This window comes from Heptranchias perlo, chromosome 24 (assembly GCF_035084215.1).
Source record: "Heptranchias perlo isolate sHepPer1 chromosome 24, sHepPer1.hap1, whole genome shotgun sequence".
Classification (NCBI taxonomy): domain Eukaryota; kingdom Metazoa; phylum Chordata; class Chondrichthyes; order Hexanchiformes; family Hexanchidae; genus Heptranchias; species Heptranchias perlo.
Genome location: NC_090348.1, coordinates 43,919,944 through 44,063,810, shown reverse-complemented (window position 1 = coordinate 44,063,810; position 143,867 = coordinate 43,919,944). Strand labels below are relative to the sequence as shown.

Here is a 143,867-nt window from a genome sequence, read left to right as displayed (position 1 = left end):
TGGCTTGTCTTGAATAAACAACCTCCCACCAGCCCCCTCCCCCATCCCACCAGCCCCCTCCCACCACCCACCAGCCCCCTCCCACCACCCATCACCCCCCTCCCCACTCCCATCACCCCCTCCCACCTCCCATCACCCCCCTCCCACCTCCCATCACCCCCCTCCCCCCTCCCATCACCCCCTCCCCCCTCCCATCACCCCCCTCCCCCCTCCCACCACCCATCACCCCCCTCCCATCACCCCCCTCCCACCACCCATCACCCCCCTCCCCACTCCCACCACCCATCACCCCCCTCCCCACTCCCATCACCCCCTCCCACCTCCCATCACCCCCCTCCCCCCTCCCATCACCCCCCTCCCACCACCCATCACCCCCCTCCCCACTCCCATCACCCCCTCCCACCTCCCATCACCCCCCTCCCCCCTCCCATCACCCCCCTCCCACCTCCCATCACCCCCTCCCACCACCCATCACCCCCCTCCCACCTCCCATCACCCCCCTCCCCCCTCCCATCACCCCCCTCCCTCCACCCATCACCCCCCTCCCACCAGCCCCCTCCCACCATCCATCACCCCCCTCCCCCCTCCCATCACCCCCCTCCCACCTCCCATCACCCCCCTCCCACCTCCCATCACCCCCCTCCCCCCTCCCATCACCCCCCTCCCACCTCCCCCCTCCCCAGCTCTGGTTGTAAAGTGAATTTTAACCCACTTTATGAACCCACTTTAACTTAAAAGTAACGTGCATAATTGTACACACACATAGCAGGTGAAATGGTTTAACCGCTGTGTTGGAATAGGGCATGCAGAGCTAGTGTGTTGGTGAGAGGACGGTATTTTTTTTTGTTGATTGTAAATTCAGATATTCCCTCACCAGCAGGGACCGTCCATACAGCGAGAGCTGGCGAATCATTCACTAAATGTGGGGAGATTTCTGCTCACCGGCGCAAAGCACTCACACAAAAGCAACAAGGTTGGAGCGTGACAATAAGAGCTCATTCCAGCTCAGTGCGGTTACAACAATGCTTGCTGCTTTCCCGAGTATCGGCATTGAGGTTACCCTGACCGCAGCTCACTCTGCCACCCGACGCATTCCAATATCCTCACTCACCTCGTGCCTTCAAGCATTTGCGCCTTTTCCCTACGGGTCCCTAACTGGGCAGCTGGAGGATCTCGAGCTCCTCGGGGCTGCCCGTCAGAAAACGTACCCTTCAATTCAGTGCCTCTTGGTGTTAATGGGACGAACCGCTAAAAGATACGACAGTCTCACTCTCAGCTCCCTCACTGCTTCCCACAGTCTCTGGATTGCCTGATTTGGAGTTAAACGACCTGATGTAGTATCTAGGGTTGGATACTGAATAGAATTCCCACTATGCTGTCCCACTAAGCAATCCTAGCAAAGGTAAGGTGCAGGGTAGACGCAGAGTAAAATCTCCTCTACTCTGGCCATTCCAGCACCTGCAGACTGGGGCTCTTTACTCCAGAAAACAGAAGACTTTTGTGGGGGGGGGATTGACCTGATAGGGGTCTTTAAGATTAAGAAAGGGTTTGACAGGGTAGATGTAGAGAAGATGTTTCCACTTGTGGGGGAGACCAGAACTAGGGGTCCATAAATATAAGATCGTCACTAATAAATCCAATAGGGAATTCAGGAGAAACTTCTTTACCTAGAGAGTGGTTAGAATGTGGAACTTGCTACCACAAGGAGTAGTTGAGGCGAATATCATAGATGCATTTAAGGAGAATCATAGAAGTTACAAGATGGAAACAGGCCCTTCGGCCCAACATGTCCATGTCGCCCAGTTTATACCACTAAGCTAGTCCCAATTGCCTGCACTTGGCCCATATCCCTCTATACCCATCTTACCCATGTAACTGTCCAAATGCTTTTTAAAAGACAAAATTGTACCCGCCTCTACTACTGCCTCTGGCAGCTCGTTCCAGACACTCACCACCCTTTGAGTGAAAAAATTGCCCCTCTGGACCCTTTTGTATCTCTCCCCTCTCACCTTAAATCTGTGCCCCCTCGTTATAGACTCCCCTACCTTTGGGAAAAGATTTTGACTATCGACCTTATCTATGCCCCTCATTATTTTATAGACTTCTATAAGATCACCCCTAAACCTCCTACTCTCCAGGGAAAAAAGTCCCAGTCTGTCTAACCTCTCCCTGTAAGTCAAACCATCAAGTCCCGGTAGCATCCTAGTAAATCTTAAGTTAGATAAACACATGAGGGAGAAAGGAATAGAAGGATATGCTGATAGGGTGAAATGAAGTAGGGTGGGCGGCGGCTCGTGTGGAGCATAAACACCAGCATGGACCAGTTGGGCCGAATGGCCTGTTTCTGTGCTGTACATTCAATGTAAAGGTTGTTTCCACTCAGCTAGGGCGGGGCTGCGCTCTCTCCTTGTGCTGGGGCCAGCCAATCAGGTTGTCCCGACAGCAGACGAGGTCTGGTTGGTCCGATGCGAATGATGGAGCACATGAGGGACCGCCCTCGATGATGGCCGTTACCTGCTCCCATTCCGCTCTTATTGCCACACCTGATAAATGCTTATGCAAGCTCCTAAAATACAATAAAAAAAACATTCCCTCAACATTTTTCCGTTTTTCCCTGAACGCTCGAGTGTTGCTGGGTTGACGAGATACTGGACTAAGGTCCCATCTGTCTCTTCCAGTGGTTCAGGTGGATGTTAAAGATCCCACAGCTTTATTTGAAGACGAGAAGAGAGTTCTCCCAGTGTCCTGGCCCAACATCCCTCCCTCAACCAGCCCACAGATTAGCTGTATCGTTCATCTTATTACCGTCTGCAGAATGAGGCTGTTGCATTTGCCCACAGGAAAACAGTCACTGCACTCTGAAAGTAACCATCGTGTGGAGATCTTTGAGGCATTTCGATGTGCAATAAAAACGCACGTGTTGATTTGTTTTAAATGTCGGGTAAGTTCCCTTCGGTTTGGACTTGCTGGGTCGAAGCCTGCTGAAGACGTTCATCGACCGTTCATGGAGAGGCCCACACTGATCTTAGTCAGACGTGTGACACCAAACCATTTTTTCAACCTAACTCAGGTAGTCATACAACTTGTACTCCCCCACCACCCCCCTGTTTTTCCCTCCCCACCTTTTAAAGTCATTTCCAAGACATTTGTTGTATAACGTGAGTTGTTGCTGAGTTTTCCCACTCCTATATAAATGCAAGTTATCATTGCTCTTCTTCCTCTAGTTCTAGAGATGCTGGGGTCGATCTTAACCATCAGCCACCCCTTCCCCCCCCCCCCCTCCCCCCGCCGATGGTGGGCCCCAGTCCATTTTGAGGGCCAGGCCCTCATTGGCATCAGGCCGGCAGGGAAGGGGAGAGGGGGCGGGGAAACTGAGTGTCCCGGGACTGGGCCACCAGTCCTGGGCCGCCTCAATATCGGGCGACCCGGTCCGACTCCAGGCTGGAAGAAGGTTGGGTCCGGGGGGGAGGCTGGAAAGACCCCTGGAATCGGGGATGCTACTGCTTGGATCAGCCGCCCTATCAAAGGGGAGAGGTCACCCAGAACCCAAAAAAAGCCACACTTAGTTTGGCAAAGTGACACCATGGATTTCCAGGCCAAGACTCCTTTCCCCAGAATCTCCAGCTTTGTGTAAAAACGAGGGTCGGGCTGATAAGGGAAGGGAAGACCATTCCTGCTTCTGCTCACTGTTTCAGCCATGTTCACTTTTTGTTAATAAGACCCAGAGCAAGAATAGAGCCGGTGAGATTGGATCTGTGTGACACCCCACACAAATTAGAGCAAGGCTGGATCCAGGACGTGTCGTGTGGGTCAGGTATTTTTTGCCAGTACTCAGTGAATTTCACAGCAAGAAGTCAGACTACAGCCAAGAAATGAGTTACGTTTAGACAATAATTTTGTTGTTACTGTTGGGATGCCAGGCAGGAAACCATTTACATCGTTAAACTTCCTCAAGTGTTTGCCACTGATAAAAGGCCAGAATTTTAATCTTCAACATCAGTCTTGGAACTTTTAATAGTCAGAATCCTTTGGCTGAGTCAACCCTCGGAGAGAAAAAAAATCTTAAAGAGAAAATGTAACTGAAGTGCTGGCTTTATGGAACACCTACACTGGCACTCCAACACTGGCACTCCTACACTGGAACACCTACACTGACACTCCAACACTGGCACTCCTACACTGGCACTCCTACACTGGCGCTCCAACACTGACACTCCAACACTGGCACTCCTACACTGGCACTCCTACACTGGCGCTCCAACACTGACACTCCAACACTGGCACTCCAACACTGGAACACCTACACTGGAGCTCCAACACTGACACTCCAACACTGGCACTCCAACACTGGCACTCCAACACTGGCACTCCAACACTGGAACACCTACACTGGAGCTCCAACACTGGCGCTCCAACAATAGAGCTCCAACAATAGAGCTCCAACACTGGAACACCGACACTGGCACTCCTACACTGGCACTCCAACACTGGCACTCCAACACTTGAACACCGACACTGGCACTCCAACACTGGCACTCCAACACTGGCACTCCAACACTGGAACACCTACACTGGAGCTCCAACACTGACACTCCAACACTGGCACTCCAACACTGGCACTCCAACACTGGCACTCCAACACTGGAACACCTACACTGGAGCTCCAACACTGGCGCTCCAACAATAGAGCTCCAACAATAGAGCTCCAACACTGGAACACCGACACTGGCACTCCTACACTGGCACTCCAACACTGGCACTCCAACACTGGCACTCCAACACTGGCACTCCAACACTGGAACACCTACACTGGAGCTCCAACACTGGCACTTCAACACTGGCACTCCTACACTGGAGCTCCAACACTGGAGTTCCAACACTGGCACTCCAACACCGGCACTGCAACACTGGAGTTCCAACACTGGTACCCCAACACCGGCACTGCAACACTGGAGTTCCAACACTGGTACCCCAACACCGGCACTGCAACACTGGGGTCTTTAATGATAGGTCATCAATCTGAAACGTTAACTCTGTTTCTCTCTCCACAGATGCTGCCTGACCAGCTGAGTGTTTCCAGCATTTTCGTTTTTTATGTTAGTTAGATTCACTGATTAAAGAGATTCACTGATTATGTTGGTGGTAGCAACACTACAGTCTGCCTCAATGTGACCCAACTATGGAGGAGTAAAATCAGCCAGGATTCTCCCCCCCCATTCACCAGCCAGTGACCCCTCTCAAAATCCCCATTATGGGAGGATTAGCTCGGGTCTCGGCTGGTCACGCAGCGCTAGAGGTGTACGACATCAATCTGCCGGGACCCCCAGTACCCCAGACCACAATGTACGAGCAGAGACACACACATACCCATATCTGTCAGAGGAGCAGTGCCTACGGAGGCTTCATTTCACATTCCACCTGCAGCGACCTGACCTATAGGGGACACCTCCAGCACTGGCACCTCAATGTCAGTCTCTGCCAAGGCCGTAACTGCCCTTAACTTATATTTGTGCATCTCAAGGGATGTTGGAACAGATAATCTGGTCATTATCACATTGCTGTTTGTGGGATCTTGCTGTGCGCAAATTGGCTGCCGCGTTTCCTACATTACAACAGTGACTACACTTCATAAAGTGCTTCATTGGCTGTAAAGCGCCTTGTCCTGTCGCGTGCCTTGTCATATATTGACCTCCTAAGTCCCGTCTCACTTCCTCACTGAGATGCTCTCCTTTCTTTCCCCCTCTTCACCGAGCAATTACTCATCCTCGGTGACTTCAACCTGCAAATAACCACAGGACTTTTTCTCATTTCTCTGCTCACTATCCTCACTCAATATGACCCATCACACAAGCTCCTCACAGTTAGCCCCTTGACCTTGCCATCACTTATGGCCTCTCCACTCCTGAGATCACCAAAATTATGAAGGGTTTTGATAGAGTAAATAGGGAGAAACTGTTTCCGCTAGCAAGTGGTCGATGACCAGATGACACGGGCTTAAGGAAAAGAATCGGGGGGGTGGGGGAGATGAGGAGAATTTTTTTTACGCAGCAAGTTATTATCATCTGGAATGCACTGCCTGAAAGGGCGGTGGAAGCAGATTCAATAGTAACTTTCAAAAGGGAATTGGATAAATACATGAGGGGGAAAAATTACAGGGGAATGGGACTAATTGGATAGCTTTTTCAAAGAGCCAACACAGGTACGATGGGCCGAATGGCCTCCTTCTATGCTAAGTGATTGTACGATTCTAAATCTAAGCTTTAGAGAGAATGTGGTCGCAGCAGGATATCATCAAAGCAGATAAACTATTAAATGACGTTGATTAGTTATTTCTTCAAAGCAAAGGCAGGAAATTAAGAGCAGAGGAACTAAATAGAAATGAGTGAAAATTAAATTTAAAATAGGGAAATCAGGAAGAACAAAATGACAAATGTTTGGAATAATTTGTCAGTCACGACAGCAGAGCCAAGAACACAGGAGCTATTCAGAATACATTTGGATGCTGCAATGGGGAGAGTTGGGTAGGAGAGATATGAGCTTCATTCAGCGTTCTTGTTTTTTTTTTAACTTGACATCGGATGTAGACCCGGAGATCGTCCGAACTTGCTTAAACGTTAAGGGTTCTTCTTCAGAAGAGGGGAGAGGTCAGCAGGGATCCCGATCCATTCCGGCAGGAAGGCAGCCTCGTACTTAAACACTTTTAGGAAAGGCGAGTCGGGCAAAGTGAAGTTGGTGAGGTAGACGGTCTCCCCGCCAGCTAGGTAGGCGGCCCAGAATCCAAAGGTGCCGATGGTCATTATGGTATGGTTGCAGTGAGCAAGAATGGCAAAGTCTCTGTGTGGCTTCGATTCATTGCCATCTCCCGAGAAGTAGACGTCCCCTTTGGAGGCATCAATATTCTTCCGACACCAATCTATTCCGTTGCTCGTCACGACGAAGACAACGTCCTTGTACTTATTCCTGAAGTAGGCCATGGCTTGTTCTAAGTACTTTTTATCTCCGGTGACACCCTTCCACATCCGTGGCATAACACTCACATAATCTCCTCTTCGAACATGAACACCAACATAAGTAACGCTTGGACGCTGTGCTGCTATGTTTCTGAAATACAAGGTGACCTCCTTTGTGATGAACTCGTGAAAAGAGAATTCATGAAGGATTTCTTCCCGGATGTGGTGATAGAACGTCCAAGAGCATGGATATCCCACGAGTTTAATGTAGTCTCCTGAGATATTTCTATACTTTTCTTCCATCCAGTCAGCAACGTGATAGTTTTTCCAAGGCGTCTTGTCCTCAAACTTTTGGTTAAGGGTTGGAAGAGTAAGCTTGAAATTAAGAGACAGGTAATCAGCCATTCCTGGGGAAATGTAAGCTTGTTTCCTATTTAACTTGGCCAAAGCAAATAATGTTGCATATTGTCCCATCTGATTGCCAAGCCTCCCAATTGGGGACATTGTCCACATGCCTTTGGATGACCTGATGGCTTTGAAAGACTCGTAGTCTTCATCCCTGAGGCATTTTGAGACATTAATGGTGGTCTCCATGATGGTCACATTTGCCAAATGTTTGGAGGTATCCTTTTGGAATAATGTTAAATTCTTATTTGGTCTATAGTGAAACATGGGACCAAATATGTACACGGTGGGCAATGAAAAGGCTGAACAGAGGAGCAATATTAGAAAGCACTGCTGCTTCCCACTGAATAGAGCAGTGTAACAACTCGCTAAGTTTGGCATCTTCGCAGCCTTATTCTAATTGATCTTCTGCTACTTCTCCAATCCAGATGAGACTTTCATCAAAGTCCTGAAAAGGTAGGAGCAGAACTTGTAAAATATAAGGCAAGGTAAAGTCAGTACTGAATCACTGTCACTGCTGAACAATCATGTCCAGCAGGTGAGCTGTATATTTATCAGTGCCAGCTGTAATCTACTTGGGGCTCGACTTTCTTACGCACAAGAAAGAATTTAGGAAGGAATTCCATTCAATTATTGAACTATCCACAGTGCTAAACATGAGGCTGGGTTCACAGTGCAGGTGTAAGATCTGTACAATGTGTTTTCACTTTTCACCAATGCTAAATTATAAGGGGGCGATCTTACGATTACAGCCCTGATCACCCAGTGGGTGTAAAACAGGCTTCCAACCTGAACCGGCACCGTTCCTGCTGGGCGGATTAGGGTCAAATCGAGGGCTTAGGTCTCCCGCTGGGGTCCATCGTCCACTGGGGGAGTGAGTCTCACTCGGCTTCCCACTGGAGCCAGCTCTGGATTTACATTACACAGGTTTAGCAGCACTGTTCCGCGACGACGCTAAGCTTCTAAGGGCCAATGGCAGGCGCCTGGTTCACTTCACGTGCTACCCGGTTACAGAGGCCTGAGGCCTTCAATGTGCCTGGGAGCCTCACGGCAGCTCAGTGCAAGCGGCCAGCACAAAGGGCACTGGGGGGGGGCTCTGTGCAAGAAAAAGAACTGTCTAAGGCTCATTAAGGGCCGATTTTCCTGGGGTCCACGGTGGGAAGCGCAGCACGCGGGAAAGGCACTATAAGTAAACAGCGTTCGAGGTCAAAGATCAGCGCCCTGATTTGTTGCCGGGGCTCATTTAAATATTGGGGGATGTTAAATGGGCAGGCGCTGCACACTGGGACAGATTGCACAGAGAAACTGGAGTGGCGATGCAGCTTAATGGGGATGCAATCGAAGATCGTGCCGATATTTACCACATCAAACAAGAGAGCTGGTCATTTAAACAGGCCCTGCTTTGATGATGAGGCGATTCAGGAATGCTGCAGGAAGCTGAGCTAAGGAGGGAGGTCCCTGTTTCCACATCAGGGAAGGAAAGTTCTCAAGGCCCTGGCTCGCAGAGCACAGCAATAAGTGGCTGGGGGGTCAACTCCAGCAACACGGCTCACGGGACATGGACACAGTACAGGAAGAAACTTAATCTCCTCACCAGGAAGGGGACAAATAGTGAGACACATTAGGCATATAAACATGCTTCACGTCGTGAAGGCCAGCAAAGTGGGCACACACACACACATACACACACACATACACACACACACACATATACACACACACATACATACACGCACACACACACACGCACACACACATACGTACATACTCACACACATACACACGCACATATACACACGCACACACGCACATACATGCACACACACACACATGCACACACACATACACACACACACACACACACACACATATACACACACACATACATACACGCACACACACACGCACACACACATACGTACATACTCACACACATACACACGCACATATACACACGCACACACGCACATACATGCACACGCACACATACACACGCGCACACGCACATACATGCACACACACACATACACACGCACACACATACATATACACACACACATACATACACGCACACACACACGCACACACACATACATGCATACACACGCACACACACACACATACACACGCAGACATGTTTTCCAACCCCAGGATCATAGCAACGTAGGAACAGGAGCCGCTCAGCCTGCTCTGCCAAACAATTAGACCATGGCTGATCTGTCCCACAACTCCATTTACCCGCCGTAGCTCCATATCCCTCGATACCCTCACCCAACAAAAATCTATCGATCTCAGTCTTGAAAGTTCCAATTGACCCCCAGCATCCACTGTCTTTTGGGGGACAGGATTCTAGATTTCTACTGCCCTTTGTGTGAAATTGTGTTTCCTGATTTCCCTAAATGGCCCAGCTCTAATTTTTAAGTTTACGTCCCCTCGTTCTTGATTCCTCCACCCAAGGAAATAATTTCTCTCCATCTACCCTGTCGAGTCCCTTTATCATTTTAAACACCTCGATCAGATCACCCCTTAATCTCCTAAACTCAAGGGAATACAGGCCAAGTTTATGCAACCTGTCCTCATAATTTAGTCCTCTAAACCCCGGTATTGTTCTGGAGAATCTGCGCTGCACTCCCTCCAAGGCCAATCTACCCTTCCAGAGGTGCAGTGACACTAAACTGTATAATGATCAAGCTCTCTGACCAATTTCTGCCCCTCTCATAAAATGGCGCCCCACCTGCTGGCTGCCATCAGCTACTTCTGTAAGGAATCTTACAACACCAGGTTATAGTCCAACAGTTTTATTTGAAAGTCACAAGCTTTCGGAGGCTTTCTCCTTCGTCAGGTGAAGTGACGAAGGAGAAAGCCTCCGAAAGCTTGTGATTTTCAAATAAAACAGTTGGACTATAACCTGGTGTTGTAAGATTCCATACATTTGTCCACCCCAGTCCATCACCGGCATCTCCACATCATCAGCTACTTCAACACAGACCAGGTCGGAACTGGTACCTCCCTGGTCCGTGGGACTCAGGGCCACACTGGGCAGCTTCCTTAACAACGAGCCCCGAGTACGACAATCTCTGAGTCTAGATCTTCATAACCTACTGGGGAACGTCTGCTTCGGATTTTTTTTTTTCCCCCCCCCAGGCCAAAGAAAAACCCAAAGTGGGACAAAACTAGAAAATCAGAAAAGAGTTCTTGCCTCAGAGGAAAAAACAGCTGCTGTCTCCAGGAAACACTGCGACTTAGGTAAGTGTGAATGACGGAAAGACAGGCTGAAGCATCTCATGTGCTCGGGAGGACTGTGAGAAAACTGAACAGAACTGTGCTTATAAACTTTCTGGTCTTTTTTTTTATTACCGTGAACGTATTCGAACATTGTGTGAGCAGTGGGGTGCAGTGACCGCAACAGCAGGTGGTCAGCTGCACTGATGCATCAATAATTTAGTCGAAGGTGACAGAATCTTTGTGATCATCAAGGTGAGGAATGTTGAGGGTGGAGAATGGTAAATGGAACTGGTCCCATTTCTTGCACTCGGGCCCTGAATTTCCCCAGTGGGCTGTTGTTACGTCGTTATCGGGAGGTTGTGGGGGGGGGGGAAGATCGAGGGAATTTGCGTCTTAGCGCATTCGGGTACGTTTACGTCTCTGATTGTGCTTAGTGCGAGTTTCCCTCGATCTTTTTAAATCTTGGCGCCTGTCGAAGCCCCTCGGTCGCACCGCCGCAGGGTTCAACCGCACGGAAGCTCCCTGGGCTTACGCCACACCTGCACTCGGCGTGAGTTTGCATCCCTCCCCCCCCCAAAAAACAAAACAGCTTCCCCTCTCGATTCAGACAAATGTAAGTGAGGTCAAAAAACCGGAAAGCGCTGGAGACGCTCAGCGAGTGAGGCAGCACATGTGGAGAAAGAAACGGAGTTAACGTTCCCGCTCGAAAGCCTCGCGTCGGAACTGGAAGTGAGGAGTTGGTGGGCTGAAAACAGTGCCAGCCTCACTGATCAGAGGCTTCCGAGGGGCCGTTTATCAACCCCTCCCTTCGCATTTTTTTTAAAATCGCTGACACCTGCACTTAATTTTACCAGAGTTCTTCCCTCCCTTTCCCAGAAAAGATCTTTGGGACCCCCAACTCACCCCAGCCCCAAATCCACACAGACTGCTCCATGGGAACAGTTCCCAGTTTCTCAAGGCTCTCCTCACAACTATAGTTCCCAAACCCTGGCCTCCTCCTGGTGAATCTACACTGTATGTTCTCTATGGCTTCAGTGTCCTTTCCCCATGATGGGGGGGGCCTGAAACCACATGCAGTGCCCTAACTGGGGGCCTTGTGTACAAATTCATCGTAACGTCTTTGTTCTTGTACTCTACGTCTCTATTTATAAAACCCGAAATGCGATTAGCCTTTTTAATCCGTCTGCATTATTTGACACAGAGACTTTATGATCAGAGGAAGCATTCATCCCATCAGTCTAAGGTAATTGGTAAATTTAAGGGAATTGGCAGAAGAACCACAGGCGACATGAGGTAACATTTTCTTAGGCGGTGAGTTGTGATGATCTGGAACGCGTTGCCTGAAAGGGCGGTGGAAGCAGATTCAATAATAACTTTCAAAAGGGAATTGGATAAATACTTGAAGGGGAAAAATGTGCGAGGCTATGGGGAAAGAGCGGGGGTGGGGGAAGTGGGGCTAATTGGATAGCTCTTTCAAAGAGCCAGCACAGGCATGATGGGCTGAATGGCCTTCTCCTGTGCTGCAACTACTATGATACTAAACAGTTGAAGAGAGGAAGGGAGAAAACCGGAGAATAGAAGGAATGAATATTCTTCCATTTCGTACAATGTGATCACTATATTAATGAGTTGGGTTACAGCCTACGTACCCCTCCCTCCACCCATCTGTAAGTCCAAAACTAGAACTGGAATATCAGAGTCAGGGTAATATAAGGTGATCCCTCTGTCTATTGGAGTCGTTCCATGAACCCCGTTAATTGCTGATTCACCTAATGGCTGCTGGTGAAACTATCGACCTCACTAACTTTATATTCTGTACTTCATTCCCTGCCTCAACTCAGTAGAGTAAACTTCACTGCCAATCTTCAACCCGCCCTTACCCAAAGTCCACACGTGTACAATTTCCATGGAAAATGATCAGGAATGGGGACCCTGACTAAGTTTGTAGCACCTATACTGCTGCCTTGGCTAACACAAAGAAAGAAAGAATTGCATTTATATAGCGCCTTTCATGACCTCAGGTCGTCCCAAAGCGCTTTACAGCCAGTGAAGTATTCTTGAAGTGTAGTCACTGTTGTAATGTTAGAAATGCGGCAGCCAATTTGCGCACAGCAAGATCCCACAAACAGCGATGTGATAATGACCAGATAATCTGTTTTGAGGTGTTGGTTGAGGGATAAATATTGGCCCAGGACACCGGGGCGAACTCTCCAGCTCTTCTAAATAGTGGCCGTGGGATCTTGTGCGCCCACCTGAGAGGGCAGACGGGGCCTGGGTTTAACGTCTTATCCGAGCACTGACTTGGTGTCGAACCTGGGCCCTTCCCGGTCTGTATGGCTGCTGGGAAGTCGCAGCAGAGATGTGGTTCATGTCTCCGATTCCGTGACTTTTTTTGGCACGTCACGGAAAAAAGGGAAAGCCATAATTAGAGACTCGCTTGGAAATAGAGAGCAGACAATTCCTGTGCAATTGAACGGCGTAGAGTGAGAAAGAGAGATGTAAAAGGAAAGTCAGACAGGCATAAAAAAAAGATGATAGTGATGTATAAACTTGACCAACTTGCTGGATATACTAACTGGAGTGAGGAGGAACACTTCTTTAAAAAAAGAGGGACGGGCTCTTTCACCTGCTTCTTGCTTGGATGAAGTTCCTTTTCTCTCTGTGCTGCAATAAAGCATTTATAGCTGAAAGCTGATTGTTTGCCTTTGACCGTAGCACATTCGGGCACATACCCTATATAAATAATTAACGGCTGCTGTTTAGTGAGTTTCTTATGACCAACTTTCAGTGCCAAGTTTATACCGGATCTTGCTTTACAAATGTGAATTGTGAACTAGTGTGTGAGTATAGCCCACCAACAGAAAGAATAAAGGTTTAGAACAATTAATATAATTTAGCCAATAATTAATATAGTCACCGGATTAAGATTATACCGGATAAGAAATCCTTTATAAGCAGGTCAGTGAGAGGCCACCCTTTCAGCTCCCGCCATTCCTGTTGATCCTCAGTGTCTTTCTCGTGGCTGTTTACAGCCAGAGGACATTCATCGGGTGAGTAAATGTCCTTTGCCTTTCGTGTGGAGGGCGAGAATCCAATCAAATGGCGCAGTTGTACCCCTAAATTGGCAGCGAGGAACCTATCGCAACGCCCGGCCAATGTTGGACGATTGTGGTTTTTACGCCAGTTGAGACCAGGGTGCCCGCACTTTCCCGCTACTGGTTGGCGATGTGCGAGGATCCCCTCACCCCGGGTTACCACCGGCTTCACAGATGGGTGGGTGGGGGGTGAAATTGGTCGATGCCAGTAGCACGTAAGGGGACTGGAGCGAATCGGCGGTGGGTTTTACACGAGAGAATTGGGCACGGCGTAAAACGGGCCGGGGATTTGTCATGAGCCTCTTGCGTGCTATTAGCATCGACTAATACTCCCCACCTCGACTGCAGAGTGCAGTGGTTAGGGGAGGTGGTTAGGGGCGGTGGTTAGGGGAGGTGGACACTCTTCGAAGACAATGACGTCAGTGCTCAGTAATGGAGCACACTCTCAACACTTGTCACCCTCTATCTCCCTGTCCGGCCACTGTCTCAGGTTGAACCAGACTGTTTGCAATCTTGGCGTCCTATTTGACCCATAATTGAGCTTCTGATCACAGATGCTCTCCATCACAACAACTGCCTACTTCCACCTCCATAATATCGCCTGCCTCCCCCCACCCCCACCAGTACACCCGCCACTGAAACCCTCATCCATGCCTTTGTCACCTCTAGGCCCGACTACTCCAATGCTCTCCAGGCCGGTCTTCCATTCCCCACCCTCCAGTTCATCTAAAACTCTGGATGAGTATACTCTCCCTAGCCAAGTCCCACTCTCCCATCACCGCCCTGCTCGCTGACCTACATTGGTTCCCAGTCCCCCCAATGCCTCAAGTTTAAAATTCTCATCCTTATGTTTAAATCTCTTCATGACCTCGCCCCTCCCTATCTCTGTAATCTCCTCCTGCTCTACAAACGCCCCCCTCCCCCCGCCCCGGAATTCTCTGTTCCTCTGACTCTGGCCTTTTGTGCATCCCAACCCTTCTCCCACCATTGGCAGCTATTTGGATCTCACACTCTGGAATTCCATCTGTAACCCCCTCCCTCTCCTTCTTTAAGACCCACCTCTTTGACCAAGCTTTGGTCACCCCTCCTAGTATCCTCTTCTTTGTCTTGGTGTCCATTTTTTGTCTGATTACACCAACGTCAATTACCTTAGGATGATTCTCTACGTTAACGGTGCTGTATAAATGTAAGTTGTTGTTATGTCAGTGCAAGGACCCCCAGGTCAGGTACAGGACGGCCAACTGTGGAGAAAGGTTTTCACTACTGTGCCCCAACAGTGTGTCTCAGCCCCAGTAACAGAATGGCACCAGTGTGAGTGGTTTTATTTCCCACACCAGCTATCCTGTCTCCTCTTTGAGCGAGGTTGCTTGTTTAGTGCCATTAGAGCCAGATTGGGGCCGATTTATGCTGTGGGGCCCATCCTCATTAGGAACTGCGTTGAGGTTGCTCCAAACTCTTTTTGTGGAAGGGCCCTCACAACCAGCAGATAGGCAGAACTAATTTCTTATGTTCTTACAAGATGTTGGTAGGGTCAGCAACTTGTTCCCAGCTTTCGACTATCTCCTCTTTTCATCCAACTACCAGTCGGCATTGCACAAGTGGGACTTTCCACCCGGTTTTCACAGAGGTGCAGAGTTACCTGGACTCTCCCTGTACTCCCCCAGTGTGCACACACCACAGTTTCAAAATGGATTGGGGAAAATTAAGCCTTGGTCACAAATTAAGCCTTGATCTGCAGAGTCCTTTGTTGTTACTCAGATAAAAGTAAAAAGAAAGGCTCAGCACTTTTCATGACCTCAGGACATCCCCGATCGCTTTGCAGCCAATGAAGTACTTTTCAAAGTGCAGTCACAGTTGTAATGTAGGGAAACATGGCAGCCAATGTGTGCACAGCAAGATCTCACAAACAGCAATGTGAAAAATCACCTGATCATCCGTTTTAGTGATGTTGGTTGAGGGATAAATGTTGGCCAGATCATCGGGGAGAACACCCCCTGCTCTTCTTTGAAATAGTGCCGTGGGATCTTTTACGTCCACCTGAGAAGGCAGACGGGTCCTCGGTTTAACGTCTCATCCGAAAGACGGTACCTCCGAAAGTGCAGCACCCCCTCAGTACTGCGCTGGGGTGTCAGCCAATACACTGCTGGTTAATGTTGAATTATAACGTACAACAAATAAGATCCTGAGCTGCATTAGGAGAAGGTGAGAGTACAAATCTCAAGAGGTTGCACTGTTGCGATATAAACTATTGCTGATACATCAACTGAAGCTTTGTGTGCAACTCTGGTCACCTATTCCTATAAAGGATGTTATTGCCCAGGGATGGGGAGAGGGTTCACAAAGGCAGGCAATGAAGATAGAAATGGTTCTGCCCCTCAAGAACATTAATTATTTGGATGGTTAAAAAAGATGGGCTTGTTTTCCTTGAAAGGGAGGAGGGTTCGAGATGACCTTAAGGACATTTTCAAGACTATGAGAACTGACACAAACAAACTGTTCACTAAGACATAGGGTTGAAAATGCCAGGGAAACAAGTTAAAAATGAGGAAACTAGGAGTAAGAAGGAAAACGAGACAGAACTGTTTGAACCCAAGGGTGCCCGAATTGTGAAATAAGTTATCAGGCAAAGCTACTGAAGCAAATGGTATAATTTTTTTTTGTTGATTGATTAACCAAGGTGAAGTGGCAAAGCCCGTAGTACAGGACACCAGCAAGGTGGAATGGAATGGGAGAAATGAATTAAAACAAGCAGCAGTGATTAGCCCATTTTGGGTTTCAAAAGCCTGAAGATTGAAGCAGGGAGAAAGTTTGAAGGAGGCAAATAGTTTCTACAGCTGATTAACTGATGGATACGGTGAGACGGTGAGACGGTTTCTGTATCGGGGACAGGTTTGATGGACTTAAAGGCCTTTCCCTATCCCTGAAAATGATTACGTTCTATTTTTTTTCTCTTTTCAGAGCCGCATGTGGCGTAAGACCAGGTGTGAGCATGCAATGTACGGGAGTTGACCCAAACAGGAATTTTGATGCCAATTTTGGAGGGAGGGTTACATCAAATGCTCTGAGGTGGAACATGGATTATCTACAAATCCAGTTAAATCCAAAGATAAATCAATTATGCTTCTTTGTACCTTTACTACTTTTGCAGGTGTTTAGTGTCTTTTAGTATTACAGAGATAGTTGCAAGAGTAACAGGGATACAGAATAATGGGTAACGACCAGTCTGCTGCACCTCATTCTAAGTTAAGTCATGTTGCACAGATCCAGCACCGTGTCTCTAAGCATCCAGCCCCAGTACAATACTCCTGAAGAGAAAGGGAGGCACATTCTCTAACAAAGGCAGTCCTAGCTATGGGTCATTGTTCTAAGCCATCTTCAGCAAAGTGATTTACAGGTTTAAATCATAATTTCCAGTATCTAATCAAGGGGTTTGGATGGTTTATATGTAAATTAATCAATACCTGGGGGTGAATTCCAGGCTGTAATCCAATCACGGGGTTCAATAAAGAATACCTGGGACTCAGAGACTTGAAGATGATTGAGGAGTTTAGATGAACAATGAAGTATGAGAATGAATTGAGAGCAGAGCTGATGGCTTGTTATCAATACATGAACCCAACACAACACTGAGCCACGAGTTATAAAGCACTATTTGCAGAGGTCCTCATTTAAATGACCCATGACAGTTTCTCACGAGAGTGGAGTCAGAGCTGGGAGGCAGGGGGCAAAGATCGGACGCTGGTGACCCAAGGGACCGGCCCCAGATATAAAGTTAGCGCTGGGTAGGGGCTTTGGCAGCCAATGCTGGCACTGGGAGGGAGATCCAAGGACCCCTTGCATGGCCTGGTGGAGCTGTCCTGCTTCTCATGGCCCATAAGAATTCCACAGAAAAGTTATTTAAAAAAAAAACTCACTCAGCATCCACAGCCCTAGGGGGAGAGAGTTCCAGATTCCCACTACCCTTTGTGTGGAAAAAGTGCTTCCTGATTTCGCCCCTGAATGGCCTGGCTCTAATTTTAAGGTTATGCTCTCTTGTTTTGGACTCCCCCACCAGAGGAAATAGATTCTCTATCTACCCTATCAAATCCCTTTGTCATTTTAAAGACCTCAATTTCTAAACTCAAGTGAATTCAAGCCAAGATTATCCAACCTGTCCTCATAATAAACCCTGTGAATCTGTGTTGTCCCTCCTTCAAAAGGCCAATATATCTTTCCTGAGGTTCAGTGCCCAAAACTGAATGCAGTACTCCAGACGGAGGTTTTCCTGGATCTGTGCCTAGGTTCACTGGACTACAGGCACTCGCGCCTGTAAAGGAACTTGCACAGGACGGGTTCCTTGTACGGGCGTGTTTCCGACCGGCCTGATTTCCCAATATTCACCACACCAGGCAATCCAGTGCGCCTGGGCACAGACTGAAGAAAGCCTTCCTCATTAATTCTCCTCTACTATTATTTTCAGTCTTGGTGGCGATGAACACTATTGGCAGTGGCCCTAATGGTTAAGTTTTTCATTTTTCTTAATAAAAACAAGAGTTGGAATTGAAGAGATTGTAGAATATGCATGACTGAAAGTGATGAGGCCAATCTTCATTTTCACATCGCACAACACACAGACATTCATCCCCTTTAAATGAAAGTGCATTAAGCAATCAGCTAGCAAATCTTAATTGTTACTTTTAATTAACAGGACCTGTTGCCAGCGGCAATCTTTGTGCATTGGCATACTATGGACCTTGTGTCAATTTTGAGAAAGAAGTCAAAGCCATTGTTGACTTTGTCAAAAACCATGGAAATTTCAAAGTCTTCATCAACATTCACAGCTATTCCCAGCTCTCACTGTTTCTTTATGGTTAAACCTCTGCTAAGGCAAGAGACGACGAGGAGCTGGTAAGTCATGGTTTGTTCTACAGCGCTGATACTTGTAATGGGAGTTGTTTGTGGTCCTCTATCGACCTGGTGCTCCATGTGCCTCTGGGCCTGGCTGTGGAAAGTTGACTGAACTGACATTCAGTCCTTTTCTTACATTCTAGCAAAGGCAAAGTGGTAGAGTTATCCCAGCTTCTGTACAGCAAGTGAAAGGGTCCCATTAAAGTACTTCTCAGAGCTATTGACCTCATTTGGACAAACACCTGGAAAAATCTAACTTGTAAAAGGACAAACGCATGGATTCAGGGTAGGGAGGTGATGTTTAACATACCTGAAGAAGCTCTTTTTTGAACACATTACTGATAGTGGAGAGGGGGATGTAGTTGATATTCTAGACGTGGGTATTCAGAAAGCTTTTGACAACGTTCCACATTAACAATTAATGGTGAAGATACAGAGTCACAGATTAGGAAGTGAAATATAGTGCTGGATAGTAAATTTGCCCACAAGGAGGAAGCAGGGGTAGTCTGCTGCTGTTTCTTGTATTGATGCTTAGCATAGGAATTATTGTTAGCAAATTCTCCAAGTTTGCAGATGATACCTAAATAAGAGGAAGGGCAAACAATGAAGAGCAAAGCAATAAAATTCAAACAAGATTTAGGCCTTTTAAGGCACTGGGCTAACAGGTGGCAGGTACAGCTCAATGTGGATAAGTATAAACCAATGAGAGCAAAGAAACAATAGAAGGCGTATTTGTTAAATGGAACTGTGTGCTGATCAGGAAAGTGATCTGGGGCTGCAGTGGTTAAATTTATAATTACAATTTTGTTAAAAATGGTGATCAAAGGATAGCTTCCTGTTCATTTTACGATGCCATTAATGCACAGCAACTTGAGGCGATCTTTCCCCGATCACCTAACCACAGGAATTATATTATTGCCTTTCAAAGGATGCGGAGGCAATCGACAAAAGTTTCAGGTATCAGAATTTAAGTTTGGGGAAAGGGTGTCAGACTTTGGGTTATGGGGAAATCTGGCTTGTTCTCTTCGCAAAAGAGATTTCAAAGTGATCAAATTGAAGTTTTCAACCATGTAAACTATGGTGAAGGTATTAAGGAGCAGGGGACACAAGTTAGGAGTAAGAAGGTAAGTTAGGTGGAGCCTTTTTCAAAGAGGGAATGGAATTAATGGACATGGTGAGAAGGTGGATAAGTGGGTTTAGTCTCTAAAAATGGAACATGTTTGTTGGGCCTAATGGGCTTTGCCTGTTCTTAAAAATTGTGTTCTTATGTCTTTATCTAGTTTAAATAACAAAAGTGCCCCTTTACCTGCAGTTTGATCTTAGCAAGAAATCCATCACTTCTTTGGCATCATTGTATGGAACCTAGTACAAATATGGACCCATCATCACCACGCTCTGTAAGTTTATACCCATAGTGAAGAATAATGCGATCAGATTCAGAAAGAGTTTGAACCCATTATAAACCTTGCACTGCATTTCTTATTTTGCTGGTTTCTGGTCCTTTATATTCCTGTGCTCCTGTAGAGTTGGGTAAGTACCTGATGAAAAGTTTGATAGCTGTGTGTAAGAGATATGATGGGATGTTATTTATTAGACACTGGAATCAGCAATTTGACCACAGTGGTCTGTACATTATACTGGAACCACTGTTAAAATAAAAAAATCCACTAGTGGTCCCAATTGTCTTATCATATAGCTCAGTGGGACAGCACTCCCGTTACAAATAACATATGTGGGACATAGTGTGTGAGTAATTTGAGACATGACATGTGGTGAGTGTAGAAGGCTTGGGGCGGAAAATGGTGAATTTGGACCTATGGTCCCCAAAGCTCTCCACCGGTGGGGTCTATTCACTGTCAGTGCTCCGAGATGTCCCTTTTGTATGTAAACAGAAATGCAATTTGTTCTTTCAGTGTTATGATGTGTGAGCTGATTTTTAAAAAAAATTGTTATCCCAAGGATCCTAAAATTTCCTATGACTGCCAGAAATTTAAGGATCAATTTTCCAATACATCTTTATTAAAGTTTAAAAATGAGCAGTAGATTTGATTCATGATGCAATGATACCGTTGTGTCACCTATCAGGTCACTGCACTTTGTTCATAGATGTGTTCAAATGTCACACATTCCATTTTATTATTTTGCTTTTAATACTTTAGAAAAAAAATCAAATTCAACATTTACCAATAAACATTTTGCTTGATGATGGTATAAACATTGTGATTCTCTTTAATTCAAGGCAGGTATAAGGGTCATCTCAAACTCGAATTAAAGACAGTGATCAAGTTGTATCCCAGTCCAGCAACACCTCGATTTTAAAATTCTCATCTTTGTTTTCAAATCCCTCCATGGTCTCGCCCTTCCCTATCTCTGTAACCTCCTCCAGCCCTACAACCCTCCGAGATCTCTGCACTCCTCCAATTCTGGCCTCTTGTGCATCCCTGATTTTAATCGCTCCACCATTGGCGGCCGTATCTTCAGCTGCCTAGGCCCTAAGCTCTGGAATTCCTTCCCTAAACCCCTCCGCCTCTCTCTCTCCTCCTTTAAGATGGTCCTTAAAACCTACCTCTTTGACCAAGCTTTTGGTCACCTGTCGTAATATCTCCATATGTGCCTCAGTTATCAAATTTTGTTTGCTAATGCTCCTGTGAAGCGCCTTGGGACATTTTACTATGTTAAAGGCGCTATATAAATGCAAGTTGTTGTATGTGTGACATTTTTTTTTGAGGTTGTCAAATTCCTCAATTTCTTTCCCCCTTATCAACTCATACAAGTCCTGTAGGATCGTGGGCTTTCCGCAAAAGGGTAAGCGGACAACCTTCTCCCAGACAAGGTGGTATTGTAATTGAAATGGGTTATCATCAGGCTAAGTGAAGAGGCGATGGTCATTCCCACTGAGCAATTGGAATGTTTTACACCAAAAGAAGCAATGGGATTGGCAGTGATCAACCCTACCTGGGGGAAAAAATAAACTCCTGACCGCCCAGAAGTCTGAATGAGCTGCGAGCAGTTTTGGACACAAACAGACATTGGGCAGGTGGACAGAAACAGAGTATCAGTAAAATTACCACTGATCAGTTTGCCTGGAAGAATCTTTTTGATTCACTTCATGACACTGAAAACATCATATAGGTCTCTTCTGGAAAAAAAAGTCAACTGCCTCACAATTAAAACTCCTGATACCCATAGTCATTTGTGTTGCTCACCTCAGGACCTTTTCTGGGGCAATAATATCCTTCTTAGAATTAGGTGGGCCAGACTGCAGACATTACTCCACAGAGGGGAAGGATTTGTGAGGGCAAGACTTCCTCTCTTCTTTCCAAAGCATTTTCTCCCTTCAGACTGAATCATCAACCAAGAGGATGGGGTTAGTTACCTGCATCCAGTGCTGTTCTAAAGCCACTTTTTTTTTAGGAAGTGTACAAGCCAGGCCTGGGCCTGAAACTCCCTCTGATTTCTCCTCCCCCCTCACATTTGGGGAAGTACTGGGCCTCCGCTTACCGCTTCTTCACACTAAGATGCTTGTGCAATTGGTAACCCAGCATCGAGTATTAAAGGTACTAACCCATATCCCAGCACACAAAGACATGGCACATCACAGTGCGAAGAATGAGTTGTGTTAGAACAGTAGACTATCACGCAATATTTAATTTTTTTTCATCATTAGATCAAACCAGCAGTTTAGCCATCGATTGGGCTTATGACCAGGGCATCAAGTATGCGTTCTGCTTTGAACTGCGTGACACTGGTGGCTATGGTTTCGTTCTACCAGCCAATCAGATTATCGCAACAGCTGAGGAAACCTATCTGGCTCTGATGGACGTTTTAGACCATGCTAGACAACATCCCTATTAAAATAAATTCACAGGTTCCTGCAGCAAAAGTGTCACTCATCAGAACTGAAATTTTTTGTTAAAGATGCAGTTTCTCTTGAATAAAAGGCTCAGAATGTAGTTTGATTTGCGTTTATACTATTGCCATGACTACCACACTGTATGCAATCATGAAATACATCGTGTGATATTTTATTCTGTACAATCAAATCAAAACCTCTCCTTTCCAAGTCATTTTATTTCTTCAAACTAAGTCATCAGCCAAAAGGATGTCTCGTGCCAATTTCTTTCATACAGGGAATCCACATTTGGTGGACTTGGTGGCGCACTGGGTTTCTTTGCTGTCTGTTGTCTCTGGGATTGTAGTTTGTAAATGGTATAGACTTGTAGGGATGGTGGTTCCCTCTCTCAGTTGGCAGTGAAATGGGTTTGCAGGGTCTCAATTCAACTCGTGATGAGCGTGGGTGTGCAGAGCAAAATACCCCCTAATTTGGGGCTGACAATCTAATGCAGAAAACAGCTGGTGTAGGAAATAGAAAAGTCACACAATCTTGACTTCTTTGAGGAAGTGATATCCTAACTGGACTGTGTAAGCCTTACAATGTGCTATACATAGACTTCCAGAAGTCATTTGAGACAGTTCCACTCAAGAGGCTAAATAGTTCATCCCAAGGTTGATGTAAATTAGAAACCCAAGGTAAGCTGGACAAAATTGCATGTACTAAACTGTGGAGACAGGGGAGGCACCTCAGAAATTATAGAATGAGCTGGACAAAATAGGTCGTGTCATTCTGGATGAACTGAATGGCCTTCCTCATGCGTTATAATCTTGTATCTTGTTTAGGAGGGAGACATATTGTTGAATTTATCTGTGCTATAACTCACAAATGCTTGATGTTAACATGGGATATTCAAAACTGGAAATTCCATTCTCCCTTGTCACCGTGAAAAATTGGAACGAGCCCTTGGCTTTGTGGTAGCATTCCGGCCTGAGTCAGAAGAGGCAGGGTTCGAATCCCGCTCCAGACAGTTCTGGTGAATGGAGACTGGAGCTCTGGCTCTGCATTTTGGGGATATTCGCCTCCTATGGGTGGGGTGTCCCCCCCCCCCTCTCCACTCGCTGGAGCTGAGGGAGCCCACAAAACCCTCCTGCTGGTATAGGGATGGTTACGGCCACGGAAGGAGCGTTCACGTTGCGGCCAGACTGCTAATCAGCTTGTGAGTCCTCCCGCTATTCTCCAAGTGAGGAGTGTGACGATATGAAAACAATAACCTTAAAAAATTCACCAAAAAAGCGCACACGCAAGGATTTGAATCCCCAAGGTCTCCGTGGCATAGTGCTGTACTCTGCCACCTGCTGTTTTATATGGACCAGCTAGTTAGGAGCAGGAATCCTGGCTGATTTTAATTGTTTCTAGTTTGGGAAATGGAGGCCAAGTGTAGCACCAACACCACACCCAGCTGAGATCATCTAACTCTGATTTGCAGGGCTCACTACCACATTGGGCTGTGCATTTACCTATATTGGAGCAAAGTCTCTCTGGCAGCTTTTTTAAAATTCATTCACGGGATGTGGGCGTCGCTGGCAAGGCCGGCATTTATTGCCCATCCCTAATTGCCCTCGAGAAGGTGGTGGTGAGCCGCCTTCTTGAACCGCTGCAGTCCGTGTGGTGACGGTTCTCCCACAGTGCTGTTAGGAAGGGAGTTCCAGGATTTTGACCCAGCGACGATGAAGGAACGGCGATATATTTCCAAGTCGGGATGGTGTGTGACTTGGAGGGGAACGTGCAGGTGGTGTTGTTCCCATGCGCCTGCTGCTCTTGTCCTTCTAGGTGGTAGAGGTCGCGGGTTTGGGAGGTGCTGTCGAAGAAGCCTTGGCGAGTTGCTGCAGTGCATCCTGTGGATGGTGCACACTGCAGCCACAGTGCGCCGGTGTTGAAGGGAGTGAATGTTTAGGGTGGTGGATGGGGTGCCAATCAAGCGGGCTGCTTTATCTTGGATGGTGTTGAGCTTCTTGAGTGTTGTTGGAGCTGCACTTATCCAGGCAAGTGGAGAGTATTCCATCACACTCCTGACTTGTGCCTTGTAGATGGTGGAAAGGCTTTGGGGAGTCAGGAGGTGAGTCACTCGCCGCAGAATACCCAGCCTCTGACCTGCTCTCGTAGCCACAGTATTTATATGGCTGGTCCAGTTAAGTTTCTGGTCAATGGTGACCCCCAGGATGTTGATGGTGGGGGATTCGGCGATGGTAATGTCGTTGAATGTCAAGGGGAGGTGGTTAGACTCTCTCTTGTTGGAGATGGTCATTGCCTGGCACTTATCTGGCGCGAATGTTACTTGCCACTTATGAGCCCAAGCCTGGATGTTGTCCAGGTCTTGCTGCATGCAGGCTCGGACTGCTTCATTATCTGAGGGGTTGTACAAGGAACAATCTGGCTCTTACGATGGATGCAATACCTCTGAAATTTAGTTGGCTGTGACTTTAAAAAAAATTTAAACTCGCATCATAAGGCTTCAGCTCAAGGATCTAATGATTTTATATCAAAAAAAAGCACAAGATTGTTAATTGTCATGTACTTTTCATTTTAAATTTAAATACATTTTATTTAAAAAATAGAAGATATACAGATTTTAAAATTTTAAACCAAAAACCAACAGCACTTGACCAACTGTGCCACACGTCACAATCATCTAGCTGGCGTTCACATAACATGCAAACCAACAAACAGGAGCAAAATATGAAGGAGCCCTGACCTTCTGAGTGTAGACAGCGTGCAGTTTTTATAGGAGTACGCCCACTATGTAATTATCTGTTCTGTTCCAGGTTCTGAACTGTGCGGTTGATACTAGAGCAGGGAACGCCCCTTGACAGATGCACATCATTATATCCATTGGCAATCTTTCATTTTAAAAGGAACACTTCACATTACCGTAATGAAGAAACTGAAGGAAGTTGTATAAAATGAAACTTTAGAAAAGTATATATCTATCAGGCTAGGATGGTTCCAAGTTTGACCTCTGATCTGCACTGAGTTAGCTACTCTCAGTTAGGGTGATATAGCCAACTTAACTTAGCACCCCTAGGCTAGGGAAGGGAAAGATCTCCAGGGGTTCCCCCTCTAGATTGCGTTCTCATAACTCCTAGTAGAAAAGTGCATGGATATCATCAGCACTTCCCAGGCTACGAGGGCTTTCAATACCCTAGTTCCTTCATCGTTGCTGGGTCAAAATCCTGGAATTCCCTTCCTAACAGCACTGTGGGAGAACCTTCACCACACGGACTGCAGTGGTTCAAGAAGGCGGCTCACCACCACCTTCTCAAGGGCAATTAGGGATGGGCCAGTGATGCCCATATCCCATGAACGAATAAAAAAAAATTCACGATCTCATGGATGCCATGTTTTAGGAAACATGACCAAATACTTTTCAATTCTGTGGTTTAGCAGTGATGCAGTAGGACTCTAGAGTTGTTACAGAATAGCTTCTTGTTTTGAAATTCTCTTCTCTGGTTTCAATACCATGATGCTGGTTTTACTAACCGCTCACATCTTCAACTTTGTTTCCTGGCTATTCATCTTCCTCTGAATGTTGCTGCAGGAAAGGTTAACAATTGTGCAATTGTATTTAGGAGACAGAAAACAGTAATAGCACCTTCTAAAAGGGTACGTATGGCAATGAGTCACATGCTGTGACTAAGGTTAGGAAAGACTACTTCCTGGTTGAAAAACACTGACTGACTAATAACGCTCTACCCAACAGTAATGGGACACTTCTGCAGTTGCAGTGCTCATCCGTCTTGTCAACACGTTCCGCCATATTCACTGGAAACGGGTAACTTGCTGAAAACAAGTATACAGGGGAAAAACTGCCCCCTCAATTTCTGCCAGCCGTTCCACCCCTGAGCTCAGGAACTAACTTCTTATGGTCTGCATTTTCTATCTCCTTTTCAGCTTTGTGCATCTATTCAAGTACAAACTTCGTTCTCAGGAGTGCCTTGGTTCTCTGGAGCAAAAAGAGGCTGGGGTACCAGGATGGAACACTATGCTGTGAGCGTCTATGCATCATACTGCCACATGTATGTGCTGTTTTGAAAAAAAAGGGCACACCCCAAACAACAAGACCCCCAGAAAAAAAAATATATTAACTCACAGATAGGTTGTGCCCCCCAGTTTGGATTTTTCCTTTTAAGAAGTGCAACCTATATGCGAATCAACAGGATATATGTTAATCCTTCAAGGCCATCTCACTTCATTTGCTCATAGAATCACAGACCATCAAAATAACCTTTTGAGGCCTGCACATTCTTCCAATTTGCACATTTTGATTAGATGGACTTTAACCAGCTCGAGAAGAGCAGCCTAGAATAACTTTCACTAGGTCTTGCAGTTAAAAGAAAACTTTATCCGGAGATACTGGTACAATACTATAATTTATCCATTTTCCTTTTATAAAACATTTTTTAAAGTTTGTGAAAGTAGTGTCTATTTGTTTATAACAACAAATCTTTTTAACAGCAGAAAACAGCCCCTGACGGGTATGTTACAATGAAAGAATCTCTTTCCTCTCTCTGTTACATGTGAATATGTTGCCAGACTGACAGGGATCTGTACTAGATGCTCACAAGTTAAAATCAGTTTTGGGTCATAGACCAGGCCACTGGTGTTGGATTTTCACAAGAAACAAGATTTTCAAAAGCGTTTCCAAAAATCATAGAATCCCTTTTAACAACAGAATTTGACCATAAAGCAGTGGCACTGGTCATGGGTAAGCAGAAAGGAGAGCCTAGTGGACTGAAAAAAAACACAGTAAAACCATTGACAGGTTAATTCTGTAGCAGAGCAGCTGCTGTGAAGTTGAAAGCGTCAGAGGCAGCAACTGAAAATAAATTTAACAAAAAACATTTGCAACAAATAGCTACAACACATTAATGCATGGTAATGGAAGGCATTTAGCACATCAGGGTCCAGTTCAGTATTTGCAATGGTCTCTTTTCTAACAGAGTGCTGAAGCTCATGATGTACACATTCATCATGTATTTACTGATTGGATTCTGTCCCAGTCTGTATTTTTCCAGCAATAATTTCACAAATAAAGGCCGTATCAAGAATTTACAAGCCATCACTCAGGCAGTACACTTGCTCTCGGCTCTCGGTTGCAAACTGAATCAAGTTGTAAATTATTGAACAAGGACAGGATTTCAACAACCAACCATTATCTGCTAGTAGAAAAATATCAGTGTAGAATTTCCAAATTTGATATCATAGGGTTTCAAAAATCTGAAAACCAGCTCCGTGCACCAGGTTTATAAATACAATACATTATGCGTTTTGAGTTGTATTCTGGCAAATGTTAGCATGCTAGCAGATCTGTATTTCCTAGTTCAGTAACGTGCTGTTGGAAAAATGAGAATCTGTTCACTTGCTGGTTAATTCCTGCTGCATCATCAAATTATGAAGCTTCCTTTAGGACATGTAACACAGTAGAGAGAGGATTATTACAGTGACATACTTGGAGTATTGTTTAACTATTTAGTGGCGGTGGTGGGGGAAAGGAGGAAAGGAAAAGTCTTATCAATGATTTGGAATATCCCAGGGATCTGTAACAATGCAGAGAACAGTAGATTATTTTTCTCTAATGCTGTCTTTTGGAGCCATAGAAAAAAATACAGCGCTTTTAAGGCAAGGGAGTGTGTACTTGTGTGCAACATGCATGGTTTCTGGCTTTCTACATCAAAACCCATGCTGGAATCAAACAACATTGAGGATCTATTGTGTATTCAAGGCCATGGTGCCTTGTAACAGGATTACTGTAATAAGTTTACATGGTGCTGAACAGTCTTCCCTTGTTCTTCTGTTTCAATCCTTTTCCTCTGCTTCTGGATGGAGTTCAAAGCTATAAATGAGATTAAAGTGGATATTTTAAACCTTAAGTAGATATTGAGTGTCACTGTTTTTTTCCCACAACTTATGTTTGCTATTGTATTCAACAGTATCTACTAACAGACATTGCTTCAAGTTATTCTTTACTGAATGTCAGTGATATACATTTTCTACAGATCTTTAGTACTATAGCAGCTGACGATAAAAAGCACAGAAAAAAAACAATGGACACCAGGTTTAAGAATGGTGGAGGAGTGATATTCCGCCTCTTATTTCCATGGTTTGTTTTGGATGCTGACTGTTTGCGATCGGGCACCAATGGAACCAGCTACAGAGGAAGCATGGCTGCTGGAGGTCTTCAACAGTGCTCTTGATGATGAAAGACGACTGAGGTTACCTAAAAGACATTAAATGAGCAAGAATTAGAACACAACCATTGCTAAGAAAATGGTATGAAGTTGGACAAATCCTCAGAATGGATAGCACTGAACCAAATTCTAGCCTACTATAACAAGCGTAGCCAAACAGTGTAGCAGCAATGGGAATGTGTTAAAATAACTGAGAGAATGTCTTCTCTAATTGTCTATCAGGGAAATGCACCTACCAGTGTAATATTACACTGTAGGAAAAGTCAGAGCGAATCTAAAGGGATAGAATAGGGTTGAAATTACATTGTTTTAAAGACAGGAATTCCTCTAAGTTGAAAACTGCAAACCAGAGAGCACAAAACAATAGGTAAGGCCAAATGATGAGTCTGTCCTGTGTTCATGACTATTTTATAACTCTCTCTCAAGCACTGAAGCTTGAAGATAGTTTCTCAGAAAACTTCAACAGCAAATGGTCAAAGCCTTCGATAGACATATCAGCACCCGAAAACTGGTACACCAACTCTGGCCTGACTGGCTGAGCTAGTTGGTCTCAGTCAGGACTTCAACAGAATCACCACAATTGCTACTGGTGTCGCAACGGTAGGAAAGTTTAAAAAATACTCAAGGTTCCATTTCCTATTGGGTATCCAGTGATTCCTGCTGGAAAATGCATGTACGTAGATGTTGTGTGAGGCAAGATTAGCCTTGGCTGTGACACCATCCACAGTTAAATATCCTACTGATACTCACAGGCAAGACTCAAGTATGAAGAATGGATACTTGAGTGAGGCATGAGGGGGCTGTGGGCACCTGTGGAACAGTACCCTAACATGAATCAGGAGGAGAGGAGAAAAGGAGGGGAAGGGGTGAATATTTGGTTAGGAATGGAACTGAATTATGTGGAAAATTATAGACAGAAAGCATTGGATATTTGGGATAGGATGACTTCTGAATTACTGAGTGTATGGAAATGAATAATTGGTTTGGTGGGGGGGGTGGAAATATTAGATATGACGGGCATTCTGGAGTTTTGCTCTATACTTTTTGGGGGTAGAAAGGGGGAAACAGGAAGAATCTTTCCAAACTCTACCCTCAGGAGATGAAATGGGTTGGTTAGAATAAGATAATTCAGATTGTTAAAAGAACAGGCTTTATAGGTTGAATGGACTATTCTCACCTCACATTTTATGTACAAATGCCCTCTTTAGGGTGGGCATTGCAAGATCCTCTTTACCTTTACCTTTAGGTGCTGTGCTACTGCTGGATATCCCACCACTAGAGTTTCACATTTTCAAATCAGCTATTTCACACAAGATTGGATGGAAAGATGACTTGGTCCATTCGATCTCACCCATCCCAGAAAACAGCTCTATTACAGCTTTAACATCCACCTGAACGGGACTTTCACCTCATACGAAGCATATGCAAAACCAATAAGGCAGGACTCCATCACTACTGCACTGGTGCGTCAGCCTAGATTGTGTGCACAAGCTTGGGGCTCAAACACACAACCTTCTGACCCAGAAGGAACAGTGCTATAAGCAGAGCCAAGCTGATACTTCCTTTAAATAATCTTTGAATTTCCTTTTACTGTTATACTACTGGATCATGTTGTAGAGTTTCCTTACTGGGTGAGTTAGATGGCACTAGAATCTCGTCTAGGCAGTGCCGGATCTTGTTCAAATCATCTTCAGTGAACCGGAGCTTATCCTCTGCAGGCTGTGGAGGTTCTTGAGGTGTTGATCTTCTCCGGCGAGATGTCGGGAGAACTGGAGGTTGGCACGACAGTGGAATTGAACCAGTGGTTACTCCTTCTGGGAACATCTGGGCAACTACTTTCAGTCCTAATAAACATTAATGTTATGAGTTCACGTTTACAGCAGTAGCATTATTCATAAACAGGATTTCAAGTGGTGTTTTAACCGTTTTCAAATAGAAAGCAAACAGATTAAAGAAAATCAATATTTTATTTTTAAAAATAGCTTTTCTTGTGATAGCTTTTCCATGATCCCTCTTTATCATATCCTCTACAATTTGTCTCCTCACCTGGAGTTAGTTGCTCAGATTTTCTGCTCAATTTTGGGATGATAATAAGGCAGCCAGGAGCTGAAAATGGGCTGCAAGCCATGTCTTGATGGAACTCTGCCCACTTTGTGCCCCGACACAATTTCTGGTGGGTGGGACCAGCAGTGGGGGAAGCGTGTGCCTCAGGTGGGTGCTCCATTTAAAGATTAGTTTGGGAGAGTTGACCTGCATGCGTTTTCTCACTGCTCTGACAGGCAGGACATCGAATGTGAATCACGCTAGTATGACTAGGTGGCAGCGGAAGTCTCCCCCACCCCCGCTAGTGTTTTTACCGAAAACAGCATTTAAAAATAAAATCTTCTCTCCTTAAGGTCTTGACTCCCTCACTGGGCCACAGTTGCCTCACCAATCCCAGTACTCCCTGGTCCTAGCACCTCCCAATTGCTCCCAGACCCCAGCTGTCACCCCCCCCCCGCTCCGCCAAGTGCTTTTATATCCTGACCCATCTCCCCTAAACCAAGTACTGAGTCATCATTATACAAGTCTGAGCCTTGACAGAGTGTTAGCAGGCTATTTGCGTGGCAGAGACAGGGAATCACAGCTGCTTCTGCCCTCACCCAGCACCTTCATATACATTCCAGCAGAAGTCACTTGATGGGAATTGGGATTGGGAATTTTTTCTGCTTTTTCCTTTACTACCCAGAAGTGTTGTAGCCAAGTGTAGTGCCGGTGGAGATCAGCTAACTCAGCACAGATTGAATCAAGCCTAGCATGTTCCAGATCTGTATGGCTTAGATCTCTATTGGGTCATCGGGGAGCTCAAAAATATGATTTAAAAAAAACCCTTCAAGATGATTTTATCACTAATGCTTTACTCTGGGGCATTCCTTTATACTAGCGCGATAAACAAAACAACTGAAATGTAAAACTTTGGAGCATTTACTTAAAACAGCAATTTCTAAATTGAATCCCGACTTGCAGGATTTTCAAGGTGTCAGCCTCCAGAATGAGATCAAAGATCACTGCACAGGTAGGAATGAAGATTTAACATTAGAGTTCTCTCAGCTTGGAACAGGCTCCATTATAAGTTATATACAAAAATTACAATTTAAAACCCTTTGTTTACTTTAAAAGTACATAAATGTGAGATCATATACTGGAGTACAAAGCATTTTCCATTTACATCTTGAATATGGAAATGCTCTCATAAAAAGAAGAACCTGAACATCTGTGAATTATTTGGTTTCTCCTGCCACATGTGGAAAAGATTCCAGTTTCATTGCTTTGATGTTAAATGAATTGTACATGTGTCTTGATTTAGTGTGTGTTTGACACAAGCTGAAATCCATCACCATGCTCAGAAGGCTCCAAAACAATCTACTGAGAAATCCATACAAGTAGGTTTTGTTTACCCGCTTTGGTATGCACACTCTCTCGGGACACACTCCACTAAACCTAGAGAACTTGGGGCAGGCTGGCAAGGACCAAAGCTTAGGGATCCTTAAGTGTTTACAGTGACATTGCTGGTTTTTAAGCAGCTAAAACCAAGTAGCTTAACAGCACTGACAAGCTTACCCACTGCTTATGCAGCCAAGGCCACCCTACATATTAGGGCACTGATTTATTGAATAACTTGGATTTGAGTGGGAACTAGAAATGGGCAAATCTTAATGAAAATGCAATGTTGGCACCTGCATAAGAAAAATATATTTTACACTGCCCTGGTTTCTGTTACTAGTCCTCAGGTGTTCTCTTCCCCCTTCAACCCTGTGTAGCTTGCCTGTTCCAATGCATCAGCCAGGAGAAAAAAAAGCTCCAGAAATCCAGTACTCACCTCCCGACAGCATGAAAAGATTCTCAAAGCCTCTCTCGCACAGTGTTGTGGCAGCCTGACTAGCTATCCGTTCATCTTCGTCATAAAGTAGAATGATTTTCCCAGGTGCATTTTTCTAAGTGCAGTTGTTAAGGCACTGAATATCATCTTAACCTGACAAACCAAGTTAACAATTGGCTGTCTCAACCAACTTTTGCTGCAAAACAAACTGGGCATGGAGGAGGGGGTGGGTAGCAAAGGAGCAGCTCGTACATAATAGGAGTGTTCTGAATAAAATTTTTCTCCCCAACAAATTTCAGAAATCGATTAAGGTGAACCCTGTTATAATACCAGATAGTGCACTGCCACATTCTGAGAATATTATAAGATTCCTCCTCCCTATCAAGATCAATCGGAACAATTAGCTCCATTACTGTCACTTGCATCCTTAGAGTGTTCAGTTACATGAACACCCCAACACAAAGAATGCTCAGGAGTGTTCTAATGGGAGATACATATATGCAGACAAAACCAATTTTTTTCCTGAACTATCACATGATAGAGCACGGTGGTACCATGGGGTAAACAACAGAAGAGGGAAAATGTTTATGCTAAATTTTGTGACATTTTGAAAGGGTAATAATCAACATCACAGCACCCTACCTTGTTGTGGGGGGTGGAAGTTATTAAACTTATCAAAGTGAGGAATGGAATGTTTTACACTAAGTGGAATGAATCTGAGACAGTCAGACTCAAAATAATTCCTAGCATCTGTTGGGCCAGAGTACAAAACTACCCACAAATTGGCAATGTTACTCAGACTGGCATTAGGATAGAGGCATGAGGTTAGGTAATAGAACACTGGGAGATTTCTTCTGTTTGATACAGGCTGGATTTAATGGCTCTAAAGGTTCCAATGGCTAAAGAACAGCGATAGCAACATTTTAGACACACCTATGAAAAATTCTTCTCAGATTGTTGGGGGGGTGGGGGAAGATTGAAAGGGAGCTTTATCCTGTATCTGGCCTATGCTACAACTCAACTATCAGTTTTTGGTGCAGATGGTGGGCCCAAAAAGTGAAAGGGCTTTCTGTTTTCCAGCATGAAAATCACTCATCTTGAACAGAATGGTGGCCAAAGGCCAGGTAGAAAGGAGGGAAAAAGGCACAAGTTAGACAAAGAGTAAAACTCTCTCTATTCCAGCTTCATAAGAGCAACGAGCAGTGTTACATTCCTGGAGGTGGGTGGTGCAGTGGGTTAGCACACTGCCCTTTAAGCTGTGGAACCATGGTTCAAATCTACCCGACACCAATGAAATGAAAGCCAGTTGGCTGCAGGAATTCCAAGTGAAATGAGTTTGGGCAGTCTCAATCGAATTCTAATTAATATAAATACAAGTTCTTTCTTCATGGGCTTGGGCCCACACATAAAACGACACACATCATTTGCACAAATTTGCAATCTCACTCAGAGGCCATGGGGGTGGCTAGTGTGGAAAAGTTCACATTGGTGCAGTAGATGGAGATGGTCCTCTTCTGAAGTCGGGGTTAGAGTAAAGGGAGCCTTGCTCGGCATAAAATCTGTGCTATTCTTGACCAAGAAGTGCTCATTCATTAACCTAAATCTTAATGATCACATAATTCAACCATTTTTTTTTAAATAAAAGTTTAAAATTTACAATTACCCACACAAGCAGTCCTTATGCCAAACCACGGGCAATTTTACTATGCAGACTTGCATCAAAAACAAGATGGGTTCAAACGGCACAAAAGTAATTTCACCATGACCTCTATTTAAAAAAAAAAGAATTTTCATGGGAAATTCTCATCCCATTAGCCTGGTTTAAGGCCAGGCCCTAAAGGCAAAAGAACAGTGATCAAACCTAATCCACCAATCAGTACCAGCCCCTCCAAAAAAGTTAGTATGAGTAGAATAGGAACCTAATTTCACAATCTGGCCACTTATTACACAGAACTGAAGACTCAAGTTAAAGGATACGTATTCCAGAACCTCCTTTGTATATGGGTTCATAGTCCTAGCTAACATTGCTATAGGATAATTGTAGGCTGCATGACAAAGAGAAACAATTTCAGTCATTATGGGCTGAGCAGTTTTAAGTAACAGTGCATGTTTTATAGTAGGAATTTATCTACATAATTAAAAGTCTTGTCTCTAGCATGCATTCAATTACATTTCAAAGCGTGATATACATAAAGTGTAACTTGCTCAATTGGCTCAAGTGTCCTTCATACAAAAACATATTGCATCGAATCACTGAACAATGTTGATTGCCTGAAATATTACTGAACTCACTGTGAACAAAGTCATGGAAGGCACACTAACATTCAATATAAATTCAGGCTCTGCAAAGAACTGAATCCCAGTGATGCACAGAACTAAAGAGAAATAAGCTCCTCAGGCCAGCTTCTCCAGCATTTCACACAAAGGCCTTCTATCCAGAGTACATCGCTGCCCTCCAGAGTATGGGGGAAAAAAAATCTATAAATTATTAGTAATTTAATTCTAAAATGTAATTGCTAAATAACTGCTGCTATTTAATATCTTCTTATTTGTTGATGGTAAGAATTACACACACACAAAACTAAAGATCTGCGATCACAAGAGCTTTTATAGGTGTTATGAATTTGCTCTCTGAGGCAGAGCTTCACATGCTGGGAGCATGTGTTGGGAATTCGGACACTAAGGTCAGTGCATCCCACATGATTTTTATCTATTAGTCCTGTGGGGGTGTACTGGCCTTCATGCCTTAATGTATACTGGTGGCACACAAAGCTCTGTGTCAGGAGCATAAATTCATTAGACATAACCGTTTATCCCAGGCTTTATTTCATATCACTGGGGGAGGAAGGGAACACAGTTTGTCTCAAGCAGTGAGAACACAGTACTCTGACCAAAACATTAACAAAACAATAGGAGAAAAAACTGCAAGAATCAAATAAAGAAAGCAGCAAATAATTTATTACAAGGAAAATAAAGAGAGTTAATCTTGTGGGCAGTCACTCAGAGTACTCCATGAAGACATAGGAGTAAATTTTGATCTTCACTGCATGGGCGGTAAGCTGGCAGAGCAGAATGCCTGCCTATTATAGAACCTGCACGATTTTTATTCAATTGAAATCATTGGAATGAAAAATCGTGCGGATTCTATAACGGTAGGGTGATTCACTGAGCCAGATTATCGCCTATACAATGAAGATAAACATTTACTTGTACTGTCCACTTACAACATGAAGCTGTATCAGTCACATTGCTTTTGTGGATGAGCTATAATAATCTCTAAAACCTGGAACAAATATATGAATATTTAAACTCCACCCCCATAACCACACTCGTGTCCATCATAAAAACATCTTTATCCATTACCTCCAATAAGGTGACACTGATCATAGGCATCACGGTCTCGCACATCCAACAGCAAGTAAGGGCAGTCTGGATAGGGTCCATCTGGTTTGTCAGGACAGGAACTGAGCTCAGGGTGGAACATTTTCTGAGTCTTCTTCTCTAGGTCTATTTCCCCAACACCACTTATAACACTACAGAGAAAAATGAAAACAGCTGGCAGATCACAAACGGTCATACTTTAATGCAATTATTAAACACTAAAAGTTTAACTTTAAAAACAAAATTTAAAAATTGTTTATTAGTTACATTTTGGACAAAGAAACGTGGGTGCTTAAAAATTCTACACATAATCCTACAGTAGCTTATTTGATAAGGGTACTGCCCAATATGGATCAGAGCCAGAGAGATCAGAAATGTCCCCAGTCTGATTTAGCTGCTTTCCACAGATGCAGCGATAGGGGCACTACAATTGGCTTCCTCGGCCTTGGGTTTGGGAAGGGAAAAAAAACTGAAAATCAGTGCGGGTTCACGCTGCTGATCCCTATCGAGTGACCCCTGTGTGAAAGTCTGCATGTGTGCATGTCAGACGAGGACAAGATCAGGTTCAGCACATGGTCAAATAGGTTCTGGTCATCCATTGCCTAGGCTCACAGATGAAGAGTGACCAGTTGGACGAGGTAACAGAGAGTACCCACTGCCAATAGAACCGTATCCCAGCAAAAGTCAACACCTTTAGGAGGGTAAACATGAGGGGGTTGGAAATTATGGACACAAACTTCGGTCTTTATTTTCCAAAACTTAAAAAACAAAAACTTTCCTTTCTTTAAAGTCAGCCTTTTAAGTTCCATCTTCACCTTGTAGAATGTACTTTTTGCAAAGTATTAATTTTCCAGTCCTCAAAAGCTGACCTCCAGTAGGAATACTGATACAGGACTGTTTGCACTGAGTCAAATCAAGAAAAATAAAGCTGATCACATTTAAAATGAGTACGGGCCTATGTCTGGATTTTCATGGCATTTACAAATCATTACTGAGAATAGATGTCAAACTGTGAGTGAAAAGTTTGACCAACTGCCAACTATCTGCTGGAAATGGACAGCATGTTCGTTATATCTGAAGGAGATTCATAATTTAATGCTTCAGGTGGGATCCTTCATCAGGACTGAACATAATGAAGTATCCTCGCTGAAATGTTAAGTATCCTTTCCCTTTGAGATACTGTTTGACCTGCTGTCAAAATCTACTGCTTTTTAAAAAAAAAATCACCCAGAGTTCATTCCTAAATATAAAGCTAAAACTACAAAGCCTTATTTTACGAAGTTCTTCCCTAATTTTCAGGCAGGTGGAACTAATACTTGGTGAAGAAAAAGAGAACCTTAATCATCATCTTTTTTCAGCATGGTAATCCTTACCTTTGGAGGGTGGAGCGGGGTGAAAGTGGCTTTTCGCCTGTCTCATCATTACTTATTAATTCTATCGGAGATTTCTGTGGCATCTCCACAGGACCTCGTTCGTCATTGGCCTTTATCGCATGCAGCTCGGGCTCAGGTGCAGATAGCACTGAATTTGAACCTGGCAGAAACAACGTGAAATTCAAACCCAAAAAGTCCATTCAGAGAGGATATTTCATAGCAGATTTCTTTACGGTAATTCAAAACTAGGAGGAGTGCAAACTCTTAACTAAATTTTGTTAACTTTACTTTTCTTATCATGCAATTTATTTAACAGATGCAACATGTCACCCATCATCATGCCCTCTTCTAGTTGTAAACAAGGCAAAGTGTCTTACAAGATCCTTTACCTTGAACACTTCGGTGAATTTATCTAATTATGGATATACATAATTATCTACAGAATAGGTAACCTACCGAGCAGGGATGCTCCATACCAACCTTCTTCTCGTTGCAGTTCTTCAAGCATCCCATCATCTTGTTCATTCACAGAAGCCACCTGTAGTACCTAAGGGTATCACAAAGTATATCAAAAGTAAAATACTGTACTAAATTTCCTGAAGGAATAAATATATTTTAAAATGTAATTTAATTCTCCCCACATTCTTGTAACTGCAACTGGTGCAAAGGATGTGCATTTTGCATACCCCACCCCCTGCACACTATACATACAAGAGAGTGATCACAAGCCACTGGTTTCATTCAGATCATAACCTGCAACAATGCAATTCAACTGGTTTATAGCCATCTTCAGAACTCAAAATTAGATAACAGCCTCGAGATCATTCCCAACTGTGTGGAGTTTACATGGGATTTAAAGGCAGTCTAGGGGCTGAGGGAAAAATCTGAGGGACATCTATCCTTAAACTGTATTAATCAGTTCAGAGCAACACAGGCAGAAACCAAGAGGAAGGAGAAAAAATACCTTGAAAACAGAGTCTTGCCTAAAAGAAACACAATTGGGGTTTTAGTCAGTGTCACATTCATTTCGTGAACTCCATGTCATTCACCCCTAAGAACTTTCAGACTGAAAGATTGACAGTAATAACATCAAATGTCATTACTGCAAGCTTAGATAAATTACTCTGTAGTTGCTTAAAAGGAAATAATATAATTATTATATCTAACAATTACAATGGCTGAAACTCAGAAATAGTAGGAGAATCTTTTATGACTCAATATTCCAATCATGGTCTATATCCCACGGGGCAGCAAACCATAAATGGAAGCACTTACCAACTGGGCAAATGTGGTGACTTTCAATCTTTTGAATAATTCATCTCTTTTATATCTATAATCTATCAAGAGGGGGGAAAAAAAGGAAATTTAATTATGATTATTGAAATATGAGAATTTAAATTAGTCATTACATTGCAAAATACACAAGAGCTTAAATTTGCAAAATGCACCTTCTTTGCACCAAACGCAGTCTTTGGAGGGTACAGGGTGGCATCTACAATGCTGGTGTCACATTTAGCAAGATATCAGAATGGGAATGCGGAGCGCCCGAGTCAATTGCTAAATACTCAACCGTGACAAAGCATGCTTTATCGATTACATTTTTAGTACAGTTAGATGATCTTGACCTTGGATCAATCAGTTGATGCTGAATTACCATTAAATATTGATGTGGATTTCTAACCCATCACTGTACTTTTGAGCTTCTATCACCTTCGGGACCCATCCATTGCCCAGAATCTCACTGACCCCTATTAACTCCTTTCAACAGTACACTACATTTACTGAAAAGTTCTTAACCTACTGAATAATGAGGCTGGATAAATGTTCCCGTTAACAGACGCTCACTGTATACGTAAAGGAAGGACTAACCCTGGGAGCCATTTTAAAAATCACTGTTGTACCCTTACAACATTCAGACAACTGCCAACTTTGCAATATGCAACACAGTTTGAGGGGATGAATGATTATGTTCTTAAGAAAGTAGAGCAGTATTTAACAGTATTAGCTCAACACTAGTTTGTTGGTTTTACTTCTGTTTCAATAAATGGCAAGATTTTTATTGAATGTACCTTGAGCTATCAGTGTCTTTTACTTACAGCGAAAGATCAAGCTATTCAAATAGTTCAATTGACACAGAGGTGAGTTTCCAACCACATATCTGCTCCATCACCAAGACCACCTACTTCCACCTTCGTAACATCGCCCGTCTCTGCCCCTGCTTCAGCTCATCTGCTGCTGAAACCCTCATCCATGCATTGGTTAGGTTTAGATTTGACTATTTCAATGATCTCCTGGCTGGCCTCCCATGTTCCATAAACTTGAGCACATCCAAAACTCTGCTGCCCATATCCTAACTTGCACCAAATCCTGTTCGCCCATCACCCCTGAGCTCGTGACCTACTGTGGCTCCCAGTCCCAAAACGCCTCGATTTTAAAATTCTTATCCTTGTTTTCAAATTGTTCCATGGCCTCGCCCCTCCCTATCTCTGTTACCTCCTCCAGCCCTACAACCCTCTGAGATCTCTGCACTCCTCCAATTCTTGCCTCTTGCGTACCCCCGATTTTACTCACACCACCATTGGTGGCCGTGCCGTCAGCTGCCTGGGCCCTAAGCTCTGGAATTCCCTCCCTGAACCTCTCTATCTCCTCCTTTAAGATGCTCCTTAAAACTTACCTGTCCTAATATCTCCTTGTGTGGCTTGGTGTCAAATTTTGTTTGATATCGGTCCTGTGAAGCGCCTTGGGACATTTTACTACATTAGAGGTGCTATATAAATGCAAGTTGTTGTTATTGTAGTCATGCGCCGATTTTGGGCTGCTTTATATGATGTCACGTCATGCCTGAGACCTGAAGCCCCTTAATTTGTCTACACTGGTAAATTGTCTAAAATTGTTAAAAAGGTAAAAGAAAATTTAAAACACTTTAAAATTTTTTATTTTAAATAACTCAAAATTGTAGTGGGGTGGTCAATGGTGTCTACAGTCTAGGTCGCTTGTATGACGGCTTTCATGAGAACCGCAAGTTGTGCAGAATGCACCCCTTGGTACTTTAGTTAGCATATGACACCAGTCTCCGACAGGCATTCATCTGCTGCCTTCCCTTCACTCGGATTCTAAGTTGGATTTGAAACTTTTCCTTTTTAGCGAGTGCCCTTTTCCTGCAATTCCAGCATTCCTTACTTCGTGAATCCTCTCTCCATGCAATTCTAACTGTCGCATCTTCACCGTCACACTCCACTTTCTATCATTTCACTATACCATCACTCCTTTTATATTAAGCATCATTGGACACACAAATTGATGACAAAAAAATAAAGAAGCAAAGAGCTCTCTTACCTTGATCTTGCTTACTACCATTTGGTGATCCCTCACAACTGCCGACTGACTTAATATTATGCATGTTTATTTTCAGGTCAACCTTATGTTCAAAAAGAATTTTCTACTTTAACTGCTGATAAACCCCAAACTTACTGGGGTTATTTATGATATCGGTTTTGAGTCTTCCTACAGCTTGCTGAAATTGTACTAATCCACTCAAAACTTTGTGCTAAGTTTACACATCTTTTTATGTGGAATGACCTTATCTTGTGCAACTAAAGGGCCATTTACTGAAATCTATTCATTAAACACTCTGGTTACCTGGGACACAGTGAAGTTACTGTGCTGACCAATGCAATTAGCTGCGCAAACAAAGGAGGCAGTGTCGCTTATCCATGAGAAAATCTGGCAACTTTTCAGAGTCCGTCTTCAATTCCTTTCACCGAGGGGAAAGTACCTGTACGGGTTTACAACTCTTAATAAATTGCCTTTTGTAAAGCCACTGGCCACTCGCAGAGGAGTTCAACAGAAAAGTTATTTAAAACTCCTTTCTGGAAAACAAAATTGAAGAAAAAAAAAGGAAAACTCCTTTTGCTCAGATACTTGGCTGCCATGGTGAATTTCTGACATTGAACCTACTCAGAATGGAATAGTATTCTTTCACAGTAGGACAGAATATATTTGGTTAGAGTTAAGAAACAACAGAGGTGCTATTGCACTACTGGGTGCATCCTATAGGCCAACAACTAGTGGGAAGGAGATAGAGGAGCAAATTTGCATGCAAATTACAGAGAGGTGCAAAGGCCATAGAGTTGTGATAAAGGGGGACTTCAACTAATATAGACTGGGATAGTAATAAGGGGCAAGGATGGGGAGGAATTTTTGAAGTGTGTTCAGGATAATTTTCTTGACCAGTACGTTTCCGGCCCAACGAGGAAGGAGGCATTGCAGGACTTGGTTCTGGGGAATGAGGCGGGCCAAGTGGAGCAAGTGTCAGTGGGGGAACATTTAGGGAACAGCGATCACAGTATCATGAGGTTTAGAATAGCTATGGAAAAGGACATGGACCACTCTAAAGTAAAAATACTCAATTGGAGGGGGACCAATTTCAGTGGGATGAGAACAGATCTGGCCTGGGTAAACTGGAATCAAAGATTGGCAGGCAAAACTGTAATTGAACAATGGGCGGCCTTTAAGGAGGAGATGGTTCGGGTACAGTCTAGGTACATTCCCACGCGGGAGAAAGGTAGGGCAACTAAAGCCAGAGCTCCCTGGATGACAGAGAGAGAAAGATGAAGCAGAAAAAAAGGGGCGTATGACAGATATCAGGTTGATAACACAAGTGAGAACCAGGCTGAATACAGAAAGTTCAGACGGGAAGTGAAAAAGGATATAAGAGGGGCAAAGAAAGAGTATGAGAATAGATTGGCAGTAAACATAAAAGGGAATCCAAAAGTCTTCTATAGGTATGTAAACAGTAAACGGGTAGTAAGAGGAGGGATGGGGCCGATCAGGGACCAAAAAGGAGATCTACTCATGGAGGCAGAGGGCATGGCTGAGATGCTAAATGAGTACTTTGCATCGGTCTTTACCAAGGAAGAAGATGCTGCTATAGTCTCAGTAAAGGAAGATGTAGTTGAGATACTGGATGGGCTAAAAATTGATAAAGGAGGTACTAGAAAGGCTGGCTGTACCTCAAGTAGATAATTCACCCAGTCCGGATGGGATGCACCCTAGGTTGCTGAGGGAAATAAGGGGGGAAATTGCTGAGGTACTGGCCATAATCTTTCAAACATCCTTAGATATGGGGGGTGGTGCCAGAGGACTGGAGAATTGCAAATGTTACACCCTTGTTCAAAAAAAGGGTGTAAGGATAAGCCCTGCAACTATAAGCTTGTCAGTTTAATCTTGGTGGTGGGAAAACTTTTAGAAACGATTATCTGGAACAGAATTAGCAGTCACTTGGACAAGTGTGGATTGTTTAGGGAAAGCCAGCATGGATTTGTTAAAGGCAAATCGTGTTTAACTAACTTGATAGAGTATTTTGATGAGGTAGCAGAGAGGGTAGATGAGGGCAATGCGGTTGATGTGGTGTATATGGACTTTCAAAAGGCGTTTGATAACGTGTCGTATAATAGGCTTGTCATCAAGATTGAAGCCCGTGGAATAAAGGGGGCAGTAGCAGCATGGATACAAAATTGGCTAAGTAACAGGAAGCAGAGAGTAGTGGTGAACGGTTGTTTTTCGGGTTGGAGGGAGGTGTACAGTGGTGTTCCCCAATGGTCAGTACTAGGACCACTGCTTTTCTTGATATATATTAATTAATGACTTGGACTTGGGTGTACAGGGCACAATTTCCAAATTTGCAGATGACACAAAACTTGGAAATGTAGTGAACAGCGAGGAGGATAGTGATAGACTTCAAGAGGATATAGACAGGCTGGTGACATGGGCGGACACATGGCAGATGAAATTTAATGCAGCAAAATGCGAAGTGATACATTTCGGTAGGAAGAACGAGGAGGGGCAATATAAATTATATGGCACAATTCTAAAAGGGGTATAGGAACAGAGAGATCTGCAGGTATATGTGCACGAATTGTTGAAGGTGGCAGGGCAGGTTGAGAAAGCAGTTAAGAAAGCATATGGAATCCTGGGCTTTATGAATAGCGGCATAGAGTACAAAAGCAAGGAAGTCATGATGAACCTTTATAAAACACTGGTTCAACCACAACTGGAGTATTGCGTCCAGTTCTGGGCACCGCACTTTAGGAAAGATATGAAGGCCTTAGGGAGGGTGCAGAAATGATTTATTAGAATGATTCCAGGGATGAGGGACTCTAGTTACATGGATAGACTGGAGAAGTTGGGGTTGTTCTCCTTGGAGCAGAGAAGATTGAAAGGAGATTTGATAGAGGTATTTAAAATCATGAAGGGTCTAGTCAGAATAGATAGAGAGAAACTGTTCCCATTGGCAGAAGGGTCAATAACCAGGGGGCATAGATATAAGATGATTGGCAAAAGAACCTAAGGTGACATGAGGAAAAACTTTTTTTTAAACAGACGAGTGGCTAGGATCTGGAGTGCACTGCCCGAGGGGGTGGTTGAGGCAGATTCAATTGTGGTTTTCAAAAGGGAACTGGGTAAGTACTTGAAAGGAAAAAATTTGCAGGGCTCTGGGTTAGACGGGGGAGTGGGACTAGTTGGATTGCTCTTGCATAGAATTTGCAGAGACTCGATGGGCCGAATGGTCGCCTTCCTTTCTTGTGGGAGTTTAAGGGTTAATCTCTTTAAAATCTAGTGCATATTGCTTCCAACTGTTTAAGTTCAATTGCTATTAACTGTTTAAGTTCAATTTTAAAGTTTAAATTTTTAAGTTTCTGTCAGGCTTCAGCAGAGAGAGCTGCTGTAGCAAGTTAATTGGGTAGCTAGATTCAACTGGTACTTGAAGGTGGGGCAGGCCTGACTCATCTGAGTCTCAACTGTAGAAATACAGGGGCCTGTCAGTACGAACAGCACGGTGTGCGGATACACAGTGTGAACTGAGTTTGGTGAGTGTGGGAGTTCAGTGAAGTGGGGGAAGGAGGCGCTGCTTTGCCTTGCTTTTCCTAACTTTTTCCCCAGAGCGGCAGTGGACCTGAGAGTAGAAGTCTGAGATTGGGGAATAAAAAGCAGCAGCAGACCTGCAACAAGAGACAACTACTGTGCGACGTCACAGGTGAGGCAGGAGAGTCCGAGAGGTGAGCACAGTATAAAAGGAGAGACCTAGAGCGGGAGGAGAGTCGGAGAGTCTAAGAGCAAGTCATGGCAGCAGACCTCGCACCCGTGATATGCTCCTCCTGCACTATGTGGGAAGTCATGGACACTACCAGTGTCCCTGGCGACCATGTGTGCAGGAAGTGTGTCCAGCTGCAGCTACTGGCTAACTGTCTTTCGGAGCTGGAGCTGCGGGTGGACCCACTGTGGAGCATCCGCGATGCTGAGACTATCGTGGATAGCACGTTCAGTGAGGTGGTCACGCCGCAGGTAAAGAGTACGCAGGCAGAAAGGAAATGGGTGACCGCCAGGCAGAGTAAAAGGACTAGGCAGGTAGAGCAGGAGTCCCCTGGGGCCATCTCCCTCTCAAACAGATATTCTGCTTTAGATATTGTTGGGGGAGATGGCTTATCAGGGGAATGCAGCAAGAGCCAGGGTCGGGGCACCATGGGTGGCTCTGCTGCACAGGAGGGGAGGAAGAAGAGTGGCAGGGCTATAGTGATAGGGGATTCCATTGTAAGGGGAACAGATAGGTGTTTCTGCGGCCGTAAACGTGACTCCAGGATGGTATGTTGCCTCCCTGGTGCTAGGGTCAAGGATGTCACGGAGCGGCTGCAGGGCATTCTGGAGGGGGAGGGTGAACAGCCAGTAGTCATGGTCCATATCGGTACCAACGACATAGGTAAAAAAAGGGATGAGGTCCTGCAAGGTGAATTTAAGGAGTTAGGAGATAAATTAAAAAGCAGGACTTCAAAGGTAGTGATCTTAGGATTACTACCAGTGCCACGTGCTAGTGAGTATAGGAACAGGAGAATAGACAGGATGAATGCGTGGCTGCAGGGATGGTGTAGGAGGGAGGGATTTAGATTCCTGGGACATTGGGACCGGTTCTGGGGAAGGTGGGACCTGTACAAGCGTGACGGGTTACACCCGAGCAGGACCGGGACCAATGTCCTCGCGGGGGTGTTTGCTAGTGCTGTTGGGGAAGGTTTAAACTAGAGTGGCAGGGGGATGGGAACCTGAGCGGGGAGTCAGAAGGGAATAAAGTTGAGAGCAGCAAGAGAGGGGAAGACCCAGGGGAAATCTACAATACAAATAGTACAAACAGTTGTTCAAGAACAAGTGAAAGGGAAAAGCGTAGAGCAGCGGAAAGAAAGTGTACTTTAGGCACGACAGAAAAAATAAAGACTAGAAGGCGTAAGGCGATTAACTCAGCATCAAAGCTGTGGCAGGGGGTTGGGAACCTGAGCAGGGAGACAGAGGAAAGCGTGTCAGGAAGGGACAGAAGGTATGGAGTAAAAGGTAAAGTGTTAAAAAAGGAAAAAGCAGGAACTAAGTGTCACAAAACATATTTGAATGTTCTTTATCTGAATGCACGTAGCATTCGTAACAAAATGGACGAATTAACGGCACAAATAACTACGTATGGGTATGATCTTGTGGCCATTACAGAAACATGGCTGCAGGGTGACAACGACTGGGAATTAAATATGCCAGGTTATTGTTAAATTGTTTACAATTGTCAACCCCAGTCCATCACCGGCATCTCCACATCAAGGTTATTTAACAATCAGGAAGGACAGGCAGGAAGGAAGGGGAGGTGGGGTGGCTATGTTAGTAAAGGAAGGAATCACTGTAATACAGAGAAATGATATTGGGACAAAGGATCAGGATAATGAAACAGTTTGGGTAGAGATAAGGAATAATAAGGGGAAAAAAACACTCGTGGGCGTAGTATATAGGCCTCCTAATAGTTGCAACTCTGCTGGAAGAAGTATTAATCAGGAAATAGTCAGGGCATGTAATAAGGGAACAGCTATAATTATGGGGGATTTTAACCATCATATTAACTGGACAAATCAAATTGGGCAGGGCAGCCTTGAGGAAGAGTTTATTGAGTGTGTTAGGGATGGATTTCTTGAGCAGTATGTAACTGATCCTACAAGGGGGCAAGCAACCTTGGACCTGGTCCTGTGTAATGAGCCAGGATTAATTAATAATGTCCTAGTTAAGGATCCCCTTGGAATGAGTGACCATAACATGGTTACATTCCATATCCAATTAGAGGGTGAGAAGGTTGGTTCTCAAACAAGTGTACTGAGCTTGAATAAAGGAGACTATGATGGTATGAGAACGGAATTGATTAAAGTGGACTGGGAAAATAGATTAAAGAATAAGACGGTACATGAGCAGTGGTGTTCATTCAAGGAGTTATTTTACAACTTTCAAAACAAATATATTCCACTGAGGAAAAAAGGGTGTAAAAGAAATGACAGCCATCCGTGGCTAAGTAAAGAAATTAAGGACAGTATCCGACTAAAAACAAGGACATATAAGGTAGCCAAACTTAGTGGGAGGATAGAAGATTGGGAAGTCTTCAAAAGACAGCAAAAAGTAACTAAAGGATTGATTAAGAAAGGGAAGATAGATTATGAAAATAAATTAGCAAAAAATATAAAAACAGATAGCAAGAGTTTCTATAGTTATATAAAAAGAAAAAGGGTGGCTAAGGCAAATGTAGGTCCCTTAGAGGATGAGACCAGGAAATTAATGGTGGGAAACATAGAAATGGCAAAAATGCTAAACAAATATTTTGTTTCAGTCTTTACGGTAGAGGACACTAAGAATATCCCAACACTGGACAAACAGGGGGCTCGAGGGGGGGAGGAGCTAAATATGATTAAAATCACTAAGGAATTGGTACTCAGTAAAATAATGGGACTCAAGGCAGATAAATCCCCTGGACCTGATGGCTTACATCCTCGGGTCTTGAGGGGAGTGGCAGGAGGGATTGTGGATGCTTTGGTAATAATTTTCCAAAATTCTCTGGACTCTGCAAAGGTCCCGGCAGATTGGAAAACTGCAAATGTAACACCCTTATTTAAAAAGGGTAGTAGGCAGAAGGCTGGAAATTATAGACCAGTTAGCCTAACATCTGTGGTGGGTAAAATTTTGGAATCTGTTATCAAGGAGGCAGTAGCGGAACATTTGGATAAACATAATTTAATAGGACAAAGTCAGCATGGCTTTACGAAGGGGAAGTCATGTCTGACAAATTTGCTTGAGTTCTTTGAGGACATAACGTGCAGGGTGGATAAAGGGGAACCAGTGGACGTAGTGTATTTAGACTTCCAGAAGGCATTCGACAAGGTGCCACATAAAAGATTATTGCTCAAGATAAAGAATCACTGGATTGGGGGTAATATTCTGGCATGGGTGGAGGATTGGTTATCTAACAGGAAGCAGAGAGTTGGGATAAATGGTTCATTCTCGGACTGGCAACCAGTAGCCAGTGGTGTTCCGCAGGGGTCGGTGCTGGGTCCCCAACTCTTTACAATCCATATTAACGATTTGGAGGAGGGGACCGAGTGTAACATATCAAAGTTTGCAGATGATACAAAGATGGGAGGGAAAGTGGAGAGTGAGGAGGACATAAAAAACCTACAGGGGGATATAGACAGGCTGGGTGAGTGGGCGGAGATCTGGCAGATGCAATACAATATTGGAAAATGTGAGGTTATGTACTTTGGCAGGAAAAATCAGAGAGCAAGTTATTATCTTAAAGGCGAGAAACTGGAAAGTACTGCAGTACAAAGGGATCTGGGGGTCCTAGTGCAAGAAGATCAAAAAGTTAGTATGCAGGTGCAGCAGGTGATCAAGTAGGCCAACGGAATGTTGGCTTTTATTGCTCGGGGGATAGAATATAAAAACAGGGAGGTATTGCTGCAGTTATATAAGGTATTGGTGAGACCGCAACTGGAATACTGCATACAGTTTTGGTCTCCGTACTTAAGAAAAGACATACTTGCTCTCGAGGCAGTACAAAGAAGGTTCACTCGGTTAATCCCGGGGATGAGGGGTCGGACATATGAGGAGAGGTTGAGTAGATTGGGTCTCTACTCATTGGAGTTCAGAAGAATGAGAGGCGATCTTATTGAAACATATAAGATTGTGAAGGGGCTTGATCGGGTGGATGCGGTAAGGATGTTCCCAAGGATGGGTGAAACTAGAACTAGGGGGCATAATCTTAGAATAAGGGGCTGCTCTTTCAAAACTGAGATGAGGAGAAACTTCTTCACTCAGAGGGTAGTAGGTCTGTGGAATTTGCTGCCCCAGGAAGCTGTGGAAGCTACACCATTAAATAAATTTAAAACGGAAATCGCCAGTTTCCTAGAAGTAAAGGGAATTGGGTGTTACGGGGAGCGGGCAGGAAATTGGACATGAATTTAGATTTGAGGTTAGGATCAGATCAGCCATGATCTTATTGAATGGCGGAGCAGGCTCGAGGGGCCGATTGGCCTACTCCTGCTCCTATTTCTTATGTTCTTATGTTCTTCCGTGCTGTAACTTTTTTATGATTCTACGATACCGACCTTTTAGTTGAAGAGATTTGCAAGAGGATTTTCAATTGCAAACTAAGTCAAGCAGCAGTTCTAGGTAAAATATACAGTCCACCTAAATCATGGAGAAAACTGGATTAGTCACTCCAGGCATTCTCTTGTATGTCCCTGAGCAACCAGGTACAGGAGGACACTAGCAGGCTCTGTAGAGCAGCTCACCTGCCACACCAGGTGTTTGGAGGACAGAAAATGGTTTCTTTTATTGCATTATCACGTGTTTACATTCATATCTGTATTTTATGAAGCCGCTGTACATTTTGATTACATGGTGGGCAAGGTACCATAATTCGTTAGGTTTCTCTGCACAGTAGTGCATAAACTGAGAGCAATTCATTTAGTCTTGCTCCCCGTGGTGTAATTGTGTGGATGGGAGTGGGAGGGAAAGAGGTACAGGGCAAAGGTACCCTGTCTAGTAATGGCTCTGATGGTTTGCTTTTCTATCTTTAACTTTGCCTGCACAACAATAGTGACTGCAGTTCAAAATAATCTACTGGTTGTAATCTATTGGGACATCTTGAGGATATGATGAACACAAGTTCTTTATTTCTCAACTGGCTTTGGGTGCATTTCAGATGCTCACTTGTCTCTCCTGTGCTGTCCCACCCCTTCACACCCTAAGGATTATGTCAACCCCAACTTTAACAAGCATTTCATTTGCAGCCAAGGGCCAGTGCAGCCACTAATCAGGAATGCCAAGTTTGTTAATTTCACATAACAGTTTAGACCATTCACCATCATTTCTGGGGGAGAAAAAATCATCACTTACTTTTTCTTAGCTCTTCAATCTTTTCCATATACTTAGAAAGGCTGTGTCCTGCAAAAATAAAGTATTTAAGTCGTTAAAAAAAAATCACACTAGTCAGAATGATTTTCATATTAGAGACACCCACATCAAAATACTATTTAGAACTGGTGCAGTATAAATACCAGATCACAGTGCTTGAGAATTCAACTCTAAAATTAGGATTAATATTAGAATCAAAACTGAGAGATAGGATAAACTGTCACTTGGAAAGGCATGGTTTAATCAGGGATAGTCAGCATGGATTTGTTCAGGGAAGGTCATGCCTTACAAATCTGATTGAATTCTTTGAGGAAGTGACAAGGAGGATGGATGAGGGTAGTGCAGTGGATGTTGTCTACATGGATTTTAGTAAGGCATCTGACAAGGTCCCACATGGCAGACTGGTCAGAAAGGTAAAAGCCCATGGGATACAGGGAAATGTGACGAATTGGATCCAAAATTGGCTCAGTAACAGGAAACAAAGGGTAAAAGTCGATGGATGTCTTTGCAAATGGAAATCCGTTTCCAGCGGTGTGCCACGGAGCTCAGTATTGGGTCCCTTGCTGATTGTGGTATATATTAATGATTTGGACTTGAATGTAGGGGGCATGATTGGCAAATTTGCAGACGACACAAAATTGGCTGTGTAGTTGATAGTGAAGAGGATAGCTGTAGACTCCAAGAAGATATCAATGGGTTGGTGGAGCGGGCAGAAAAGTGGCAAATAGAGTTCAACCCGGAGAAGTGTGAGGTAATGCACTTAGGGAGGGCAAACAGTAAAAGGGAATACGCAGTAAACGGGAATATATTGAGAGGGGTAGAGGAAGTGACAGACCTTGGAGTGCATGTGCATAGGTCCCTGAAGGTGGCAGTACAGGTAGATAAGGTTGTGAAGAAGGCATATGGAATGTTCTCCGTTATTAGCCGAGGTATAGAATACAAAAGCAGGGATGTAATGATGGAACTGTATAAAACGCTGATAAGGCTAGTATTGTGTATTGAGTATTGTGCGCAGTTGTGGTCAGCACATTACAGGAAGGACGTAATTGCTCTGGAAAGAGTGCAGGGAAGATTTACAAGAACGTTGCCAGAGCTTGAAAATTGCAGCTACGAGGAGAGATTGAATAGGCTGGGGTTGTTTTCCTTGGATCAGAGGAGGCTGAGGGGAGACTTGATTGAGGTGTACAAAATTATGAGGGGCCTAGATAGAGTAGACAGGAAGTACCCGTTTCCCCTAGCGGAGAGTTCAAGAACTAGAGGACATAGATTTAAGCTGATTGGCGGAAGGATTAGAGGGGACATGAGGAAAAACTTTTTAACCCAGAGGGTGGTGGATGTATGGAATTTGCTGCCCGAATTGGTGGTAGAGACAGGGACCCTCAACTCTTTTCAAAAGTACCTGGACCTGCACCTAAAGTGCTGTAAGCTGCAGGGCTATGGACTGGGTGCTGGAAGGTGGGATTAGAAAGGGCACCTGGTTGTTCTTCGAGCCGGCGCGGACACGATGGGCCGAATGGCCCCCCTTCTGTGCTGTATCTTTTCTATGGTTCTATGGCTCTAAAAGCAGAATAACACTTTTGGGAAAACAATTTTCTGGTGAATTAGCTGGTAGTAAAAGGAAAGACTTCACAATGAGACTATAGGTTAAATCTAATTTATTTTGTAACACCCAAGTACTTTATAAAGAATTAGGTGAAACTGTTTCATTTCTTTTCAGAGAAAGTTCTTTTCCATTTTGCTGACTGATAACAATCCACTCCATGCTCTTGACAAGCAAAAATGTGCAAAACAAATAGGGGGTGAAATTGGTCTATGTTAGTAGCACAAAACGGGCTCACAGCGAATCGGCAGCCCATTTTGCGCTGTGCCCAATGGAAAAAAAAATGGGTGCAGTGTAAAACGGGCTGCTGATTCGCTATGAGTCCATTTCACGCTACTGGCGTAGACCAATTTCATACCCACAGCATCAATGTCATGGATGGCAACAAATTTGCTTGAAAGAGATTTTATTTGTATTGCTGCTAATGACTGAGGATCTGTAAACAAAAAGTTGTATGGTCATTTAATAACATAAGAAAAAGACAAGGATACAAAAGGCTACTCAAACCATTGAGCTCAACCCTCCAATACTCCAACTCACCCAGCTTGGCATTCAAAAGCATCTTGAATTCCACTACACCACCTGGTAGATCATTACAAATACTCATCATCCTTCGAATAAAAGAACGTTCTAGTTGTGTTTTAAATTTACCGTTCACTAATTTCTTGTTCCACTAGTCTGGCTGACCTTAAAGTAAAACTCTGGATTCACCTTACCTACATGCCATTTAATACTTTAATATACCTCAATAGACTGTAAAGCTTGACCTTTCTATATACTTTCCTCATATCTCTACCGCTTTACATTCTTGTTGCTTGCACCCTTTCCAAAGTAAGCATGTCCCTTTTGAAACCACATTCTCTATTTTAGTGTTGGATGCAAATTTAATGAGCTTACCATTGGTTTCTGCATGCAGGTCATTTATATAAGGGATAGGAGGCAGAGAGTAGTGGTGAATGGATGTTTTTCTGACTGGAGAGAAGTATGCAGTGGGGTCCCCCAGGGATCAGTATTAGGACCATTGCTTTTCTTATTATATACAAATAACCTGGACTTGGGTATTGTGAGTACAATTTTGAAGTTTGCGGAAGATACAAAACTTGGCATCAGAGTAAATAGTGGAGGAGGATAGTAGCAGACTTCAGGAGGACAGACAGACTGGTGAAATGGGCAGACACATGGCAGATGCAATTTAATGAGAATAAGTGCACTTTGAGAGGACAACATGGAGAGGCAGTATAATCTAAATAGTACTATTTTGAGGGGGGTGAACGAGCAGAGGGACCTGGGGTGCATATTCACAAATCTTTGAAGGTGGCAGGGCAAGTTGATAAGGTGGTTAAGAAAGCGTATGGGATACTTGGCTTTGTAAATAGGGGCATTGCATACAAGAACAAGGAAGTCATGCTAAACCTTTACAAATCACTGGTTAGGCCTCAGCTGGAGTATTGCGTACAATTCTGGGCACCACAATTTAGGAAGGACGTCAAGGCCTTGGAGAGGGTACAGAGGAGATTTACCAGGATGATACCAGGGATGAGGGACTTCAGTCTTGTGGAGAGATTGGAGAAGCTGGGATTGTTTTCCTTAGAGGAGAGAAGGTTAAGGGGAGATCTAACAGGTATTCAAAATAATGAGGGGTTTTGATAGAGCAAATAGGGAGAAACTGTTCCTCTGGCAAGTGGGTCAGTAAACAGAGGTCATAGATTTAAAATAATTGGCAAAAGAACTAGAGGGGAAATGAGGAGAAATGTTTTCACACAGACGGTTAAGATCTGGAACGCACTCCCTGAAAGGGTGGTGGAAGCAGATTCCATAAGAACTTTCAAAAAGCAATTGGACTTGTACTTGAAGAGGACTTAAGTGCAGGCGGATACTTAAAAAAGAAATTAGGAGATCAAGGAGGGGCCATGAAATAACACTGGCGAGCAAAATAAAGGAAAATCCTAAGATGTTTTATAAGTATATTAAGGGTAAGAGGATAACTAGGGAAAAAATAGGGCCCATTAGGGACAAAAATGGCAATGTGTGTGTGGAGCCGGCAGATGTAGGAGGGGTTCTAAATGAATTTTTTGCATCTGTTTTCACTATGGAGAAGGACGATGCAGACATAGAAATACGGCAGGGGGACTGTGATATACTCGAACATATTAACATCGAGCGGGAGGAGGTATTGGCGGTTTTAGCAGGCCTAAAAATGGATAAATCCCCAGGCCCGGACGAAATGTATCCCAGGCTACTGTGTGAGGCAAAGGAGGAGATTGCGGGGGCTCTAACACATATATTCAGAACCTCTCTGGCCACAGGGGATGTGCCAGAGGACTGGAGAACCGCTAATGTAGTACCATTATTCAAGAAGGGGAGTAGGGAAAAACCGGGGAACTACAGGCCAGTGAGCCTAACATCAGTGGTAGGAAAATTATTGGAAAAAATTTTGAAGGACAAAATTAGTCTCCACTTGGAGAAGCAAGGATTAATCAGGGATAGTCAACATGGCTTTGTCAAGGGAAGATCATGTCTGACTAATTTGATTGAATTTTTTGAGGGGGTGACTAGGCGTGTGGATGAGGGTAACGCAGTGGATGTGGTATACATGGATTTCAGTAAGACCTTCGATAAAGTCCCGCACAGGAGACTGGTCAAGAAGGTACGAGCCCATGGAATCCAGGGTGCCTTGGCACTTTGGATACAAAACTGGCTTAGTGGCAGAAGGCAGAGGGTGATGGTCGAAGGTTGTTTTTGTGACTGGAAGCCTGTGGCCAGTGGGGTACCACAGGGATCGGTGCTGGGTCCCTTGCTGTTTGTGGTCTACATTAACGACTTGGATATGAATGTAAAAGGTATGATCAGTAAGTTCGCTGATGATACAAAAATTGGTAGGGTGGTAAATAGCGAGGAGGATAGCCTCAGTCTGCAGGACGATATAGATGGGTTGGTCAGATGGGCGGAACAGTGGCAAATGGAATTTAACCCGGAAAAGTGCGAGGTGATGCACTTTGGAGGGACTAACAAGGCAAGGGAATACACAATGAATGGGAGGACCCTAGGCAAGACAGAGGGTCAGAGGGATCTTGGTGTGCAAGTTCACAGATCCCTGAAGGCGGCGGAACAGGTAGATAAGGTGGTAAAGAAGGCATATGGGATACTTGCCTTTATTAGCCGAGGCATAGGATATAAGAGCAAGGAGGTTATGATGGAGCTGTATAAAACACTGGTTAGGCCACAGCTGGAGTACTGTGTGCAGTTCTGGTTGCCACACTACAGGAAGGATGTGATCGCTTTGGAGAGGGTGCAGAGGAGATTCACCAGGATGTTACCAGGGCTGGAGCGCTTCAGCTATGAAGAGAGACTGGGAAGATTGGGTTTGTTTTCCTTGGAGCAGAGGAGGCTGAGGGGGGACATGATTGAGGTGTACAAAATTATGAGGGGCACAGATAGGATGGATACTAAGGAGCTTTTTCCCTTCGTTGAGGGTTCTATAACAAGGGGGCATAGATTCAAGGTAAAAGGTGGGAGGTTTAGAGGGGATTTGAGAAAGAACTTTTTCACCCAGAGGGTGGTTGGAGTCTGGAACTCACTGCCTGAAAGGGTTGTGGAGGCAGGAACCCTCACAACATTCAAGAAGCATTTGGATGAGCACTTGAAATGCCATAGCATACAAGGCTACGGACCAAATGCTGGAATATGGGATTAGATTAGACAGGGCTTGATGACTGGCGCGGACACGATGGGCCGAAGGGCCTCTATCCGTGCTGTATAACTCTATGACTCTATGACTAATTTGCAGGGTTATGGGGAAAAAGCTGGGGTGTGGGACTAAATTGGACAGCTCTTTCAAAGAGCCGGCACAGGCATGACAGGCCAAATGGCCTCCTTCTGTGCTGTAAGATTCTATGATATTGACCCCTGTGATACTTCATTCAGCACCTCCCACCAGTCAAATGCTACACCGCTCACAAGTCCTCCCTGTCCAATCCAACATTCTATCCTAGATTCATTATTAGTTTCACGTGACATCTTGTCAAAAACCTTCTGAAAGTTCAAAAAAAAAATCGATATTGTAGGAACTTCTAATATCAAAAGAGATTGAGGAGATTTGTTAAGCAGTGCGTTCCCTCCTAAATCCATACCGACCATTAGTTATTTCCCACTATTTTACATATTCTAAATATCCGTTCAAGGCTATATAATTTATACTCTATTTAAAAGATGGTTTTATTTCTAAGGATACTCACTAGGGAAAGAGGAGCCATTAAAGGATTTCACTTGAAAGTGCTATTTATTAATGAGTTTCATTGAACATTACCAAAATGGGAAATGGGAACATTTTCCCAAATTGGCCACTCTGTAATCATCAACTGAAACTTCCTTTACTTCGTCCAAACAAATAGTTACTGGGTTGAGCCTGCCTAAACTCATTTCATATTGGGCCCTTATAGATAGCAGAGAGAAGAGACTTTCATTTCTTCAATCAGCGAGAGTTCATTAAAAAACAATTAAATAGAATAGCACAGAGAAATATCTTTTACTCTTGTCATTGCTCATTGGAATTTAATAAGACATATTCCTGCTTAAAATGTGAGTTTAGTGTAAAGACTGAACTACTTCACCAGTCTAGAATCATAGAAAGTTTACAGCACGGAAGGAGGCCATTAGGCCCATCGAGTCCGTGCCGGCTTTATGCAAGAGCAATCCAGCAAGTCCCACTCCCCCACCCTTTCCCCATAGCCCTTCAAATTTTTTCCTTTCAAGTACTTATCTGGTTTCCCTTTGAAGGCTATCATTGAATCTGCCTCCACCACCCCCACTGGCAGTGCATTCCAGATCCTAACCACTCACTGTGTAAAAAAGTTTTTCCTCATGTCACCTTTGGTTCTTTTGCCAATCACCTTAAATCTATGTCCTCTGGTTCTTGACCCTTCTGCCAGTGGGAAGAGTTTCTTTCTATCTACTCTGTCTTGACCCTACTTTGTTATCTCTAGAGCACTTCAAAGCAGCAATCAGGAGGTGAATAATTTCACTTGACATTTTATTGAAGAGTTTTATTCACTTGCAACTGATAATTTCATTTCATAAATGGCTATTCTAGCATGCACTGTGGCAAGTAAAGTAAGATGAACTGATATTTAAACCCACTAATACATCACATATAGAAGAAAAAGAAACTTGCTTTTATATAGTGTCTTTCATGTCTCAAAGTGCTTCACAGCCAATGAAGTACTTTTGAAGTGTAGTTACTGGTTATAGGCAAACCTGGCAGCCGATTTGCACACAGCAAGCTTCCACAAACAACAATAAGTGTTGAAGGATAAATATTGGCCAGAACACCAGGAGAATTTCTCTGCTCTTCTTCAAACAGTCCCATGGGATCTCTTGCATCCACCTGAGCAGGCAGACGTGGCCTCGGTTTGACATCTCAACCAAAAGATGGCACCTCCATCAGTGCAACACTCCCTTAGTACTGCATTGAGGTCTCAGGCTAGATTATGTGCTCCAATCTCTGGAATGGGGCTTGACACACAACCTTCTGACCGAGGAGAGAGTGCTAGCATTGGGCCAAGACTGATAAAAATTTTGAGCACAACTGCATTTCTCTGTTATGAATCGGCTGTATTTAATGCACCTTAGGGCAGTATTACTACCACACTTCCAGCCTGTTACATAAAAACAGAAGTAGGCCAAATGGCCCAAGCCTGATCCTCATTTAGTTGGCAGCTCTATGTCTTTAATATGACTTCCTGCCACCACTCCATATTCTTTAATACCTCTATTTTTCAAGGAAGGATCCATCTGCCTTTTAAATAACTCAATTGATTCTGCATAAAAGGCCTTCTGGGACAACGTGTTACACATTCTTACAACTCTTTATGTGAAGAAAATTTTCTCTGCAATTACTTTTAATCAGCTTAACTTTTATGTCTCCTTGTTGTGGATTCCCATACTACAGGGAAGACGTGTTCCCTGTTCATCCTGTCAATTCTCTTCATTATTTTAAACATTGGAATCTGATCATCCTATAACATTTTCATCTTTAGGGAATACAACTCAAATTCACCGAGTTTCTCATAACTAAATCTCTTCATCCCAGGTATCATCCTGATAAAATATCACTGACCTCCCTCCAAGGCTAATGCATCAATGTAAGGTGGAGTTGCCAAAACTGGACACAATACTCTGAATAAGGTCTGACCAGCAGTCTGTATAATTGCAGTATTTCTCCACGGGCGGAACTTTCAACTTGGGCGGGAGAGTAAAACGGGTGATATTGGATCAGCTGCCAGTTACGCACCTCACTCGATTGTCCGTTCCATTGACTTCACCGGGCGGGCGATCGTATATCGCCTGTTTTACACCCCCACCAAAGTTGAAAGTTCCAGCATAAATCTCTTGTGATGAAACCTAAGGGGAAATTTTAATCCTACCCGCCCAATGGAAACCAGGCAGGTGACAAATTTAAAAAAAGAATCGCCCAGTTTACTAACCCACCATCGAGTCACCCCGATCCCACCGACCGCAATTTTTATGCAGGCTTCGATATGGGTGGCTAGGTTGCATGCCCAAAGCCAGCAGAGTCCTTCTTTAAATAACTTCATCAAGCCCTGACTGCAATTTTAACTCCAGCCTGAACCAGGTCAGAAGAGGATCAGGTCATGAAAAGGCCCTGAAATGTTAAGACTTTCACTTTTCTTTTTGGGGTCAGAAGGAGCAGGAGTGCTCCTCTGGACCTCTGCTGCTCCAAACTCCATTCAGCAACCCTGTCCCTCAAGACCCTCCTGAAACTCCCTTCCCCACACCTATATCCTTGCCGGCTGACCCAGAGACAAGAATGCTACCAGTTGAGCCAAGCTACCAGTGACTTCTATGGCTATTTTTTTTTACTCGTACATGGGATATGGGCGTTGCTGGCAAGGCCAGCATTTATTGCCCATCCGTAACTGCCCTTGAGAAGGTGGTGGTGAGCCACCTTCTTGAACCACTGCAGTCCGTGTGGTGAAGGTTCTCCCACAGTGCTGTTAGGTAGGGAGTTCCAGGATTTTGACCCAGCGATGATGAAGGAAGGGCGATATAGTTCCAAGTTGGGATGGTGTGTGACTTGGAGGGGAACGTGCAGGTGGTGTTGCTCCCATGTGCCTGCTGCCCTTGTCCTTCTAGGTGGTAGAGGTCGCGGGTTTGGGAGGTACTGTCGAAGAAGTCTTGGCGAGTTGCATCCTGTGGATGGTACACACTGCAGCCACGGTGCTTCGGTGGTGAAGGGAGTGAATGTTTCGGGTGGCTGAAAGGTATGATTCTGTGAGTATGGCTATGTCAGGCTGTTGCTTGACTTGTCTGTGGGACAGCTCTCCCAATTTTGGCACAAGTCCCCAGACGTTAGTGAGAAGGACTTTGCAAAGTCAACTGGGCTTGGGTTGCCTTTGTCATGTCCGGTGCCAGGTAGTCCGTCCGGTTTTATTCTTATTATGACTTTTCGTAGCAAGATTGTACAACTGAGTGGCTTGCTAGGCCATTTCAGAGGGCGATTAAGAATCGACCACATTGCTGTGGGTCTAGTCACACATAGGCCAGACCGGGTAAGGACAGCAGGTTTCCTTCCCTAAAGGGCATTAGTGAACCAGATGGGTTTTTATAACAATCCGGTAGTTTTATTCCAGATTTTATTTAATTAATTGAATTTAAATTCCCCAGCTGCCGTGGCGGGATGTGAACTCATAACTCTGGATTGTTAGTCCAGGTCTCTGGATTACTAGTCCAGTAACATAACCACTATGCTACCGCACTGTCCTACTGATGCTATTCCAAGTTTTCCATTATTAGCCAGCTTATATAGACTATGCTATTCACATGTAATTGACAGTAAAATTAAATCCAATATCAATATAGTTCAAGTCAGAAGGTGCACCACTTCCATGTTATGTATTTAGCTGGGGAGCATACAGTCAACAATCTGCCAAGATACTTGTTAGGGAAAGAAAACCTCTGAAAATATAAATCAGCCACCCACACTTTACTTTTACAGGGAATAAGCAGGGTATTTCAAGAGTGCAGTGGGTCTCAGAGACTGGATGATATGGATATACTACTTAATCTCACCAGTTTATAATGTCCTTTGAGCTTTGCATCACTGGTTTGTAACATATTCCTTCATTCCCTTTTGCTGTGTAGCGTAATCATAGAAATTTCTGTACTGAAGGAGGCTAATTGGCCCATCATGTCTCTGCCAGTGTTAGATCGCCACAGGAGCTGTCTACTCTAATCCCATTTCTCTGCTTTCTCCATGCCATTTAGTATTTTTCTTGAAGTATTTCCCCAATTCCCTCTTAAATGTTGTGATTGACTCAGCTTCACTAGCCATTTTTCACAAAACATTCCACATCCTTATAAAGCTTTGTGTGGAGAACTTGTTTTTAAGCTTCCACTTAATGTTTCTGCTACTAATCCTGATTTTATAAATCATTGTGATAACCACTCCACTTACCGGTATCGATCCGTGCTCGAACATATTGGTACTTCGGATTTGGTACGACTCTTTTCTTCAGAAACTAGGGAGAAAAACATAAAATGACAAAAATAACTACAATAAAACTACAAAAAGATCATACTACATGCCTGGATTTTAGCTACAATGTTAAACCATAAAGGCTGAGCAACATGCATAGATATGGGGGGGGTCGGGAGGGGAGGGGGTAGAGAGGGGGGGGGGGGGGTCGAGAGAAGGGGGGGAGGGGAGGGGAGGGGGGTAGAGGAGTGGGGTGGAGGGGGGTAGAGGAGTGGGGTGGAGGGGGGTAGAGGAGTGGGGTGGACGGGGGTAGAGGAGTGGGGTGGACGGGGGTAGAGGAGTGGGGTGGACGGGGGTAGAGGAGTGGGGTGGACGGGGGTAGAGGAGTGGGGTGGACGGGGGTAGAGGAGTGGGGTGGAGGGGGGTAGAGAGTGGGGTGGAGGGGGGTAGAGAGTGGGGGGGAGGGGGGTAGAGGGGGAGGGGGGTAGAGAGTGGGGGGGAGGGGGGTAGAGGGGGAGGGGGGAGGGGGGTAGAGGGGGAGGGGGGATCTGCTACTGACCACTCCAGTGACACTTCCAGAGCGCATGCGCGGCAGTGTGGTGCCGACAGAATGGGGCTCAGCAGCGACGACCTCCACAGTCAAATAGCCCGCTGCCACTCACCATCCAGCCTTGGCCCAGAGCGTCCCCCCCCTCCCCCTGAATACTGCACTCCAGGGCCAGCCAGCACTAAGGAGGCAGGAGCCCTGGTTAGAGCAGCACTGGGAGTCCCGGGGACCACCAGCCAGTCAAGGCCCCGACATTATAACAACGACTCCCACCCCCCACCCCCCCGCCGCAAACACACGGACTTTACCTGAGGATTCCCGATCGAACTCTTCACCGACATCCTTTTGAAATCCTCGATCGATCAATAAATAAATAAAGTGCCGGCGGACCCTCGCCGGAGAGCAAAATTAACCGTCGCTGGCATCCAAACATCATGCCGATTGGCTCGCGTGTTTGAAACCAGCCAATGGGAGCGCGGTTTATTGCGGGGTGCGGAGGGTGGCCGTTGCCAGGGAGGGTGGCCGGCGGCGGTTGCCGGGGCAACGCCTAGGCCGCCGCCGGGGACACGGGCATCTCGCGCCGTTTGCACGGCTGGGGCTAAGTTAAGGGGAAGCTTGTCTGCCTTTTTTAACTGTTAATCATTTAATTTATTTGAAAGTATTTTTTTTCCCTCTCTGCTTCAGTAGTGGAAGGGGAAAAAAAAAAGAAGTTGGTGCACCGGCGTTTGTTTATGTTTCATTTAAGATGCAGGTTGGGGTCTCACATCACTCACTGGACCGGTGGGCACCGCAGGGACTGGAGTGCATCCTGGACTGATATAATAACATTTTAATTTGACGCTTATTTTTTTTTTGGTTTTCTGCACACTGTAACCCCCCCCCCCCTTCTTATAAAAAGGGGGGGCTAAAAAAAAGGAAAAAGAAAAAAAATCACTCACTGGTTCCTGGCCAATTTTTTTTTTGCTTATTTCTCCTTGGTGGTCGGTTCACCTGAAGTTTTATCATCAACTTTTTCAACAGCTAACAGTTATGAAGCACCAGCGGCAAATGTGAATTCTGTTTAATTTTTTAACGCATTTATACTTCATAACTGACTGTTTCTCCTCCCTTTTAACATTAACAATCTAAAACATTTGGGATTTTCAACAGACCCAACTTCTCTTACGTAGGATTTACAGCACGGAAACAGGCCATTCGGCCCAACTGGTCTATGCCGGTGTGTATGCTCCACATGAGTCTCCTCCCACCCTACTTCATCTAACCCAGCAGCCTATCCTTCTATTCCTTTCCCCCTCATGTACTTATCTAGCTTCCCCTTAAATAGATCTGTGCTATTCGCCTGAACCATTCCATGTGGTAGTGAGTTCCACATTCTCACCACTCTGGGTAAAGATTACTGGGTAATTATCCTTGTGCTGCAAGTGTTGCTGTCAGACATTTTGCTTCCCTCTCAGCCGATGCTGCCCAGGGCTTCCCCCACTCCAATCAAATTAAACATTCACTTCCTCCACCACCGGCGTACCGTGGCTGCAGCGTGTACTATTTACTGGATGCAGTGCAGCAGGTCATCAAGGCTTCTTCGACACCACCTCCCAAACCTGCGACCTCCACCACTTAGAAGGACAAGGGCAGCAGATGCATGGGAACACCATCCCCTCCAAGTCACACACCATTCTGACTTGGAAATATATCGCCGTTCCTTCATTGTCGCTGGGTCAAAATTTTGGAACTCCCTACTTAACAGCACTGTGGGAGAACCTTCACCACACGGACTGCAGCGGTTCAAGGCAGCGGCTCACCACCACCTTCTCAAGGGAAACTAGGGATGGACAATAAATGCCGGCCTCGCCAGCGATGCCCACACGGCCGAGAATGAATTAAAAATAACTTACATGTAAGTGAGAATTCCCAATCTTGTGAGAATTACCACCCACAGTGTACAGCACTGTCAATCATAGCAGGAACACAAGCAGTTATGAGTCAGGAGCAGCACCTGGTGGGGGGGCCTGGACCGTGTTGATTTTGGTCCACGAACACGGACACAGTTGGCACTGATTTGCAAGTGGGATGTCTCCCTCCAGAGAGAATGTGCAGTCCATATCAGGCATTGAGAAACTCTACAGTCACAGATTTCTTGGTCCTTTGGTTTGGAGTCTCTTAAGATGGTGATGGGTTTCTGCACCCAGCTAGCCGATCCTAGACTCATAGAAAGTTACGGCACAGAAGGAGGCTAATCGGCCCATCGTGTCCGTGCCGGCCGAAAAAGAGCTATCCAGCCTAATCCCACGTTCCGTCACTTGGTCCGTAGCCCTGTAGGAGGCTTCGGCACTTCAAATGCGATGAGGGTTTCTGCCTCTACCATCCTTTCAGGCAGTAAGTTCCAGACCCCCACCACCCTTTGGGTGGAAAAAATTCTCCTCAGCTCCCCTCTAATCCTTCTACCAATCACTTTAAATCTATGCCCCCCCCGTCTCTGCTAAGGGAAATAGTTCCTTCCCATTTACTCTAGCTAATTCAATCGCAAAAGTATCCCACTGCATTGTCAAATCAGTGCTGCTGCCCACACCCTCCATCAAAGTGAGGGGGATCTGGCGCCGCACCTAACCCTCCCGGCCAGCAGGGGCAGGCTGTGTGTAGCATTGGGATGGGAAAGGTCAGCGGCGCGACCCGGAAACGGTCGTATCCACAGGTGAGACGGGCAGAGTTGAGCATGAGAGTTCACCTGGGCACAGGTAAGCGGCGTCCGACGGGAGCCCGGGCACCTGGGCACAGGTAAGCGGCGTCCGACGGGAGCCCGGGCACCTGGGCACAGGTAAGCGGCGTCCGACGGGAGCCCGGGCACCTGGGCACAGGTAAGCGGCGTCCGACGGGAGCCCGGGCACCTGGGCACAGGTAAGCGGCGTCCCGACGGGAGCCCGGGCACCTGGGCACAGGTAAGCGGCGTCCGACGGGAGCCCGGGCACCTGGGCACAGGTAAGCGGCGTCCGACGGGAGCCCGGGCACCTGGGCACAGGTAAGCGGCGTCCGACGGGAGCCCGGGCACCTGGGCACAGGTAAGCGGCGTCCCGACGGGAGCCCAGGCACCTGGGCACAGGTAAGCGGCGTCCGACGGGAGCCCGGGCACCTGGGCACAGGTAAGCGGCGTCCCGACGGGAGCCCGGGCACCTGGGCACAGGTAAGCGGCGTCCGACGGGAGCCCGGTCACCTGGGCACCTCCTCACCTGCCCGGGTGCTATCTGTAGCCCACGGACAGGGAGCTGATAGTTACTAAAACAGTACTACACGTTCCCAGCTTCTTAAAATAAAAATGACCTCAATTAGTATATTTTTTGTGCCAATATTTAAATCCATTGCAAAGAAAATAAGTAATGTTAGTCTGTATAAATGTTTGTTAAAACTTATAAAAAGTTTCCCCACAGAGTAACAGGAGGAGATTGTTGTCAGTTTTTTTTAATGAAGTTATTACAGAGTGGGATTTATGTTAAAATTTATTTCTGGCTTTTGTTGTTAAACTGTATTAAAGGCAGACACTGGATCTGTTTAGCAATCCAGACATTAGGTATTTGTTTATAAGTCAAACACAATTTGTAATTTGTTTTCAGAAAGTACTTGTGGTTAATATTAGGCCATTTTGATTCAAATACCCTGTGTTTTATTTTCTCCTCTTTCCCCTATCCCTCCTCTTGTGCTGGAGGTGTGTTCAGTGGGTCGCAGGAATCCTTGAGGATACAAGCCTTGAGGAGCCATCCTACCAGAGCTGTTACGTACAGCTCAATTGAAAACTAGACATGGGCATGGCATATAATAAAAAACAAGGTGGGTTACATGTGATATGAGGATGCATACGTGATCGGTGCGTCCGTGTGCCAGTGCAAACAGATCACCCGTTACGGTTGCCAACTCTGGACGTGTCCCTGGAGGCTTCATCACATGACCTCCAACTGCCCTGCCCAGTCAAGCAGCCATTTCCCCCCATCCTCAATATTTTTCTAACTAGTAAACAAAAGTGCTCAAAGAAAATGAAAATAAAAACACATTTTTTCTTAATGCCACAGTGATTTTTCTCCTGGGTTGCTCGCAGCAGTGTCCGGGAGATTAATCTTTAATTTCCAGAGACTCCCAAGACAATCCTGGACATCTAAGGCAACCCTATCACTCGTGTGTGAATATGAAATGGGAACGCATGTGAATGTGAAACTGGTATGCTGAAGAGTGTGTGTGTGTGTGTGTGTGTGTGTAAACTGACCTTTTACTGTCTGGATTTTATTGTTCAAAACTACAAGACAGTCATTCCCAAGGAGTCACTGGATTACGATCAGGAGCAGGAATCCTAGCTGATTTTCCTCACTCTCTCCATCTCTCTAGTGTAGGGACTCCTTGACCAATTGTAGAGCTGCAAACTGATTGAGGTCAGCAAACTCAGCACAGATTGCGAATCAAACCTAGGAGCTGGCTCAAGTGACCATTGCCCATTTGTGAGCCTGGATCGAGTATGTGGCAAGCTATTGAACTACGGGGAACTTCAGAACTGAGCCTGCTCTTTCTGGTTTTTGTATGAGAGGGAAGAAAGATCAGATTTGGTTGGAGGTTTAGCTTGGCCCCATAGATGTTTGTCCCTTTGGGCAAATTAGCCGTAACATTTGAATAACATTGGTAAAACTATGTTTTCCTCTGGTGGGGAGGAGTTTATAGAGCTTGTGATAGGATTGGACTATCATTCCACAATTATTGATGGTAACTATTTTTTCTCCCACCTGTATATAATTTGTACTTCAGTTCCACTTTACAGGAAGATCTAGGATTGGAGTACGACTTTGTTTAATTTTATTTGAAGAATCCTTACGTTGCTGTTTTTGTTCTCTCTTTTAAGGATGAAAGAGTGGTGGATCCAGGTAGCACTTCTCGCTGCACCGCTCATTGCTGTCTACCTTCACATCCCTCCCCCCAGTCTCTCACCATCTCTCTACTCATGGAGAATGGCTGGGGCCTTCTTTACTTTCAAAGGCCACCGCATATTTTACAGAGGTGAGAGTTTTTGTAAGGTGTGACCATGATCTAATTAAATGGCGGAGCAGGCCTGAGGGGCTGAATGGCCTACTGCTGTCCCTATGACGTGGCTTTAATGAATCTGTAATTGTGCTCGTTTATTTTGGCAAATGTTTATGCTCATTGCTCCGTGTAGGAATGGTTGGCTTGCATATCTAAATACACTTTTTATTTTTGAAAAGCTATGATAACTCTGTTGAAACTGGTACCAGTTAGTTCCCTAAGTTTAAGATACTGTCTCTGAGAATAGGCAGGCTCTTGTGATCAGGAATTAGTTACGATAAAGGCTCTCTTTGGGGACAGTGTGTTTAAAATGAAAGGCAGCAAAGTGTGAGCAGCTCAGCCAGCATGTTAAAAAGTGTACTGTAAATTGTGGCATTTTACCTTAAGAGGAGTCTATGACCATCTGTAGTAATTTGTCCCTGTAATACTGTCCCAAGGAAATGTTTTGGGAGCCATGGGGCAAAACAGCATTGTTACTTATGATATTCAATTTAACCAATCGCGGCAGCCGGTCCTGGCTTCGAGGGGAAAAGAATTCTTAAAGCTGGGCTGTGTCACTAGTTGGGCAGTTACTTTCTCATTCAGTAGGAAAACCTCTGTAGCAAAGCCTATATTGCATACGTTTGCATGAAGAGAGACATCATAAAACTGAAATACATTGCTTGGGGCTCATTGAACTGTCTCAGAAGGCCACAGAAAGTGTTTTCCCTGAAAGAGAAGCAGCAATGGCAGAATGATGCTGTATTGGACTCTAGTGTAAATAAACTCAAATTAGTAATTTTAGCCTGTACAGGCAGGTACTGAGTGAGATATTGCTGCATTTGAATTGAAAATAGAAAATGTGTTTAAAAAGCATTATAACACTGACGAATGTCCGTGTTGTTAAATGGGGCTTTTTGTTTTTCCGCTTTTTGTTTTTCCACTTGTTGCTTCTCATATTCCCAGTTTAGATTTGGGATGAAGGCTCACTGTTGGTGCAGTATGGGAGGGTGCTTTATCCTAGTGATGCTGAGTGTCGCCATTGAGTGCAAACCCTGGGGAAGTGGTTTCACTCTGGTGCTGGTTTTCCTCTCCTGAAAGAACATCAAATTGTGCACGAAAATTGATGTTTGCTTCTTAAAATAAAATGCTTCAGGCATTCAACCCTGACGGCTTGGCCTCAGTAGAGCCTAGTGATGGTGTGTAGCTGCTTTAAGAGCTTGATCCAGAGCAGCTTTTATTATCCATCCTGTGGCTGGGTCCGAATGTGACTCTTTGGGGGAAAAGGGCTGGTCTTTGACAAACATTAAAATAGTAATCGTGCTTGTATTTTATATAGCGACTAATCGCTCTGAAGCATCTCAAAGAGTTTAACACAATTAATCACTTTGAAGTGTGGCTGTTATGTAGCTAAACGAGGCAACCATTTTGTGCACAAACAGCAATGAGATGAATCAATCTGTTGTTTTTGATAGTATTAGTTGAGGGAGGACTGTTGGCCGAGACCCCTGCTCTTCTTTGAATAGCACCATGGGATCTTAAGCATTTACCTCAACCACTGGAACTGGTAGATGTCCCCTTAAGCTGACTTAATGAGACCTGCTTGTGTTTTTATTTCAGATTCCGTGGGTGCTGTTGGCAGCTCTGACATGGTGATTCTTTTGCATGGCTTCCCAACATCGAGCTATGATTGGCACAAGGTTAGGTGCAGAGTAGAGACTAGGAGAATGGCAAGACTTGGTCACATTTTATAAAGTTTTGTTCCCACCCACCATTTTTGCAAAAAAAAAGGTCGGAACAGGCAGGGCAAGAAATGGCACCAACAGAAACTGTCGCATGTTTCTCAGTAACAACGACAAAGGGTGGTAGAAGTTTGGAACTCTCTTCCGCAAACGGCAATTGATACTAGCTCAATTGCTAAATTTAAATCTGCGATAGATAGCTTTTTGGTAACCAAAGGTATTAAGGGATATGGGCCAAAAGCAGGCATATGGAGCTAGATCACAGATCAGCCATGATCTTATCAAATGGCGGAGCAGGCACGAGAGGCTGAATGGCCTACTCCTGTTCCTATGTAACAGGTTGACCTTCTAGTTAATTTTTAATTGTGTTATGGCCTAATGTAGAACCAATTTCCAAATTGGCAGATGTTGCAACATTGCAGCAGTTGAAAGAGGTTTATAACCTCTGGATCTGAGGCGTTCTCCAGCTCAGAGAGCTGCAGTGCGAGAGCTCCTTCCCTGTGCTGGCTCCTGTGTGAAATGTGTTTGGTCTGCCTCAGCCCTCGTGGTTACGCCCCCAGAGCATGGAAACGGCAGTTTTAGTTAGAGAGGCGACAAGGGTGGCTGGTGTGGATAATACCCACACACACACGAACAATGGCGTACAGGTAAAGTCCCTCTGGTCCACCCAGCCTGTCCCACACGATCGTGATACCTTGTGTATCACAGTATATACACTTCCTCACCCCACACCGTTTGATCTCCCGGGAGAGGCGAAAAACCAGATTTAAAAACCCAGACCAATTTGGGGGGAAAAAAAATCCTGGAAATTGCTCTGCGACCCCCCCCCCCCCGCTTTGGCGATCAAAACTAGCTCAGGAGATCACTCTGGCCCTGATAATTCTATGTATTTCATCACCTCCCTTTTGTACGAGGTGATCGCTGCCGCAGCCAGAAACAGGTCCAGCTCTCGCTTGAAGGAATTCAGCGAATCGCAGTTTACCGCACGAGCCGGCAGCCTGTACCGCAGGTCAGCTATTCTCCGGGAAAAGAGCCACCTCCCAACATCTAACCTCGATCTGGGCCTTATGTCCAACTTAAAATTGTGATCCCCTCACCCCGGGGTGGGGGGTGAGGTGGTCGATGCTGACGACACTATTTCGCCGAAGAGCAGGGGAGTTTACTGCGGTTTTCAAGGGTGGGCACCTGTGTTGTGAATGAAGTATCGCACTCTTTATCTGAACTCTGCTATTCCAATTGCTACGGTGGCAGCAGGCGCCTAGTTGGTCAGAGCACCTCTCCACTAGGGAGGGGCGAAATTGGCCAGGATTGTTACTCCTAATTGCTACTGGAGACCTGTTTACCATAATATATCCCCAATCCTACAAGGCTATTAAAAAGCAAACTACAGTGAGTAGTCGAAGGAATCTCTTCATCTGAACGTGTTCCCTTTTAAAAACTGGAACTCGTCGCTAGACAAGCTGAGCGTATCTTGGAAAGATGGAGAGCACTAAAAAAGGAGCTTGTAATGTGTTTTTTTAAATTTTAGATCTGGGAAAGCTTGATGCTGAGGTTTAATCGAGTTATCGCACTAGATTTTCTTGGCTTTGGATTCAGCGATAAACCCGTGAGTACCTGGACACTGGGTCACAACGTGTAGCATCAAACATTCGGTTCCTTTGCTGAAGGGTTAACCCTTTGAGCACTGGATATAGTTCACAGGTCTGTAGATACGCTCAGTGGTCGTTACAGGGCCTTTTTTTTGTTTGCAGTAAACCGATAGGGGTCGAGTTTCTGCAAGTTATATCAGGGCGATCCAGACGGAATCGGCCGAACCAGCGCGAAAGATCGCGGAGTTTTAAAACGAAAGTGAGTTGTGCCCAAAACCACTTGCGCTCGTGTTTTCCGCTGGTTTGGGATGCGATCCGCCCGGATCAGGCCTCTGCCCCACAAAACTGGCCCCCGCCCCCAGGTCGACATTGCGAGATTGCACTGGTTCGGGAAGCCTCTTCAAATTGCGCTCTTTTTCTTCGGTGCGCAGTCACTGGTCGGCACGTTTTAAATGCTTCTTTCATATCAAAAAATATTTAATTTACCAAGAAACTGACTAGTGTACACCAATGAAACTGTTAAATGGTTCGGTATAGTTTTAAAAAGTTATTTTCAGTGATTTTAAATCAGGTTACTCACAGGTGGAGGACTGGACACTGATTAAAAATGCTTATTTTTTGCTGATAAACCCATTTTCAGCTGAATTAATAAACCTGCACCAGGTTACCGCCCTTAAATACATGAAGGAATGCTTTTTAATGGAGAGAAAAAGAAACGATTACGTTCTATTACGCTGCCCGATTGCACTGGCTCATGGAAGATTTTACGTTTGTGGTTATGCAAATGTCCTGGCCAACATTTATCCCTCAACCAGTATCATTAAAACAGATTATCTGGTCATTATTTCATTGCTGTGTGCAAACTGGCCGCCACGTTTCTGTACATTACGACGGTGACTACCCTTCAAAAGTGCTTCATTGGCTGTGAAGTCAAGGGTCGTGAAAGGCGCTATATAAATGCAAATTTCTTTCTGTCTTTCGTCAAAAAACAGGTTAATTGATCTCGTTGCTATTTACTGGCACAGAATGGATGCATCGTTGGCCGACATAAAAAGTCACTTCACTTTTAAAAAAAAAAGTAATTAATGGAGAGATCCCCTTTAAAATGTATGGACGTAAAAAAGTGCTTGTATAATTGCAAATATTGTGATGAGACGCATCTATTTTGGCAGGTGGTGGGGGGCATTCTGTGATCAGAGGGTTAACTGACCCCTGGGATACGTTTGTTCACCACTAGAGGCTGCACAGATACTCCATCTTTGAGCAGGCGGACATTGTCCAGGGGCTAATGGCGGAACTGGGCCTAGCTCGGCAGAAGATCAACATCCTGGCCCATGATTACGGAGACACCGTCGCACTGGAGCTGCTGTACAGGTTATCAGTTTAAAATGGAGCAGCGCTTGGGGGTTGGGTAGGTCGCTAACTGAGCAAGCGTCGTGCGTTTTCTTAAATGTTTTTTGCAGAGCTCCTGGTGAGGTTCAGTTTCACTGGCACCAGCAAACCCCCCCCCCCGGCCCCCACCAAGTGTTTTATTGGCCATTCTCTGCACGCGGGCTATTCAGTTGTGAAAGGAACCACACTGAGCACAATCTCAATCTGTCCTCAGCTGGTGTCCAGCAAGTCTTTGGATTGCGATCAGGAGTGGAGACCTTGGTTGATTTCCACCGTCCCCTGGGGTACTGTTAACTCACTGCGGCACCTACAACGCTGCCTCGGCTGAGATCAGCTAACTCGGCACAGACCCTGGATCAAACCGGAGATCTGGATAGCTCCAGTACCAGCACCAGGCAAAAATTGAAGGGGCTGCTGAGTGGAGCTCTGCACCAAACCTGCCTGTGCAGACGGACGGAGGTTCACTCTTGCTGGGCGAGAACGACGACTGAACCGCCCATGCGATCGCGGTCTGCTGGCGGTACCGGCATCGGTCTCAGACCGGCGTCTGCGGTAGAACCGATGTCTAACGTGACTGCAATGTAATCCCACTGTTGGAAGTTTCCAGTTCAAATGATCAAGCATTATCTCTCTGTGTGTTAGGTCTGAACATGGTAACCCTGGGAACCTGATGATTAATAGCCTGTGTTTGTCAAATGGAGGTATTCAACTGTTTGGTTATCTCATTAAAACGATTCTAACTCATATATATATATATATATATATATATATATATATATATAATATATATTTTTTTAAAAATCACTCCCAATTTCTCTGGCTGGCAGCTTACCTCATTTTCTTTGTAATCATTTCAGGAATTTTTCCAGAGACTAATCATCCAAGGTTTCTGCAGAAGGTCTGTATATTATCCATTTCTTTTTTTTAAAAAAATGGAATGAATTCATTGCATTAAAAATGTTGGGGTCCATGGGGTGGAAAGCAGGAGCTGAATATAGCATAGATGCAATTTAAGGGGAAGCTAGATAAGTACATGATGGAGAAAGGAATAGAAGGATAGGGTGAGATGGAGTAAATAGAGTGGGAGGAGGCTCGTGTGGAGTGCAGCGTTGGGCTGAATGGCCTAATTCTGTGCTGTAAATTCTATGTAATGTGGTGATGCCTCAAGGCTGAGAGGCCTTAAAGCACCTGCTTGCTGTCAGCAGTGCAAAAACTCGGCGTACGTAAAAACACAGCATGGAACGGGCGAGGTTGCAGGATGAGAGAGAGCGCAGCCAACGTTGAGATATTTGGCAATGGTGGCTGCGTGCTCAGGGCGGGTGGAAGTGTGCTGCAGCAGGTATGTGTGTCCCCTTTCCTGATCCTGGGCTGTGAAGAGGCGTGTGTTGGGTTAGTGTTGTTCAATATGGAGCAAATCGAGATTAGCTGAACTATAACTAGAGGGGGATAGTGATTTAACCTACGTTTTTTGTTGTTCCATCTGTGTTTTCCATTGGGACCAGCAGAGTTTAACTGATGAGATATAAGTCACAGTTTTCCTTCCAATTCTCTTTCCCCCTCCTCTCCCAGGGGTGCCCACTCTTGCTGGGGTACAGTTCCACGGGCATGGGCAGCTGCCCAGTTCCTCACCCAACTGCCTGTACTTTATGTTAGTCCTGTCAGCGAGTCTTGGCAGGCTGTTTAACCATGTTCGAGGCGGGAGGGATGGGCGTTTCAGCATTACAGTTTACAGACCACTTGATCCTGATCTTGTCTGTACCTCTGTACCCTGTCTGATCAGCGATTAGCGATCAGATCCAGGAGTCTTGGCTTTTTTCCCTGTCCCCAACAGGGGATAGTTGCAGCATCTTACTGCTAACAGCACCTGAGATCAGCTAACTCAGCGCAGACTGTACCTGGAATCTTGCTGCTGACAACACCTGACATTAGTTAACTGGAGGATTGTACCTGGCAACTTGTTACTCTGTGTGGCTTAATACCACAGAGGGGGGTGCATTTACTGATTTCACCATCAGAGGGATGCCATGCGACTACTTCTGGTACCCTGTTTTGTTTAAAGCTTCGCTTCCAGCTCCCACACCATGCTAACAGGGAGAGCTCTCTGCCCCTTTTGATTCTCTGACAGTGTCCCTCTTTTTAAACATTTTCAATACAGTTATTTTTTAAAAGAGTTTATTAGATATTTATTGTCAAGAAAGTAAAATGCAAATATTGGTTCAAGACATTCAGGACTTAAAGGCTTCCTCTTGAGGTGGCTTTCTCTGAAATTTTAAATCATTAGTATTATGAGTGCATAAATTTTAATACCTTATCCTCATTTTATGGGCTTTATATTATCTTTGAGATACCGTAGACCTGTGTTGTCAGGAATGTGTAGTAAAGAGTTAACATGGACAGTAAAAATTCAATTCCTATCTCTCCAACAAGCAAGTTTATCGCAAAGTATCCAATACAATTTGGAACTGGGAGTGAAAAGTTGCTGCAGTACTTTGCTCACTGTCGATTGATGGTCATAATTTTTGGATATATAAGGGCTGGTGACTGAGTTGGGACAGAGACAGGGCCACCTGGTGACCAGAGCCTGCAGGTGCATTGTGACAGTTGACATAGCAAAATTGAATGGGAAATGTAGACAGCAATTTACAGTGATAAATACTAACACAAAAGTGTAACAGAAAATTATGACAACAGGAAGTGAGGTTTATGGACAGGAAGTGCACACTCTACACAAGATTTCTAATTATATATATAAACGTTTCTTTGTAACATCCAGTGAAATATGAGGGCAGTTGTAGATGTACACAGGCACAAAAACCTGTGTGTGCCTTTTTAAGATTAAGATATGAGCAATACATTTCTAAATTAAACTCATAATTCTTCTCTTTTCTTCACAACAGCTGCTGAAAGACAGTGGATGCCTTTCACCAATCTTCACCAGACTTGTGAACTACTACCTCTTCTCAAAAGGGTGAGCTATGTGCATCTGGTGTGGCCTGGGTTAAAGCCAGCGGGGGAACAGAAATAAACTAACCCTCTCTGAGCAAGAACTGGGCGCCTGTTCCATTCTCCCCGCCCACACATACTGTTCAACAGTTTGATTTCCCTGCACAAAGAAGGCAGTACTGATTTGAACCTTCTGAATTGCTTTACGTGTGAGAGATAAATTGATTACGATACGTTCCACAAGTATGTGAGTGTGTTTTCTTCAATTCACTAATCTTAGTGGAAAAAAGTTGAGAGTATAAATCAAGTTTCCCAGTTTAAACCCACTGACCTATTTTGTTAATATTAGTGAGCAAAGGAAGATATATGGCAAGCACATTGTCAGCTTGGTAGCACCGTCATCTCTTGCCGGAAAGGTATTAAGTCCCACTCCAGGCTATCAACCCGTAATCTAGGCTGACAGTCCAGTACTGAGGGAGTGCAGCATTGCCAGAGGTCCTCTCCTTTGAATCAGATGTTAAACTGAGGCCAGGTCCACATCTCCTGGTCACAGCACTATTCAAAGAACATTAACCAGCATATCAAAGACCCTCAGACAGTACCGCTAAGAAATAGATTAGCTGGCATTTATTGCCCATCCCTATTGATACAACTGAGGGGCTCGCTAGGCCATTTCAGAGGGCAGTTCAGAGTCAACCACATTGGTGGGACTGGAGTCACATAGGCCAGACTGGGTAAGGACAGCATTAAAGGACATTACTCAACCAGTTGGGTTTTTACCACATCTTTCATGGTCACTTTTACTGATCTCACTTTTTAAAAAAAAATCAAAAATGTAACTGGCCTGTGATTAAACCTCCTGAAGGGATATTTATTGTGGACTTTTCCAGAATCAGTGCGGTGTTTGGACCCCACACTCAGCCGACGAATGCAGAATATTGGGACATGTGGACCGCTATCCGGGTCAATGATGGGAACCTGGTGATGGACAGGTAAGTGAAGCACCTGGAGCCTTTCAACTTGCATGTTCTGTTCACAGCTCGCAGCGAGGCATCAGGCTGCAGCCTTCGGTCGTGTTTAGCTGTAGGCAAGTCAGGCGTTGTTTCATGGCAGCAAACTGGCATCTTCACCGTCTCTCAAAATCACAGCACCGGGAAACTGATTGCACTACATGTGGTAAACGTAAAAGTTCGTGGGAATGTTGTGTGACGCCATGTTAGTTGCCCTAGTTGCTTCATCTGGTGTTAATTGTGCAAACGTTCCAGAATTTATGCGTGAGGGGAATAATCTGCGCCTGACTGTCTCCTAACATTTTCAACCTATGCAGGAGACCTGGACTGTGAGCCTTGGTCCTTTCCCCAGGTTTCTCCATATGTTCGGAGACAAGATGAGTTAAATCGAGAAAGTAGTGATTAGATGACACCGAGGTTACACCTTAAAAGTTTGAAGATGGTTCAAAAGAAAGGATGAAGGAACGACAGGGGGAGATAAGGAGTGTCACAGCTTCCAGGTTACGGGAAAGGAGGAGTTAGAATAGGCAATAATGTGTTAAGTTTTTATTTAAACATAGTCAGGATGGGGTGAGAAGCAGTTTATCAGATGGTGTTTTCGCAGATTAGTAACAATGAGAGAGGAAAGCTCCAATGATGATTATCAATAGTAGTATTGATGATAGATAGAGAGAGAGAAGTGGGAGGCTTCAAGTGAGGGAGAGATCACCTGTCAAACAACAAGCTTTTTCTCCTGTCCTGTCCAGGAGTGCGAGAGAGGTATTGCAAGCTGCTCCCCAGATACAGGAAGAGGAGTGTCATGTATCTTAACTCCCTCAGTAGACTACTGTATGTGCCTTTCAAATGGATACTGTCTTTTCTAAATGCCCCACCTCCTCTATGCTTACGTATCCCATCCTTCCTGCTTCTTCTCAGAGAGAATAACGGCAGCTGCTAAAGCGAGGAAAAGAATCTTATAAATGGCCAGTGCAACAAGGCCTCGGTCCAGTGGAAGCAGCAAAAGCTCACTCAATTGAGCTGAAATCCTGATGGGTTGAAAACGTCAGGCTAATTAAAGCCTCAGTGCAGTACGTCTCCCGATAATTGGCTAAATCAGAACTTTCAATTCAGCGGATTCGGTGCTGTGTTAAACCTGTAACTAAACATGCAGTGTGGTGGTTACACTTGCTAAAGAGCAGTTTACACTCTGCCATTTGGTCTTAATTTTACTGGCAATCTAAGCGTGTTGCTCCAGTGTTTTCACATCTGTTTTTAACTTGGCATGCCGTATAATTGCTGAGACCATACACTGGGTCACAGAATTAAAGTTTTCTTATCCCTTACCATGCCAGAAGGGTTTTTTTCTTGTTGTTGTTTTCCTCGCAGAGTTGTGTTTATGTGGAAAAGAGTCCCAGTTACAGTGGGTAATGCTGTGTGGGTTAATACCTCTGGACCAACAGCTGGCCGAGTATCTGATTAGGAACTGGACTGAGGGTTATTAGGTTAAATACAGATAATCCAGTGCTGTGTGCAAACATGATTTGTCCCTGAGCTGCTGGGACCTTGTAACTGTTGTGCCAAGGAAGGCGTTGGGTCAGGACTGTAAAATATTGACTTAACTCTGAGTGGGGAGACGGGGGGTATTGCAAAACCTTTCATCAGGGGAGGAGTGGGGTTGGTAGAGTCCATGATCGAGCAGATTGTACACTGCCTGTGGAAGGCTGGGTCAAATGGCTTTTTTTTTCCTGTGCTTTTTAACATTTTTATTGTAGTCCACTCTTTTTATTTCAGATAATCTCAATTTATATTTTAGCACCAAGTTCCCACTTTGTTGTATTATTTATTTACATTGCTTAGTTCAAATTATTGAATAATTCAATTTTTTTTTTGGAAAAGAAATGACCAGGAATAGACTGTACCGGATGTGATAGGCTCACTAATGTACCTGACTGAAGTCATAAAAGAGATCACATAGTACGAGAACAGACTCTGAGATTCAGGGTGAATTGTCACCTTTAAAAGGGAGCTGGATCGATATCTGTTAAAAAGGGAGATTGAGACCTAGAGAGATATTAACGGGACTGCTTGGTCATTTTTTCCACAGGGAAGTAGGGTAAGAAGGTTAGCGTTCCTTAACGTAGGCGATAAACTAGTAGTTCAAGGAAGAATTCTGATGGAATGATTATGGACTTTTTGAATGGAGTAGGTGTGATGGGCCAAATGGCCTTTTCTCACCCCAGACTTTCTTACGTGGTGGGAGCTGAGGAAAAAAGAGGAAGTTAGAGAATCCCACAGTCACCTGGCCCACTGCTACAGACTGTTTCGAATGGACGCACCGTCAAGGAATCCTCTGCCTGCCTCCTCCCGCTGCATCCAGTCCTGGAAAATGGAAAAATGTCATTGAAGTGCGGATATTGGTGGAAAGAATCTGTCTTGGTCAAGAGGGGAGAATAAATGACATTTTGGGTTAGGCACTTTCTGCTGATTGTGCCTGATCTTTTAATGATGAAACATAAGGTGCCTCTTTACAGTGTGGGTGGGTGTAGGGGTACCAGACAGCTCTGGTAAAATATGAGAACATAGAGTGAGGAAGGAGAAAAGGTCAACAGGGGCAGATGGAAGGAGAAAGAAGCAGGGAAGAATTGAAGACCGGGAGAGGAACAGTAATATCCTGTAGTTAGTCACAAAGCAACTCCCCCTTCCCACCAAGTAAAATATTGAAGATGGTGTGCCTGTTTATACTGTCAGTCAACTTAATAAAAATATATTTCATTGTAACATTTTCCCATTGTCCCAACTCTTAAAACTGCCAGTACAACATTCTAAAGTTTAATTATTTTTTCAGTATTTTGCAGTTCATCAATCAAAGATGGAAATACAGAGATCGATGGGTGGGAGCCCTGAGTTCTACCTCTGTTCCACGTGAGTATGTTGAATGATCAATTATATTAACAGAAAGTAAGAATCTATTCTAATATACGCACGAGAGTGGTTTACAGATAAGTATATAATTGATCTGTCAAACTGCCTCTTCCTGTTAGCAGTATATTCCTTGTGTTGTAAGATTATAAACCTGTGGGGTTAGTGCACTGTGTGGTACTGAAACACACAGACCACGGCCGGTCTGTGCTGATTTAGTTAATCTCAGCTTCAGCAGTGGTAAAGATGCTACTAAAGGCCTCTGCACCCTGGTTTAGGGAATGATGAGCAAATCATCCAGGGTTCCTGCACCAGGTTGGTCTTCAGTGACCCCTGCTGGCTCGAGTTATAGTTGCTGGGTCTCAGATTTAAGGATTGTCTCTTTGCCCAACTGTGGAAATGGTTTATTCCTTATCAGAGTATCAGTGCATGTTGTTGAGCTACTTTTATTCCAACGATTTACAGCATTTTGTTAGCTTCAATTAATTGGACCTTGAGCCAAAGAAATGCTGAAGCCCTGCCTGAACATAACCAGAGGCTTCCACTCCAGTGTAATATGAACACACTCTGCTCCTTGTAAGAACTGAGCGTGTTATTAATAAACACTGTTCCACACAGCTGGTGACTGAATGAAAATAAGCCTAACATCAAACTTTTGTTGCAGTGCATTTAATCTATGGACCGCTGGATTCTGTGAACCCTCATCCTGAGTTTCTGAATCTTTATCAGTAAGTTGTGATGGTTTTATTTTCATTTTATTTGCCCACCTTTGACAACTGTTATTTGAATGATTGGAGCACACTGGAATTGTCTTCACCCTCTGGCTTAGGATCTTTGCTGTATATTGTGGATTTCGATCAGTTATGAAATTGGGCAGGCATATAGCAAATTAAATTTAGCAATGATACGTGAACAATTGCAGGGAGGACAAAGAAATGTGGTGCATGTAATGTATAATCCGGGGACTTCGAAAGATACGTGGGAGAACTCAATGATGGGGACATCATGGGAAAATGGGCTGAATGGCCTATCTCATCTGTACTTACCTTTTTTAGTAATAGTAGACATGTCACTTTCTATGTCCAAACAAGTGTTCAGAGAACCTAATAGAATGCTAGGATATATAACTAGAACAGTGAAACAGGAGTGTGATGGACTGCAGTGGTTCAAGAAGGCAGCTCACCACCACCTTCTCAAGGGCAGTTAGGGATGGGCAATAAATGCTGGCCTTGCCAGCAATGCCCACATTCCATGAACGAATTAAAAAAAAACTCCACTTGCCTGGATGAGTGCAGCTCCAACAACACTCAAGAAGCTCGACACCATCCAGGACAAAACAGCCCGCTTGATTGGCACCCCATCCACCACCCTAAACATTCACTCCCTTCACCATCGGCGCACTGTGGCTGCAGTGTGTACCATCCACAGGATGCACTGCAGCAACTCGCCAAGGCTTCTTCGACAGCACCTCCCAAACCCACGACCTCTACCACCTAGAGGGACAAGAGCAGCAGGCACATGGGAACAACACCACCTGCACGTTCCCCTCCAAGTCACACACTATCCCGACTTGGAAATATATCGCTGTTCCTTCATCGTCGCTGGGTCAAAATCCTGGAATTCCCTTCCTAACAGCACTGTGGGAGAACCTTCACCACACGGACTGCAGCGGTTCAAGAAGGCGGCTCACCACCACTTTCTCAAGGGCAATTAGGGATGGGCAATAAATGCCGGCCTCGCCAGCGACGCCCACATCCCATGAACGAATAAAAAAAAAATAAGTTTATAGAAGTTTCACTAAATCTTTATAAGTGTGCTGGTCTGACCACACTTTGAATAGTGTGTTCGTTTTTACTTAGCATGTGATAAAAAAGATAAACTTGCATTATGTTGGCTGTAGAAAAGAGCAACGAGCCCAATCCCGTCTATAAAGGAGATGAACTGTGAAGAAAGACTTGACAAGAAGAGGTGGCTAAGGAGGCTTCACTGAAGTACATAAAATATTAAATTGTGTCGATAAGGTGAAGCCAGATTATTACTTTAAAGTACATCAAGAAAATAGGAGCCGAGGACATTGAATCTCAGGATGTTGCAGCACAGGAGGAGGGCATTCTGCCCAAGAAATCTCTGCCAGAGTCGACTAGTCAAATCCCACTCTCCCCATACCCTTTTTTTATGCAACTAATTCCCTTTTAGAAGTAGCCTTGAAAGGTTGCAAAGTTCATAAATGGAAATGTGAAAAGTAAATTTAGTATAGATACGATGAAAAAAACTTTTTTTAAAACTCTAAATGTTTTGAATTGTCTACCAAGACAATAACATGGGGAATTATTAAAATACAACAGATCCACAATGGGAGACTGATTGTACCAGAGGGATGAACTATAATTGGGTGAATGGTCTTTTCTCACCCCTGACTTTTCTTGTGTTCCTAATAGTCTGTCAGTATGCATCGATGGGACTGTGTGTGATGAGCGGTTCATCTCAGATGCATATCATTGACATTTGGTTTAATTTTAATGTGGTACCAGTTACAGGTCCTGAATTGGGTGATGATCAAAGGCAGTAAGTTGAAGCACCTTGATAAGAATTTCTATACATCACTTTGAGATGAGAATGAAGCAAGAAACAAATTAATTATATTGAAGCCTGCAAGTTTGTTCTTTTCTGTTACAACAAGAATTTTTTTCCCCAGTGTATAACAGCATTCCATTCCCCTTTTCTCACCATTGTAAATGTTAATAGTTTAAATGTCTGTGTATGAGGACCTAACCAGTGGAAATGTCTTATTCACTGTGTTGGTGGAGTCATTCAATGGTATCACACTTGGCTCAGTGTTAGCACTCTTGCCTCTGAGTCAGAAGGTTGTGGGGTTAAGTGCCACTCTGGAGACTTGACATAATCTAAGCTGATGTACTCCCAGTGCAGTACTGAAGGAATGCTATACTGTCGGAGGTGCCCACTTTCGGATGAGACTTTAAACCGAGGCTCCGTCTGCCCTCTCGGGTGAACATAAAAGATTCCATGACACTATTCAAAGAAGAGCAGGGACGTTCTCCACGGTGTCCTGGCCAGTATTTATCCCTCAACCAACATCACTAAAACAGATTATCTGGTCAATAACCTTATTGCCCAACCTTATTGCTGTCTTTCCCTACGTTAGTGTATAATTGGCTGTAAAGCACTTTGGGACATCACAAAAGCTGCTATATAAATGCAATTCATACAACAGCTTTCATGAATTTTTTTTTCTTTAATAGCTAATCATTTTGGATCAGAATCTAGGGACAGGAATGGCAGTCCCGCTGAATTGATGTTTGAGGCTGTCACTGATGTTAATTGAGGGTGTGCAGGGGCATCAACCTACCTTGAAGTGGCGGGTTCCTGTGACAGCGCAGTGCTAGTACATTGTGTGTTTCTCAACATTAAGTATGTCGCAGTGAAAGTACTTCCTCAGATAACAACCATTCTCCTTCGAGTACGGAGAACATGTCCCCTCACACAGTGAAAGCCTCAGCTGATTGGACAAGCAGACATTGGTCATGCTCACAAGTCTAATTTGCTCGTTTGGGGTCAAAAGGTCTACTGAAAACAACAAAAAAAACCTCACTGTTACTATGGTAATAGTAAAATCTGCTTGGTGAAAGGTACAAGGTTACTCTGCCGTTGTTGGTTGAAAGAGCAGTCAGGAGATCTGTTGGGTAGGTCGATGTAGAAAGCCTTTCCACATTAGATGATTGTTTTCTTTCAGGAGGTTGGTACCGAAGTCAACAGTCGCGGTTCTCGATGATCACGTCAGCCATTACCCGCAGCTTGAGGACCCTTTGGGCTTCGAACAAGCCTACACTAACTTTATCAACTCCTTCTGAACATGGAGCTGATGCACCGTCAGTTACAGCACTGGACCGTGACCACTCTGGACAAGTAAAAGTTCATCGATTGCTTTTGCATTATGGGAATTCTGGTACCAAACGATATTTAGTCTAGGCTAAAAGGAAAAAAAAAAATCACAAAATCTTGGGAGATGCACAGCAAATCAATCAGCATACGAAAGGGAAAGATGGGTCAATGCTTTGGGTGGCACCTTCATCAGAGGTCAAGGGTCACCACACCCAAGGTGTTAACCTTCATAAGCTGGTTGACCTGCTGTGAATTTCCAGCTGTGCTATTTAGTCTTTCTGTTGTATGAGTGTGAATGTTTCACTGCCTAAATTGAGTGATAAATCATTGTGGGGGTAACTGTGTGTAATGTCCATCAGTTGCACTCATGACCAAGTGTAAATAGCTCCTTTTACAATTAATTCATGGGGCAAACCTTGTTGTGACTGAGGAGTAGAACATTTCCAATATCAAGATTATAAATTTTTCTTAGTCAAATGTTTGGGGGAGGCACACAATGAAACCCCACTCATTTGGTGAGTGAGTCAGTTTTTTTTTAGAACTAACTGCCTCTCTGCAATCTGTTTCTGCATCCTGTAATAAAGGCTGAGGGGTGATCAGATAGAGGTCTTAAAAATTATCAAGAGGTTTGATAGGGTAGACGTAGGGAAGATGTTTCCACTTGTGGGGAGAAGTCCAACACTTGAGGCTATAAATATAAGACAGTCACTAATAAATTCAATAAAGAATTCAGGAGAAACTTCTTTACCCATAGACTGGTTTGAATGTGAAACTTGCTACCACAAGGAGTAGTTGAGGCAAATAGCATAGATGCATTTAAGAGGAAGCTAGATAAACACGAGGGAGAAAGTAATAGAAGGATATACTCAGAGTTAGATGAAGTAGGGTTGGGAGGAGGACCAGTTGGGCTAAATGGCCTGTTTCTGTGCTGTAAATTCTATGTAAAGTAACTTTGATGTTTTGACCGATGTTCAGCACGATGAGGCTGGTTACCTAGTAACACCTACCTCTGCAGGCCTGGCAAGGTCAAATTTTATGAAACTGTGCTTCCAGCACAAAGCTTTGTGGGACAGGAATGCATACTGGGAATTTGGGTGCAGAGGTCAGTACATCCTGCATCATTGTCCAGTCATTCATTTCATGCAATCTTGTTGAGTGAAGCTCTGTGCCAAGAGAACCAATTTGTGAAATCTTCCCCCAAGTTTTACATGCTTTCCAACAGTTATAATTTGTTCCTTTAGTTCATAGTTGAAGTAATAAAGGAGAATCAGTGAGTTATAAATCTTATATTCTATATGGAACCCACCATAATTCAGACTCTTCGCTTTGCAGTTTAAAAACTCAGATTTGAATTCACTTTTCTGGGCAGTGAATGTAAAAAAAAAGTTTGTGCACTCTTGTTACTGAGTTACAAATATCTACACTGGTGCCCACAACAATTAAGTTTTCCGTGTACAAGAAAAAATTCCTATTGACTAATTGTGACCAAAGTCTAACTCTTACTTGTACATTGTAGTTTGGTACACACTGGCTTAAGATCATTCCTTGTCTTGCTTATTGTCTTCATAATTGCAAATCAAGTAACAATAATTGGGATAAAAAGATTGGAATTCTCAAAATGCAGAGCCGATTAGTCAGTCTCTAAACTAGAAAGATAGATTAATGTTTCAGCTGCAGAACCTTCAGCATGATGAAAGAATCCCACCTAAAATGTTAATCTTTCAGATGTCAACCAAGCTGCGTGTCCATGTCTAATCCTAACAGTAATAGTTGAGATAGTTGTACATTTAGAAAATACACAGTGGGGATGAATCAGCAACAGTTAATGGCACCAGCTCTTATTATTATTTGATGTAAGAGTCTCTTAAAATATTTCTATAGCAATCATTTAAGTGACAGTACCATTTAAATAAGACCTGCTGCATACTGTCAGCTAAACCCATAGAACCTCTAATGCCAAAGTCCACGACTTGCATACTGCTTCCATATCTGGGACACCTAGCACTTGTCACATTCCTGAAAAAAGCTCACCTAAAGCACTCTTTAGCCTCCAACCTCTTATCAAAATCACTGTCATTACATCTCTGAACTCTCCTGTCTTCTTCCTTCTAAGCTCTAAATATACCATCTATACGCGCTTCCTTGCCGAGTTGAAATTGACACAAAGTCTCCTCACTCATTTTGAGGAACTCAAAACTGAGAATTCCTTAACTCCATCAATCTCCCTTCCTCCGAGAGTCTCTTAAAACATAAGCTTTGTGTCACCTAAACTAAATGATCTCTTTTCTACTATTTTCAGCTTGGGTAAGTGTTCTGCACAATAGATCTTGGCCCTTTACTGAGGTTTAAGGAGGGGAAATAAAGCATCCATTTGATCAAAAAACTCTAGTATGCAAAGATCTATTAAGCCGTACTGCTAATTTATATAAGAATTAGGATGATTCAGCTCTTGCCCTACAATGGTGAAAGATTTTGCAGTTCTGCACATTGCTGGTTAATTTTACAAGTCAACAGGTTGCTGTACTGCACTGACACTTCACATGCACCACATTCTGTTAAGGTGATGTGTAGATGGTTACTGGACATTGCAAAAGCACAAATGATGGTGTTCCTACTAGGCACAGGTCCATTGCAAGAGTATTCAAGTCGAACAAAAAAAAGTTTCCAATGAGTATTATAATTAAACTGGTTTTGCAGAAATTTTGTACACTTCATACAAATAAGCAAATGCAAAGATCATAGTTCATCTTTATTTTATGTAAATAAAGGTAGTTTCACAAAAAATGCATGTTTTCTTTTTAATTACATGGACAGTTTTATCCTCTGTCTCATGGCTTAACACTTGACACACAAACTGTAAACATGAGTTAGTCTCACAAAATGTAGGAATGTTCAGTCTTTAATCTGAGCATTAACTGTCAATGAAGCAACATCGCACTGGTGGTAATCCAGACAGACCAAGAAAAACACTGTACGTTTCAAGTTACTGGCTTCTTACCCTTTATTGCAATAAGTAAAAATATGCAAGTGATAGAAACATACGAATCCCACGACTTGGAAAAGAAAGGTCAACATTGTAAATGTACGGTTCAGGGAAAACACCTTCAGATCTTTAAATCCAGATACTTATAAACTGAGTGACAAAAATTGGAAGGGCCCAAAAAAAGTCTTCATCTTGACGCATTGCTCTTCAGGGTTGGTTCAGCCATTGGGAATTTTGCATTTGTATTTTGCTCTGCCAACTGGGGCTGATCAAGCATTGCCAACAGCTCAGCACGACAGCCCCCGACTGTTGTGAAGCGAACCCTCTTGTGCAATGTCATACAAAAGAAGAAATCCTAAAGTTGGACACCAGTTTACAAATAAATGGGTCTTTTTAAATTTCTTACCGAAATCTGTCCCTGTTAGTGGGCAAGTAGTTTAAAATGTACGTAACTTCTTGACGGGAAAACCGAAGTGAGTTACACCAATGCGAGTTTAACCAACGGAAACCAGGATGACATCAACGGCTGTCTCTGCCTCACTTCGGACAGTCACTTGCATTGTCACACCGTCTGCCATTGCTAGTCTGGCACGTACAAGAACGTCATAGCCGCCTCTGAAAACACCTGAAATAAGACGGACACAAAGAAATGATTGGTTTTCCAAATTTTTTTTTTTTAAAACCAGTCAAATTAACGAGAGAGACAATGCAAGGGTAAAGTGGTCAAGGCCTGTGGGTGGCCTATTCCAGTTTCGATAGAAGGAGAACTAGAAAAAAAAACACACTCCAAAGAACCAGAAAGATATGGCAGCATCCTGTGAATAAGGTGCACAAAAAACACCAATTCTGTAAACAGAAAAATAAATCCTTTCCCCACACCTACATGAAAACTCTGGTCCTTGCTTTGGCAGACCATTTTCTGCATAATTAGCCTGCAATATGAGCACAGACATCAATGAGGTAGGTCAGGCAGTCTCCTTCTCCTGCAGATGCTAGGGGCCATGCCATTCATTTTAAGTACCAGCTGATATGTATAATCTCCATTTCCCACTGCAGGACCATTATGATTGCAGGTTAAATCAGTGGAAATCAGGTAAGAAAGTTTCTGTGGTTTCCCTTTGGGGATACATTAACAAAAAGAAAAAGCAGGAAGCAGTTGCAAATATGCACGGCTCATTTTTCTCCTATCTGGAGGGTGGAAGGGACTCGGCCTTCATGGATAGTGGATATTCAACAGATCTTGGGTGTATAGTATAGCAAAAACCAATGCACGGGAACAAAGACAAAAACAATACAAATAAATTCAATTTAATCTTTCCTAAGCTGCAAAGTTGATTATGTCAAAGAGGAGGAGATTGGTGTCAGCAGACTCACTAAAATTCTAACACATAATCACCAAGGCAGCTAATTGGAATGTGGATAATGGGTTTTCTGCTGTACAACGGCTTTAGGAAAATAGCTCTTTGCCATGTACAGTCTGTGACTTATGAAATAAGAGTAGATTTAGGAATATACTGTTCACCAATGAACTTTTTAAATCGGGAAACCTTGGACAGCACACTATCCAGGCTGGAAAGAGTGAAGCAAAAGAGGAGATAAATCATGTGATGCCAAGGTTGGGTATTAAAATATTGTAGGAGGAAAGAGAGATTGAGAGGTAAGGAATTCCAGTTTGTGCTTTAAATTTTAGTTGTTCCACTCTCTTCTGCCTCAGCCCATTTTCTGCTAAAACCCTCATCTGTGTTTTGTCACCTCCAGAATCGATTATTCCAATGCTCTCCTGGTCGGCCACCATCCTCTACCTTCCATAAACTTCACCTCAACCAAAACTGTGCTGCCAGTATCCTAATCCGCACCAAGTTCCACTCACCCATCACCCTTGTTCTTGCTGACTTACGTTGGCTCCTGCTCCTCCAACGCCTCAAATTTAAAATTCCCATTAGTTTGATTAAATCCCTTCTTGGCCTCACCCGTCCCTATCTCTGTAATCTCCTTGAGCCCTACACACTTGAGAGATCTGTGTTCCTCCAACTCTGGTCTCTCCCTTCACCCTACATTTGCGGTTTTGTCTTTAGCTGTCTTGGCCCTAAGCTCTGGAATTTCCTCCCTAAACCTCTCCTTCCTTTAAGGCTCTGCTTAAAACCCCCCTCTGACCAAGCTTTCAGTCAACCCCCCTAATATCGCCTCCTTTGGGTTGGTGTGCATTTTTGACTGATTATGCTTTTGCGAAGTGCCTTAGGATGTTTTCTACATCAAAAGCACTATATGAATGCAAAATATTGTTTAAATTTAGTTACCCAGCCAAATAGAAAGATAGTTTGCAGCTGGAATGCAGTTTTACTCTAGTTACATTGCCAAGGGCAATGTTTTATAACACAGTCTCTCAGACTATCCAATTACTACAACAGTTATTATGTAATATGTGCTCAACTCTCCCTATAGGTATTGAAGGAACTTACCTGCTAGGTAGAGCGTGTGGGCGTTTTTATTCTCTGGTACCTTGTCCGATCTCTCGCACGGCTGCATACCAAGGAAACTAATTATATTATTCACAGCCTCTGCAGCAAAAGGAAACAAGTGGATAAGTAGTTATATAGCAGCAATGTTCCGAACTGAGGCATTGGGAAAAAGCTAAATCAAACCCAATGGCGCCAGCAATGCCCCCCACGCTCATCAGATGAGACATTAAACTGGAACTTGTTGGATGAGATGTTAAACTGAGGCCCCATCTGTCCTCTCAGGTCAATCCTACACTTCATCAGTACTTCATTCACATTTATTTTTTGCTTTCTTTCTATCCTTAATGTTAAATCGACTGGGTGCCATCTGAACTTTATCAATGTTGTGCTAGGATTTAAAAGTTATATAGGTGAATTTAAAGTTTAAATTTAACAGAGCACATTATTGATGTGACTATTTTGTTCTGCCCGTTAGCCTAGTTTCCCTAATGCACTAATGTCACTTTGTGACTGTTCAGGCAATGAGTTGGCTCTTGGGTTCCTTGCCCTTCTTCCTCTTAAGACACTGTGGGGAAGAATTTCTGTGGGGTGATCCCAATCACCCACCGTAACTTTGGTGGAAGATCGCATTTATCCAGGGATGCTCCCACAAATCTCCCGCAGAAATTGCAGGCATTTGTTGTATAGAATATTGACCAACTCTTACACCAGGCTTATCCATGTCCTTTGACTTGATTTCCTACCTAACCACGACACCCATTTTAACTTGTTTCTCACACAGGATTCCATGTATAACCGTAAGTTCCTATTTTCTCCTAAACACTGAAGATGCTATGCTGGAAACAAACCGTATTAAGCAGATTAATCTGATGCTCCATGGATTTCGGGGAGGGTGGGGGATACAACTTTCTGTGGGGTGCAGCGTTTTGTTCCCCAAAAAGCAACATTAACAGTAGCACAGTCAATATCTAAAAACATCTAAATTTAGGAATGTGAAAGGTTATTCAATCCATCCATCAACTAGATCCTCTTGGAACCAAAGCAACAATGAATCATCTCAATTTGTATCCAACTACTCAGCTAAACCAGAAACCTGTTCAATTCTCTCACAAAGAGTTCAACAATTAGACCAAAAACAGGATACTTAATTGCAGCACAGATGTAGAGTTAAATTCACCATCACTAGATATTAAATAGAATGGCAGACGCTTCCCACCCCCCACACGATGGCTGGATCATTGATTTAAGGCACTGCCCCGTGTGGAGCAGCACCATATACACAAGTCCCAGGTTTAATCCTCAGTCTATGTTAAGTTAGCTGACCTTAGCTAGGGTGGCAATTGGGCTTAAGCACCCCTGGGCTCGGAAAAGGGGGAAGAAATAAATCAGCGAGGCCTCCTGCCCAACTACCCCTCGTGTGGGGGTAGGATTGGCCTCAGCTGCAGTGAGCTCTTGGTCGGATAGCCTGCGGAAATTACTACCGAGGCTCACACACGAGCGAGGTACCAGAGCGCAACTGGTACGTGTGGGGCAGTATCTTAGTGTGGGACAAATCAACACCTCCAGGTGAGCAGAGAAATCGGCAAGGAGGTTTTAAAAAAAAAACACAACAGTAAGGATCAACTTCCAATGCACACACGTACCGTCCAACGTCTTCACAGAAGAGAGCGCAAATGTCTCCTCTTTCTGAAACTCATCTCCTACTTCATCCCAAGCAGCCGTAAAGTTAGGCTTCAGGACCTTCTGTATGTGATCAGAAACAGTCACCTCCAGGTCTTCTAACTATAGACAGAGAAGGAAAATAAATAAATTAGTCTCATGATAGTCTACTGCTCAACCGATCTCAATAATAGCTTCTATTTTGAATTCACTCGGGCTATTAAAGCCTCAATTCACTTCACAACCTACTGTACATCACAACTTGCTTTTATATAGCACCTTTAACTTAGCAACAGGTCCTGATGCACTTCACGGGGTGGGGTGGGCATTGGGACCTGTTGCTAAGTTAAAGGTGCTATATAAACAAGTATGAGTTGGGGGGGGGGGGGACGGGGAGGGGGAGAAGAGAAGAAGAGTTGCGGGGAGATGAGTGAAGCTGTGGCAGGAAAGTTAGGTTTCTTATTTGTCTTTTGAAGGTGGGCACAGATGTGGCAAGACAGATGAGTTTGGCAAGGAAATTCCAGAGCTCTGGGCATGACGATTAAAGAGTCTGTGGAGTTCTGAATGAGTGCAATTGGGGCGACCAGTGAGGAAGATATTGGAGACGATGACTCTGGAGAGGATAAAGAAGTGGATGAGGGTTTCAGTGATAAAGGTAAGGTAAGGATGGAGGCGACTGATGTCATGGGCATAGGTGAAGGGTAGCACTGATGAATTAGGTGTAGGATTTGAAGCTAAACTCAGATTTCACTGTGAAACAGGACACTGAAGTTGGGTTCCGCCTGAACAAGCAGATGGGAAGAGGGCTGAATCGTGGTCCAAGGTGCAGAGTGTGTCTGGCAGGAACCGAACAAGCTGGCTTTGGTCTTGCCAATGTTGAGCTGGAGAAAGTTCTGGCTCATCCACAATTTAATGTCAAAAAGGAAAGCAGCAGTTTTGGATGGTGGCAGACAGGTAAAGATGGGTGTAATCAGTATACACGTATAAGCTGACCTGACACTTACAATAATGTTGTCAAAAGGTGCCACATAGATTACTAAAAGAAGGGGGCCAAGGGTGGAACCTTGGACATGCTGGAGGTTAAAACATTATAAGAGATTCTAAGGACTGGCTATATTGGGACAGACAGCAATGAAAGTATTAGAGGGGATGGTGCTGCAGAGGAGAGGTGGTGGAGGGTGGAATGGATGATCATGTTGGAGGTTGTGAAGAGGATATGGAGGGATAACTTGCATCAGTGTCCATCATGGAGGGTATTGTTAGTGATTTTAAACCAGAATGATCTGTGTATTGGGTGAGGTAGAAACCAGATTTGAAGGAGTCTAACGGGAAATGGTGAGAAAAAGCTGCCAGCATGTGGATGGCGATAATGCATTCAAGAATCTTCAATTGGAAGGGGTGGTTAGAGCTGGACAGATAGTCAGTACAGATAGAGAGGTTGAGAGTGAGCTTTTTAAGAAGGGGAATGATGATAACGGCTTTGAAATGTGGGGGGGGGGGGGCGGGGGAGAAAGGGGAAAGAGAGAAAATAGTGCCTAAGGAAAGAGAATATTTGGTGATGACAGCAAGCATTCTGACGAAGAGAGGTAGTTGAGTATTTTCTTGTGAGCCTTCTTACAATTGGATTTGGCTGAAATTAAAACCTTTAACACTATAGCCCTTGAACTTTAAGTCATTATTGTGTGCTAAGCATCGCCAGAGGAAACTGTAATGAGAAATGCACAATCACTGCACTGTGCACTTGATCCACACTGGAATTATGTCTCAAATTCACATCAACTTGAAGAGTAAAGCTCCCCCAATAGATTAGATGTTGAAGGCAGTAAGTGGCTGAACCAAACAGTCCCAGTTTTGATTCCTGATTTGTCCTGAGTTGGCTGATCTCAGCTGAGACAACAGTTTGGGATACTACAATTGGGCTCCTCAATCCTGGGATAAGAGTCAAAAAATTAGCAAGGGTTCCCGTTCCTGATTGCTGCCCAGTTGCCTCTCCTGGAAAGTGTCAGTATGTGAACGTTGGGTGAGATTTGGATCAGGCTTAGCTGTCGTGCTCCCCGGGATCAAATAGGCTACAAATACCCACTCTCTAGGGCCACGTATATAGGGTGGCCATTTACCCGAGGCACCAGAAGCCAACTGGTAGCTCACATTCTTCTGCTCTGGCATGTCCTTCTGTAATCTCCTCCATTCTACCTCACAGTTTGCCATGCTCCCTAAGGGGGATTATATTTCTGTGTGTTAAAAAAAAAAATCCCTTCCAGTCCTAAAACATATCAATAACCGTGAACCATAGCTACTTACCACGTACTCATCATCATAGCCCTCAGCTTCTGGCAGTCCAGTGTTGGGATCACAGTCTTTCACTACAAATTTCATTGTACAACTAAACGTGCAGGAAACTAAGGAATAACCACAAACACATAAGACTTCAGAAGAGAGACTGTAGCAGATTGATTGGCACAAATACCTAACTGGGTTAGCTTTCAATGTCAGGACCTGGGTCTGAATCCAACTGAGATTGGAGGGGTGAAAGTCTCTTCGCTAAGTTGGCTGTTGAGAGTTTGAAGGAAAAACGATTTGAGGCAGCTTTAACTTGGTGGGCAGCAAGTGAGGGCACAGCATAAAACTGCCGGTGACCTGGCACTAATTGACAATCTCATTAAGCGGCCATAGAAATGACTGTGGTGGCATTGACAGGTGTAGGATTATGGTGCATTGTCAGCAAAGTGTGGAGGGAGCCTTCCCCCTGCACCTATCCAATCCTGTACTAGAAGGCCTGTGAGTGCTTATGCTGACCGAGTGCCGAAAAGTAAAGGTTCTTCTCTTCCCCACCCCCCCCCCCCACCATAAAACAATCCGGATATGTAAGATTTATCTTCATTTATCCAATCCCAGACCTATATTTTTCACAGGCAATGTTTACCTGCTGTGGGATCGTCCTCGGGCAGCAGCACCAGCGTATAACAGGAGCCGGGCTGGTTGAAGTGAAGGGCTGGCGCTGCCACACAACAAACCACATCATAGGCGTCTGAAGGCTCCATCTGTACGGTGACCTTCTGCAGTAACTGGTCATTCAGAGTGTTGGTGCAGTCAAACTGAATGAAAGCAATGTGGGACAATGGTTATCTTCATCTCTTTCTGTCCACCCAATCAATAGGCCTTGCCTCTAGTTGATCACTACACGTTAAATAAAAACACCACCTCCTAAATCCTCGCCCAGTCGCCACTAGTTTCAGGATTCTTACAGTAATCGGTGACATTCTGAAACTAATGGCTGTGATCAGTCACCAACCATAAGTGGGACATTCTATTACAAAGGTGTTCCATCCACGGACATAACTCATCCCAACTGCAACCAATAGATCTGAACACAACAAGCCCTTGGGCTCAAATCCACATGTTGGGAAGACAGTACTGTGGGTACTAAACAACCAGGTTATCCTTAAAGGGGAAGGGAAGCCTAACAAGAATACTTTCTGCTCAACGTACATCCTCCTGTGTTTGAAAAAGGTTAAAGAAATATATACCTTAATAACAAGATATTAAATTAATGGCTCAGAGACCTCCATTTTAATGCTGTTTCCCAGCTTATCTGCACCAGTGACATCATTATGGGAAGAGGCCAGAATCACTTCAATAGGGGCCTGCACTTCAGATTGGCCTGGGAGTCTATCGGGAGCCACTGGGCCCTGGAAATACATTCTACTGGCTGGGAACTTCCCGGACTTTCCACTTTTAAACATAAATAATCTAGGATGGTCATCTTCTGGAAAATTGGCATTAAAATATATATTTTTTAAGCTAAGATAATAAGTTTTCCAGTCTGCGAATTTCAGTCCTAAATTGCAAGTTTCCTTCCCTAATCCAATAGTCTATGTAAATAAGCCATCTTTCAGTTTAATCGTCTGCACTTTTCACTGGACGTTAATTTGTAAACTCTGAAGTATTACAATAATAGACAAAATAATCCCTGATTGGTATAATTCAAATATGTTAGAATTTAAGGGAGGTTATGGTAAAATATTACCAAATATGCAATACTTTCAATTCTTTCACTAAGTGAATCCAAATGGAAGTCACTGGAAAGAAGAAACCATGTTTGAGGATTTCTCACCCTCTAAGGATTAAATAGATGTTTAAATATAAAGCCACTGAAATAAAAGACTGTGTGTCCTGAGAAGCAATACCCATCGTTTAAAGTTAGTTTCCTTTCCTCCATATCATGTGCCATTCCCAAACACCAAGTGGGCAAGAAGTAATCACAAGGGGTGTTACAGCAACTAGTTGGGACTTGGCTGATTTTCCCTGCCTATCAGGCTGTGTCTTGCTCCAACTCTTGGCCTCTGGTTAGGTTTGGCAGCCCCCATGTGGGGAAGCACGAACATTACACAGTCTACGGCATAGAAACAGACCATTCGGCTCAACCGGTCTATACCTACATTTATGCTCCCACCTCTCTTCATCTAACCCTATCAACATAACCTTCCATGAGCTAATGTTCTATCACTCCACAACAACAGTGGCAAGCAATGTACTTATTCCATTTTTACAAGAATAACTTGCATTTATAAAGCACCTTTAGTGTAAAAGAAATGTTCCACGAGGCACTTCAAATGATACAGTTACACTGGATATAATGCTACAAGTGCCAAATCTAATTTTCAGGAATGGCATTTTTATTTTATCTTTTGCACAGAAAAAAGCACCATTTAAAAAATACTTGGATCTATCTTTTTTGGCCCAAAATGGATGACACCTCACACTTACCTATGTTGAAATGGATCTGCCATAGTTTTGCCCACTCACTTAATCAATGTCTCTTTATAATTTTATGCTCCCATCTACACTGCTTACCATGCCACCAATCTTTGTGTCATCGGCAAACTTGGATATATGACTCTCTATTGTGTTATTTACGTCACTAATAACTAGAGTGAATAGTTGAGGCCCCAGCACAGATACTTGTGGGACACCACTAGTCACTTCCTTCCAATTCGAGTACATACCAATTATCCCTACTCTCTGTCTTCTATGGCCTAACCAACCTCCTAACCAGGTCAATAATTCGCCTTCAATTCAATGAGCTTAATATAGAATTTAAAAGCTAAAGACAGTAATTACCTGAAACACCATATGTTTTTTGAATGTGTGCTTGATGCAACGAACCACATATTCAGTCTCTGCTTCTGTGAGCTGTACTGGTGCCGAGGACTTGAAGAGTGGCCCGAGGTGCTTGAATTCTGGAATGGCTGCCAGTTGTTCTGTGTATAAATATTTCCAACAGAAAAGTAACAAGAGTGCTGAAAGAACACCCAGTATATTTCACCCCACACTACAAGATACTCATCACCAGGTACACGATAGCCAGCTCCCATCTTACCCACCAGTTTCATTTCATTTAGATCACCCCTTATTATCCACAGCCCCATTCTCAACATCAATGGAAGGGATTCTAACAAATAAAAACCTTAATACAGAGAAGAATCAGGCTGCAAATTCATGACCATCGACCCCCATACAGCAGCACTGTTACAGTGGGAACGTATTAACCAGAAGCTAGGGACTTCCTAAGAACAGGATCACCCCTGAAGAATGGACAGTGTCTAAATACAAGAAAAAAAGAATGGAATAAAGCTATAGAACATCTTGTAGTCAAAGATTAAACTTTTTTTTACCTTGGAATATGTCTTGGCGCAATGGTGCAATCTTCTCTGGCTGTTTACTGGTAACAGGTGCAATTTCTGCAGGGATAACACAGGCAAAGGCAGATTTATTCTATTTTGCACTGCAGAAACAATCCAAGAATGCAGAACTATAATCACAACTATTACTAGGCTACCCCATTACCTTACAACACCAGCCTGTCAACCATGCTGCCCATTTTTTTTTCAAATGAGTCTAAAACAGACACATGATATGGTAATCAATCAAATTTAAAATAATTGCTTAAAATTACATTCTGAAAACAATGTTCCAAAACAGCCTGGCACCTTAGTGCTCACAGTAACCACTTGATAGGGTGAATGAGCACCTGGGCTGTGAGACATTTGAATCTTCCAGCTGAATGAATTGGGGGGGGGGAAAAGAGAGGAGGATATGGTTCACGATTTGCCAGTTAGTAAAATTCACCCTTTTACCACAATAGTAAACAGCAGGTCACTCTGCTCAACATCCTACCAGCTTTCTGCTCAACAGTAACAGCAGTGGCCAGGGGCACGGACTTCATGTCGAAGGGTTTATCCGAAGGTTCCAGGGTATACTGATGTAAAGCTCGTTCCAGTCCTGGAATGGAGACGGACAAACCTGCAAAAAATAATGCAAAAATATAATCACTCCCCTTTAATATTTAATTGTCAATATGCCAGATACATTTAAAATGATACCCTGAAATATGACTTATTAATTTTAGCTCATGTTCAGTTGAGCGACATTGGAAACATAATAAATATTTATGTGATACTTAACACTGCACTATTTCTCAGTAGAACTGCCAAATCTATCAACTATCCCCCAACAGAGAAAAAAATAAATATATAATATAGTTGTTCTCCCATGGGGAGTAAAGAGCAAGTATAGTGTTCAGGTGAAACAGCGTTAGAAGGCTAGGGATAATTGGACCACAGCGTGCAGCACTGTTGCCAACTCTGGTTTCATCACGACCTCCTTCCTCCTCTCTCTCCCCCCCCCCCCCCATCACCAGTCACCCGACACAACCATCCTCACGGTGCACCGCCTTCCCGCACCAAATCGGAAAGTGAACAGACTGACTACCAGTCAAGAATCATCCAAACAGCCTTTTTCCCCCATCTCTAATATTTTTATAACTAATCAACAAAAGTATTTAAAGAAAATGTAATAAAACATCATTTTTTTAATACATTCCTATGATTTCTCTCCTGGGTTGCTCGCACCAGTGTCCCGGAGATCAATGTTTAATTGCTGGAGAGTTGGCAACTCAAGCGTGCAGGCATAATTCAATCTCTATTTTCGTCATATATTCTGTCCTTATATTAATATTTTCATTATAAATTCCTATATTTATAAATGGGAATTACCTATGTAAACCTGTGATGCTGTGATTAGCCCCTCCAGCTAGTGACAGGGCTGAAGTCCTGAAAGTCTATCTCATCAATAGGAGGGTGGGGTTTGGGGGGCTCTGAACATCTATCCCTGCGGTGGGCCTGAAACTACGTTTATCAGCCACTGCAACACTTCATTCAGTGGTCGAAAGTTAGCTAATGTTGAAGGAAGTGAGAATGGTCTCACACCACTCCACCCCGCCCGAAAACATCCAGAATTCAGGCAGTGTACATTCTTTCAGAATAATTACCCACTCACCATTAAAAATATAGGTCGCATTGAGAACTTTCTGCCGTTGCTGTAATACATTCACGTAGAAAGTTGCACGATCACGGACTTCGTCGTCACAGTCCATCATACACCTGTGAGGTGGAAGGTTTCAGATTCACATTCTACTTTTGCAAATTAATGACCCAAAATGATGGGAGATTTAACAAGCAACTCATGCTCATTGAGCTTGACTGGGCTGAGGTCCTGGAAGTGAAAGGGCAGAGTGCTAACCAGCTATTTAGAATATAAAAACAGGGAGGTATTGCTGCAGTTATATAAGGTATTGGTGAGACCGCACCTGGAATACTGCATACAGTTTTGGTCTCCATACTTAAGAAAAGACATACTTGCTCTCGAGGCAGTACAAAGAAGGTTCACTCGGTTAATCCTGGAGATGAGGGGGCGGACATACGAGGAGAGGTTGAGTAGATTGGGACTCTACTCATTGGAGTTCAGAAGAATGAGAGGCGATCTTATTGAAACATATAAGATTGTGAAGGAGCTTGATCGGGTGGATGTGGTAAGGATGTTCCCAAGGATGGGTGAAACTAGAACTAGGGGGCATAATCTTAGAATAAGGGGCTGCTCTTTGAAAACTGAGATGAGGAGAAACTTCTTCACTCAGAGGGTAGTAGGTCTGTGGAATTTGCTGCCCCATGAAGCTGTGGAAGCTACATCATTAAATAAATTTAAAACAGAAATAGACAGTTTCCTAGAAGTAAAGGGAATTAGGGGTTACGGGGAGCGGGCAGGAAATTGGACATGAATTTAGATTTGAGGTTAGGATCAGATCAGCCATGACCTTATTGAATGGCGGAGCAGGCTCGAGGGGCCGATTGGCTTACTCCTGCTCCTATTTCTTATGTTCTTATGTACACCACCCAGTCTCATTTGTGAAATTCTTTACAACATGCAACTGGACAATAACAGAGCAAAAAAATGTAGCAGATCTGAATCTGACAATCATTCGGAGTAATCAATCAAAGCATGCAATACTGCTTAAAACTCTACAATCTCAAAACTACTCAATAGTAGGAATGTACAGTATATCATAGCCTAAAACCTGCTCTCCCTCCTCGCCACAAAAAAAAAATACACTTGTGTGGAATTATTCCGAAAAAAGTCATTTTTAACATCTGGAAAAGTAAATTGTGATTCCCTACCCCTTCCCAATGAAATAGGGATTTCAGTGACCATTTATTTTAATCATTTTTAAAAAAAAATAGCCCATTTATTTTCTCTGGTCTCCCTGACCCAAACACCTTTTGCTGCTTGAGGAGGCAGTTGAATGGCTATCCTGGAGCAATTCTTTCCCCTGATTCTCCAGTATGGGTAGCCTTCTAAGCACATGAGAAATGGCCATTTGAGCCACTGAAGTCCATCTGTCTAGTACCCTAGCTGTCCCATTTCAGCATCTGCTCCTTGCTTGGTATATCAAGAAACAACAGGTTGAGTGGTAAAGATGAATAAAGTTAAATAAAACCATCACTCCATGCCACTACTCATCGGTTCTCCAACACTCTGGGCATCGAGATAACTCTAGGGCTTTAAATATCAACATCAGCACTTTCTAAACTCTGCTAATCAGACATTCTTTTAAACAAGGGAAAGCCAACACCAGGTGGATGGTGTCATTCTCACCTCTGTAAAAGAACCAAGACACTTGGAAGCAGCTCCTCATTCTGGGCTCCAAACTTAGCTAATGCACTGACAGCAGCTGTAGGCAGAAAATGCAATAGCAAACTGCTTAAAAGATCACGCACAACAATAAATAGCAAAAACACTACATATTGAAATACACTAAGGATGATTTGACATGGTTTTTGTAAAGTAAATTTACTTTAAAGTTTGGAGTCTAAGTTGTATCTTCTTCATTTGTAAACAATTTTACAACACCAAGTTATAGTCCAACAATTTTATTTTTAATCCCACAAGCTTTCGGGGGCTTTCCCCTTCCTCAGGCGGCGTTTCCACACCGCCTGAGGAAGGGGAAAGCCCCCGAAAGCTTGTGGGATTAAAAATAAAATTGTTGGACTATAACTTGGTGTTGTAAAATTGTTTACAATTGTCAACCCCAGTCCATCACCGGCATCTCCACATCATATCTTCTTCATGACTGCATCCTCTAAATACTGAGGTGTGATTTAAATGGCAGATTTTACTGTAACTATGTGCTGCTGTACGTCCAAGCCCTTTAGTTTCTCCCACAAACCCCTTTGAAGTAACATTTGCCAATTTGTTGGGAGTGGTGGCTTTCCACCCCCCCCCCCCACCACCGACGCACCATTCCCCAACCAGCAGTTCGGCAAGGAAACCTGTACCCTGGATTATATTCAGGATTCATAATGAAGCTTGAGACATTGGAAGGTTTTGCTTGGAATTGGCCACCTGCTTCATCAAGGTGAATGAGTTGGACAACGTTTGTGATATGGCTAGCTGCACAGTTAGTGCAGGAAGTGGAGCTGGAAGAATAGAAAGAAAATAGGATTAAAGGGCCAGAAAGGTTTTACTCATCCTCTCCATTCCATTGGTTTTTATTATCTGCACTTGGCTCTCTTGAGCAAGGGATGGACAGAAGAGTTGCTCTCTAATTCCCATCCTTCTTTCTGAAGCACCGCTAACGTTTAGGTAGGACAGTTAAATTTGGAAACTCATAACATGGGAATTATAGTTGGGAGAGGAGACAATAATCTAAAATATGGTCTGCTTACCATAAAAAACACAAGAGAGAAGGGAAAAGGAATGCACCACAAACTCTAACAGCCGAAAACTGAACAGGCAATTTAAAATATTACATTGTACTAGATCTCACATACCAGCTCTCACTGCCTCGTTCTCCAACACCACTCTGTTGAATATAAACCGAATGTACTTGGAAGGAACTGGGGTCTTGGGCGCTTCCCTGCCCAGCAGGTGGAGTATACGAGTGGCCAGAACAGTATGCTCACAGTCTTCGATAAATTCACACAAATGGGCCAGGCCAGTTTCTTTACTCTCTGGATTCTCCTCGATTATATTGATTATGCAGTCGACGATGGCTCGTTTGTACTCAAATCCACCCTAGACACAAATATACAATGAAATGGGCAAAACCTTTAATCATATAACTGAAAGCAGCCGACAGAAAAAAGTCTGCATGCTTAACAGTGCATTTCATCTTTTAGCAGAATCAAATTTAATTATTCCTAGTCCAACTGCAGTACGGATATTCTGAAGGCACCATTCATAATTGTGTGTAACCCCAAATTGTGCACGAGTACAATGCCAGGATTAAAGCTCACCTCATCCCTCAGCATGTTGGAGAGGAAGTTCATCATAACACTGTGCTTGCGAGGATATTTCTGGCAAAGCGCACTGATTGCCTCCACCACAACCACCTAAACAGCATTGGATAAACACAGCTGCAATCAATACTCTGTGACAAATATTCCACTTACTCTCTCCATCTCACAAACATTTCTCTATTCATTACCCTGACCTTGACGTTTATCTAATCTAGTTGTAACTGACTCTCGAGGAGCTTAACGACAAATGTAAATCATGATGCAGATAATAGCTCTAGCAAGAGGATACTTTTCTTTTTTGTTTCTGTCCAGTATCAGACTATCTTAAAACATTCACATTTCAAAATATGAGAGTCAAATGTGAACGACGGGTAGGCAGCCGCTGTGCCACATCGATGACAGGTAGGCTGCCGCTGTGCCCGTTTTCTACTGAAGAAAGCATGCCCATAATGAAATTTTAAAAAATCCTGGAAATATTAAGCAGGCCCTTCAGCATTTTTTTCCCAAAAAGAAAATATAGTATATTTCTATAAAGAGAAAGTATGTGCTAATATTTTTGATGTAGACCAACTGTGCTGAAAAGCCTATACCCAAAATAACAACCCATCTTTTCTGTTTTCAGGTGCTGACAGACCTGCTGTGTAATTCAGGATTTTGTGTTTTTATGTCTGTTTCTAGCATTTCCACAATTGAGACTCCAAGATCACTATGCCTTTTTTTGGTTGCCTGTGGAGATCTGAACCGTCTCATCTCTTGAATACTTAAGTAAAATAATGAAATTACAACAATATTCTTGAAAAAGAGCTCTATATGAAGCAGTACAAGATTTCCCAGGAGCTTTTCTGTTTTTATTTTAAAGCACATTACATCCTCCAGTGAGTATTTTGGAAAATATCTGTTCCTGAAGCGATGCTGTGGGATACTAGCATATCGACCCGCTCATCTGAAATTGGTTGCTCTACTTTAGTGGTGTTGTTAACCCGGTTAAACAAACAGGTTAGCACTTCTGCTAAGGTAATAAAGGGAGGAACATTTGACTAAGTATTGGTACGCCAGCATCCCACAGTATAATTTCAAGGACAAAGATTTTCTCCATTTCACTTGAAAATGTAATATTCTTTAAAATGAAACTGAAGAATTCCTGGGGAATTTAAAAACCGAATAAAATCTGAGTGTGAAGAGCCCTGTTCATTGGACCCACTGCTGGACAGGAATTTCCTGAGAGTTTGACCTTAAATTCGTCGGATATTTCAGACACGAAGGTTGAAATCTGCTTCATGAGCCGATCAACGCTACTCTCACTGCCTGTTTTCAGCAGCGTAGTGATGGCTAGTGTGGCGATGCTGCGGTTCGAGTCTGTGATCAGGTTCTCTAGGTCCAGGTTACAGGCAGTCACGGCAGACGGGTGCTTCATTGCAACCTTCCAGGAAACAAAACCAAAGATCCCAGGGCTTAAGAGATGGTTTCTAAACATTTCTGAAGTTTCCACAAAGAAGAGCAAGGCCATTATTTAAAAACAAAAACAAGAATCTATTTTACTAAAATTACAACATAGCTAGCTGTATGTATTTTTCAAACTAAACACTTTCTCCCTTGCTTCCATGCCATACCTCATGACTTCCTGGCCATTTTCCAATTCTGCTCTGCAATGGGCCACTGGTAGGTATGCAAGCCTTTGGATGATCTTCCCTACAGGGACACTCCTAGCTTTAATGTGTTGCTACTCCAGGGCTCAGATCAGGAACTCAGTGCACAGAGGATCATGTTTCTCGCCATTGTTTCACTCAATCCATTTCTTAGCTATCCGATTCCACTGAACCCAGTATTTCACAAGAGTAACTAGGGGCTCCATGGGGTCAAGGTGGCTTCAAGTTGACACATCTGGCCAAGTTGATACATCTGGCAATGGAAGTTCAGAACCAAGTCAACCACTGGCGACATCTTCAGTAACTCAGTACCTAACCAGATAGGTCTGCAATACTCCAGGCCATTGTGGATAAGTGATCAGCCAGTCTAGCTCACTGACGAAACCTCGTGTGGTAGGCCTGTCACAGGAGGCTGCGATGCTTTCCGGTCGGCTCCAAATAACCCTACGGGCCAATGCCATAATGGGTAGCATGATCCTAGCTGGTCAAACAGCAGGAAGCTTACTAATGCTCTGTATTGGTAAGCTGTCCAGTTTTAGCTGATTAAACTGTAGCAATACCTCTCGGCGTACACTCTGGGATCCCCAAGTCTCAGCTCTTCCAACCTGCAGCTGAGCTCTCGGGACTTATGAAGTGGGGTGCGTCCCTTATGGGGAGAGAGAGTACATTCCGTTCAGGCAAAGACAAACTCTACTATGTGGATTTCTCAGTGGCTTGGTTTGGAGGCTCAAATATGGCGACGGGTTTTCTGGGCACGTCAGATAACTGGCTGGTCAAAAAAAAAAATTATAAGAAAAATATTTAATCTAAAAATGACAGTTGTACCAACAAAGCCAAACAGTTTATACAAAGATTGGTTCAGCAATCTAATACATTTTTAAAATTCACAAACATTATCTATATTTTGAAAAAACATGACTGTAAACTTACTTTGTTGAGGGTTCTAACAGCAGCAAATCGCAGTGCTGGTTTGGAAGAACTACAGAAAAGTTGGAGCACTGTTTAAATGTAAAATTAAAAAGTTAATTCAACTTTACAAAATAGTAAGAAAGAATAGGCCAAAATTCATATACCAACACAGATTATCAATTTAAAACTAAGCAAGCATACAAGCAAAGGCCATTTGGCCTAACAAGCCTGCTTCTTCTAAAGGATAAGGAGGCAGAGGCTCTCGTAATAATTATTTAATTTCTCGAGGAAGGCAATTCATCACAGGAAAAATTTCCAAAACCAGATAACTCTGAAATTCCTCCAACTCCAAACGCAACTGACCAAACATGCTATATCATTAGTCTAACATTACTCAACCTAGAACCACAGTGTTCAACAGATGACATTCCAATAGTCACAAGACTAGGTCCAGAGAGCTCCGGAGCTTTTACCCCTAATGTTATCCTCACCTCAACCGAAGGCTGGGGTACAGTTGTGTGAGTACTGACAGCCCTCTAGAACCTCAGCCATTCTTCACATGAATTTCAAGTGAACACTGGCACACTATTCAATCATGGAGGGATATCAAAGACATAGAGATGATGTTTCCACTTGCGGGTGAGACCAGCACTAGGGGCCATAAATATAAGACAATTCCAATAAAAGCAATAGGGAATTTAGGAGAAACTTCTTTACCCTAAGAGTGGTTAGAATGTGGAACTCACTACTACAAGGAGTAGTTGCGGCGAATAGCGTAGATGCATTTAAGGGGAAGCTGGATAAACACATGAGAAAGAAAGGAATAGAAGGATATGCTGATAGGGTTAGATGAAGTAAGGTGGGAGGAGGCTCATATGGAGCATGGACCTGTTGGGCCGAATGGCCTGTTTCTGTGCTGTACATTCTATGTAATCAAAGCTAGGTCAGATCCCGTTTTCACTCTAGGCTTGCAGTCTTGCAAAAGGGCCACTGGATAATAATCAGAAATGGAAAGTATGACTGATTCCTTCCTTTCCTATCATAAAGACACTGATGTCACTGATACATTTAAAAAAAAATTTGTTCATGTGATGTGGGCGTCGCTGGCAAGGCCAGCATTTATTGCCCATTCCTAACTGCCCTTGAGAAGGTGGTGGTGAGCCGTCTTCTTGAACCGCTGCAGTCTGTGTGGTGAAGGTTCTCCCATAGTGGTGTTAGGTAGGGAGTTCCAGGATTTTGACCCAGCGATGATGAAGGAACGGCGATATATTTCTAAGTCGAGATGGTGTGTGACTTGGAGGAGAACGTGCAGGTGGTGTTGTTCCCATGTGCCTGCTGCCCTTGTCCTTCTAGGTGGTAGAGGTCGTGGGTTTGGGAGGTGCAGCAGTGCATCCTGTAGACGGTACACACTGCAGCCATGGTGCGCTGGTGGTGAAGGGAGTGAATGTTTAGGGTGGTGGATGGGGTGCCAATCATGCGGGCTGCTTTGTCCTGGATGGTGTCGAGCTTCTTGAGTGTTGTTGGAGCTGTACTCATCCAGGCAAGTGGAGAGTATTCAATCACACTCCTGATTTGTGCCTTGTAGATGATGGAGTCAGGAGGTGAGTCACTTGCCGCAGAATACCCAGCCTCTGACCTGCTCTTGTAGCCACAGTATTTATATGGCTGGTCCAGTTAAGTTTCTGGTCAATGGTGACCCCCAGGATGTTGATGGTGGGGGATTCGGCGATGGTAATGCCGTTGAATGTCAAAGCGAGGTGATTAGACTCTCTCTTGTTGGAGATGGTCATTGCCTGAATAATGTTCAGCCAAAGTTCTTGCTGCTTTTTTCCTCTCCTTAGCCCAGGGACATGAAAACCAATTGTAGGATCCCCATTGCTGCCCCAGGCAACATCAGTTAATCTTTCATAGACCAGGGATTGAACATAGGTTCTCCCTGTCCTGTATGTCTGACTGCCGGACTATGCGTTTACACAATGAATCCATCAAGGGAACCACAGTTTTCAAACATGTCTCTCATAGATTTTTAGAACTTTTGATGAGACATATCAATGAATCATGCATTATCCTGCTGTAATGAGCTGTTTTGTGTTATACCTGTATTATAAAACCCTTGCATCTAACACGGTTAACCCATACCTGCCTGTGCTAACAGTTTAAAAAGTGCTTACCCGAGACAGCTGGTGCCAATTCCCTAGCAGTGCAGTTAGGTAGATGGACAATGGCTGATGCTGCTTCAAAGACAACCATTTCATGTTTGTTGCGTAAGCAGCCTTCGATGAAATCAAACAAGGGACTGTCCTGCCTGTTAGGTCATAAAAGATTCCAGGGTCAGTACCAACAGAATCAGGAAATATGGACCCCTGTAAGTGACTAAGAGATGTAATCTAACAGAGGGGGTCAGATAACTTCAAACAACGAGGGCAAAGCTTGGGCTGGTTACAACCGGCGTCTGAATCCACAGATGAGATTAATACCTTGTAATCACTGTCAGTTTATACATACAGTGGTTTGCGGGCATAGTTTTGTTCAGATTTAATTTGGTGGTGAGTGTCACGGCAGGCATTGTTAACCAAAGCGCATGACCGACTTGACAATGTATCTTGTTTTGTGACAATATTTTGCAGGTTTATTAAGTCAACAAGTTACACTGGGACATCTGACAAGTTGTTGGCACAGTAGCACGCTGACAGATTCCAAATCCCAAACTTCTCAACACTATTAAGGGTAATTTTCTGGCTTTGCACTTTCTGTGGGGAGCCTCAAACACTGGGAGCTTACATCAGAAATCCAGGGGCACACTCACCATGGTTTCCAATTATTATGGTTTGGAAGATCACATACAACATATGCCTGAATTTCAGATATGCACTCCTGGTGGGAAAGGCTACCAAAAGAAAGGGCTTAAGAACTCAGCTTTAAATCTCAGCCTTTGTTCTCATGGCTCCCCATCTCCTTCAATTTTTCATTGGATCACCACTAAAAGATAATTTCTCCTGATGCAACACGGGATGGGGGACTCTGTTTGCAGGTTTCTAGTCTCAAACCTGCCATCAGGAAAAAAGTAACCAGGCTGAGACCAATTCCTTCCTAGAAGGGAGTGGAATTTAAAAATTATATGGAGAAGAGGCCGCTCTTTCTCCTTATGCGACAACTTCTAACCAGTCACTGGGCAGCATCCCAAGAGCAGAGGGAACGGAGAAAATAAATAAAAACAATGTTTTCCATTAAAATCATTTAAAGTCAAAGAACAAAGGGGCTGAAATTATTATCCTCACAGGTGGTAAGTATAAAGTGATGGAATTTTAAACTCACTTCATAATCATTTGTACTATTTCACTAAAATTATGATGGCGAGAATTTAATTCCCAAAGTTTTCCAGATCTCTATACTCTTAGCTAGACATGAAAACATGACCACAACCTGCTTGGCTGCTTAGATTTGAATAGCCAGACCCAAATCTGATCATCTAACTTAGTATTTCAGATATATAGTAACCCGTGAGAGTGTTGGATTCTCGCACCAAAATGGTCAATTTAATTTGTTACATAACGCGGTCGGGGATGTGAGGTAGAGAGGAATACAGAGAAGGGAGTAACTTACCCGCCCTCCGTCTCCTCTAGGAGTTTACTTGCAATGCGGATCAGCATGCAATAGGCAAATGGGGATTTCAGACCAGACTTTGTGAATTTATTTACCATCTTTGTAACAGCTAAGCGGTCAGTCTTCCGAATGTGATACAAGAGGCCTAAAGCATGGTACTATAATAGAACAAGGCAACAAGGGTGACAAGAAAACATTAGCGAGCAAGGCATTGATAATGAAAACATTAACACTCTCAGCAAATCAGCACAGATATTCTCCCCCTATTTTCTCCCCTCTTCTCCAGAAAGCCCTGATACCTTTCTGGGGTACAGCTCCACAGGCTTCAAAAGACTATAAGTTGTAGAAGTGAGGGAAGGCAGAGTGAGGGAAGACTTGCATGGTTTGTCCATAGCTCTTTCAAAGACCCAGCACAGGCACAATGTGCCGAATGGCCTCCTCGTGTGCTACACTTACTATGAAAAGAATGAGTTAGAGTATGAAGCAGTGCAATCAATCTTATTTTCAAGATGGGGAGGAGGAATGTGTATAAAACAACTTATTTGGAGTACAGGAGGAATAAGGTAAATTGAGAACAGCAATGGCCATAATACTATCAATAAAAGAGACAAGAAAATTTGATAGAAAAGTCAGGTCTATTGTTCACTGTACTGAAGGGTTTCCATTGAATTGTCACTTAGTTCTAAATATTACATGGGGAGGTATCTATATCTTTATTGTCATCTATCAGCATTACCTTGTTGTACTTTTAACAAATTCTAGCTACAGGCAGTATTTTGTTTCGAGTGACCCGAACGTGACACCATTACGTTCCACTTTAGTGGCATGATGACGAGCGATTGCAAGCTGTGGACAGCTGTCCCTGGTCATGTTGTTGCATTAGGAGGAAGTGGTACAGAAGATATCTGTTTCCATAGTACCCTGTCTGTCAGTTTTAAGTATAAAATCCAGCAACATGGATAGAAACTCACAAGTACATAGCTAATTCCCTTTATAGGACTTAAGATAACATAATAATTCAGTAGACTGCCACTGTGTGTTCCTTTGGAGTGGGGCTTGAACCCACAAATCTGAGCATAACTTGGACCAACACTTCAGTACTGAGGGAGTGCTGCATCGTTGGAGGTGTCTACTTTCGGAGGAGATGTTAAATCAAAGTCCCATTTGTCTTGATTGTCTGTTCAGGTTGATGTCAAATATCCTGTGGCACTATTTGAAGAGCAGGGGGTGCTTCCAGAGTCCCAGCCTACATTCTTGCCTCAGCCAACTCCACCGAAAACAGATTAACTGGTCATTCATTTCATTTACTGTTTGTGGGTCTTTGCTGTCTGCAAACTGACTGTTGCATTTGCCTACACAATGGTGACTGCACTTCAAAAGTAACTAATCAACGTGAAACACTTTGGGATGCCCTGAGGACATAATAGTGTGCTACACAACTTTCTCTGAACTTTCCTCTCCAGCTCTTCCTAAACACCAAATATAAGATTAGGGGCAGGCTTAATGCATCAGCTGGTCCTTTCCTACCCGTCAATTTCGAATGTTCATAAGATCCCAAAGTTAATGGAGATGAGGAAGCTCATCCATTTAGAAACACCTAGTTCCCCCACCATTACATCCAACGCTCTGGTTGTGTATGATGTCCTGCTGCACTTCTTCCTTCCTGCAGCCTCACTTGAGTTGAATTCAATTCAAGACTAATTACATGCTTTCCAATAATTGTAAATCATTCTGTGAACATTGTACTTCCCGCAGCCTTACTCCCTTCCCACAAACTGCAGATATTTAAAACCCCAAGCTTTTGGCCCTTCGCCCAAGTGTCCCAATTTAAAAAAAACTAGCTTGTTTTGATTTTGAATTCATTCCGTGTTGCTAAACTGTGGGAGTTTTTCATTTTAAGCAGCTTACCTGCACCATGATGTTGTCACTGGAGGCAGCTTCTTGAGCCTCATTTACCCAGCGTTTCACCACGTCGTAGCTCGTAGATACAAGGTGCTGAAGGGGAAAAAAAATTAAATCCACAAAAAACATTGAAATGCCCTTGCATGCCAAAGAATCATTTTCAATATGGTGTTATGTCTCTCTCTAAAAGGACACTTTCTTTAGTGCACAGCAAACAGAATTTTAGTAGAGATGAAGAGACAGATTGGGAACACTGGAAATAAGAATAGAAAATGCTTCGATGTAACTGTCACCTATAAGCATTAATCTCTGCACCGGCAAAAAGAAAGATTACCTGCAGTTGATGAGAAAGAGGAATCCCTCTGATTACAAAGACAACACACTTCACTATGGTTTCAAAAGTTGCAAATGAACAGTTAAGCTATCTTTCTCATTCAGATGTTGACCTAGTTGCAATGCATTTCCAAAACTTTGTTGGCCCTTCACCCAAGTTTCTCAATGAAAAAACTTGTTTTAAATTCACTAAAAATAAATCAGTGGAATAATTGCCCAACTCCAGGGGATCAAACCACCGGGTACCAGTGAAGCTGCTCTGCTCCTAGTTCTAAACCTTTTGCCCACCAAATCCCGTACACAGAGCACTTATTTGGAGGCAACATAACGGTACAGAATGTTAGTGCATCGTTGTATTGTACCAAAAAATAAAGGGAGGACGTATGTTTGTCCTGATCTCAACCCTGCTGTTGGAGAAATGCAGAATGAAGACCTGATGTTCTACCTCAGGGTAAGAAGATTCATACCAGGCTGCTCTTGTGCATATTGTAACAGAAAAATCAAAGCAACTTTGGCAGAGGCCTGGCAGGAGGTCACCTATTCGCCCTCTTAGTTGGGGAACTGTGGAAAAGACCTAATGAGCAGGAAAGAAGTAAGAAGGGGAGAGGAAAAAGGTGCAATAGTTAAACACTGTCTTTTCACCTCTACGACCTGGACTCAAATTCCACCTAGACAATGGAATGGAAGTTCCTCTCTGTGCTAGCTCTTGTGTGAAAGGAGCCCAGCAATCTCAATTAAGTTCCTATTGTGCATGGGCCCATAGCTTAAAATTGGCCATGTTCCAGCACCAATAGAAAATCTCATTCAGAGAGGTTACAAGACAGCTGCTGTGGGAAATGGAAAATAAGAAATAGGAGCAGGAGTCGGCCACACAAGCCTGCTCCGCCATTCAATAAGATCATGGCTGATCTTCTACCTCAACTTCACTTTCCCGCCCGATCCCTTGATTCCCTTAGAGTCCAAATATCCATCGATCTCAGTTTTGAATATACTCAATGACTGAGCACCCATAGCCCTCTGCAGTAGAGAATTCTAAAGATTCACAACCCTCTGAGTGAAGAAATTTTTCCTCATCTCAGTCCTAAATGGCTGACCCCTTATTTTGAGACTATGCCCTCTAGTTCTAGACTCTCCAGCCAGGGGCAACAGCCTCTCAGCATCTACCCTGTCAAGCCCTCTAAGAATTTTATACATTTCAATGAGGTCACCTCTCATTCTTCTAAACTCTAGAGAATATAGGCCTATTCTACACAATCTCTCCTCGCAGGACAACCCTCTCACCCCAGAAATCAATCTAGTGCACCTTCGTTGCACCCCCTCTAAGGCAAGTATATCCTTCCTTAGGTAAGGAGACCAAAACTGCACATAGTACTCAAGGTGTGGTCTCACCAGAGCCCTATATAATTGCAGCAAGACCTCCTTACTCTTATACTCCAACTCCCTTGCAATAAAGGCTAACATACTATTTGCCTTCCTAATTGCTTGCTGTACCTGCATGTTAACTTTCTGTGATTCATGTACAAGGACACCCAAACCCCTCTGACTACCAACATTTCTTAGTCTCTCACCTTTTAAAAAATATTCTGCTTTTCTATTCTTCCTACCGAAGTGGGAAATCTCACATTTCCCCACATTATACACCATCTGCCACGTTCTCGTCCATTTATTTAACTTGGCTATATTCCTTTGCAGCCTCTTTGCGTCTTCTTCACTGCTTATTTTACCATCTAACTTTGTATTGTCAGCAAACTTGGATACATTACACTCGGTCCCCTCAACTAAGTCAGTGAAAATGTTAAGACTGTTGCAGTAGTGGGTGCTCTTCTGAGGTTCTGGGTGAGGCATATTGTTGTGGCAGAGTAGACAGAGCAGTACAATGCTGCAACAGACCTGGGAGTGCTCAATACCAACACTGGGCGCCTAAAACAGGAAATTGTTTAATATTGCACCCCAATTTACAAAAATCAAGCTGACCCCCTTTGGTATGGTTCATGGGCCATCTAGGATCTGAAGCATGGTTGTGATGTGTAGCTAATAGAACTGTTCTTAACCTGAAAAAGTTCTTTAGAGCCACTATTAAGATGCTCCCTTTTGAGAAGTGGTTTAAATAGGCACACGGTCAATTAGATGCTAATTGCTGGGTGGAGTGTCTGCAAATTAATACCTGTTTGTAAATCCCCACTATCTGCCCAGGAGAGCCCAGATTGTCAAAAGTACAAAAAATGCTCTCTTTAAAATTCTATTACAGATATGAACAAATTATGTTGGTTAAAGCATAACGTGTTTGTTTAGTCTTACTTTAGAGCAAGTCTTTTTTGGAAACAGAAAAGCAATTTTTAAATGCACCATGTGATAAAATAATGCAGTGGTGCAGTGAACTGTTTTGCTTCAGATAATGCATTTTAAGTGTAATGGATATTCTGAATTGTATAATCACATAATTCATATCTCACAAATAATCAAAAGCTATGATTTTCTTTAAAAGGAATGAAAAATAATTATTTCAGACACCCTTACCAGAGAGGAGACCAAGGCAGAGCTGGATACACTGGCCACTTTATCTACAATAGCCTGCTTCATATAACGTTCAATCCCCTGCAGCATTGTCATCTGCCAATGAAATCACAAGACATTTCACTTTAATAACATGTTTTCTACTGTTTCTACCATTCCCCATGCTGCAGGAGCCATCCGTGCTGCGTTAAACTTCTGTGAATAGTGAAATGAAGTTTTGCAGGGTTGTGAGTTTGGCTCAGTTGATAGCATTCTCACCTCTGAGTCAGAAGGTTGTGGGTTCAAACTACGCTCCAGACTTGAGCTTGATTCAACATATACCAGGGAAGGAACCTGGGACGTTCCTCATCTGTGTGGTTCAGTGATACCTTCACCCACTGGGGGAAGGTTGATTTAAAATACAAAACTATTTTACAAACATACAAAAAAGGACAGGAAAAGACCAGCTGGTCCATCAAGCCTGTCCCATCAAAACAAGGTGCGGCCTACATGCACCATCAACATCCAACCCCAGCCCCAATCTCCACCCAGGCAATCTCCTAGGAGAGGCATAAAAAAAGAAAGAAAACGTAAGCCTATTTAGGAAAATAAACTCTGGGAAATTCCTTTCTAACCCCCAAAGGCAATCAGGTAAACTGTAGAGGACTGCAGGGACTAATATCACTCAGTTAACCTACCTACCATCTATAACTTGAGATAACTTCCACTTGCAGGCCAGCTCCCTTTGGAAGCCCTTTTCAACTAGATTCAAAGTTGGGGTTGGCGACATTGCTGTAACCCTATCTATACACCACACAGTAACATCTCTCGGATCATGTATTTCGAGATGCTCAAAAGCAGATAAATTCAGTTTTGAAGCTCCTTTCTGAGTCACTTCCACTAGCCCTGGCTTCAAGTTTTCTACCTGAATTCTGATCTAAAATGGTAGCCAAAACTTCTACATGAATTTCCCAAATTTGCAATAAAGTACTGGAGCTGGCTTCATTGTATTCCTCTGTAGCAGTTACACAATATGTTCTTTTTCCAGAGTGTTTACTTACATCTGTAATGCGACAGAGCGCCCTTACAGCTGGACCTCTGTACACATCATCCTTCCCGGTCATGTCCTTGGTCAAACTGGAACACATTAGCAAACAGAAAACAACATCAATTAAATGGAGAATCTTCTTTAAAGAAGTTTGGTTGGTGGGCAAACAGATTAGAGAAGCTGGGATTGTTCTTCTTAGAGTAGAGAAGATAAAGAGGAGATTTAATAGAGGTTCAACATCATGAGGGGTAAATAAGGAGAAACTGTTTCCACTGGCAGGAGGGTCAGTAAACCAGAGGGCACAGATTTAAGATAATTGGCAAAAGAACCAGAAGGGAGATGAGAAATATTTTTTTTAATGCGGTGAGTTGTTATGATCTGGAATGCACTGCCTGAAATGGTGGTGGAAGCAGATTCAATAGTAACTCTCAAAAGGGAATTGGATATATACTTGAAAAGGAAAAATTTGCAGGGCTATGGGGAAGGAGCAGGGGAGTGGGACTAATTGGATAGCTCTTTCAGAGAGCCAGCATAGGCATGATGGGCCAAATGGCCTCCCTCTGTGTTGTATGATTCTATCAAGGAAGTAGTCCAGTGTAGGCAGAGAAGAAAATTAAGTAACAGGTTATAAGTTCAGGAAGCCAAACATAACCCACGAGTAACTACATCACATTTAAAACTATTAATGTAAGTGTTTAGTACAGCGAATGTTGAAGCATTGGAAAAAAAACCTGACAAATTTCCAATTCAATGGAGGAGTGGGAGGCATGGTTTTCGCAATAACCTATGAGAAAGGTGAAAATAATCTGAATGGGTCCTGTGTATCACCCTAAAGCTAGATTGGGTAGATAGGTCTTTTGCTTCCTTTCTGATTGATGGCACCCTGAGGCTGATGCACATGAACTTACTTCAAGACTAATTGTACCTTTGTGTTCTTACCTGCTTGTGACTATTATTACATCTTCTGAAATATTTGCCATCTCTTTAATTGTCAAGTAGCACATTCTTCTAAGAGTTTGCTGTAAATGGATAAAAGCATTTTTTAAAAAGGTGTACAGCCTCTCAGAGAATAATGAACAACTTGAAATAAAATGAAATTGTAACAGTCAAAGAGGAAAGATACTATTTCCTGGAAGATTAGACAAGTTATTGAAGAACACATAAGCATATTAGAGAGCATAAAGTTTTTTTTAAAAATACCAGTGATTGGGTAAGTGTTACAGTGCAATTGGGGATAACGCAGGAAAGGAATAAGCAATAACCTAAATTTCAGATATTAATAAAATTCACCATTCATTTACAATTGATTTGAAAGCAACATCTATTAATTCTAATTACTATTTTCTTTCAATCAAAATCTGGAAATCTGCAAACCAAGTACCTTTATCGCATACTGTCACCTACCCAAAATACCCCAAGTGGAGGGGAGCTGCCCAGGTGCAATGTCATAAGCTGCATTTCTCCAAAACACAGCAACAAATGGTTCAAAAAAGCTTAGTAGAGAAACAGAATCCAGAAGTAAACTATTTAAATATACAACTTGAAAGAGGGCTGTGCTTTTTTAAAATATAATTAGTTGATCTCCCTTGATGGTGCCCACAGACAAAAATTTAAAGAATTATAAAGAATCATAAATTACTTTGACAATGCAACCCAAAAAATTCTAAGAACTTTCTTCACAGTCCTATTCATAAGATATTGTGCTTACATCATTGCACTGAAACAGCTTAGTCATTGCAAAGAAGGCTTCAGTGGCTTCTATTGTTCCAAAATGTTCTCCCTTAAAGAGAAGAGAAAAATAAAAGTAAGTAGGGATCTCTATCTGCTAACTAGTAGGAATCTAAAGCGAGTGTGCCTTTCGAAAATTGCAGCTGCATTTTCATTGTGCGAGCTACAAAAATATCATGCCATCCCATGAAAATTATCCTGTTCTGTTCCTTAACTCGCTCTTCATCACCGCCAACATTTATCCCTCAATCAACATCACTAAAATAGATTATGTAGTCATTATCTCATTGCTGTTTGCTATGCACAAATTGGCTGCCTCCTTTCCCTGCATTGACAACACTTCAAAAGTACTTAAAAAGCTGTAAAGCGCTTTGGGATGTCCTGAGGTTGCTTGTGCATGTGTGCATGTATGTATGTATGCATGTTATTTATCTTTCTTTCGTTCTTTCTTGAAGCCTACCAACTGTAGAATTTACAAAATCAGGGATCTCTGCCCACTGTGTCATTGTGAACTGGGAGAAAGGAGAAAAAATGATATATCTGTGAACTAGGAAGGAAGGGGGATAAATAAACAGAACAATCAGAGTTAGCAAGAGTACCAATACATACCCACAATGCAATGCCTCTGCAAATAATGAGGGATAATCCTGGCAATTTTCGCCACTATCTCCCTCAATTTTCAAGTAGAACTAGCCAACAGTAAATCTAACGCCCTATTTTATGAGTCCCAGGCCCTTTGTAACTGCAGTCTACTGGTTTGTAACAAGTTCTAAATAAGTAATAGGACAGCACAGATTGCAAGCCCCAATTTTCAATTGAAAAATTTGACAATATTTGCCTAAGATATGACTTGACAACAGAGGTCATCTTCAAGATGTATTTTGTGCCCTATAGCATCAAGGTAACTCCAGACCTGGGGAGAAGAGAAGAGGAAAAAAAAAACCCTCAGTGGAGAAATTTACCAGTCCTAGTCTGGAACTGTAATCAGCTTCTTGGTGAGGAGACCCTGGTAGGTCCATGCCCATGATCGGAACGACTTCGTTGAGTTTGGCCTCAAAAAGTCTTAACTGCACCAATATGGATGTGATGCAGAAGAACTCTGGGTGTTGCAGCTCAACAATCCAGTCACGTCTTTTTGAGCAAAAGTCCAACTCAAATACTAAGCTAGCCAGGCACAATCATTTATTTGCAGGTGAGTGCACTGTTTTATAAAGGACACCATTTTTCTGGCAAGAAAGATGAAAATTTTGGTTAGCAATGGGTCGATTTTTTTTTGTATAGGGGAGGAGAAAATTGGAATAAACCTGATTTACTTGTTCAAGTTTATTCATGCAAATGTATATTTGATTAAAATAAAGCAGTTTCCAGGGCAACTCAATCCTGACATTGAAAAGGATCATGTGCTAAAAATTCTCAAAATAGAGGGGTGTGTAACAAGATATGTCCATTTAAGAAGCTGTTTTAAAAATATATATCATTTTACATTGGACAAATTCAAATCCTCCAAGTGTAGTGAACCTTTAGCGTATTAATTAGCCATGGTATGAAATTTACTAAGTAATGGCCTATTTAATTACTAATCAATAATACATAAGGAGGGGTGGGGGTGGGGGTGGGGGGAGCAGAGATGTTCAAGCTATTTGCAAATCATCCTTCTGTCCCAAGACTAAACTCACAAATCGAGCTACCTATCAATAAAAGACAACTGCATCTTTTAAGGGAAATTTAGGTAAATATTTGAAGCAGAGGAAGATCCAGGCCTACGGGAGAGGGCAGGGCAGTGGGATTAGTTTTGGATTGCTCCACCAAACAGCCAGCACAGACACAACAGGCCGATTGATCACCTTTTGTGTTGTAAACTTTTATGGTCCCAAAATAGTTGTTTCTCAGCGTTTAATCGGATTATGTTGTTTTGTGAAACTTGTAACAAGATAAAGAAAGGGAAATGCTGATCTATCTCCCCTTTTGAAGAGTGAGAAAGAGATGTGTTTAGAAAACATTTAAATGATGTAGAAAATCATGCACAAATGCAAACGACACTAAAAATAGCTATTGTTAAAATGCTTTTCTTTAAATTCCTAAAACTCTAATTCAGAAAAAATACTGTAATACATCAGATCCTTCCTGCAATGCTGTCTTTGGGAGATACACGGAAAGTACCTAACCAGAGACATATTATACACAGGACATTTTATCATTTCTGCTAACGGAATAGCTACAAGCAATTGAAAGATTTAGGCATTGGAGAGCATTATATTATGTGGTAATCTTCCACTAAACATCAACACTTAGGAGATACTTATAAAAATTATTATTGCTGCAAGTTTATCCTAATCTTTTTTTGACTGTGAACATTTTATTAGAGTTATAAATCAATTTGAGTGCATGAAGATCTCAGATTAGAGGGTCAATTCAGAATACATGGTACTTCTTACCTGGTTGAGCAGGTACAGGATCTTTGTAAGGATATGTAAGCATCTTCTGGGATTTAGTGGTGTTTCATTGAATAAACGGGCCTGTTAACAATAAAAAGGTTTGTTAATACTACATACCAACCTTGTACTAAAATTATTAAAATTCTAAAAATAAGTTAATGTCTCGAGATTAAATTCGGTTGGTTATAGTTTTTATCCTCAACAAGGTGAGGGAATGGAACACTTTTTTACTTTTGGCATCCAATGTCATAATCAACCACGTCCAGGTCAACTACACTAAATATAGTCATTTTCCCTCAACTCTGCACGAAAATAGGAAAAAGATTTCCTCTGAGCTTGACAGGTAGTGAAGTTGTAAGCCTGTCCTTCATAAATGGGCTTACAATTTTACTGCACAACACACAGGATATCTTCCCCAAGTGTGCTTAACCCCATCAGAAGAGCACCCTCACTCTCTGCACTAATGTGACATTTCCATCCCAAACACCAAGTATGACTTTTACAGTTGGCAGAGAGTTCAACTTCCCAACAAACTGCACTGGATTCAAATTCAGAAGTGAAGGGATAGTGTATTATTAACCAATTAAATCATACAGATATTCAAACAATCATAGTACATGCATATCAACTGCGTATTGATAAAGACTCCAATAATTAAAACATTAAAAAAAATCAAAATAGAAATCAAATTTTGAGTTAACAGAAGGTGGTGTGTTTAATTAACTCTTATTCTGCAGAGTACTAAAGTATTCTGGAAATATTTTGCTTTATATATCTAGTTGTTTAATCTGATTTTCATGGAGACCTTCTGAACCAAAAACAAAGAGTCAGCAGGAAAACCATTAAAGAACACTCGACCATAACTAATAGCTCTCTGGTGCTTTCAAAGTTCACATGTCGCACAATAACATTTCAATAATCCAATTTTTAAAAATGTTCTAAAGTCAGAAACCGTGACCCTGAAAATACACCATGACAACTAGTACAAGTACTTGAAGCTTTTGTCTGAAATAAAACATCTAAAATAAATGGGTTGACAGCTCCTCTAAAATAGCAGACAAATTTCAATTGAGCACATTGGGTATTCTACACTACTATCCCATGGTGTAATTTCAGGGTACATTTCTTTCAGAAAAAAAATAAGAAATAAGAGCGGGAGTAGGTTACAAGGCCCCTCGAGCCTGCTCCGCCATTCAATAAGATCATGGCTGATCTTCGACCTCATTCTTTATTGTCTAACTGAACCTCTTTCCAAGCTTCACCAAGCTTATCCTTCTCACTCTGGACCATGACTCACCCTGGGATAAAGCCTCTCACAAGTACAGAACAGTGTTTATGATCTGCTCACCATGTGGCTGAAAGTCTGCTTTGTGATATTTGTAACACATTAGTTAATGTGATCGCATCAAATTCCAGCATTCACCATTTTAAAATAATTAATCCATTTAAAATAAGTTGGTTAAAATGAATAACACCTTTGCATGAAATTCCTCTATTCATTTTAACCGACTTTATTTTGTGTATTGTGTATGATTGTGTTACAGATATTGCACAGTGGAATTTTAACCCCCTCCAAACTGTAGACTCAAAATATGATCAGCCAGATCCTAAAGTCCTCTGCCATCAGAACAGTAATGCTTTTTTTTTGAAAAAGTTTAAAATGACATATTTTCACAAACCTGATGAGAACCATGACATTCTTGCAATATTAAAATTTGCTAATGAGACCAGGCGAAGAATGTTGATTTTGGAGATCAAGAAGAAAATCTGCACAACTTTCTTGTAGGAGCTTTAATAAGTGTCCAGAATAGGGTAGATTGTACCTGATTTGTGGAATGAATGACCCGAGTGACATTTTGTTATTCCAAGCCTTCTTACAAGGGTTATTGGTTTAAGTACGTGCAGACAGAGTTAGTTGAATATTGTGCGGAACATACTAGTCTGACCTGCAGGGACCATGGAAATGTTTTGTCAAGAATTACAACTAGTCAAATAAGGCAGGATATATGGCTAGATGGATGTTCTGGAGGTTTGCTTGTTATGTCTTTGGACCAGATTGGGGATGGCTGCTGGATTTGCCAACATAATAGTCATAGCACTTTAAAAGCAATTAATTGTGTGAAGCACTTTGAGATATTTGGACAATGTAAATAATGTAGTTTTTTCCCTAACTTATGAACCATTCATATTGCATGTTTATTCAGTTCTAGAACTAACTAAAAATCATATCTAATGCTAGCTCACAGAGTACCTTTTCTTTAAATAACAGCTGTATCTGAACAGTAGCTTTGCTTTTTAAAGCCTTCAGCAATCAAATGAAAAGGCTGTCTATTTGTCTTTCACTCTATTAACTACATGTATTGAGAAATACTTCAGAAACACAGAAGCGTAGAAATCTCTATACAGGTGGAGGCCAGTCACTGCTATATTGGAGTTAGTTATTCTAATCCCATTTTCCTGTTCTTAGCTGAAAACTTTAATATTTGTATTCAGATGTTCAATGTTTAATGTTAATTCCTTTTAAAAGTTCACAGTTGACTCCAGTTCAATACCAACTTGTCATAATGATACCATTTCTTCTTAGTTCACCCTTTATCTTTCTAGTACTAATCTTAAGTTTATGCTACTTTTCACAGACCAGTGGAAATAATTTCATGATTACCCCCTCAAACCCTTCCAAAACACTTAATGTTTCTATTAGTTCCCCCTCTCTGCTACAGTGAACACAGTTTTTCTTTTATTCGTTCATGGGATGTGGGCATCGCTGGCGAGGCTGGCATTTATTGCCCATCCCTAATTGCCCTTGAGAAGGTGGTGGTGAGCCGCCTTCTTAAACCGCTGCAGTCTGTGTGGTGAAGGTTCTCCCACAGTGCTGTTAGGAAGGGAGTTCCAGGATTTTGACCCAGCGACGATGAAGGAACGGCGATATATTTCCAAGTCGGGACGGTGTGTGACTTGGAGGGGAATGTGCTGGTGGTGTTGTTCCCATGTGCCTGCTGCTCTTGTCCTTCTAGGTGGTAGAGGTCGTGGGTTTGGGAGGTGCTGTCGAAGAAGTCTTGGCGAGTTGCTGCAGTGCATCCTGTGGATGGTACACACTGCAGCCAAAGTGCGCCGGTGGTGAAGGGAGTGAATGTTTAGGGTGGTGGAAGGGATGCCAATCAAGCGGGCTGCTTTGTCCTGGATGGTGTCGAGCTTCTTGAGTGTTGTTGGAGCTGCACTCATCCAGGCAAGTGGAGAGTATTCCATCACACTCCTGACTTGTGCCTTGTAGATGGTGGAAAGGCTTTGGGGAGTCAGGAGGTGAGTCACTCGCCGCAGAATAGCCAGCCTCTGACCTGCTCTTGTAGCCACATTATTTATATGGCTGGTCCAGTTAAGTTTCTGGTCAATGGTGACCCCCAGGATGTTGATAGTGGAGGATTCGGCGATGGTAATGCCATTGAATGTCAAGGGGAGGTGGTTAGACTCTCTCTTGTTGGAGATGGTCATTGCCTGGCACTTGTCTGGCACGAATGTTACTTGCCACTTATCAGCCCAAGCCTGGATGTTGTCCAGGTTTTGCTGCATGCAGGCTCGGACTGCTTCATTATTTGAGGGGTTGCGAATGGAACTGAACAATGTGCAATCATCAGCAAACATCCCCATTTCTGACCTTATGATGGAGGGAAGGTCATTGATGATAGCACCGTCGACGACACCTTCCATCACTTTGTTGATGATTGAGAGTAGACTGATGGGGCGGTAATTGGCCGGATTGGATTTGTCCTGCTTTTTGTGGACAGGACATACCTGGGCAATTTTCCACATTGTCGGGAAGATGCCAGTGTTGTAGCTGTACTGTAACAGCTTGGCTGGAGGCGCAGCTAGTTCTGGAGCACAAGTCTTCAGCACTACAGCTGGGATGTTGTCGGGGCCCATAGCCTTTGCTGTATGCAATGCACTCAGTCGTTTCTTGATATCACGTGGAGTGAATCGAATTGGCTGAAGACTGGCTTCTGTGATGGTGGGGATATCAGGAGGAGGCCGAGATGGATTATCCACTCGGCACTTCTGGCTGAAGATGGTTGCAAACGCTTCAGCCTTGTCTTTCGCACTCATGTGCTGGACTCTGCCATTTTTGAGGATGGGGATGTTTACAGAGCCTCCTCCTCCTCCTCCTCCACCTCCCATTAGTTGTTTAATTGTCCACCACCATTCACGACTGGATGTGGCAGGACTGCGGAGCTTTGATCTGATCCGTTGGTTGTGGTTCTAGTTTTTACAACTCTCACTGTAACTGTATCCTTTCATCCCTGGTAACTCCTGGAGAATCTTCATTGCCTCTTTTCCATGCGTCTATTATTTCCATATGCACAGTATTACAAATTTAGCTTAGCCAATGTCTTGTACAGTTTCATCATGACCTTGGTTTTGCATTCATTGCTCCTATTTATAAAACCAATATGCTCTTTTGTCTTTTTTATGGTTACTCCACCTGCAATTCTGCTTTTTAAGGTGTATATCTGTTCTCCCTGTTTCTCCACTCCATTGAGATTTTTACCATTTAAGGTGTATTTTCACTCTTTGTTCTTTTTCCCAAAATGTGCTACATATTTATCCTCATTGAACTGCATTTTGCAATACCTGTCCTTGTCTTCCTGAAGTCTCTCAGATGTTTCCTTAGTTTTTACCCCTAATTTAATAGAGTGAACAGTATCAACATTTTCTGACTATGAACTTACCCAAATCCTTTATGTATGTGGAGAATAACAGTAGTCCCAACACATATCTTTGGGGGCACACCACTAGCTACATCTTGCCAATCCAAGAAATAGCCATTTAATCCTACTCTCTGCTTTGTATCCCTCAGACATCCCTCTATCCATGCTGCCACTTTACCTGTAATTCAATGCATCCTTAATGTTACAAATTTCTCTGTGTCACCTATCCAAGAATGTGGGAAGAGGTGCAGCTATATTTTGCCTGTGATTGTTTGTGAAGTCATGAACAGCCCCATAATGATTACAACCACATTCTTCAATTTTGAGAGTTAAAGAAACAAAGCTGATATTGAAGACTTGCCTCTTGTAGAACTGCACTCTTCTCCAGTTGCTGGTAAGGATTGGACCCACTTCCTAAAAGGAATATAAGAAATGAGGATGAGTACGATGTATAGACTGGTCCAAAAACCGTTTTGACAAATATTTATGCTCACATTTCACTGGGATTTTTCACACTATTCTTTTGCCCAATAGATTGACACATCCTCGGTCCAATGACATTATTTCCGTAGATCTCAAAAATATCATACCACTGATTTGTACAACCAACAGGAGGATTACGTGACTGGTAGATTTCTTCTACCTCCCACACCCACTCATGCAACTGATACTGACAGGATGGCCATATTAGTACATTATGAAAAACAATATTGCAACACTACATCATAATAGTTGCACTGTGGGATGAATAAAAGGCTTAATTGTTGAAAGAATTGAGCATAAATGTGATGTTCATGAAGTCCTTAACTGATTAATAAATCAGTTCAACCTTTACTGCAGTTCTTCCATGGTGCTTTCTATTAGCCAAGATAAATCATTTTTATTGCAGAGAAAGTGGTGGGAAAACTATCCTGAATATCTCTGTAGAATTTACTAAAATTCTCTGCAGAATTCCATTGGTCAGAATAACATATCCTACATTTTACACTATGGCGGGTCAACACATAAACACAATTATTTAATTATAATTTATAAAATTACAATTCTTATAGTTTATCTACTTTGATACATTTTATTGGTAAAAATGTGTATTATGCTTGTAACTGAAAAAGCAGCTTGACTATTTCAGTTACAAACATAACTTCCGTTTTACCAAAATTCCATCCCAAAGAGGAAGAAGTTTTGTATTCACTGTATGAAAACACAATAGGTTGACATTAGAAATCCTGAGTGAGCAGCAGGTTCCACTTTTGATTTCCTGGTCTGTGCTATGCTAGCTGATCGCAGCCAAGACAGCAGTTAGGGTACTACAACTGGCCCCAGGGCTCATGATTTAAGAAAAGGGAAAAAAATAAGCCAAGTACTGCTAATTACTATCTAGTGACCTCTGCTGGAAAGTGTGAATGCTGGTCTAAGCCAGTATCAGGCTCAGCTGTCATGGCCTCCATAGTCAAATCACCTCCCAACTAAATTCATACAAGAATAACCACTTGGATGAGGTACCAGAGAGTTACCAGCACCTGCCAAACCATTCCACAGCAAGAGTCAGTGTTTGAGGAGGAGGAGAAGGAGGAGGAGGAGGGGGGAAGAAAATTACTAAAGGGAAAAACCTTGGGACATAGTTCAACCACATTTAGTATTTAAGTAGTGTGATGGTATGATGGCACAATGGGTTGATGCTTTAGACAAGCCCAGTATGTTGCATCATTGGTAATGTTTTGGATTGTATTGGAGAGTTGCTGCTCTAACTTGAAAAGGTGTTTGGACTCTACAACCAAGATTGGAGCTTCACTTCCTCACTGAGGAACACTGACTAGATTGTGATAATGATTTCAAAGATTGGGTAGTAGCATCTAACATGCCCATCAAATTTTACCAACATCCACATAGTCACAAAACACTTTTATTCCATTCATGCCGTGGACAAGATGCCAAATGTACAATATGGCTCTAATTAAAAAGTCAACAGGAACACTACCTGGCAAGAATTACAAGTGTGCAGTTGCTGGTGCACCAACATCACACCTTTCACACAAAGATCCAGAATGAGCTGGGCACAATTAAGTATGCACCATGTCTACAGATGGAATACATTGATAGATCGAATGCAACTGTCACAACCCCAGCGTCAATGCTCATGATCAAAATTTACAATACAATGTAATCAACTAACATTAGTTCTGAACATTACAGTATTAAAAAAAAATAACAATTTGTCTACATAGCTTCCCATGAGAAAATAATAAGTGTATTATGTGTCGTACAGGTGGTTCAAAAAAACTGTTTAAATTTACAACTAAATAAATATCATTTTTCCCAAGAAAATGCAAAGAATTAACCTTGAAAACCAAAAGAATTATCTCCTCTTCCAGTCCCACAGGTCAATGGTTGTCACTTCAGATTATTAATACTAATTACAAATTTATTTTGCACTCCTTATGGACAGAATATATATTTTTTCCCACTGAAAACTAATCAGGAGTAATAGTGCACCAATATATGGCAAACAAACCGTTACCCAGGAAGGTGGTGAAATGGGTCCTCGATATGAAGAGATTACAGGACCACACACTGGAAGAGCTGAATGAAAAAGCGATAACAAACAGACAGCAGCAGGAGCTAGCAAACATTTCAGTTGCTATGGCCAACCTTGTTAATGATGACGAAGTTCAGTGGAAGATAATTATTGTAGGATAAGTCCAAAGCTTTGAAGTCATCAAAACAGTTTGCTGTTTGAATCACATACTGACCTTTTGCTGAGAACTCTATGAATAGCATTTGCTGTACTGAAAGTACTATTTTGCAAATATTTACCAATCGACAAAACAACTGAAACAGCAAAAAACCTCAGAAAATTCACTCAAAAAGACAAGCTGACAAATTCATTGAACAAAGTAGCGATGAGAAAGTAAACTACAAGTCCAGTAATCGAAAGTCTATTAGCTTATATTTTAACACTTCAAAACCTCTTGCTTGGTCGACAAGGGAAAGGCATCGTCTGGTGTACTACAAAATCATACAGACCCCCCCCCCCCCCCACCCAAAGGGGTTGCAGATTCAATCCCGATCTGTGCTGTTAATTGATCTCAGTTAAATTAGCAATTTAAGCACAATTGGGAGGGGAAAATTCAAGCAAGATTTTGGTCTTTGATGGCTGTTTGATGATGCCTGCTAAAGGGAACAGAATCAGGCTTGGCTTTTGATGCCCTCCACAGTCAAAGGACCAGCCAACACTTCCTCTTTATTCTTCATAGAAATACGACATAAAAATTACAACATGGAAACAGGCCATTTGGCCCAGCCAGTTCATGCTGGCATTTACCCTCCACACGAGCAAATAGTCCTAATCACATTTACCCACAGGCAAGTACTTCGAGAGCAGAGGTCCGTAGTGCACACTGTCTATGACCACACTGTATGGCTTCTTCCATTGGATCGTTACTGATCTGATATTGCCAGGTTAACTGAGGACAACCCTGTGATCGCCTCCAATTGGAGCAGGTCTGTTTCCCTTCCTAACCTCGATTCCAAACTTCATCTCTGGGAAACTTTATCTCTCAGATAGGTGAGGTAACCAAAGAGTGCTCGGCGGCTACAATTAACGATAACTTCAATCTTCTCAGCTACGATTCTTGTTGTTACTCCTGTGTTGCGGATGAAGCCGTACCATCTAATTCCTCTGACAGGTAAAAATCCCAACGAAAGTATCGATCTGTCAGACCTGCACCCTGTTGATACTTTTGTCAGGATCTGAAGGCATCTACCCACCCTGTTCCCATATCCCTCCACCACCTGTTCCTTCATCCACCTAATCTTGAGTGTTGACATAGTTTCAACCTCAACCCCTAACCCTGGAAGTAAATTCCACAGCCTCACAACTCTCTGTGTAAGGAGGTTTTTTAACCTGTACCTCTACTCTAAATTTATTGTGTGAGCCTAGCCACTTGGTAAGGTACCAGAGGGCTGGTGGTGCCTGTAGATAACAGTTTAGCAAAAGGCAGCTCCTTTACAAAAGAGAGCAAGGAAAAGAGTTTTGTTTGGGGAGGGGGTGGAGGATACTGCCACCCTAGTGAAATAGTTACCTACAATGTGGACAAGGTAAGCAGACTGCAGTAGTGCATTACTATTCATCTACAGCCAACTCCATCCTTAGATGCCCTGAGAACCTGGTAGTGGACCTTTCCCTTGAACCACTGCAGTCCTTGTGCTGATGGGAGTCCTTACAATGATGTTGGATAGGATTTTGTCCCAGCAAAGGTGAAGGAATACTAATATATGCCCATGTCAAGATGGTGCATTACTTGGGGTGGAACATGGAGATGATGGTATACCCATGACCTTGCTGCTCGTCCTTCTAGGTGGTAGAGGTCATGAGCTGAGTACTGTTGAAGCAAGGATGGCAAGAAACAAGGTTTGGAGACTTCCAAGTGCATGCGGGCACCGCTGGCACAACAGTGCAGTCTAACACGCCTTCAATTCTGACTGACGTCACAAATGACTGTTGACAGCACAGAGCCCCGCCCCTCTCAATGACTGACAGCTCCACGCACACCCAACCCCACCCCTCAGTCTAACAGCAAAGTACTGGTAAGCTTCTCACTGCTTGTCTAGCCAAACAACAATACCAACTTGCATTTATATAGCACCTTTAACACAGTGATTCACAGGAGCGTCATCAGACAAAATTTGACACCGAACCACTTAGAGATATTAGGACAGGTGACCAAATGCTTGGTCAAAGAGGTAGGTTTTAAGCAGAGAGGTTTAGGGAGGGAATTCCAGAGCTTGGGGCCTAGGCAGCTGAAGGCACGGCCACCAATGGTGGAGCGATGAAAATCAGCAATGCACAAGAAGCTAGAATTGGAGAAGCGCAGAGGGCTGTAGGAGGTTACAGAGAGATAGGGAGCGGTGAGGCCAAGGAGGGATTTGAAAACAAGGATGAGAATTTTAAAATCGAGACGTAGTGGACCAGGAACTAACGTAGGTCAGCGAACACAGGAATGATGGGTGAAAGGGACTTGGTGCAAGTTAGGATACGGGCAGTAGATTTTTGGATGAGCTCAAGTTTATGGAGGGTGGAAGGCCGACAAGGAGATCATTGGAATAGTCGTGTCTGGAGGTAACAAAGGCACGGATGAAGGTTTCAGCAACAGATGAGTTGAGGCGGGGCGGAGACAGGCAATATTACAGGAGGTGGAAGTAGGCAGTCTTGGCGATGGAGAGGACATGGGGTCGGAAACTCAGCTCAAATAGTCCACTGAAGGTGCAAACAGTCCAGTTTAGTCTCAGACAGTGGCCAGGGAGGGGGATGGAGTCGGTGGCGAGGGAACAAAGTTTGTGGTGGGGACCGAAGACATGGTTTCAGTCTGCTCAATATTTAATTGGAGGAAATTTCTGCTCATCCAATACTGGATGTCGGACAAGCAGGGTGGAGAGGTCGAGAGAGCTGGTGGTGAGGTAGAGCTGGATATCATCAGCATACATGTGGAATCTGACATTGTGGTTTCAGATCATGTCACCGAGGGGCAGAACATAGATGAGAAATAGGAGGGGAGCCAAGGATAAATACTCGGGGAGACTCCAGAGGTAACAGTGCAGGAGTGGGAGCCAGAACCATCCTACCCTTTAGGGTACTGGCTGGTTGGGTTATCTAGAATCAAGTGGTTAGAATCCCAGTGCCCAGTAGCAGATCCAGCTTGCCAACTTCTATTAATAAGCCAAGCTGGCTGGTCAATCACCAATACCTGTCTAGCTCATATACCAGGTAACAGAGTCTGACAGAGGACTCACTCAGTCCCAATCTGCCATCACTTGGTGCGCCATTGACCCCAGTTACCACCCTCCCCATGACAGTGATCAGTTTATTGTACATTATACACACAAATCCCAGAAAATTTAAACATACATCGTGCACTGAGGTGTTTATGCTTAATGCCTGGTGTTTCTAGGCTGTAACTCTCACAGGCCTCTGCACAGTGAGCCAAGGGGTAAATTTTTAAACTGTTCCCACAGCAGCCCGAGATATGCGGGACCCGCACCGACACACTCTCCCCATCCCCAAACCCGCTGCTGGGTGTTGGCCGGCAGCTTCAGGAAACTCCACGGGACGGGAGAGCCACGGGGCCTACAGCCTAACTCCGACCCGGCAGCGCTGCCCCGGAGAGTGCGGGGCCTCAGCCGCCGTTTGCTCTGAACGTTTACGGTGAATAATAAGATTTAAAGACGGACGATAATTGGGCGTCAAAAGCGCCGCCACTGACCCGACTCCTCGTCCTTTTTGTCGAATTTCTTAATCATTTTCACCGCCTGGAACCAAACGGAGCAAATCCAAGGCCTGTCACCAGGGAGACGGCAGCTGACCACACCCCTCGCGTTGATTGACAGTACCGAGACACGCCTCCAATTCTGACTGGCGTCACATAAGGCTGTTGACAGCACGGAGCCCCGCCCCTCACGATGACTGACAGCTCCACGCACGCCCAACCCCGCCCCTCGCCATGACTGACAGCTCCACGCACGCCCAACCCCGCCCCTCACGATGACTGACAGCTCCACGCACGCCCAACCCCGCCCCTCACGATGACTGACAGCTCCACGCACGCCCAACCCCGCCCCTCACGATGATTGACAGCTCTAAGCTGTCCTGACCTCTTTCCTTTATGTAAGGAATCTTACAACACCAGGTTATAGTCCAACAGTTTTATTTGAAAATCACAAGCTTTCGGAGCTTAACTCCTTCGTCAGGTGAGTGAGGGTTTTTACGCAGTCTCTTACAAGAAGATACTTTTAACTTTTCCACACACTTGGGAAGAGTGTTCAAAAATGTTTTGAGAGTACTAGAAGGATCAGCTTTGATGGGCCGAACGTCCTTGTCCTTGACTGTACATGTGTTCTTAAGAAAGAATTTGCATTTATATAGCGTCTTTCGCCACCTCAGGAAGTCCCAATGCATTTTACAGTCAATTAAGTACTTTTTGAGGTGTAGTCACTGTAAACAAGCCACTATTGAAAAATCCAACAAATTCTAAAAGTTTGAACCTGCACAGAGGCAGGAAGGTTTTGCTCAGTTCTAGTTTAAATTGGGAATTCTTGCTGGAGTCAGACCTATCCCTTTATTATTAATGGGGTTGCCAACCCTCCAGGATTGCCCTGGAGTCTCCATGATGTAAAGACTAATCTCCAAGACACTGCTGCTAATAAGCCAGAAAAAAAATATTTGGGGCATTAAAAAAAATTGTGTTTTTAAAACATTTCCATAGGAACATAGGAACAGGAGTAGGCCGTTCAGCCCCTCGAGCCTGTTCCGCCCTTCAATGAGATCATGGCTGATCTGTGACCTAATTCCATATCCCTGCCGTAGCCCCATATCTATTGATACCTTGGTTAACAAAAATATTATCAATTTCAGATTTAAAATTAACAATTAACAATCAACTGCCATTTGCAGAAGAGAGTTCCAAACTTCCACCACCCTTTGTGTGTAGAAGTGTTTCCTAACTTCACTCCTGAAAGTCCTGGCTCTAATTTTTAGGCTATGTCCTCTAGCCCTAGACTCTCCAACCAGCGGAAATAGTTTCTCTCTATCTACCCTATAAATTCCCCTAAATATCTTGAAAACTTTGATCAAATCGCCCCTTAATCTTTTAAATTCCAGGGAATACAACCCTGGTTGGTGTAATCTCTCCTCGTAATTTAACCCTTGGAGTCCAGGTATCATTCTAGTAAATCTATGCTGCACTCCCTCCAAGGCCAATATATCCTTCCTAAGGTGCGGTGCCCAGAACTGAACACAGTACTTTAGGTGTGGTCTAACCAGGGCTTTGTATAGCTGTAACATAACTTCTACCCCCTTGTATTCTAGTCCTCTAGATATAAAGGCCAGCATTCCATTAGCCTTTTTGATTATTTTCTGTACCTGTACATGACATTTTAGTGATCTATGTATATGGACCCCTAAGTCTCTTTGGACCTCCACTGTTCCAAGCTTTTCACCATTTAGATTCGGTCCTTGGTGTCCTTGATACAGTTTGCAGGATGAGCACGAGCACTGCTTTCACCCGGATGAAAGTAAAAACAGTGGATGTACGAGTGAGGAGCACTGTCATCTCCACAGGCTTCAGTTCCCCTGCGCGGCCTCCCAGCTCATGGTCTCCACGGTGGTCTCCTTATATCGGGTAAGGGGTTTCATTTCCTGCACGCTGGCACAGTGATGTCTGTTGATGGCCCCCTTCTTTTGTGAAGAAAGGAACACTATGCACTGCTTCAAATGTAATTTCGCAGAGAGAAGCAAAGACTGCACAATATAGTTCATATACATCCCTCCAAAGAATGAAATGCTATTACATTTTGATAATCGCTCCTGTGTTGCATCTTTACTACATTAAAGGCGCTATATAAGTGTAAGTTTTTGTTATTGTTAGATAGCAGGCAGGTTGGCTGAAGTTGGCAAAACAGGGTGAGTACCTTTATTTAATCAGTTCTGTCTGTACATAAGGCTAGTTGGCGAATCGTCATTTTAAAAAATTCATTCATGGGATGTGGGCGTCGCTGGCGAGGCCAACATTTATTGCCCGTCCCTAATTGCCCTTGAGAAGGTGGTGGTGAGCCGCCTTCTTGAACCGTTTTAACTGTTAGTAAGCATGTTTACCTTTTGTAGCCCGTTGTAATAATTTTGAAATGCTCTTATTACCTCTCTGATGTAGTCCACTCGATAAATTTGGGCTAACAATAGTCTTCTGTGAAACCACTCAGGCAAATATGACTGATGCATGGATAGCCACATCTACCATTGTAAAATAATTGACAGTCAGGCATTCCCACATGTAGCAGTGTGAGATAATAGCCAATAATCTCCTTCTTGAAACTGGACATCTTCCCGTGGACATACTTCCAAATGCATCAGATTGTGGACACCATACCTCATATGTGATTACCACCCAATGTCTACTGGGCCTGCTGCTTAGCGATGAGTTGCTCTTCCAACCCATTCAGGGTATTTTGCCGTTCCCCTGTGAGGTGGACTATTTGGAATCTCCTTGAACCCTTCCTTGAGCATCGGCATTTATTCACTCTGCAGCAGTATTGATTCACTGACTGTTTACTCTTAAGGTTCATGGGGATGAATTTCACCGGGGGGGGGGTTCTCCCGCTTGTCTGCCGTAACTTCGGCGGAAGAGATGCAGAAACCCCGGGAAAATGGCCTTAATGCCGTTTTTTTCCGAGATTCCGCGACTCTTCCCCCGGAGTTGTGAACGGGTGAGCCGGAGAAACTCTGCAGAAATTCACCCCCTTGTACCTTTCAGCACGTTTGGTACTTGCAGACAGACGGTGGCTATTCCGATCCCTGTTAAGAAATTCACCTCAAATTGACGAAGTTAAAGGAATGGCCTTTTATTTTTAATGGAACTATCTTGGCTGCATGTTCGGACTGTCAAAGATGTGAATCGGCAGAGAGTCTGATCAGCGTCATCTGTGATTCAATAGTACACAAGAGGGCAGCAGAGAATGAGTACTGAGGGTGGAGCATTCGGGTACACAGAACAAGTCGCCCTATTAAACCAATAACCGACTCTTCCACTGACTTCATTCTCTTCACAGGAGTGTTCACTAAATGGGAATTTAAGTCTTTTTTAAGGATTCATTTAAGAATTCAAGATTTGGTTTACATATGTTGGGCATGACTGTTAATGTAGGGGAGCATGGATTGTTTGTCTCAAATGATCTTCGTTGAGCTGCTGCTGAACAGCTTTGGCTGCAGATAACGGTTGGACTCTTCCCACTTCCTCACCATCCTTTGGCGTCACGGAAAGAAAGACTTACATTTATATAGCACCTTTCACGACCTCAGGACGTCCCAAAGTGGTTTACAACAACAACAACTTGCATTTATATAGCGGCTTTAACATAATAAAATGTCCCAAGGCGCTTCACAGGAACGATTATCAGACAAAATTTGCAACAAGCCACATAAGGAGATATTAGGACAGGTGACCAAAAGCTTGGTCAAAGAGGTAGGTTTTAAGGAGCATCTTAAAGGAGGAGAGAGAGAGGCGGAGAGGTTTATGGAGCCAATTAATTACTTTCAAACTGTAGTCACTGTTGTAATGTAGGGAACAATTTGCACACAGCAAGATCCCACAAACAGCAATGAAATAAACGACCAGATCATCTGTTGGTTGAGGGATAAATGTTAGTCAGTACACCAGGAAAACTCTTCTGCTTTTCTTTGAATAGTGCCATGGGATGTTTTACGTCTACCTGAGAGGGAAGATGGGGCCTCGGTTTAATGTCTCATCCGAAAGTGAAGCACTCCCTCCTCTCTACCCTGCCTCCATTCAGGCATCTTGTACTCCCTCCTTCAGTACTGCGCAGAAGTGCCAGCTTAGATTATGTGCTCAAGTTTCTGGAGTGGGGCTCGAACCCACGACCTTCTGAGGTGAGAGTGCTTGCCATTGAGCCGAGGCTGATCCTTGACTGACATGCGCTCTCTTAGCTTGTGAGCTGCCTTTATCCCGGAAGCACCCACAAGACATGTAGATGTTAGAAATTAGCAAAGCACCCGAACAGCCATCCCCGTGTCCAGTCTACAACTCTCCATGTGTGAGTGTGTATAGTTTCTGGGGCAAGTCTTGTTTATGAGCACACCTTTCAACATTTGTGTCAGTGTCACAGTGCAAGCTATTGGTGCGCAATAAGCAAGCGCGTAGAAAAGGGAAAAAAGTTGTTTCCATACTTTGCATGATACCCCGCCCCCTGTGAGGTCGCCGTGCATGCCCCTGTAGCAACAAGGTGTGCAAAGATGGGTACACCAACTGTGGCTGTCTTGCAGTAGGAAACCTCTTCTCATTCACTCTCAGGTCTGGACTGCATTGACTCTCTACCCTACCTCCGTCCAGACATCTTGCACTCCTGCTTGTACAGGTTTCCCTTCTGCTCAAAAAAGGGATCATCAGCTGATCTCAGGTAAATCGCTGGTTTGTTTATTTTGGCAGCTTTTGCTTTTTTGGCTGTTGGAGCCGACATTAAAATTTCCTAAAAGTTATCTGGCTGAGTCTACAGTTCAATTTTGACCAGGGGTTTCAGGTAAAAATTCAGGTGGGCATTATGGGTTTGGCGTTTGGGATGCCATTGTGGCTGGAAGAGGGAGAGAAGCAGTAGGCAAGAGTCCAGAGTCCTGCGGCTGCAGAAAGAGGGAAGCTCACAGGGGGCCTTACTCCGCTACAGTGTCCAGGTCAAGAACTTCATACCTGCAGTTCAGTTAGGAGCAGTGTGTGAGGAGGTTCCACTTTATCAGGGAAGCCTTCACAGAGCTATGTCATCGGCTGCAGCACCAATTGCGGCCCAGCGCTAGGTCAAGCTCATCCTTGTCTGTGGATCTGGCTGGATAGATCCAGAGGCGTCTTGCAGTACAGCCCCCAGAGGGTCACCAGAATCGCCGTCAGCTGCTGCATGCTCCACATCTTTGCCATGCATAAAGGGGCCAACCCATTGAGCGGGAGAAGATTTGGAGGTGGAGGAGAATGAAGAACAGGAAAACACAGAGAATGACGGGGAAGAGCACGGGCCACCTATCCTGCCAGTTGAAACAGCTCTTCGACACCAGCTCATTGAAGAGCATTTCAGCTGCTTCCTGTTCTGATGCCCAACAGTTCCTTTCAACATGGTCCCAGTCCTTCTACCATCCTTGGGACTGCAGTCAACCCAAACACCAGCATGGGTCTTTCAAACAATTTACATTTCTTGCACACCAAGAATTCCGTAAAAGTCTGTAATTTACAATGAGTATTAACACATCCACAAACTACTGATCACCCTGGTGCAAGCCCCTAGTGCCTGAATTTAGTGCTCTCCTACCTATTCTGGTATTCCTACAAGGTGCTGCCCAGTGGTTTCGGCAAGCGAGGTGTAAGACTCGTGAGCCTCCGATGAGAGCACTTGAGATGCCCAAGGTTGGTGACCTCACAAAGCTCAGGCCTGGCTGCAGACTGTGTCTCGGTGACTACTGGGGCAGTCTGGCTTTCTGTCAACAGATGGGCATTGATGGAGGGGTTGGCAGGGAGCAGACCTGAGAGGGGACAGCATGTGCCTCTTCCATGGTGACAATGCCACTTGCGTGAGGCTGCGCCTCAGCGGTTGTATTGATCTGTAGGAGAGCAGACGGCAGGAGGGCTGTGACAGCACTGAAGTCCCTATCCATACTTTCATACAAACTGTGGAAGCCTACAGAGATGGTAGAGTCCAGAGTCTGCACGGCAGCAGTCTGATCTTCCATCAAAGCCATGGAGAGCGGTCACGACTGTGACCTCTATAGGAGAGCCACGATGTCAGCTTGCCCTCCGGAGAAATGTATACTTTGCCATTCCTTCCCCCCCTGTCCTTACTCAGGCTCATCTGTGAACAGGTGCATAGTGAATCCCCCAGTGCAGACCTCTGAAAGACTTTTGAAAGTCAGCGCCTAAAGAATGTGGATTGCTGCTTTCTGAACTGGCGGCTGCAAAGGTCGGAGTGAGTGGTGGTGATTTTTCACGGGGCTGCCCTCCTCTTCATCTGCTGCAGACGTTCCTGGGTGTTGCAAAGGACCTGGAAAGAAGGGAGATAAGAAAAGTTAACACTTAAGAAGCAGCGGAAAGCTGCAGCAGATGACTGGCCACTCTATGGGCCATCAGGTTGTCACGCAGCATGTGTTCAGAGTCCAGTCTCGAGGGAATAGGAGAGTTTGATGGCCAAACACCCTGCAGGATGCTTCTTCCAGCCTCGCCCTTTGCCACACTTTGAGCTCTTTCTCTGCTTAGGACATTGATTGCCGCCTTCTCCGTTGGCGCGAGCTCCTGGATAGATAGTGGCCCACCTCCGGATCTGGAGAGCTCCCTCTTGTTGTGCGTCAACTTATTCTGCAAGAAGAGTGGGAGTATATTAGTGTGTACGAAGGATGTGACGATGTCTACGGCAGCTTAGCATAATTAACAAGGTGAGAGAACGTAGTAGTGGGTGTGGGGAAGAGGGCCCAGTAATTGGGAGGGCATTAGCAGGTGCAGACTGTGCATGTGGAAACAAGAGAGATGGAAAGCAAAGGTGGCAAGGCTTGCTAGTGCTGAGGCTACAGTAGAGTGGTGCAGGGCTGTGCACATTGTAAGAAAGCTGTGAATGGGTGTCTTACCTTAGTAGCTCTGCTCAGGTCACTGAATTTCTTCCTACAAGCCTCTGACATCTCTGCGCTCCTCCAATTCTTGCCTCTTGCGCATCCCCGATTTCCTTCGCTCCACCATTATCGGCCGTGCCTTCAGCTGCCTAGGCCCTAAGCTCTGGAATTCCCTCCCTAAACCGCTCCGCCTCTCTCCCTCACTCTCCTCCTTTAAGACGCTCCTTAAAACCTACTTCTTTGACCAAGCTTTTGGTCACCTGTCCTAATATCTTCTGTCAAATTTTGTTTGAAAATCGTTTCTGTGAAGTGCCTTGGGACGTTTTACTATGTTAAAGGCGCTATATAAATGCAAGTTGTTGTCGTTGTACATTGCTGCCAGGTCCGTGGTGTCGGACTCCTGACATTTTCCTGCTCTGCTATCTCTGCCCGCTGTTGCTCGGCTATCTGGTGGGACATTTTGTGCCCAGCCATGGGAACAACCTCCTTCCCTCCTGGTCACCTGCTCCACCAAGACCTTCACGGTGCTGTCCAAGAAACAGGGGCTCTTGCAGCAGGCATTTTCCTTGCAGCAGCACCTCTTGACATTTACCGTTGATTAAAGGCACCTCCCCTTTAAGAGGAGCAGGCTGCCTTTAAAACAGGGGAGCTCTGCCAGATTTCCTGTCCCCTCAATGGGCGAGCTGCCAATTACAAATACAAGTGCGGATAGCTCATCCTCGTTATGGAAATGAGGCATACACCTTAAAATGGCGCATGCCTCACATCAGCTGGTTCTGGTGGGCGTAGTGGATGCCCGGCCAATTTAGCACCCGTTTTGGGCACTACTTGAAAATTGCCCCCTACGTTTCTTGCTCGATAAATAGCTCCCTTTCGAACTGCATCTGCTGTGTAGTTCCTTGAAGATATGGCTGGAGTCAGCAACTCTCCACAAATAAATGAGTGAGAACCCAAATTCCACTACTCTGAGGTACAGCCCATCAGTTCTCCATTGTGTCACTCTATTTTCACCCAATTTGTGGGTTACATTTTTCTACAATGTAAATGAGAAAGTGTGGCACTTCCATTGTATTAAACAGTTTAGTGAATAAAAAACAACTCTGGTAAAGGTACTTGCTTCCAAACGGGCAATTTGGAAAGCAATTTTGTTTTTTGGTAAAGTAAGTTATAGTTTGTATGCACATTATCAGGTATGGCATAGTTTGGAGAATAAACAAGTGGGTTTTCCCTTTGCATTAGGGAGAATATTTGACAATGAATTGTGTTTAGATATGAATACAAAATCCCACATATTGTCTGGAATTTTATTGCATTCTAAGGAATAACAATGCATCCCGTTGTGTAAAAAAATATTTGAAATTAGACCATCTTTGTCTGCAACATAGTTATTGCTATGCCTAATTCCAAATTTATTTGACTTTAAATTTACAATTGCTTTTTGCTAAAACATCTTGAAAGAAAGCTGTAAATGTCAAAGCAAATCGCTTTATAGTACTGCAAGGAAACAGCTCAACATTTTACATAGACGAATTCTGTTAGATACATACAATAAAGTTGCTAATTTACAGCTTAGAAGAAACAGATGAATCGGCATTCAGTCACAGATCTCACTTTAACAATCTAGGAAGTAGAAATGTAAAGTCTAGAATCAGCAGGTACACATTTCTCTTAATATTCGTTTCCCCATCACCTTTAAACATGTGAAATAATACTTAATAATAAGCAACAGCAGCAGCATGCAATGTACTAGAATCCATTAACAAATGCTCTGCCCAGAGATACAGGCTCAAAGAGGAAATAAACAACTTTGGCAGTGACATCAAGTTCCAGGTGTTCTCACTCAGAGAGAAGGTCATTGTGACTCATCGCTCTCTCAGTGCTCATCAAACACCATCACATCATTTTCATGGATGAGATCTGAATACATCTTCATGGCAATTTAAGGCTATGAAGGTTGGGACTCATGACCATTACAAATTGGATTGAGACTGTCCAAACTCTTTCCATCTGGGGGAAGACACTTTTTGTTCCATTTGTCTTGGGTGGATTTGGCCTCAGGTGTCTGCAGTGAAAAGACACCTGAGCCTCTTTAAGCCTTCACCTTAGTCATGTTCCTTCACCGTGTACAACTTAATGGGTATTCTGTGTGCAGCAAGCTTGTTGTGGGTATGGTGGGCAGCATAGGGATGACATGGGATGCTTTGCTTCTTCAAGATGAATGGTAGTTTCGTGGTTACGGTACTGGACTAGTAACCCAGAGATATTGAGTTCAAAAGTTGGCAGATTGTTGAAAAATTCCAACTGGATCACTAATACCCTTCAGCGAAGGGAACCTACCACCCCTACCTGGTTTGGCCCACAGTACATGGCTGACTCTTAATGCCTAGCAAGGCATTAAGGTCATCCACTTTGGATCAAAAAAGTATAGAACAGGGTACTTTCTAAATGGTAAAAAGTTAAAAACAGTGGATGTCCAAAGGGACCTAGGGGTACAGGTACATAGATCATTGAAGTGTCATGAACAGGTGCAGAAAATAATCAATAAGGCTAATGGAATGCTGGCCTTTATATCTAGAGGACTAGAGTACAAGGGAGCAGAAGTTATGCTGCAGCTATACAAAACCCTGGTTAGACCGCACCTGGAGTACTGTGAGCAGTTCTGGGCACCGCACCTTCAGAAGGACATATTGGCCTTGGAGGGAGTGCAGCGTAGGTTTACTAGAATGAAACCCGGACTTCAAGGGTTAAGTTACGAGGAGAGATTACACAAATTGGGGTTGTATTCTCTGGAGTTTCGAAGGTTAAGGGGTGATCTGATCGAAGTTTATAAGATATTAAGGGGAACGGATAGGGTGGATAGAGAGAAACTATTTCCGCTGGTTGGGGATTCTAGGAGTAGGGGGCACAGTCTAAAAATTAGAGCCAGACCTTTCAGGAGCGAGATTAGAAAACATTTCTACACACAAAGGGTGGTAGAAGTTTGGAACTCTTTTCCGCAAATGGCAATTGATACTAGCTCAATTGTTAAATTTAAATCTGAGATAGATAGCTTTTTGGCAATCAAAGGTATTAAGGGATATGGGCCAAAGGCGGGTATATGGAGTTCGAGCACAGATCAGCCATGATCTTATCAAATGGCAGAGCAGGCACGAGGGGCTGAATGGCCTACTCCTGTTCCTATGTTCCTATGTTTCTTATGTACTCAGTTGATGCCCATCACCACCACCCTCTCAGGGCAGCCAGGGATGGGCAATAAATGTGGCTTTGCCAGGGTTGCCCATATCCTGAGACCAAGTTAAAAAAAGCATTAGTGACCTAACTAAGAACTGATTAAACTCATGATGTGGGCCAAAGGGCAATAGTATGGCACTGAGGCACAGTGAAGCTGAAAATGACGACTACTTAAAAAGCATTTGTCTTATTTATAGAATTGTAATCAAATGGTTGGACAATGCAGTGGTTAGTTGCAAGAAAATGTCTTAGGTTCTCCATGTGATGAGTTCCCCACCTTGGCTGTGCAATCAGTGGGAGGTGCACGGTGGAGACTGGCCACTTCGCACAGGAGGAAGAGAAAACAGAAGAGAATCTACCTTTCCTTGAGAAGGCTTGACAGGGTAGATGCTGAGAGGTTGTTTCCCATGGCTGGAGAGTCTAGAACTAGTGAGTATAGTCGCAGGATAAGCGGTCGGCCATTTAAGACTGAGATGAGGAGGAATTTCTTCACTCAGAGGGTTGTGAATCTTTGGAATTCTCTCCCCCAGAGGGCTGTGGATGCTGAGTCGTTGAATATATTCAAGGCTGAGATAGACAGATTTCTAGACTCTCGGAGAATCAGGGATCTGGGGATTGGGCAGGAAAGTGGAGTTGAGGTCGAAGATCAGCCATGATCTGATTGAATGGCGGAGCAGGCTTGAGGGGCCATGTGGCCGACTCCTGCTCCTATTTCTTATGTTCTTATGTTCCTGCTTTTATCCACTTTGCTGCAATTGGTGAATTACCATTGGCATAGGCCTTGAGGCAGTTGGCTGAATGGCCTGTTGACTTGGATATGGTGCATGGCACAGGAAGACCAGGAGGGGAGGGGTACAGAAAGGAAAGAAGATGAAAAATATATTTGGTGATGTTATACCATTATGCTCCTTAATAGTCTAACATTCCAGTAGAAACCTAGGGATGGAGCATAGTGAGTGCCTCTGAGCTGTCAGTCAAACAAGCAAATTTTTGCCTACCATGGACCTGTGAGGGATTGCACAGACCCCTTATCCTGCGACTATACTCCCTCGTTCTAGACTCTCCAGCCATGGGAAACAACCTCTCAGCATCTACCCTGTCAAGCCTTCTCAAGGAAAGGTAGATTCTCTTCTCTTTTCTCTTCCTCCTGTGCGAAGTGGCCAGTCTCCACCGTGCACCTCCCACTGATTGCACAGCCAAGGTGGGGAACTCATCACACGGAGAACCTAAGGCATTTTCTTGCAACTAACCACTGCATTGTCCGCTGATAAATGCTACCAGGCACCCCTTTACTGCCATAGAAACGCTGGATCCAGTGATTAACAGGCGTGCCTTGTGTCCAGCATTGCAAAGATGCAAATTGAAGGAAATATGCCAGAGAATGTACTTCTCTAATTTGTGCCTTCTGACATTCTGCCTGCCTATATATGGGCACACTTCCAGATCCAGGCAGCTGGAAATGGGGGGAGTGAATGTAAAAAAAAAGGTGTAATTTTCCCTCCCTGCCTGCCCCAGGTTCGCCAAAACAATTAACAGGAAGTGAACAGGAAATCCCAGCTAAGTCTGCCACTGACAGACCTTACTTTCATCCAACCCGCCCTTAGGCAGATCAGTCCATAATTTGCATTACTTTTCTCCTGATTACTTCCCACCATGTCTAAGGTTAGAAAATCAAATGGAAAATACTACATGTGGTAAGTGGAGCATGTTCGGGAGGAACTTTGGCCTTATGGTTCGCAAAGATCTCTAGCACTGGGGGTTTTCCTTGTGTCATTTCTGGGTCTGTTGTAGACTAATTGATAGAGGTTGATTGTTATGACGAGTCAAAAACTCCATTACCTTTGTGTCATGCGCCTACCAGGATGGTAGATGTAGAACTAGATGGACCTTGGTCTTTTTTTTGTCTAGCAATTCCTATGTTCCTACAAGATTGCATTGTCTTTTAAAAAAACAGGATTACTGCTATAGGAATCTGAATGATGAGAAAATATGCAGAGGTAGGCTTCCAATTCCCAATTCCGCAAGTAAGCTCATTGTATCTCTCCAAGTTGCTAAGCCATTCACTGGATGTGACAAACAGTCTGGAATTTTATGATTTTTGCCATTCTCCCACTCATCACTGCATAATGAACGTGTTTTCAGTTATACAATAACTTAAGAAATAGTAAAATAAGGCTTGCCGTCTCTATAAAGTCAAACCACTTTTCTGGAATGCTTCTGATTTCCTGATCTACCTCCCACAATAATGCACTTTATCAAAGGGTTGGTTTTATGGTAAAAGTGTATGTCCTTTAACAAGCACTTGCTAGATTCAAATATTATCAGTATCCCTGGACTCAACAAACCCTTAAACTGCTACTCTGCAAATACCCATTTTCTGTTGATTTACAGAATGAATCTCATGTCACCCGTCAAATGGATTTGTTTTTAGTGCTAACAGATTTTAGCCATAAGCATGCAGCTGCAGTTTCATGCTGACATGGAAATATCTCAAAACTTAAATAATTACAAATCTACTTTCTTCGACCAATTTGTGCCATCAGGCGAGCATTTGCTGCCGCCTTTGCCCTCATGCTTTTAGCTTTTGCAATGTTTAAAAGAATATTGAGAATGTTCGTGGGCACATCTAGGGACAGGGTGAATTTGGTTCGCCGATTGCTCCTTGCAGTATTCTGGTACATTTTCCTCTTTAATTGTGTTCGGGTGAGAGATTTATATCGAGCAAATGGCAATGTCCTTTTCTCTTTCTCTTCAGCAAACGAAGATCTGTCAGTTGGTAGATAGTTGAAGCTTCTGTCCTTCAGCGGATAGTTTTCTGGAGGTTCATCCTTCATCGCCTCAGAAAGCAGCTTGTTGTTGCAAGAGTAGCTGTTGTTTATTTTGTACAATCTGTAGCCAAAGCTGGATCTTGCAGTGCAACATACAGTTAACAGCAGCACAAGTTTGGTGAAAGACATCATTTTATCCTGCTTCAAAAGCACAAAGCAAGTAATTCAGATTAGTAACAACTCAACTCAGGAGCAACAGCCATTTTCTTGTAATGGTAAACTAAAAGATATGAAATATTGCTTACATAGATGACTGTCTGATGGGAGTGCTGATTAAACTTTGCAAACAAGTTCATCAGCAACTTTGGGAACCTCCACTCACATGGGACTGTGGATAAGTTGCAGAACATTTACCACTTCTGCATGTCCAACCTTGAAAAACTTACTGATAACAAAAACAAAAAACTATGTTTTGCCATCAAAAGCCCATTAAAAAGTTAGAGTGCTAAATAGAGACTAATGGGAGGGATCACACGGTTGTAATCTAATCGAGGAAGGGAGTGTTACAGTACCATTAAGTCTAGAGAAAAGTACAGTACAATTGTCAACATCAACACCTTCAGATTAGATTACTGCTCAAAATCATTTCAGGGTATCTGTTACATTTTTATATTTTATATATAATATTTTTGGGGATGCCCTGTGAGATTGCTCACAGTACTGTAAGTGGCAAAAAGGAAGGAGCTTCTACAGTCCGGGACTGCTTTCTAGATCAGTATGTCAAACTAGTTAGGGGGATGGGAGAGTAAAACTCACTGTCAAAAAGTGTGAGGAAAAGATCGGCAGGATATATGGGCAGCACGGGAACGGTTACCCAGATAGGAGTTCCGTACACAAATGCACGTAGGATAAGAAATAAAACAAGTGCGTTAGAAGCACAAATTCAGCTTAAAGGGTATGATGTAGTAGCCATTACAGAGACCTCACTTCAACCAGAGCATGAGTGGGAGCTGGTGGGGTACAGCAGGGATCGGTGCTTGGACCCCAGCTATTCACAATCTGTATCGATGATTTGGATGAGGGGACCAAATGTATTATTTCCAAGTTTGCTGATGACACAAAACTAGGTGGGAATGTGAGTTGTGAGGAGGATGCAAAGAGGCTTCAAGGGGATATAGACAGGCTAAGTGAATGGGTAAGAACATGGCAGATGGAATATAATGTGGAAAAATGTGAAGTTATCCACTTTGGTAGGAAAAACAGAAATGCAGAGTATTTTTTAAATGGTGAGAGATTGGGAAATGTTGATGTTCAAAGGGGACCTGGGTGTCCTTGTGCATGAGTCACTGAAAGCTAACATGTAGTTGCAGCAAGCAATTAGGAAGGCAAATGGTATGTTGGACTTTATTACAAGAGGATTTGAGTACAGGAGTAAAGATGTCTTACTGCAATTATATATGGCCTTGGTGAGACCGCACCTGGAGTATTGTGTACAATTTTGGTCTCCTTACCTAAGAAAGGATATACTTGCCATAGAGGGAGTGCAACGAAGGTTCACCAGACTGATTCCTGGGATGGCAGGATTGTCGTATGAGGAGAGATTGAGTAGACTAGTCCTGTATTCTCTAGAGTTTAGAAGAATGAGAGGTGATCTCATTGAAACATACAAAATTCTTACAGGGCTCGACAGGGTAGATGTAGGGAGGATGTTTCCCCTGGCTGGGGAGTCTGGAATCAGGGATCACAGTCTCAGAATAAAGGGTAGGCCATTTAGGACTGAGATGAGGAGAAATTTCTTCACTCAGAGGGTGGTGAATCTTTGGAATTCTCTACCCCAGAGGGCTGTGGAGGTTCAGTCATTGAGTACATTCAAAACAGAGATCGATAGATTTCTAGATACTGAAGGCGTCAAGGGATATGGGGATGGTGCAGGAAAATGGCGTTGAGGTAGAAGATCAGCCACGATCTTGTTGAATGGCGGATGGGCCGAATGGCCTACTATTGCACCTATTTCTTATGTTCTTAAATATTCCAGGCTATAGGATCTTTAGAAAGGACAGGGAAATTGGGAAAGGAGGGGAAGTAGCAATATGATAAAAGACACAATTACCGCAGTAGAAAGAAGGGATTTCAGTAAGGGCGATCGGGCAGTGGAAACGCTATGAGTAGAACTAATGAATGCAAAGGATGCAAGATTCTAGCAGGAGTTGTCTACAGGCCTCCTGATAGTAGAGACGTAGAGGCAGGGATAAATACGGTGATCAGGGAAGGATGTAGAAAGAAACAACGTGGTTATAATGGGAAATTTTCATGTTTACATAGACTGGGAGAAGCAGAACTGCTCAAATAATAAAAGGAATGAGTTTCTAGAATGTATTCGGGACAGTTTTTTGGAACAATGTTTTAGAACCGACAAGGGAACAGGCCATACTGAATATAATGATGAGTAACGAACCAGAATTAGTTAACAATCTGACGGTAATGCAGCATCTTGCAAATAGTGTTCATAATATAATTGAATTTGGTATTAGGTTGGACAGGGAGAAGGAAGAGTCACAAACCAAGGTTGTAAATTTAAGTAAGGCAAACTTTGAAGGGATGAGAAATGCACTGATCGCAATAAACTGGGCTGAGCTGTTAATGGGTAAATCTACAGCCAGTATTCAAAGGAATATTTGGTATGATACAAAACCAGTACATAACCCTAAAAGACAAAGGCTCCACTTGTGTAGTTAAGCAATCCATGGCCAACAAATGAAGTAAGAGTCAGTATCAAGCTCAAAGGCTTTTACAAGTGAACGTAAAAGCGTCAATCCAGTGGACTGGGACAGCTATGAAAAGCAACAAGGTGATACAAAGAAAGTAACAAGGGGTCCAAAAAGGGAATATGAATAAAAACTTTGAAAGGATATCAAAGCTAACAGCAAAAGTATTTATAAGCATATTAAAAGCAATAGAGTAGTAAAAGAGAATGTGGACCCTTTAAAGACAGGTGCAAGCAAGACTATATTGGATAATAAGGAAATGGCAGACTTATTAAATGAGTAATTTAACGCAAGTAAAAAAATGACAATGGAGAAAATAATGGGACTTAAGGTAGACGAATCTCCAGGACCTGATGGTTTCCACCCCAGGGTATTAAAAGAAATAGGTAAGGAAATTGCAAATGCTTTAGTCCTAATTTTCCAAAACTCTCTAGATTCAGGAATCGTGCCTTTGGATTATAAAATTGCAAATTTGTCACTCGATTAATTAAGAAGGGGGAAACCAGGTAATTACAGACTTGACAGTTCAACATCAATTGTGGGGAATTTACTGGAATCCATCATCAGAGACAGAGTGATTGAGCAGTTGGTCAAGTATCAGCTGATCAGATGAAGAGCAACTTTAGCAGGACAAAAAACATGCCAGTAGATTGGGCAGATAAATTTTAACACACAGAAATGTAAGGTGATACACTTTGGAAGAATGAATAACGAGAAGACATATACACTAAATGGTAAATTTAAGTAAAGAAGTCGAGCAGCAGAGAGATTTAGGGTTTAGATAGACAAAATTTTAAAAGTGGGAGGACAAGTTGATAAGCTTTCGGGAAAAAAGCACATAGGATCCTAAGTGTTATTAATAGGGATCTAGGGTAAAAAAGCAAAGAAATAATGCTAAACCTATACATATTATTGTTTATGATGTGGAGATGCCGGTGATGGACTGGGGTTGACAATTGTAAACAATTTTACAACACCAAGTTATAGTCCAGCAATTTTATTTTAAATTCACAAGCTTTTGGAGATTTTCTCCTTCCTCAGGCAAATGTTTCAAGATCTCGAAACATTTGCCTGAGGAAGGAGAAAATCTCCGAAAGCTTGTGAATTTAAAATAAAATTGCTGGACTATAACTTGGTGTTGTAAAATTGTTTACATTTATTATTGTTTAGGTCAGTTAGAATATTACATTCAGTTTTGAGTGCCCTACTTGAGGAAATATATCAAGGCCATGGAGAGGGTGCAGAAGAGATCCCATAATAACTTTTAAAAGGAAATGTTTGAAAAATGAAAGGGTATGGGGAATGTGCAGGGGAATGTGACCAAGAGAATAGTTCTTTCAGACAGTACAGGCACGATGGGCTGAACGGCCTCCTTCTACACTGTAGAATTCTGTGATAATGTTAATAAATTTGACTGGTTAAGGGTGACAGAGAACCATGACAGTTACTGGAAGTGCAAGTTATACAAGACTTAAAATATTATATATATTATGTATTATGTTCAAAATGAGTGTCAACTTTCAGTCGGACTTTGAACTAGAATTAGAAACAAAAATTAAAATTCTATATCTTTCATTGCCTACTCAGCTAAACTCCTACCCACACCCCAGTTCATGATTCATCTGCTTATTAAAAAGTCAGTGTAAAAATTGAGATAAATTGAATAACTGGCAAAGATACAAAAGTCCAATACTAAGGTATATAATTGTTTAATAATTGATTAGATGCAGAAATAAAGAATAAAGAAATATAGATGAACAGAAAAATATAGGAGATAATGACAGATATACAGATGAATACATTGAGAATATTTTCCCACAAAGCTACAGATGTAATAAAGCAGTTAAAGCTGTATGATTTTATAGTTAAAAGAGAGCTGGGTGACTGTTAGGAAGGAGATTGAGGGTTATAACATTAAAAGTAGACAGAGGCAATGAAATGATGTGTCAAATCTGATGGTTCCTCAGCAGTTAGGACTATGAGAATGCAATGCCGATGAAGGCAAAGGGTCAAAGATGCATATTGTAGGTGTACAGTTAGAAAGGCACCTTTGGGAGAGGCAGTGAGTAACTCTGCATACCTTCCCTAAAAAGTTAAATAGGTTGTGCAGATTCCATGATAGAGTGGATTATACATGGTTCGTGCTTGATGTGTTGATGCTTACTTATATCTTTAAAGACAGACTATTGGATTTTGCCTCTATTTTAAATTTGTCATCCTTATCTCTGTAATCTCCTATAACCCTCCGAGATCTCTGCGCTCCTCCAATTCTGGCCTCTTGCGCATCCCCGATTTTAATCACTCCACCATTGGCGGCCGTGCCTTCAGCTACCTAGGCCCTAAGCTCTGGAATTCCCTCCCGAAACCTCTCCACCTCTTCCTCCTCCTTTAAGACGCTCCTTAAAACCTACCTCTTTGACCAAGCTTTTGGTCGCCTGTCCTAATATCTTCTATATGGCTCGGTGTCAAATTTTGTTTGTTAACGCTCCTATGAAGTGCCTTGGGACGTTTTACTACGTTGAAGGCGCTATATAAATGCAAGTTGTTGTTGTTGTCATATTGATTTCCTATGGTGTTGCTCATACCAAGTCAAAGGATATACTTTTTAAAAATGAAAGGAACATTATCCCATTTATTGCACAATGTATAATTCTGCTGCTAAGGTGTCTCTGTCTAACTGATGGCTCCCTTTAAGGTCTCAATGTCTGGTTTCTGTATTGACACATCCTGAGTTCAACTGGATGCTAATTTCTCTTAGGCAGATCCCGAGGTCAATT

The 143,867-nt window shown here is 43.4% G+C and overlaps 5 protein-coding genes across 10 annotated transcripts; 1 reads left to right on the top strand and 4 right to left on the bottom strand.

The window, feature by feature from the left end:
* Positions 1-6,614: 6,614 nt before the first annotated feature.
* LOC137341790 (galactoside alpha-(1,2)-fucosyltransferase 2-like) lies at positions 6,615-7,544 on the bottom strand. Its single transcript, XM_068005293.1, has one exon. The coding sequence runs from the start codon at positions 7,542-7,544 to the stop codon at positions 6,615-6,617; it is 930 nt and encodes a 309-aa protein (XP_067861394.1).
* Positions 7,545-24,972: 17,428 nt separating this feature from the next.
* Positions 24,973-60,590, bottom strand: cep41 (centrosomal protein 41). The gene is made up of 11 exons (XM_068005187.1): positions 60,463-60,590; positions 59,587-59,650; positions 49,496-49,543; positions 38,531-38,592; positions 37,736-37,802; positions 37,256-37,415; positions 35,865-36,034; positions 34,479-34,546; positions 32,502-32,616; positions 30,271-30,486; positions 24,973-28,671 (listed from the first exon to the last, which is right to left on the bottom strand). Exons 1-11 carry the CDS (start codon positions 60,493-60,495, stop codon positions 28,544-28,546), a joined length of 1,131 nt encoding a protein of 376 aa, XP_067861288.1. The 5' UTR covers positions 60,496-60,590; the 3' UTR covers positions 24,973-28,543.
* A 2,218-nt stretch (positions 60,591-62,808) lies between these two features.
* On the top strand, positions 62,809-83,440 carry mest (mesoderm specific transcript). 6 transcript variants are annotated; one of them, XM_068005186.1, is made up of 12 exons: positions 62,828-62,886; positions 65,025-65,179; positions 66,803-66,882; positions 68,453-68,530; positions 69,751-69,887; positions 70,548-70,606; positions 70,763-70,803; positions 72,803-72,873; positions 73,739-73,840; positions 76,683-76,759; positions 77,421-77,484; positions 80,508-80,720. In XM_068005186.1, exons 2-12 carry the CDS (start codon positions 65,026-65,028, stop codon positions 80,623-80,625), a joined length of 981 nt encoding a protein of 326 aa, XP_067861287.1. In that variant the 5' UTR covers positions 62,828-62,886; position 65,025; the 3' UTR covers positions 80,626-80,720. The 6 variants fall into 6 exon arrangements, with proteins under 6 accessions (XP_067861284.1, XP_067861287.1, XP_067861286.1 ...); XM_068005182.1 differs by lacking the exon at positions 77,421-77,484 and adding an exon at positions 63,849-63,970 and having other exon boundaries at positions 62,863-62,886; positions 80,508-83,440; XM_068005183.1 differs by lacking the exon at positions 77,421-77,484 and having other exon boundaries at positions 62,809-62,843; positions 80,508-83,440.
* copg2 (COPI coat complex subunit gamma 2) lies at positions 83,380-125,563 on the bottom strand. Its single transcript, XM_068005179.1, has 24 exons — positions 125,449-125,563; positions 119,550-119,602; positions 114,489-114,569; positions 112,034-112,105; positions 111,265-111,344; positions 110,339-110,414; positions 109,302-109,394; positions 106,458-106,544; positions 104,550-104,707; positions 103,118-103,251; positions 100,968-101,035; positions 99,623-99,811; positions 98,389-98,484; positions 97,924-98,167; positions 96,749-96,824; positions 95,096-95,199; positions 93,935-94,060; positions 93,433-93,498; positions 92,879-93,018; positions 90,681-90,852; positions 90,059-90,156; positions 87,742-87,880; positions 86,099-86,197; positions 83,380-84,264 (listed from the first exon to the last, which is right to left on the bottom strand). Exons 1-24 carry the CDS (start codon positions 125,483-125,485, stop codon positions 84,134-84,136), a joined length of 2,619 nt encoding a protein of 872 aa, XP_067861280.1. The 5' UTR covers positions 125,486-125,563; the 3' UTR covers positions 83,380-84,133.
* A 12,507-nt stretch (positions 125,564-138,070) lies between these two features.
* ucn3l (urocortin 3, like) lies at positions 138,071-138,520 on the bottom strand. Its single transcript, XM_068005387.1, has one exon. The coding sequence runs from the start codon at positions 138,515-138,517 to the stop codon at positions 138,071-138,073; it is 447 nt and encodes a 148-aa protein (XP_067861488.1). The 5' UTR covers positions 138,518-138,520.
* Between the last annotated feature and the right edge of the window lie 5,347 nt (positions 138,521-143,867).

Excerpts from the sequence above, each read along its gene's own strand:
- cep41 (XM_068005187.1), bottom strand. The coding sequence starts at position 60,495 with ATGTCGGTGAAGAGTTCGATCGGGAATCCTCAG. Across the intron at positions 36,035-37,255 it reads CCCCGCTCCACCCTCCAAAG|TGTTATAAGTGGTGTTGGGG; the intron begins GTAAGGATTACC and ends TTTTCTCTGTAG. Across the intron at positions 32,617-34,478 it reads CAAAGGAGGTTCTGGAATAC|AAAAATGCACCTGGGAAAAT; the intron begins GTATCCTTTAAC and ends AACTGCACTTAG.
- mest (XM_068005183.1), top strand. The coding sequence starts at position 65,026 with ATGAAAGAGTGGTGGATCCAGGTAGCACTTCTCGCTGCACCGCTCATT. Across the intron at positions 66,883-68,452 it reads CGAGCTATGATTGGCACAAG|ATCTGGGAAAGCTTGATGCT; the intron begins GTTAGGTGCAGA and ends TTTAAATTTTAG. Across the intron at positions 70,607-70,762 it reads CCTGTGTTTGTCAAATGGAG|GAATTTTTCCAGAGACTAAT; the intron begins GTATTCAACTGT and ends TAATCATTTCAG.
- ucn3l (XM_068005387.1), bottom strand. The coding sequence starts at position 138,517 with ATGATGTCTTTCACCAAACTTGTGCTGCTGTTAACTGTATGTTGCACT.
- copg2 (XM_068005179.1), bottom strand. The coding sequence starts at position 125,485 with ATGATTAAGAAATTCGACAAAAAGGACGAGGAGTCGG. Across the intron at positions 96,825-97,923 it reads GAACGAGGCAGTGAGAGCTG|CTGCTGTCAGTGCATTAGCT; the intron begins GTATGTGAGATC and ends TTCTGCCTACAG. Across the intron at positions 95,200-96,748 it reads GTCTTGGTTCTTTTACAGAG|GTGTATGATGGACTGTGACG; the intron begins GTGAGAATGACA and ends TCCACCTCACAG.
- LOC137341790 (XM_068005293.1), bottom strand. The coding sequence starts at position 7,544 with ATGGAGACCACCATTAATGTCTCAAAATGCCTCAGGGATGAAGACTAC.